The 144,179-nt window shown below is 41.0% G+C and overlaps 1 protein-coding gene across 1 annotated transcript; it reads right to left on the bottom strand.

The window, feature by feature from the left end:
* Positions 1-2,088: 2,088 nt before the first annotated feature.
* LOC310937361 (cadherin-12-like) lies at positions 2,089-91,709 on the bottom strand (the record flags this gene model as incomplete). The annotated part of the gene is made up of 11 exons (XM_083901604.1): positions 2,089-2,603; positions 6,641-6,892; positions 8,701-8,821; positions 12,988-13,109; positions 20,115-20,251; positions 28,880-29,133; positions 52,087-52,274; positions 57,150-57,317; positions 61,889-62,008; positions 71,257-71,551; positions 91,464-91,709. The coding sequence occupies 11 exons, from the start codon at positions 91,707-91,709 to the stop codon at positions 2,089-2,091; spliced, it is 2,418 nt and encodes an 805-aa protein (XP_083757730.1).
* Between the last annotated feature and the right edge of the window lie 52,470 nt (positions 91,710-144,179).

Raw genomic sequence — 144,179 nt, forward strand, 5'->3', positions numbered from 1 at the left:
CCAAGTTCCACTAGACCAGGGTGAGTCATATGCACTGTGGAAATGGTGTGTTTGGGGAAAAGGCCGTGAAGCAGCAGGGAGGCACATATAGCGATCGCAACCTCTTGTTATGCCACAGGAAGACTGTTTTTCCAAGTTACAAGTTACATTCACAGATATTCATATCCATGAAGCCTCTTTTACGCTAGAATTGGTGGTTTACTAGACCATCTTACAGTAGGGACTTGAGTTGGTTCACCTTAAAGGTGCCATATGTAAGAATGTGGCCAAAAAACAGTTACTACACTCAAATTCAAAATACAGGAGGTGTTTCACGAGTGACAGTGTCTTCTGACTCTGGGTCTGACTCCGGGTCAAAGTCATAAAAGGGACTGCGGCGGGGAGTCGTGACGAAGCTCCTGAGAGCGGGTGTGCTGAATATACTGGCCAATCACAAGACTCTGTCTTCTGGGTGTGAGAGTTGAGTCTCAAATCTCGCGGCTGGGAAACGCCGTCAGAAAAGAGGATTTCTATCGGCTCGTTTACGGCAACTAGGAGGTTTTTGACCATAAAAACAAGTTAATGTATGTAAGTAGACCTCATAGACCCATAATACGGTGCCATTTCATCCAGGATTGTCTGCTATAGTGTGCCCAAGAAGATGGAAGTAGCATGGTATGACGATCACATTGGAAAAGCTTCTGATTCACAAGTCCAATCGCACAACTCACACTTTTATAACCTGGATCATCCACACCTTTGTTAAAAGTGAGGTTTATTGCACTATAACATCATATATATCTTCTTATACCTTACCCATATAACTCAACACATCTTTTGTTGCTGCTCGGTTAAAGTCATTTACTGGTTGTTCAGCCGCCTGAAGGTCTACTGTACCTGTTGAATGTATAAATGTGGGAGAGGACAGGAGAGGACAGGGTGATCTCTGACTGGTGAGGTCTCTGTATTGTCTGCCACCGGCTGCCCTGGCTTCCCTTCAGGCTTCCCATTACATCGCCATCAGACCATGGCAAGAAAAAAAAAAAAGGTTCCAGCCGCGACCATTCAATTGCTGAGGAAATTGGGCCATTTCGGTGCCACACACTGAATCCTCGATGTGACTTAGCAAAGAAACATATAATGAAACACTCACCTTAAAAGCAGTTATTTGTCCATAGTTGTGAAGAAAGCAAAAAAAAAAACAGACTCGGCAGAAGAAAATTGCAAGTGAAATGTCAAAAAAAAAAAACACACACAGCTGGAGACTGAGTGTGTGTCTTCATGGGAGATTGGGATTATGGATTTTGGCACAGTTATAGGTCATCCAGCTCCAATCACCACAGGAAGGCGTTTTGTCCAAGTGTGGTTTATTTAAGAAAACAGTGTTTTATTACATGACTGAACTGCTGTATTTAGCCCTAGTTATTCGTCTTTTTTACAACTCTAGTACAAGTCTATTCACAGGAAACCCACCTAACAGAAACATACACTTTCATGTGGGCCTTGATTAATTACAAAATTTACTCGAGTGTCTCCCAGAAAAAGAATATTAAAAAAAAATACAGATCGATGATAAATAGATAAATACACACACACAAAAATCCTAATAAAACTCAATCAATCAGCCAATAAATAAATAGAAGAATAAATAACATTCAAAAACATCTTTGGCCAAACTCAGGCCACGTTGTTGTCCCAGCAGGATCCACATTGGTCTTGGTAGGTGGAGGTTCTAGAAGGAGCAACACTGGATCTGGATAATGGATTAGCGAGTGAAAGAACAATTATATTGAGGCACTTATAAGGATGCTGTAGGAAATGACAACATTTCCGTGTGTATGCGTTTTTATTTCCTCCCCCTAAAAGGAAGAAACGGACAAAAAAACAACATTCAATAGAAAGATAATTGAATAATTTGCTTCGTCTAATCCGCATGTTCCCATCACGTTGTTTACAATTCTGGGACTGAAGCGTTGGTTAACGAAAACACGTAAGAACAGAAAAGAGTGAGAACGGATGTGACGAAACGAGGGTGAAAACCGAAAAAGAACATTGTTACATATTTGCTTTTTTTTGTGTGTGTGTGTGTGTGTGAGTCTGTGGACAACATCAGTGTCTGTTCTCCGCGGTTGTCGAGTCCGACCGAGATTCCGATTGTTCCCCGAAAATCCCCGCCAACGTCTTAAAGCGGGGCCCCCAGTCGTCGAGGTAATCGTAGTCCTCCTCCTCCAGCTCCATGGCCAGCGAGTCGATGGAGCTGAGCGACTCGGCCGCGGAGCCGTCGCCCTCGTAGGCGTACGTGGCCAGCGAGTCGTACGGCGGCGCCGAGGCGTCCACGTCGTGCTCCCGCAGACGCTGGCCGATGAAGTCCCGGATGTCGGCGCTCTCCTGGGAAACCGGCGGCCTGGGATTCCGCCTCGCCTCGGGCTTGACGTCCCTGCGGAACAGGTTCTCCTTGACCACCTTGGGATTGCGAAGCGTCCCCATGTCAAAGGCGTGCGTGTCCTCCTCGCCGCCTCCCTCGTCGTCGTAGTGGATGACGTTGTCGCGGATGTCCTCCTTGGACGACATGAGGGTCTCCTTTTTCTTCTGCCGCCTCAGGCCCACGTAGAGGACCACGATGACTGAAGGGACAGAATTGCACGTTAGCGCGCGACAGACACAAATTACTTCAAACACTACCTGCGATGAAGCCTGACATCCTAACGATCGTGACTGTGGTGATTTCAAAGGATGTCAAGATTTTTGGGTTACAGCGTTTCTTTCTTTTAGATGACAGGCGTCGTCTAAAACGAGATGTTAGTCACCGAGTCCAAGTTGGCTCAGCTTCCATAATAAATGCCGTAAAACATGTCTTAATTTGTACAAAATCTTCTTGTCAACATTAACCTAGCGTGCCATCTAAGTCAACATGGTTTATTTATTGAGTATGCTACTTTCACACCACACAAAATCTCATTCCCATAAGCTACAATTACACAAATCCCATGCTAATTAGCTAACTTTAGCTTGTTAAAGCACCAGGTAAGATGGTACATCTAAACTTAAAGATATGCTAATTAGCTATTTTAACTTATTAAAGCACTAGGGAAAATGGTAATCCCCAAACCTAAACATAATTTGTTGTGTAATTAGCTAACTTTAGCTTGTTAAAGCACCAGGTAAGATGGTAAACCTAAGACTCAACTTAATGCTATGCGAATTAGCTATTGTTTAGCTTATTAAAGCACTAGGGAAAATGGTTAAATTGGTAAACCCAAATGGTAAACCCAAAACCTAAACATAATTTGTTGTGTAATTAGCTAACTTTAGCTTGTTAAAGCACCAGGTAAGATGGTAAACCTACAACTAAACATAATGTTATGCTAATTAGCTATTTTTAGCTTATTAAAGCACTAGGGAAAATGGTAATCCCCAAACCTAAACAAAAGTATATGCTAATTGTTAACTTTAGCTTATTAAAGCACCAGGTAAGATGGTATACCTACAACTAAACTTAATTATATCATGATTAGCTATTTTTAGCTTATTAAAGCACTATGTAAATGGGTTAACCCCAAACCTAAACTCAATTTGTTGTGTAATTAGCTAACCCTAACCCTTAAAGTATTAGGTAAGAGGGTAAACCCCAAACCTAGACTTATTGATATGCTAATTAGCCAACTGTAGCTTATTAAAGCATCAGGTAAGATGGTATACCTACAACTAAACTTAATTCTATCATGATTAGCTATTTTTATCTTATTAAAGCGTTACGTAAACTGGTTAACCACAAACCTAAACTCAATGTGTTGTGTAATTAGCTAACCCTAACCCTGAAAGTATAAGGTAAGAGGGTAAACCCCAAACCTAAACGTAATTATATGCTTATTAGCTAACTTTAGCTTATTAAAGCACCAGGTAAGATGGTAAACCCTAAACCTAAACATAATTCTAAGTTAATTAACCAACTTTAGCTCATTAAAGCACTAAGGAAGATAGTAAAACGCAAAGCTAAACTTAATGTTATGCTAATTTGCTAACGTTAGCTCATTAAAGCACTAGGGAAGATGGTAAAAACCCAAGCCTAAACTTAATTTCCTGCTATTAAAGGCTAACAGTAGCTTGCTAATGTGCCGAGCTAAGATGGTAACCCTTTTAAAGATAACCATTTTCAGTGTCATTGTATGTTCTGGCATTAGCAATTAGACTTTCCACTCATGCACCAGCCACTTCATTGTGTAAACTCATTCAGCTGCTTGTTTTTCTAACAGCGCTTCAACAATAGTGCTCTATGGAATCTCTTTACTTCCTTTTGAAGTGATTTTAAACATGGCATGGTTGTTTGAATATCTCAGAAAGTGCTAATCTACTGGAATATTCATGCACAATTATCTGAAGGGTGATGCAGCAGAGTGGTCAGGAAAAGAGAGCGAATATCCAGTATGAGTCAGTTCTTAGAATTAGAAGAAAAGCAACAGTAACATGCAAAAAGTATCCCAAATAATAACCACGCGTTACAACATAACGTGAAAATATCTACGATGTACCAAACCTTGAAAAAGATGGCCACAATTAAGCACCTCGAGCACCTGCTTCACATTGAAATACACTGAAGAAAATCCTCTTTATTCGATAGCAGTACAACAAAAACGTATCTGAAACGAAGCCCTCGTGTTATTGCGTTTTGACTTTGTCGCACGCTGCAAAAACAATGTGCAGCGGCAGCACAGTCACTGTAAGCACTGTTAACACACAGAGGAAAACACCCAAAACAACTGTTTACTGGTTTTAGCATCACGTCGCCTCAGAGGGGGCATGAGGTTCTGCATATTTTGGGCACAGCAGCACGACGTAATGTTACAGTGAATTTCCTCCTCTGCCTTTCTCCTGTCAGTGCAATCTGTCTCCCTCTGTCTCCATCCTCGGTGGGAAAAATGCAGTAAAATCTGTGGGAGGTTTTTATTTATTTTTATTTTTTTTCCTGTGGGTTTTTTTTTTAATATAGAGTTGCATCTCAAGGGGAGAGCAATGGGCAGAATAAAAAGTGAAGTCATTCAAATAAAAGAGTCCAATAAATACATAGAGACTGGGGTAAAAAAAAAAAAAGGTCTCTATACTTTCATTCTCCCCTCCTTCTCACTCCTTCCTTCCTTCCTCATTCTGAATTTTCATCCACCAGAGTAAAGATGGGGTGTCAGCTCCACCCAGTGGCGCCTTCGCAGTACAGCAAGCGACACAGATTGAACACCATCTTGTCAATGGCTGCACCCGAACCGCGTCAGAGATGAAAGTCTCTGTGCCTGGTCTATTTAATCTACCTCATCATTTCTCTGCACGGGGGAGAACCGCGACAACTGGGTCATCCTGACAAATCCTGCACAGGAAGTGGAAGTGGCTTTATGCAAATTTGATCTGCAAGCATTGTGATTTCTTTTTCTTTCCCCCGCGTGACAGTTTTGGCACCAGCCTCGCCCCAGGGTGCGCGAGTCGTCCTAGGAGCTTTGAAACACACCATCGACAAACGTCACAGCGGGAAATGCATATAACGATAAGACGATTCCCATTGAAATCGCACCGATGGTTCGTTCTCAAAGCCACGTGTTAGACAAAGGAAAGGGAAAAAAGGTAATTACGGCTGGATTCAAAGGTCACGGCTATACTCTTGACTTCCGCTGTAAAACGAGACCTTCTCTAACAACCGGCCCACATTTATAATTTAGAAAAACGATGCCATAAACCGACATTTACTTCCTCCCCGCTATGCAGATGAGCTTGGACATTAATGGCAGGGAATTAAAGAGAGAGGGGCGGGGGGGGGGGGGGGGGGGGGTTTACAACTGTGACCTTGTGGGAAATGTGCCATAAAAGCCAGGGAAGCTGCCACGGGGGGCAGCAGAAAAATCGAATTTAGTTTATAGGGGCCGAGCGATTCCTCCCTGCGATCTCAAAATGTCTGAGCGAACGACCTAGAATCATACGGGGCGCTGCAATTAACTGCACACACTCGCGCACACACGCATTTTGAAGTCAGGTGCCGTCAGAAACCGGAGCGATGCACCTGAATGAAAACAGATTACGAGTTCAAAGCGAGCACAGTGGAAGTGAGCGTAGGTTTTAACCCCATTTTCCCAAGATAATCAGCATTTAAAGAAAACACCACCACCATCCCCTTGAGATTCCTTTGTTGTAAAGACGCAGCGGCAAAGCTGCCGTCGTTGTTGTTGTTGTGTTGTGACATAATTAGCTCTGCTGCTTAAAAACATAATAGACGCCGCCGACGTCTTAAGTGAAGTTCATTTGCAACAACAACAACAACGTGGGCTTATAGGCGACCGATTAAAAACGTAAATAACAGTCAATCAACATTATTATTACACTGTGAAATCTGTTCAAATGTCACAATCGCCTCCAAAACTAACAGCACTGACTGCATCGTATAGTTCTCGGGTATTAAATCACACCCTGTATGATAAAAGTGTGATATCTTGTGCTCATTTTCAGAAAAAAAAGGCTTTATTTTCAGGTTTATGGATGTATGGATGGATGGAGGCTCAGATCCAGGCTAAAGTAACTCACAATAACCCAAGGTTTCCGACACATAGTCACTGTCATCGCTTCAATTTCTGACCTATTTCCAGCTTCAATATCGAGCGGCCTCACAAATAGACACCCTGCTCACCTAACAAGATGATGATGCACAGCAGGATGGCGATCAGAGCTCCCGTGCTCAGGCCCACGGGCAGGAAGACGGCCTCGGCGCTGCACGACAACAGGGATCCGTCCGACTCGCAGCCGCACACCCGGATGGTCAGCGTGCCCGTGCTGCTCTTGGGCGGGTAGCCGTTGTCCTCGATCACCACGGGGAGCAAGAAGATCTCCTGCAGACGCCGGCGAAAGCCGCTCCGCTTCGTCACGATTCCGGCCGTGTTGTCTGGAGGGAGGGGGATAAGGTTAAGACACCGGATTGGATTGGACTGTTTTTGCTTTTTGTGTGTGAAAACCGTGAGTCTGGAAAAACCCTCTCGGAGTCTGGAAAAACCCTCTAGGCTACATTTTGACGCTATTTGGTCAACGACAGAGGAAAAATGCAAATTCTGTCTTGCCTTTTTGGATCTAAATCTTCTATTTTCCTCCAAATAGGAGCATCGTTTACACATTTGAGATCAAACCTATGTTCCGCGCTTTGTGACCGGGGAACATAGAGCCCTTTTTTAGAGAAAGGGTCCTATGTTCCCCGCTGTTCACCCAAAGGGTCCTATGTTCCGTGCTTTGTATGTGACCGGGGAACATAGGACCCTTTTTTAGAGACCCTAAAAAAGGGTCTCCTGTCACATACAAAGTGGGGAACATAGGACCTTTTTTAGAGAAAGGGTCCTATGTTCCCCGCTGTTCACCCAAAGGGTCCTATGTTCCCCGCTTTGCATGTGACCGGGGAACATAGGACCCTTTTTACCTTAACCCTAACCCCTAACCCTAACCCTAACCCTTACCCTTACCCTTTAAAAAAAGGGTCCCCTGTCACATACAAAGTGGGGAACATAGGACCTTTTTTGGGAAAAACGGGGAACATAGGACCCGGGGAACATAGCTACGACCCCATTGCGATCATGAAATCCTCATGAAAAACTTTAGAAAAACGCCGTTCAGCGACATCCGTGTTCACACACAGTCTGTATGATTTCACCTCTCCACCTTCACTCTGACAACTTTAGGGATCTGCGACTTAATCATTTTTTTTTTGTTTCCACAAGCTTCGGGGCGGATTTATCACCGCATGTGATAAATAATAGATTTTTTGGGGGGAACAACTTTGTCAGAGGGCCCCCGAGGCGTCGGGACGGCGAGCGTCGGACCGGAAGGTCGACAGTGAATACGAGAGCGCGCGAAACCTGCCTTGCTCGTGTCTGACCCTGTCGAAGCAGGTTTGTTCCACTGACAAAGCTCCGGCCACATTTTCCAGACAGGAGGGCCAGGCGTTTTTTTCGCACACCTCGCATGTTTGAGCACAAACTGAGATTTTGTTTTCCGCTCCCCGCACACTCTCCCCCCTTCCTCTTGTTGCTGCTGAAACCTGTCCGCCCGTTGCCCGCGGTGTTTGCATTTGCTGTCCCTGCCGATCAGATCTCGCCCCTCGTGTTACCTGCGAGGCGTCTGACAGTCAAGGAAACTGCAAGACACTGTGTCCAAGAGGTAAAACAGGCTCAGAGGTTCAGAGATTCAGAGGCAGGGCCTTGTCAGGGCGAGTCAACGCATTCGTTTTCCCGGGCTGCATCCTTTCCCTGTCCCACTTTTTCCTTCAGCAAACATCAAAGGTTCTCGGGCCAGAGCATACATTATGGATGCATGTGCTCCATATCATGTGAAGACTTCTCAATGTTTACGCTTCAACTTCTTTCTTCCAGCGCTTGGTCTCATGTGACCACTTTTACCAACTTTCCTAAAGCGAGAATGTTGTGTTTGGCATCTTAAAAATGGCTAATTTGTGTGGTTTGTTCAGCTTCGTAAGACACATTATTGTCATAAACACTCACCCCACACTTCTGCAAACCTCTAATGAAGTTCCACGTGCTAACCACTAGATGGTGCACTGCATTGTTAAAACATTAGAAACTCCATTTTTGTGTTCATATAAGTCACATTAGACCATGAATACTGGAATAATGGTGAGTTCAAGGAACTCATGGATTTCATTTCATAACATTGTTGACTGACCGGCTTCAAAAATGATAAGACACTCACTTCCAAAGTCCCGGATGGTGAAGTTCTTGTTGGTTTTCAAATCTTCCTTCACAGATTTGAAGGAGAACTGTTGTCCAGGTGGAGGCAGATCCTGATCTTTTGCACCGAAGGTTTGAATCACCTAGGAAACGAAAAAGAGAAAGAGTATTTCAGACAGTTGTTGTACAATCATCCTGGTTTTCAAACCAAGAACGTTCATACAGTGACTGTGAAGCATATGAAGATTAATCTTCTTAAAATGTAAAACATTTAGAGCTGGCAATAATACTTGGATTGCAAATATTTAATCCTGTGGTCTTCTGTGTAAATCAGATTATTCGACGACAATCAGAGGAATCAAACAAAACCTCGGTCGGACATTCAGACACTGCTGAAACACGGCAGTGAACTCGGACTTGAAATGTTCTGATTTACATTTTTAAAAAAAACAAAAAACAGTGTGATGGTTTAAAGAGTTGCTGATGTTCTCACAGTTTGATCTGCTCTGTACAAAGAAACTCGGCTGACTCAGTCTCCTCTGGACCAGACTGCTGACAGACCCAACCTCCTCCTCCTCCACGGTCTCGTAGCGTTTTTTGAAAAGAGCTAACCGTGCTACCACCAGTCCTTCTTGTTCTTCACCTCGTCCCTCCACACACACACACAGAAACAACGCTGTAATCGATCATAAATATCACATAAATGCCTCACTTAGCTGTAAATTACAACACTAAGTCTTTGGACTGATAAAAAGACTGATATTTGGTGGGTTAGGGTTTTGGTGGCGTGGAGCCATCGCTGATAATTACACTCAGGCCTCCTGCCCGGTTACATCCACCTGACCGTGTTCCTCCTGCTCTCGTTCACCTCTCAGTGTTTGGATAAAACTCCCAGCAGAGCAGTGAAGCTGACACCAGGTGTGATGAGTGCTCTCCCCCCCCCCCCACAACAGATGTACACTCACTTCTCACTAATATTGATTTCCCTCCGCAACCAAATTAGCTCTGCGATGACTCAATCTGGAGCTGCGTCTCCAATAATAACGTTCTAACGTTCCGGTGTCATCTATCAAACTTAATTGTTTGGGTTTTTTTTTTTTTTTTTCTTTGGAGCGAAGCATTGATGTCAGGAACAAGTTTGTGTCGGTCAAAAACTAATCTGTGCAAAGACATAGTGCACTTTTAATCCATCACTGTCCGAGGAGAAGAGCAGCATCATCATCATCATCATCATCTCCTCTAATGCCTTTATTATTATTATCATTGCCATTATTATGATTTAGTAAATCAGATTAGAACCGTGTATTGAAGGGTATTAGTGCCACATGTAAAAATAAATAAATAAAACAGCATGAACTCTGAAATTAGTCATAATTCTGAACTATGAGGAAAAATTCAGAATTCTGAGAAAAAAAGACACAATTCTGAGATTAAAGTCGTAATTCTGGGGGGTGGGGAAGTCAAACTTCTGAGATTAGTCAGAATTATGCGGAAAAAAAAAAGTCAGAATTATGAGGGAAAAAAAGTCAGACTTCTGAGATTAATCAGAATTATGAGGGGGGGGGGGATCAGACTTCTGAGATTAAAGTCAGAATTGTGAGGGAAAAAAGTCAGAATTCTGAGATTAAAGTCAGAATTATGAGGGAAAAAAGTCAGAATTATGAGGGAAAAAAGTCAGAATTCTGAGATTAGTCAGAATCGTGAGGAAAAAGACAGAATTCTGAGATTAAAGTCAGAATTATAAGAAAAAAGTCAGAATTATGAGATTAAAGTCAGAATTGTGGGGAAAAGACAGAATTCTGAGAATAAAGTCAGAATTATGAGGGGAAAAAAGTCAGACTTCTGAGGAAACAATCAATAACAATAATGAGATTAAAGTATTAGTTAGTAGTAGTTCAGAATAATGGCCAGATTAATCCATTGTGGAAATTTTTAGGTTGCAGCCCTAATATGTAAATAATCTCAGTGTAGTGACATTTTATGTAGTCACACAAAGTTCCAAATCAGCTGCAACAACAATAAAATCAAATATTTATCCACAAACAAAAGTAATAACATAAAAAGAAATGAAACTAAAACACACACGACTGTAATTAATCAATCAAAAACTCAAACAAATACAATTTTCTTGTTTTTTACGATGACGATCATTTTCTCTACTGTTTCTACAAAAGAGGAAAAAACTGAACAACAGCGTTTGTCAGCTTCTGAATCCACAAAGATTTGTCACGTTATCTAATTGCCGTATTAATTCATGCACAAACGCTCCTTGTCTTTCTTTTCTCGCGCTCAAACACGAGCGTTTCCTCGGCTTCCTCTCCAGCACGAGTGCTGCTCTAACCCCCGGTGTTATCTGCTGCCATTGTGTGCACGGGAAATGGCTTTTAAGTGTGTTTGTGTGTGTGTGTGTGTGTGTGTGTGTGTGTGTGTGTGTGTGTGTGTGTGTGTGTGTGTGTGTGTGTGTGTGTGTGTGTGTGCGTCTGCACTCGGGCGGCTGCATTGTACGCTCAGCCTGATAAGAGCGCCGGGGCTAAATGCTGCAAATGTAAATGTAATTATACCACGCATAACAAACCGATTCAGGCAGTTAGAGCATTCCAATGTGCATGGATTTTTATGAAAAAAAAGAAAGAGGAACACATTATAAGTGTGTTTGTTTCCTTTGTGTCGGCCTTTTTTTTCTTTTTTTTCTCATTTCACACTTGACCGCTCGACCGGTCAGGGCTGCAGAGAAGAATCGATCATAAAAATAAAAGACAAATTCCCATTTTATCACTTTTCCTACACACAGCTCTGACCTTTTTCTAACTTTATGCCACTCAAGTCCAGACATGTTCACACCAGAGCTCTGAAACACACGTCATTACTACATTTATTTATCATTCCCTATCAAAACACACACTTAAATATTGGAACAAAAGCCAGTGTTTTGCAATGTAATTAAGGAAAGTTGTGTCCCCTTGGTAACGGTATATATTGTTTTGTATTTATGCTCATTTATGTGCCCTTTTTATTCTTCCACGCATAAAATCCAAAAAATAGACAAAAGGTCATAGTAAGACGTCAAAAAACGAGACAAAAAGTCATAGTATATATAGTAAGACGTCCAAAATGTGAAAAAAAAGTAATTGTAAGACGTCCAAAATGAAGCAAAAAGTCATAGTATATATAGTATGACTTCCAAAATGAGACAAAAAGTCATAATATATATAGTAAGACGTCCAAAATGTGAAAAAAAAGTAATTGTAAGACGTCCAAAATGAAGCAAAAAGTCGTAGTATATATATTATGACATCCAAAATGTGACAAAAATCCATAGTATATATAGTAAAATCTCCAAAATGTGACAAAAAGTCATAGTATATATAATATGACGTCCAAAATTTGACAAAAAGTTATAGTATATATAGTAAGACGTCCAAAATGTGACAAAAAGTCTATAATATGACACCCAAAATGTGACAAAAAGTCATAATAAGGTGTCCAAAATGAGACAAAAAGTCAAAAAGGTTTCCTCCAGACTTAATGATAATAAATAGTTTGCATTTATAAAAACGTGCATTAATCTGGTTTCATTATGGAGTTCTGTGACTGTGAATAATTTCAGTTTCATTAGCTCTCCTCGTTGACTGAAAATGCTCAGTCCTCTCATGTAAAACTTGAATGTTAACAGTGAAAACTACTTTAACTTAAATAGTATGGACTCTGACTCGGTCAATGAAACAAAAACCAAACAACAAACACAGGTGGATTCCATGTTACCAGGTTCCTTCAAAAACCTTCTCCAGCATCAACACGGCCTCCCTCTCCGTTTCCGAGCGTCTCGACTCAAAGTTAACGACTGAAAAACGCAGGAAGCAGCCGCTGGTTTGATTAAAACAGAGAAACACCCTCAGCGTGACCACGATTCAACAGTAATTTGACAGAACTTCCAAAGGAGCCGTTTCCCATATAGATGCCACTTAATGGGCTCATTTACAGGAGCTCACCATTCACTGTGCACACACAGGAAATATATACCATGTGCTGCATGTTGGTGATGTACAGTACAAGACACTGCTTTTTGCATTTTGCCTTGTTTTGTATGAAAACACTATTTTAATTTCCTCACATCACACAGAAATCGACGTGTTTATATCAAACAGCTCTCGGGTACAATTTAGCACCCTTTTTTTTTTTTAACGTAGTGTTTCATAACCACCTCCACACAACGCCCCCTACTGTAATTTACAGTTGTCAACACCAATTAATGCAGGGAAAATGGTATGGAGAAAAAAAAACACACACACACACACACATATGTACGTACCTGTCCTGTTTTAGCGTTCTCACACACAAACGTCTCGTAAGGACTGGAGAGTTCAGGCGGGAACTCGTTGATGTCCAGGACGTGGATGGTGACGGCGACGCGGCTCGTCAGGACTGGACTATCTGAGGAGGAAGAAAAAAAAAAATATATATATATAAGTATACGTCAACACAGTATAAACACTAACAACTATAGATAATACACCTTTTTTACAAAAAAAAATCCCCCAATTCACTCCACAGAGTAACGTTATAATGTTATATGTAGTTGTTATGGCTCTTTTTCAGGCTCTAATGTGTCATATCACATATTTAGTCGTCGTGATTTCAAGTCGCTATATAATTGTGCAGAAATCGCACTTTCTGTTCGTGAAAACGAGCCACGGTTGTGCTGGGAAAAGGATATAAGACACCTCTATGTTGCACATTCTTATAGCCTCTGTATATTCTGTTAAATTAGTGAGAGTTTCTATTCGTTTGACGTTTTTTATTCCATTGAAATCACCTCCTAAATGTGTTGTCAACTCCTCCCCACAGTAAATAAATGAATGCATTTATCAAATAAATGATAAATGTGCTCTCAGAGCCGGACAGAGTTGTGCACGAATGCTATAAAAAACATGTTTTTTTTCTCTTCCTCTTTTCTAACCCTAACCCTAACACCTTATGATAAGAGCGTATTATCAGTGCAGACGCAGGATGGCAGAGCGCGTTAAGAGGCTGTCACGCCCCCGGTGTCCTTGAGCAGATGCTCCGCAGCAGATCTGCTCGTCCATTGTGAGACGGCTGTGGTTTGAGCACCGGGACTTATTTATTTTATTATTATATATTTTTATGATGCCTTTGATTGACGACGAAAAGGAGAATTAAAATAAAAACAAACAATAAATGCATCCCGTGCGCCGCCCGCAAATAAAGCAACACCTCACATTATGGGATATGGCTCTGTGGAGAGATTCATTTCTTTACAGGTTCCTCTTCCTCCTCCTCAGGTTCTGTTATGGGTTCAGCCATATAAGATGTGCAGCCCATATTAATTATAGCGAGAAAGCCCTCTGGAGAGGGACTAACGTGGATCCAGGGTTGTTTGTTACAGTGTTTCCTCACTGCAGGGGCACAGCGGGGGGGGAAATGTTCTTTTTTTTTTTTTTATGTGATAGCCTGAATAAAGGTAAACTTTATGGATTTGATGTGGGAACAAGCTTTTTTCCCCTTCTCTCTGCAGCAGGGGAGCTTTTGCACTTGCACTCGTGGCGTAGGATCGTGCGTAGATGGTTGGTGACGGTGAAGACTGCTGTGTCGTCTCCGGGGGGGATTGGAGCTACGGCGCGGCTCGGTTGCTAACCCCCCCGTGTCTGACCTTGCAGGAGCAGGCAAATCTGGGCGACTAACGCCGATGCTTGGACGGCAGAAACACCAGATCTCTGAAGTCAGCGAGGGCCTTGAATCTTTAGCCTCTTTTTTTTAAAAAGAGATGGCGCTATACTTTCAAATCCTCCGGATCAATGAAACGTGTAAAAAGTCGGTCTATAACACACATGTGGATTTATGTATTTATGTGTTTCCAGTTCCAGTTTAGAGATTACGCTGCATCTGCAGTAGTGCGTAAACAAAATATGCAGCCAGTTATTAGGGCCTGGTCAAGGCACAAATCCATGATTCTGTTTTTAAAAATGTCACATCACGTGTAAAGAGGATATCCAAAGTGAAAATGCAAATAGCCAAAACTGTCTTATTGTGTCTGCACCGTCTTTACATCTGGTTTCCTGTTTTATTTTGTAAGTGTTTCCTTGACTTCCTGTCCCGGCTTCCCTGTTGATTGTCTGCCCCGCCCTCATGTCGTCCACCTGTGTCCTGTTTGTCTCACCTGTGTGTTTCAGTGTCACTTTCACAGCTGTATTTCATGCGTTACAGTTATTATGTTACGTTGTTAACATTTTTGTGATTAGGATATAGAATTTTGTGGCAAATTTGAGTCTTGGATTAACACCAGCGAGTGTGGACAACAGCATTACTCTGGAAGCTGATATACCAGCGTTAAGTATATGAACATTTCCAATTTCAGAGAGCAACAATAGGCTGCATCCAGACACCTCTGAAGGAGAAGACGCCTCAGGTGAGCTGCTTGGTTGTAAAGCTTTGGATTGTGGGTAAATTATTGTGTTGCTGCGTTCACATAAGCAAATTAGAAGCAATTTAGGAGGAGAAACGGAACAACAAAGCCAGGTATGAAAGCATTTGTAGGCTTTGTGCTATCAAGTTTGTTTGTTTGTTTGTTTACGTCACATTTTCAGTGTCATCTTCCACGTGTATCTGGTCACTAACAAAATCCAACTTTTATACTCGAACACGCGTTCCTCAGTTTCCACTTTAAAGTCACTCGGCCATAAGATTCATAATTGGAGATGTTTTTTTTTTTTTGACACACGTTTGCACAATTCGCAGCAATGATGAATTGCATTCAATTCATATTCAAAGCACTTACTGGAAAATGAAGTGACTCTGACTCTGGAAAAACAGCACGTATTTGTGCCTGTTTCTGAATCAAAATAAAGAATGAGTTTTCAAAGGAAACGGCAGCGGAACAAATAAAAACGCTAAGTTTCAGACATAATAGACATTTAACTTCGCAAATGCCCCGACTGAGAACAGTGAGATCTGAGTTCCTTCATACTGGAGTTTAAAAGCATTTTCTGAAAGTCCTTTGCTGCAGCTCATTCTTCCAGGAACAGAACATTCACATTTTGCACATTTTTGAAACAGAAAGCCACAGAAAGTCTTGGGAACGAGCAGAAAAAAGGAGTATTTACAACACTGATGCACACATCAGCCTATAAATATATCCATAAAGTGATGAGTCAGCACTTTCCCCCTCATCTCATCTTTAAAAACTCTGCTTCATCACTCACTCGCTCACTCACTCACTCACTCCCAGTACACGGCCAGTGACGCACCCTTTCCACCACTAGATGGAGCAATGGCACCGCGTCTCTCTGCTGTGACACGCGCTCCATTTGTTTCATTAGAAAATCAGAACCCTGCATTGCTTTGCTTGAGTGGTCGGCCATAAAGCTGCCTCCTGCCTCCTGCACCACACACTTATACTGGATATAACTTTTTTTTTTTTTTTTTTTTAATGAGCTTCTTTTTAATAAAAGTGACACTCTTTGCGAGCAGGAGCACAAATCTGTAAGAAAGTTTTCCCCGGCAAATCAGAGAGAGAAAGCTTCAATCTGTTAGAATAAGCAACGAGCAAATGAAGAACACAAGAGCGGAATTAAATTCAGCGGCAATAAATAGACGGAAAGTGCGTTCACGCCTGTGCTCGCGTTCGCCTCCTGCCAAGGTTATTATTGCATTAAATAGATCTTGACTCCAAAAAAATGGCCGGTGGGCTTAAAGGGCAGAAAGCAAGAGCGTTAATCTTGGACCCTGGCTCTTGTTTAGGCCGCCTTCTGTCTGTTGTGTGTGTGTGCGTGTCCCAGGAGAGCTGCAAGACACCGCTGCTCTCATTCTGCTGCATGACTGCGGTTTGTCTCGCGGTGACCGAAGACACAATCCTCCCAGCGAAAGCGTCTCCAGCTCTCAGGTGTGTCGACGGCTGCTCGCGTCAAACCGCGCGACGAAGAATGTCATCAGGATGATTCATTCTTCTTTGGAAATGTGCAAATGAAGGCGGGCGTGGGTGGATGAAAGTGTCTTTAAAGAGCAACGGAATGCGAAGGCGCACAATAGATGCAGACACGGGGGTCAAACGTTTGTCTGTCTGCAGAGATTTGTTTACGTAAGTGTTGAGAGGCTACTCGAGAATGCAGGAGGGAAAAAAAAAACATGTTTTTTTGTGTGCGAGGCGTTGTGCGTGCAGGCGTTTAAGGCGACTGTGGCACGCACTCGTGCTCTTCACGGTTCAGAGGCTGAAACCGAAGGCAGACGGACCACAGGAAAGAAAAAAAAACAGTGACGACGATGATGATAATAATAGAGCGAATCACTGAGGGAGCCGTAATAACAGCTCCACAACGCGCAGAACGCTGAGTTCTGCCAGATCTCACTCAAGGTCAGAGACACGGTTGAACCCTGAAGTTGGGACACAAACCCTGGAGTGATGGTTTTTATCTCCACACGCCCGCTGAACCAGTGCCAGACACTGGTTTCTTTCTCTTTTTATTTTTTTGTGTCCGTCCATCCATCCATCCATCGTCTAACGCTTCATCCGTTATTAGGGTCACGGTGCTGTGGGGGCGAAAGGCCCGGGGGTCACACTCTGGACGGATCAGCCGGTCCATCGTATAGAGACGACAACTCGCACTCGCACAGTTTAGTGTCCGATTAACCTCTGCGTGGTTTTGGACGTACGGGAGGAAACCGGAGAAAACACACACGGTCAGAAAGGCCTGGACTGGGATGTGAACCAGCAACCTTCTTGGTGTTAGGCCTGACTATGGATTTGTAACCTAATTTAAGGGTAGTCGGTTTATTCTTCCTCTTCATCAGGACTTGTTGTTCTGCCTCTGTTTAGTCTTTTTATGAACAGAACTGATGTAAGAATATTTGTTTGCTGTGTACTTCTTGTGTATACAGCAAAACTATCAGACCTGACTGAGGGAGCGTCTGCGTGTATACAGCAGCAGAGCGAGGGCGAGTGGGCGGGCGTAAATTCTCCACTCACTTCGTAGAATTTACTTCTGAAACTTGTCTCAAGTGCTTTTGTTTGCAGTTTTCACACTTTACTAGCGCATTGTTGCTGTTGCCGCCGTCCGTCTTGGCATTAAAACAAATCACTTCCTGTTTGCAACGCCAGGAATGTCGCCCGGTGACACGAGATCAGAACGCCACTATTCTGAGAAACGAGAATTAATTTGACACAATGGTTTAAAAGATATTTAACCCTCTTGTGACCATCATGATGATCAGTTCCGTATGGATTTATTTAGATTTTATGGCTGTAGAATTGTCCAAAAATGATAATTCATTGAGTGCTTCTGCCCATTTTTTTTCCCAAGATAACTTTCACTCTCGAAATCTGGCAGTTATTCAATGTGGAAGTCCTGAGGTTCTACCTTAATTACAAGTATACGTGCGCAAAAGCAATGTTTCTCTACTTTCCGGTAGTTTTTGTAATTTTGTAGATATCACAAACGGTCAGCGCCGACATGATGGTAACAGAATGGCTTAAAAGTGACACACTACAGCTTTAAGTTTCAGATCATCATCATTCTGTGAGATATACAGATATTGCGATATCACGATGGAATGTTGTGATACATTTTTTTGAAGCTCGTTTTGCTCTTGACTGCCCCCTCCTGACCACACGAGACACACAGTGACCCCCCCCCCCCCCCCCCCCCCCCCCACAGGTCATTTCAGTTTGCGATCCCTGCTCAAAGATAAAAATGTGTACGTCGGTAATTTTCCCCCCCTTTAGAGCCTCGAAGATAAACAGATGCCGGTGATAATCGTCGCCTCTCTGCCTTTTTTTTCCACACAGGGACACGCAAGGCGACGAGTGCCGCCGTCGCTGTCAATCTTCATGAATCTCAGAGCTGAGAGGTAAATGGGATCTGATGGCGTGAGTGAAGTGGCAGCGGCAAATTAATGCACTACATAGAGAGTAAGAGTTGATTCAATTACTTAATATTACAGGTTTGAGGAGAGTTTATTATTTATTTATTTATTTATTTATTTAGGGGGAAAATGTCTAAGCACAATCTTTCCGAGCGATATAAATGTGAGTAAGACACACTTACCAAAAACGGTTACTACATTTAAATTCAAAATACCGAGGTCTTTTAGGCTTCGTTTTCTGAAGTAACTGGCAACCCGTGGTTGCTCGGCAGCTGAGACTCTACTGACTGCAATGACTGGTAGACGGCGGTAGGTGGAGCCACATGACGCCAAAACATGATTTCAAAACATAAACGTGATTTGCAGTCTGCAAAATATTTTTTTTTCATGCAAATATATACTTTATTCCTGAGTCTCTGTGACATATTAGGAGGATTTTATGACCAGTTGCTTAAGATTTATTACATAATGCACCTTTTAAATCTGTGTGAAGTCTTAGCTTGAGATCAGAAATCATGTCCTGAGCAGCATTAACAGCCGGCTCAGTAGGTTTCTCCATGGCGAGCTTTTACTCTTCTGCAAAGGCAGGAAATTGTCCCCCGATAAACATCAGTGCTTCAGGGAAAAAAAGGGAACCAGAGAGAGAAGCAGAAAGGCCGGGGTTCAGAGTCTGACCTGGGGTTTTAAGGTGTATAAGAGAGTATAGCGAGAGGTGGAGAAAATGCTGCTCGATTCCCTTTTTTGGTCAGGAATCAACTGAACATTTAACGCACTTCTCTAAATCCCTCCCTCCCTCCCTCCCCTCCATCCGTCCATCCATCCAGTGCCGCTTCTTGACGCACATTGAAAACAAAATCAGCGTGTGTCACCTCCACGACCTTGAGGGGAAGTGTGTAATATCGGTTTCCAAGGCGACAATGACTGGGGGTTTTAGCAGCGGCCCATATTTCACAGTCCCTCCTAATGAATATACAGCGTGGGTAATTTTGATTGAGCACCAGGCTGCCTCTGGGATAATGACTTTGACGGTTCTTAGCAGATTTGATGACTTGATGACGATGGATTTGCTTATTTATCCGGAAATTTGCTCCACTTCCTTCATAAAAAACATAATTAGCTTGATGACACGTCTTAAAGCCGCGGCGGTGGCGTCGGCTCTGCTCTTCTTCTTCCCTCGTCTCGCACATCTGTGGAAGGTTTCTTTTACTTTACTGCGGTGTAAGTAAAAGTTGACTCTGGCACAGAGCGGCGATCGCTCTCCTCCTCCGATTGCCAATGTCGTCAAATGTGTTTTTGAAGAAAAGAAGCGGCAGTTAAAAATGAAAACAGAGTTGAGCGGAGGCGAGAAAACGTCCCGCAGATACCGTCCTCCGTCCTCCGGGGGAGTCGTCGTGCTTTATTGTCACCTATAAACCTTCCCCAGAAAAAATGGGATTGAGTATTGACTTGAGTTAAAGTGTGTTAAAGCCTTCACACAGATTATGGCTTAGGAAGAGGACACTGACTCTATCTCCCCTCCCCCCCCCCGCATGAATCACACTCCCATCCTCTCGTCATACTTACTAAGTTTGGTGGCCACGATGGAGATGTTGTGCTGGGCGATGCTCTCCCGGTCCAGCAGCTCGTTGGTGGAAATCGTTCCCGCCACCGGATCGATGTCGAAGAAGCTGTCCATGTCGCTCTTCCAGTCGATGGAATACCTGGAAGGAAAGGGAAATGTTAACGTTTTGATTTGATCTGTGTCTTTTTAACGTTTTAAGCTTTGGTCGACATGTGGAACTGCAAGGGACGTTGACTCATTATTGATCAGATTTGATGATCGCAACTGTCCTTTTGCGTGATCATTAACCCGGGAGCAGTGTGGCAGCCCTTGGGCAATGGATGCCTTGCTCAGTGTCCTCGGATTTGAACTGGCAACCCTCCAGCTACAAGCCTGATTGTCCAAGGACTTCCCAAGAGAAGATGTTGGCGGCTTTCTGAGCTGGTGACATAAACCTTGAATCTTATCTAAAGTTAGAAGCGTTTTTGTGATTGTCGTGATTGTCGTTTTAAACGTCACAAAACTCGGTATTAAAGCACCTGGACACATTAGCTTGAGAAAGAATTGTGGATTTGTTGACGCATGGTTCCATACATCATTTTTGAGTGTGACTGAGCTGAATTAACCACTCGAAAATGCGCAAAAAGTCGTCAACACTCAACAATTCTGATTACTCAAATGATTATATGCTTGCTTATGCTAATTAGCATATCCCACTGGTCTAAAAACCAATTAAATCCTGGATTTTAACTGTTTTTTACAAGTGGTAACGTGTACACAAGCACAGGTTTTTATCAACTTTTGCTCCAATTGGCAATTTTGGGGGAAGTGATGCTAATTCTTACCTAATTTCTAGCCCGATGCTGAGACGCTTCACTCATTAGCAAACCTTTATTTTTACAATTTGGGCTCAATATCTTTTAATTGTATCATACTAAAATTGCATAGTATAGACTGTAACATCAACAGTGATGTCAGATTATGTTCACACAGGTGACAACACTACAAACCATAAAAACCACTTGTATATGCTTTTTTTTTTAAAAAGCCAGTTCACCCGGGTTAAAATACCCTTTAATTTAAGATAATTTATTGAGGATAATACCCTGCGGTCTTGAGGCAATAAGATGAAAAAAAAAACACACAATATTCATGCCTCGGGGAAAGTTGTAAAAAAAATGGGTCAGATTAGAGCCAACACTGATGGAGGATTAAATGACATTAATTTTCAACATAAACCAAAAATTAACCCGTATAATTAGCCCGCCGAACCCCCAAGGGTGCATGAATTAGGTGCAATATAATGTTGGCATAGCCTTCATTACTCATTCTGATTGGTCATTCCCAGAGAAATGTGCTGAGGATTGCATTTGCGTTTCCAATCCGGTAATGGGGCACGCGTTCTCCGGCCGTGCTGAGCAGACACTTTTTTTTTTTCCTTCTTCTTGGGAAACATAAAAATGAATTTTTTTGGGGCCCTTTTTTTTCTGAAGCCATATCAATCAGAGAAGCATCTCTGGTCTGAGTCGCAGCGAACGCAAATAATATACAAAAGTGATGTGAAGCCAAAGCCACTCTCTGACAGCAACCATTCATCACGCCATGCCATTTGATCTTAAAAGGCAGTTTTCCCATTAATAATTTTGTCGTCATCCTCAGTGGAGTTCCCCGGGGAGAAAACAAGTTGTTTTTGTCTTCTTTCACACAGAGAAAGTCAGGGGTCGGGGGGATTTTAGTGCCTTGCTCCACAACACCGATGCTTAATTTCTCATGGGTTTGAGTCGGTCGGAGTCGGGCCGCTCCATGCCACCATTCTTTCACATGGATGCTATTTGATCTTAAAAGGCTATTTCTCATTAATATTAATCCAGCCTGTGTGGATTTTTTTTTACTGGACTTCACTCAGTCATTACAAGAAAAAAAAAAAAAAAAAAAACGCCTGGCATGAATTCAACCTCCTCCTTTTTTTTTCCCTTTTAATGAGAACGATAATCAAAATCACTGCAGTCGAAATAATCCTCGCATCAAATTTTCTGTTTCCACCGCGTCCACTCCTCGACTCTCCTCCACCGCCGCCGCCGCACGCCGCCTTAAAGCGAACGCGCTCGCCGCGTCCGAGCAGTTCAGAGTGAGCTCTCTTTGATAAACAGTACGAGCCAAACCTCAAATCAAGAGTTCAAGCGATCGATGGTTTGCAATTTCTTTCCTCGAGGCAAAAACTTTTTGGGAGGTGCGATTCAAGCTGTTACTGACGTGTGTGTATATATATATATATATATATTTACGTTCACAGCGTCAGCGTGCCAGTGCTACATAAGCAGAATACTGAACGCTGAGTTTTCCTTGAACATGAAATAAACGATGTCATAAAACGATCATCAGTTGGTTAGATGACACGCGACTTAAATTGAAATTACCGGCTTCACTGACGGCAACGTTGCAGCCAGTTTATTCACAATTAAAAGGCAATTTGCGAGTCACGTCGTCTGTTAATCTGGGTTTGGAGTGGTGTCTGTTGACACCCGGTCTGACGCCAGAATGCTCCGTTAGCGTTGCGACAAGAAAGCCTCACGACTCCTCTCAATAACGTCTCGACCACAGGAGAAGAAGGTGAAAATGTCGCCTCGCCTGTATTTTTCTGTTTTTAAAACCTCTCTAATTTGGTCCTGCTTCACTCGATCAGCGTCAAACTTTGCAGAGTTGATGTTCACATATTGTACTTTGTGATTTGATTGAAGTTTAGAGCTGCAGCTGCATCATTCCAAAGAGACACTCATTATAAAACAGTAAGACATTTTCACTTTCCAGAAACCCTAATAGACCCTTTTCACAGCAGATACTAGCAGGTCGCACTGAATACTTGACACTTTAACGTGTAGAACAGACCTGGTGCTGCTTTTATTTTCAGGTTCTTTACCCAATTCATGTACATACGTGTACTTTCATGTGCAAGCATTGTGTATGTGAGAGGCTCTTTATTACAATGTCGGCCACCTTTTCTTCTCTATTGTTTTTTGGTGGAATTTTGATTGAATAAACAACATAACGTTGGCGTTTTTACTGAACCTACTTCAACTTTTAATTGCCTCATCATAACATTTATTCTTAACCAGTTGCGGTTGCTGTGAAAACAAGGTAATTTACTGCTTTTTTTTATGAAGAGACAAAATTAATATTGAATTACAGAATTGAGCCTCAGCCTATTGATCCGGCCCTCTGCAATATTTTCTGTTTCTCATTTGCCACCGTGGGAAAACAAAGGAGCATTTTGTTTGTTTGTTTGTTGTTAAACTATATACAGTACATGCTGCACCCGTATTTTCTGGATGTACTCCAATAAAGTGATTGACAAATACTTATACTGGGCTAAAACTTAAGCACAGCGCTGTATATCTTTAATAAGCGCCGCCATCACGAACAGACAAAGGACAAGACAACAACCGTCCCTCTCCTTTTTTTTTTATCCTCGCGCTTTGAGATTAAAACATGAAAAATCATTTCCCTTCTAATTAAATCAACTTCTGAGTTCTTCCTTTTTTTAAAAAAAACAGAACAGAGCCCATCATCAACAGCTGTGAAGAAGACATCAGGCGTTCAGCTTTAGGCCTGACTCAGTACCACAGGCTGCAGATATGAAAATTAATTACAGCCTTATCTCCTGCTTTAAACTCCAGTGTTGTTAATTCAGCCCAGCTGAACACTAAGCACAATACGCGAGGTAATTTAAGAAAACGAAAGAGAGAAGATGTGAGTTTATTTTCCACGGCTATTGATTTTTTTTCTCCTTCTTTTAAAAAAAAAGGGGGTTTAAGGTTTTTGCTGCTGAGGCAGAGCCTGTAAAGTCCACGGCTATTGCGGCTCCTCGGGGTTCTTCTGATTTGTGTTATTACCATTTTAGACAGAGGCTAAAAGTGCAGTGTTTAAAACTCGCTCAAAAAAAAAAACTCCAGGGCGGCTCTTTTAGAAAACGTCCAACAATGCAGTATTCATGATGCCCTTTTTTGGTTCCCTCCCCCGAGATAACGCCGCTAAACCGCAGAATCGGTGGAGTCTGAAGCCTAAAAAGCGTATTTCCCTATGCATGATGGGTCATTGGCTCTATTGTTCCGACGCGAATAATGCACGGCTGGCTCTCTGAAGGCACACGAGTGAACAATGTCAGCTGTGATATTGATGAATATTTAAACTGCCGGAGACAAAGTGGGGGATCGGCAGAGTGGAGGGCATTAGCTTTTTGTAGTTTTTTTTTTGTTGTACAAATATCTGCCTTTTTACTCCTGTCTTTTGTTGTCCTCGCGATGAAATATTCATAACGAAACAACTCCACGACGGCAACAGGTAAAACGTTCGTGTTACGCCGCCGCCGCCGCCGCGCCGCGTCTTTTGAGGAGCCATTACGAGAAAACGACGCACCTGAGCGAGAGCGCGCTAATAGACTCTCTAATAGACTGCAGGAACGAGAAAAAAGGGGGTTTTCTCATTCATTTTTTAACGCACTTCTTTTGTCTTTGGCAAAAAATCGACTCTATTGTTATCTACCACTCTGGGGTTTTTGTGAGGATAGTGTGCGAGAGAGAGCTAAAAAGAGAAAGAGAGAGTGCCTTTTTGTGTCGTAAGACAAAGAGACTGATAAAGAAAGGGCACGACTCTGCCCGAGATCAAATCGGGAGAAAATTAAATAGCCGTGTTTCTAAAAAAAAAGATCACTGATTGATTTTTGTTCTTTTTAAATAACAGGGAGGGTTCCTCAGGTCAGGAAAAGTTATTAATAATAATAATAATGTCTTTAATTCTTTGCCGCTGAGCAAATACTGGCAGTGGGTGGCGCTAAAGTCGCGGTCGCCAAGGAGGAAAAACACACACTTTTACAGAGCCTAACTTGTTCAAATGTTGTGAATTTTGGTTAAATTTAATTCAAGGGAGGATCAAAAATTAATCAAAACAGAAGGCGCTCATTTTCATGCACAGCATATGTCTGCACTATAGAGGGAAAAGGAGATTCTTAAAGTATTTATTTTCCCCTTTTGCTTCTGCGGAGATGTAATTACACTGAATACGGAACTGCTTTTATATTATACTGTGTATATTCTGGCATCAATGAGTGACTTTCGTTGGCTTAATTCGGGGGTTTGGGCCAAAATAAATGGACACAAACTCAAGCCAGGCAACGTAAATATGGCTAAACCTTAATATAACGACATTACCCTGTCCTGCCAAGTCCAACAACGTTACTGGCAGTAGTACATCGGTGCATATGTCCAAGTGAAGAATACATAATCACCAAATAACTAAGTAAATAGTCCCAATAAAAATTTTAAATAAAACATACAAATTAAAGCTTTCAGAAATAGAGACAAATGCCAGCTGGCAGCGCCATTAAGATTAAAATTATATTTGCTCAATAACAATTAATCACATTAAGGAAGCGGAGCCAAGTCCAACAAGTATATGCAATAATTAATAATCTGAAATTGGCATCCAGTGGTTTCCGTGCCTCTGCTGACCAATCGTTTCAGTCCTACACACGTTTTCCAAACTCCAGTAATGATATTCTTGTAAATGTCATTCATAAAAACACGTGAACACAGTTTGATTGTTGACCTTCAGTGACCTACAATCACTTCAGTTCGACGAGATCAAACCCATTACTTGTGAGGTCACGGCGGCCTTGGCGTTCAACCATTGACCTTCAACCTTTAAGCAGTTAATACTGATCGTGAGGCAGATGGCTGAAACAATTTCAGCAGTCGGCCTCGCCCTGAAAAAGGATCCATTGAAAATATTAGCGAACCTCTTAAGGAATCATTTTAATGAATTTTTGAAATTGAGGAAATATTCCATTTGCCCTGATGCACTTTGACAGTGAGCTGACTTTCTTCAAAAAAAACAAAAGTATCTTGAAATGACTTGAAATGTTCTATACTGATAGTCATCATCATCCTAAAGAAGGATCCATTGAAAATATTTGCAAACCTCTTAAGGAATGATTTTAATGAATTTTTGTAATTGAGAACATGATCCATTTGCCCTGATGCACTTTGACAATGAGCTGACTTTATTCAAGAAAGCAAAAATATCTTGAAATGACTTAAAATTTTCTATAATAGTAGTCGGCATCATCCTGAACAATGACCCATTGGAAATATTTGCAAAAATTGTAAGGAATGATTTTAATGAATTTTTGAAATTCAGGAAATGATCCATTTGCCCTGATGCACTTTAACAGTGAGGTGACTATTCATAAAAACAAAAAGTATCTTCAAATGACTTGAAATCTTCTATAATAACAGTCAGCATCGCTCTGAACATAGATCCATTGAGCTCAAGTATCTGTGGTTTGCATGAAGTACAACCTTTGACCTCCAAACTTTGAGCAGTCAATACTCGAGTCGAAGTCGATGTTAGTGCCAAATTTCGGAGGATTTTCTTTAAGACATCCTTAAGAGAATGTGCTCACAAACCAAAATGCCTCCAGCCACAGAGCAGAATACAAGTGCTCCGTCAAACTAAAAGCAAGCAGCCAAAATAAGACGTAAGCTTTCTTTTCTTTAATCTCCTAGTAAAATCATGAAATAATGAATTCCCATAAAGCTCCACTCCCGTGAATGAATGTTGGAATAATGGCGTAATGACATAAGAGGAGAGAACATAAGGCGCGTCAGACGCCGCGGCCTCGCACGCAATCGTTGACCCTCATTTAAAACGTTTAATACGGTTTTATCAGTCATTGTCAGAAAATAAAGCCCAGATAACATCCGCATTCATTTATCAGTCGCAGATATGCAAACACTAACGACCTTTAATCTTCGTGATATTGTGTGTTTTTTTTCCGGTCGACGTCGTCGCCAATTTTCAGAACCGACCCTCCGTCGGTGTCACATGTTCTACATAGACTGATTAGTCCTCGAGCCGATGAGTTAAAACGCGGGCGATAGTCCTCCAGATTAAAGCGGCCGATGACGTTGATGAATGGAGACTGGAGACGGTGATGAATGGATTAGAGTTCCAAAACTTTCAATCACGGGTTTCATTATCGCACCACTTTCGGCCTTAAGCTCTTTTGTCCTCACGGGAGCAACCGGGGAGATTTGGTTCGATAGTAAAGCCTTTTTCAAAATGAAGATGTGCACTCAGATCCAGGCCCTTTTGCTTCATTCACTTTAAGTTTTCATTAGGCAACTGTGGCCGATGTGAAAATGATTTACAAAGCACTGCTTTAAAGAGATTAGATTTCTCCAAACAGAGGACTTTCTTTAGTTTTTCTGTCCTGGCCTTTCTGGACACTGTCTGTGTCCTCACTTCACCAAAAACACAATCTGAATGCAGTCTGTAAAGCATCAACAATCAGGAGCAATTAAAATAGATTAAACATACATTTTTGGGGGCCTAATTTCTCACTATCTTTACTCCTACAGAAATAAAGTTTCTTATTATATTAGTATCATAACTGTCTGCATGTGAATGAGACACGGCAAACCAAATGATTACAAATAACTAACCTAGAATATATGATTTGACTAATCCTGCTCTAAAATATGATTGATATAACAAAAAAATCACAATACAGAATCTGTTTTTCTCGACTTTAACGCGATGTGATGCACGTTTATTGAGTTTCTTGATCTGACTAAGACCAGAAAGTAGTGCTGTCAAACGATTAAAGTATTTAATCGCGATTAATCGCATTAAATGCCATCATTAACTCGCGATTAATCGCACATTTTTATCTATTCTAAATGTCCCTTGATTCTTTTTTGTACCATTATTTTTCCTCATTTTAATACTCTTATCAACATAGAAAAGTGGATTGGCTTGCTTTGTGTAAATGTTATTTGCATATTTTGGCATATACTGTAGTGTAGGGCTGAACAATTTATCGAAATTTATCTAAATTGCAATACAGCTTACTGCGATTTCACGACACAATGTTTATAATATAATATTTGTTCAAGCCGAAATCTAATTTTAGATGAATTATTACATTATTAAAATTCTATTAGACATTATTATTATTATTGTCAGACAGACAATCACCCTGGCAGACGAACTAATCTATGTTACCGCACAATAATAACAGAGGCTGTTTATCAGCCCGCAGTTCTGTGAATAAAGAGTCGTTCTTTAACGCAGCCGAAGTAGCGTGGTTTAATGTGTTGTTGCCGTAACGAGCTAATCCGAGCTAAAGGAGCTAGCGGAGAAGCGCACACCCAAAAAGAGCGTTAATCGCGCGATAAAAAAAATTGACGCTGTTAAAATGGGTTCGCGTTAATGCGTTAACGCGTTTAACTGACGGCACTACCAGAAAGTATACTTTTTTATAATAATAGGGGAAGCAAACGGCAAATTAAGTTAAACTTTACATTCATTTTCATGCCACTTGGCAGAGAAATTCCACAAAAACTGCTGATGAATCTTTAAAAGTACTGAAAAAAGTATAAAATATGTATGTCCTCTTATTCAAAGACGTGGATTTTTAATGTTAATTCGTCCATTAATGGCTGATTTTATGCATTTAAACGCCCCATTAAGAATGACACACTGTTTGCTCAAGAGCAATAATAAACCTGCAGCATTAAAAACGCAACGCTCTTCATCATTAGAGTCAAAATCCACGTGAAACCTTTACTAATAACGTTTAACCAGCGTAAACTGAAGCTGTGTCATTTTGATAAACTGCTCGAGATGTGGCAAACGTGGCATAAAGGTTTCACAACAGGTGTACGTGCGAAAAAGAAAAAGACTAACGGCTTAGAGTCTATTTTTTTCAGACAGAAGACTTTAACTTTACCTGACTGGACTGCTGCCGGCATCTAAATCCTGTGCCGTCACCGCTCCAATGATGGTGCCTGCAGGTGTGTCTTCATACACATCCATCACATACGAAGGCTTATTGAACACCGGGGGCTCATCCACATCCAAAACGTTAATCTTCACCGTCGCCGTGTCTTTGAAGGCCCCAAAGCTCTGGAATCGCGGATCCAGATGAGCATTGGAGGCATCTACTTTAAAGGTGTACGCCTTCTTGGTTTCATAGTCCAGGGGCTACAGAAACAAAACACACACACACAAAGCAGTACAGTTAAAGTTTGATTCAGGTAGGCTGCGCCGCAGAAAAGTTGCTAAACTTTACTGGTAAACATTGCGGAAAAACTTCAAAATATCTGAAATAAATGTAAATTGGAAAGTTTTTAAGTCAAAAGTCTCATCAGAAGGAAGAATATTGTGAGTTATCAGGCCTTGGTGCTATCAGGAGTTAGCAAAGAAGTGTCTATCATGGCTAACTTTGTAGCTAATGCTGTTAATGCATGCTAAATTGTTGGGTGCACCTTGTTCATCAACAAAAATCAGTCATTGAAGACACAAACATGATTTTATTAGCTACAGGGTTTCCACAGCTTCATTGACGTCAAGTTCAAGGACTTTCCAGGACCAGTTCCCTCAAATTCAAGGACCGAATGTGCTGACAAAGCTTAAGATGTGGGCGGGCTAACTTGTAAGAGAGCATCTTTGTCCAAGATGGCATCCACTTTTCTTGACTTGCAGCACTTTATTTAAAGTGGAGGATTAGCATTTTAGCTAACACATCCACCGAATGTAAGAATATATGTTTTGCAGTAATTATTTAAGACTGATTTTTTCTTTTCTTTGTTAATAGAGATATAAAAATGATGAAAACCATTGTATTATCTTAGTTTAGGCCCATATTATGGATTACTGACGTCATTGTTGCGTAACATTTATTTTACAATCTTTTGTCAATAGCCGGTCGGTGAGGACATGCAATCGTTTGCTATGGTTTACTTCTCAATAAGCCGTGGTGTGTGGTAACTGTCAGCTGAATATGTCCGTGGTTGTGGTATTTGTATGAGTATCATCTCCTCTCTTGACGTAAATATGTTCTTCTTCTTCTTCTTTTTTGGAGTTGACAGACTGGACGCAGCTTTCGCGTTATTCTGCCCCCTACAGTCTGAAGACGTATCTGCATATAAGGGGTGTCCCATTTCGAAGTGACAAAATAACCCTCAACACTTGGTTTTGATTAAGGGTTGAGCTTGAGGGTTAAGATTGAGGGTTAAGATAGGAATTGGAATTGGCCCTTTAACCAGAAATCCACCTCATTCCTCTTAAAAGCACAACAAACATTTGATAAAATGAAAGTGAGCTCAAGTATCTGCGGTTCGCATGAAGCACATCGCCGACATCTGATCCCGGCGACTGCCTTTGGGTTTATTTTAAAATCATAATTGCACAGTGGTCTCGAGGAGAATCTGCTCCTGCTTTGTCGTTCACTTTCCCCAGCAGTGCCTCGTCCCGTACGAGCTTTAAGAGGCTCTCCAGAAAATGCTGTAAATGGAACAAGAGTATCTGTGTTGACGGCAGTTTGTCCTCGGTTTTACTTTTGTTTTTCAAGCATTTTTTTCAAGGATGAGTGACTTCAAAACAGATGTCAGCATATCGGCCTCTCGGTAGCCAACAAACTCAAGGATTTGGGCGATTTCCAGGAAGGAAAGACACTCGTATCACTAAGTTCTCTCAGCTGCATGAGAGGGCAGAGAACGTACCGTATAGTAGTGATATCACGTTCTCAGATACGATATTATTGCCGATTACGACGGCGTTATATTGAGTCGGTGGATCTGTTTTCACGTAGTTCCTGACCGGGATAACGTTTTTGCCCTTTTTCCTCACACTTGCGCTTACTTGGTTCAACAGCAACTTCACCTCCTTTCCCGGAGTTCTTCAAACAAGCGCTCGGGGGGGTTCATGTGTTCTACACCTCCGAGCTGCTGACATATCAGCTCAGGGTCAATTAGTCAAAAAGCAAGGGGGGAGGCATTGGCATCCGCGGCATGTCTACCACTGAGGTGTAAACATCCGACAGCGGTGACACCCGGCGCTCGCGCCGCTGCCCGTCTCCTGCCCGCTCAGGCGTGACCGACCCGCACAGTCGGACACGCTCCGCTGCCCCCGGAGTCACATGAGAGACATTCTCGTTCGGTGTATTTCAAATTGACTAACATGCAACCGCCATGGCAGCGGCGCTATCTCCCTGCCCCGGGACGCGAGGCTCTCGCCTCGCCTCGCCTCGTCTCGTCTAAAAAAGACTGGGCGAGTGAGAACAGCCGGTAATGGCACAGTGAAAGCGAAACGTGCAAAGAAGACGGCGAGGGGAGCGTGAGACGGGGAGGTTTTGCCGGTGGAGAGAGTGGATGCGAGATAAATATGACCAATCATCTGTACCAACTAAATGCACATGAATTAGCGCTATAATTAGCGTACAACCAGCAGACGTGATCAGAGGCTGTGTAGCTATGATTTCACAGGAGTAGCAGATGCTTCTCGAAGCCCCCTCACGCCTCTCTCTCTCTCTATCTATATCCTCCATGTTTTCACGCTCTTTCTGCTGCAGCAGGTGTCCGTTAAAAGAAAGAAGTAAAAAGAGTGAGGGGTCTGCGTGAAGGCGAGCCAATCTGAAACCAATCACTGACCATCAACCGCCATGATTGGTTTGATTACAGTGTGCCAGATGCAACTGGCCGGGCCCCGCTATGAGATCCTTCAACAGGAAATACACTCTGTCCCTTTCAATCTCTCTCAAGACGCGACAACAACGAAGGAAGACGAAAGAAAGCCAGAGCGCGGCGAATGAACTGGGTCCTTCTTTTTTTCCGTGGTACGGCAACACGGATTGGACAAACTACGTTAGAATTCAGTTTGGCAAACGACCGAACGAAAAAATTTGCGTCCGATGTGAACGCAGCAGAAGATTAAAACTACTACTGTTGCTGCCTAAATGATTAGCAGCAGTCTCTAAAAGTGTCTTAACCATGACTGCGTTCAGTATTAAAGGTGCATTATGTAATAAATCTAAAGCAACTGGCCATAAAATCCTCCTAATATGTCACAGAGACTCAGGAATAATGTTCATATAACAAACTGAACTCACCAACAACAACAGTACAGACAAAATATTTGCATTAAAAAAACATATTTTGCAGACTGCAAATCATGTTTTATGTTTTGAAATCATGTTTTGGCATGTGGCGCCACCTACCGCCGTCTACTAATCATTGCAGTCAGTAGAGTCTCAGCTGTCGAGCAAACACGGGTTGCCAGTCACGTCAGAAAACGATAGCTAAAAGACCACGGTATTTCGAATTTGAATGTAGTAACTGTTTTTTGGCCACATTCTTACATATGGTGCCTTTAACGTTTATTTTCTTCTATTGACAGAGACGTTACATTCAAGCGCTTTTCATTTCTGGATAATTAACCGGTGGCTGTGGATACCACAGCTCTAGCTTTCTTTATTCTGTTCCTGCTTTGGCTGATAAAGAACAAGATTTATTAAAACATACAGCAAAAACAACCAGAGAGACTAACAATAAAGGCAAACACCACTTCATAACTGCATGTATTTCCCTGTCTTCATTTACAAATAAAGGCGTTCCGTGCAAAATCTTTGCAGATTTGGCTCTCGCACGTGCCCGTGTGCACAAATTGAGTAGCGACAGATTTCTGCATTAAACCACACCGTGAAGTGTGTGAGTGTACCTGTGAAGTGACGCCTACAAAGGAGCTGAACGTGCACAGCGGTTTCGCTGGAGTATCCTGCTGGCGCCATGCGAATTACAGCAAAGTGGCATCAAAAGGAGCCGGCGCCAAAGTACGAGTTTACGTTCCACAAACATTAGTATGTTCGACAGTTTGTACTGCAAAATCACTGTGGATGAAGCCAAGTGAGTAGCGTTACGACTGCTGGCTAATCTGAGTATTTAAGCCCACTTTTCATACACTAGTGTGTTTTGTTGCAGAGAGCAGTGCATTGTGGTCACAGGCCGGGGCTTCTAACTCTCTCTTTTGAATAGGTTTCTATCAAATACACTGAGTCCGATGGTATTTTCGACCATTTTCTTTAAATTAATTTACTTAAGTGGAGTTTTTATGGTTAATCGAGTGGTCGACGCGCTGTAACAGGCCATAGTAAACTCCCAGTCCAGAATAAACCCGGGGTTAAATCAGCCTATGGTAGATTTTACCCCGGGTATATTATGGCCTTGGCCACTTTAATCCCGGAGTATAGGAGTATAAATTAGCCTCGGTCAGACTATAACCCTCTTGTGTAAAGAGGTTTTGACAAGAATGACTTTTATTGGTGTTTATGACTTAAATCTTGAAATAAAACCACAACCCTAGACTCTCATTTCAAGAAAAAAAAATTATTTTTGGCTAAAATATAGATTATTCCAGGCTAAATGCACGTTCCTGTTTATAAATATTAGTGAGTGAATATACTATGAACACCATCAACATCTCCTTACACAAGATAGGCCAGAGTATAACCCAGATATGTTTTGACCCTCGTGTGGAGGCTAACGCGGTATAAAATGGATGGATGGAGTTTTTAAGTGCCAACTGCAATGCCGCAATGCAAAAATAAATAAATAAATAAAAAATGCCTAATATGAGGCTGTGCTTGTGCCGTGCTCAGATGCACAGCTCAGCTGGAATACATGCACAGGTGGAGGAGGAGGAGGAGGAGGAGGAGGGGACGGCGATGCAGGGGAGGGTGGACAGCAGGAGGTGAACACCAGGCTTCATTAGCCACGAGTCTCGCTAGGGGGACGACGATGCTCCTCTCTCCTCAACATCTCTACACGCTGCATAGCCACGATTACGACGAGAGGCCCAAACTCTGGCGCAGAACCCTCCGTAACTGTCTAATTTCCGTGTAATCCTCAGGAAGCACCGAGACAGACCTGTGGAGTGTGATGGGGGGTGGGGGGGCGTCGACTCATGCACGGACCGAGGGATCCAGGAGAAGCCGCTGACAAATAATTATGTTAAAGGGAAGAAAATCAGAATAGAGCTGAGCATGGTCATATTTGAATGGACAGCTTTTTTTTATGTAAAGCATTCTATTTAAAAAAAAAAGTGTATTATGTTGACCTTTTAGAGGCCAAACCGATAACATCCCAGTGTGGTGTAAAAAAAGATGAATATATACACAGCTACTATAGTTTTACTTCCCAAATATGGATTTTCCCCTCGTAAAGTTGTATAAATCTACTTTTTTCGCATTTGCATGTCATGAAAATTAAGTGCTTATAGGATTTAATGGTAGTGATTTTCCCATTAGAATAATTGGCTTTATTACGACGACGAAACAATGTTGTCTATTTGTTGCACAGCCTGTAAACGTTTACTCTCACATTTTATATATATATATATATATATATATATATATTTAAAAAATCCTGGCTTATGTATTTCTTTAAATCAAAATCATCTTGGATGGCTCTAAGCTGGATGTAGAGACAGGGACGTGGAACTTTGGTAATCAAAAAATGTCATTAAAATAGTTAAGAACACCGTAAATAACAATAAAAAGGACACAATGTGTGCTGGCACTGAGGTTAAATGATGCAAATCCGTTCTACATACGCCGTATACGTCGAAATAAAACAAAGCTCATCTACAATCTACATACGGTCTTTATTTACTGCTGTGTATCAGTCCCAAGTCAAATATGACGCCGCCGCGAGATAAACGTCTCGTTCTCACCTTGCCAGATGCTCCATGGATCTTCTTTGAGCTAACATCTTCTTTTAGCTAACTTTAAGCTAATAGATAGATGGATAGAAACGTCTTTTTTAGCTAACTTTAAGCTAATAGATAGATGGATAGAAACATCTTTTTTAGCTAACCATAAGCTAATAGATAGATGGATAGAAACGTCTTCTTTGAGCTAGCGATGTCTTCTTTTAGCTAACTTTACGCTAATAGATAGATAGATAGATAGATAGATAGATAGATAGATAGATAGATAGATAGATAGATAGATAGATAGATAGATAGATAGATAGATAGATAGATAGATAGATAGATACGTCTTCTTTGCAAATCCGTTCTATATACGACGTATACGTCGAAATGAAACAAAGCTCAGAGTCTACAGTCTACATACGGTCTTTATTTACTGCTGTGTATCAGTCTCAAGTCAAATATGACGCCGCCGCGAGACAAAAGCGTCGTTATCACCTTGCCAGATGCTCCACGAACTAGTTAATGGGCTAACATTAGCGGCTAACACAAACAGACTGGTGATCGGATGCTAAATGGATGTCGGGTCATTTTTATTTTATTTTTTTGCCCAATAAATCACCATTACACGAAAAAATTAAACTTGAGCTAATTTGAGGTATTTATGCAGTCTGGTGAGTGAGACACAATGGTGTTTCCGTCAGGAGGAAGAGGCCTTTCCCTCTCTGCGAGGGCAAATCGTGCAGGTTCATTTACATATTTTGATGTGTTTTTCTTGTAAATAAACGTCCAAAACGGTAGGACGGTCCGAGCATCTTCTGCCGCTAAAGGGGAATGAATTGAGGCCCGGAGGAGGAGGAGGAGGAGGTAATGAGAAACTCAGGAGTTAATGAGGAGCTGTGCTAATGGGTCAACACTTGACTCGGGCTGAATCTAATCCGATGTGGCGGCCATCGGGGAAATTTCCCTGCAAGGGAGAGAAATGGTCAGTCACTCTCACACTGCATGTTATCAATTTCCATTTCCCCACCACCACCATCACCACCATCCTCCTAGACGATGGCCTACTTTCTGAGCTGTGTGTGTGTGTGTGTGTGTGTGTGTCGCTCTTAAACAAGCGTTTGCCAAACACCTTTTTGCGTGGCGTTCACCGAGCAGGCCTCCGAGCGGCCTCATTACGGCGTCGCTTGCGTATTAACGCGCCGCGCTCCTTCCTGGTCGCTGACACGACGAGGAAGTGTATCTATCAACCGCGGGGGGGAATTGTTAAGGAGGACAAGAGCGAGTTCCTCTCATGTCAGCGCCGCTGCTCTTCAACATCACAACAGAACGCACTTGAAATTCTAGACGCGGCGCCTTCGCTCCCCCTTTGATATGTTAATGTGCACCTTCGTTGCACTGCCAGTGATACTGAATGAAGGAACTTTATTTTTTTGTTGAGGGGGAGGCGGGGATTTGCCAGAACCTGTTTTATTCAATGGTGAATTAGTTAGTTCAGTACAGGGCGCTAATCAAGGCGTCGCAGTCTCGCAGGTACAGTTTTTCCACTTTACATGCGCACATCAGAGAGTCCTTACTTTAATGCAGAGGACGGAGCACGTCGGTGATTTTTAATGAGATGATGCTGTACTTTTGAAGGATAATGTACATAGATAGATAGATAGATAGATAGATAGATAGATAGATAGATAGATAGATAGATAGATAGATAGATAGATAGATAGATAGATAGATACGTCTCCTTTGAGCTAGAAACATCTTCTTTTAGCTAACTTTAAGCTAATAGATAGATGGATAGATACGTCTTCTTTGAGCTAGCGATGTCTTCTTTTAGCTAACTTTAAGCTGATAGTGTAAATCACTATTACACGAAAATTAAACAAGCTAATTTGAGGTATTTATCCAGTCTGGTGAGTAAGACACAATAGTGTTTCCGTCAGGAGGTTGTGATTGAAAATTGGTTGCTCATTAAATTGCAGAAAAGGGGGGAAAATAGATGATAGATAGATCATATTTGAGCTAGCAATATCTTCTTTTAGCTAGCTTAAAGCTGATAGATAGATAGATAGATAGATAGATAGATAGATAGATAGATAGATAGATAGATAGATAGATAGATAGATAGATAGATAGATAGATAGATAGATAGATAGATAGATGGACAGATACGTCTTCTTTGAGCTAGCAACGTCTTCTTTTAGCTAACTTTAAGCTTCATCTTAATCTACTTCGAAGCTTCATTCATTCATTCGTATTTCTTCTTCATGATTATGCATTATCTCATTAAGTCATCTCTCAGGTTTTTTTTTTTTTTTGCCTGCAACCAGCACTGAGCAATTAATCGTTTTCATACGGAAATTGCAAAAAAAAAAAAAAAAAAGCAATTAGCAAATAGCAAAAGTTGCAAATTAAACTCACTGTGTTTGATTGCTCTATGTTATGTGCCAATTTGAAGAAGAAAAAACATGTAATACATGCTGGAAATTATTCTTATTAGTCTTTTCTTGTCTTTTTGGTGTCTCGTTTTCTGTTCGGTTCTGTCTTAAATCTATAATATACTTCATGTGTTAATTATTTAAAAAAAAAGACTAAATCAAATAATTGTACAATTTTCTAAATCTAAAAATTAGACTTCTTAATGACCTACAGGTTAGTGTCAGGCGTCCTGTCTCTGAACTCTCCCAGGATCAGTTACCGTCAGCGGGATTTACTCCATGTCCGGAGACGACAGCATAAGGTTCACTGGGAGTGAATTATGCCGAAAGGTTATGGTGAAATTTACAGTAAAATATGGTGTCGACTGCAGCTTTGGGGAGAAAATCAATATACATAACGGAACGATGTTACTTTTTTATTTTGTCCTTTCCGCTGCTTGTTTTCCCTCCGCTCCGGTATTGAATATTACCTTCGCCCGTTGAGTTTATTTTCAGCGCGCTGGTTATTTTTGCGGGGAAGCGGCCTGATATGCATATTTAATAGCTTCTCGGGTTGTTTTGTGTGTTCACTCGAGTAGTACTACAGCAGAGTTCAATATTTTTCTGGCACCGATACGAAGGGGGAGGTGGGGGGAAATGGGTCCTATACTAACACCCATGGGTAAATCCAGACTTCTCCCCCTCGAAGATCCTTTATGGCGACACAGCGAGTCAATAGCGAGCTAATTCTGTTTGTTTTTTTTACGCCGAACCTGCACACGCAACAGCAAATGTTGTTTAATGTGTGATAAGCAGGTCGGCCTTTTAAATCCATTTAACCACAACGTATTATGTATTTACAATGCAACTTATGAATCATTAACACCCACTACACACGCCTCATCCCCCGGGAGCAAATCAAAGCTCAGCAACAAACAAAAAAAAAAAAACATGTTTAGAATATCACTCGCATAATTCTAATTGCAGCAACAAATTTCTCCAGGGAGATAAACACGGGGACGAGGCTTGGTGCTCAATTCTGTCGAGGGCAAAACCTTTTAAAGCCCCATGATGATGGCGGCGGCCGCCAAACTAAACATCCTGTTGGGATGTAGTAAATCTCTAATTGTCCCGACGGTGCTTTCGCTCCAGTGTGTACGTGTTTTTTTTCTTTAGTACCTTGAGTATGACCTCTGTTTCTGGACGACTTCAAAGAAGATTCGCTTGTTCCCCACTTACAGAGAGTTGACTCTGATGGACCGGGGGGAAGAATTTGGGCTCCTTTCCTTCAGGCACCTGTAACTCTGCAAGCAGAGCTTCCTTCCTTGCCCTCCGGATGGCCGAAGACGATTTGGATGTTGTTTTTAAGTCCTTGATCAATCTTCGAGGTCAGTTATCTTTTCTTGCATCTGGCGTGTCTGGTCCCAGCATCTCCACCCGTGTCCGTTTTCCACATTTCAAGCTCTGCTTTCTTGTTTCTTGTTCGTCTTTCTTTTTCAGCCCTGTCTTTTAACGGTGGTTAGCTTGTGTCGTTGTCCTTGCTTGAAGTAGCCCAACTCTCAGTGTCTCAGCGTTGCGGTCTTGGCTGTCCAGTTCCTCTGCTGTGTGGTCAGAGATTATTCCAGGTAGTTTTTCACTTCTTGCTACGTCTTGCTTCTAGTTAGTTCGCCGTGGAGTTAAAGCTCACATAGAGTGGTCCTGTTGCACATAATATGTTAGTAATGGAGGTCTACTTACATACATTAACTTGTTTTTATGGTCAAAAACCTACTCGTTGCTGTAAACGAGCCGATAGAAATCTGTCTTTTCTGACGCTGTTCCTAAGCCGCGATATTTCAGACATAAATCTCACCCCCAGAAGACAGACTGTGTTGCAATTGGCCAGCCAGCGTAGAGCCTTCCCAGCTGTCTTGTGCTTGGCCAATACCCGGAAGTGACATATTCAGCACACCCGCTGTCAGAAGCGCAGCTCCCCCCTCTGGAACGGTGGATGCACTGCTACTCATTATCAAAACATTGTTTTAACAGTGTTTAAAAATAGCTTCTTTACGACTCCCCGCCGCAGTCCCCTTTATGACCTTTGACCCGAAGTCAGACCCAGAGTCAGAAGACACTGTTGCTCGTGAAACACCTCCACAACAGACGTTATTCTTCTTCTGCGGTTCAATGTACGCAACCGGATGTGCCCGGACTAGTGCCCGGAGCAGGAGGATCTGCTGTTCAGGAGAACCGGTTATTTTTGGACTGAAAATATTCACACCGATTGCGCCGATTGGCAATTATAACCCTGGCCTCACATTTCTATTTCTGTGAATGAAAGGTCACGGCTGGCTTTCACTGGCTCTGTGCCATCAGCGGTCGAAGTGACCACAGGGTACAATGAGCTTATCATCAGCAAAGAAAAGCATACAGGCCTCAGAGAGTCATTTGATGCCCCCCACCCCCCTTTAATACTGCAGGATTCTGACACTGTGCAGAGAGAGATGCTCACTTTATTGTGCTGCCATCGGTCACATCATCGGTTCGTGGGTTCGTGCCAGTGCTCACGTCGCTGGAATACCATCGGAGCGCCTTTGCTGCAGTGGAGTGGACTGTGTGACTGCGAGAGACTCACGCTGCCTCTTCTAATAGGACCGCGCTCACCATGGGATGAGCCCCGAGACACCAGTTTAATCTATTACGCCTTCGCCTCCTCAGGCCACCAGAGGGAAGGCACTTCATCGACTTCCTTTTGCACGACCCCTCAGCCTCCTCTTTGTCGCTCTCTCTCTCGCCCGCACTAATTCCCCCTCCGCACAGCAGCGAGACGCGCACATGCACTCTGGCGCTGCACCCCGCTCGGGCTGCTCGGCGAGGTGTTATTCCTCGGCGCTGGGGCACCTGCTCCTCCTGCTGTTCTGAGGTATTGTTTCTGTCTTCCCCTCCTGCTTTTGGCTCCTTTCACGCCGGGGCCTAAAATAACTCATTCCACCTCCCACTGGAACATTCAGCACTATAATCAATAGATTAGTCTCAACTCCTGTCTGTGAGCCGGGAACCCGTGGTATCATGCAGCTGCGCGAGCTCCCAGATAATAAAAAAAAAAAGGGCCTATCACTCTTGCAGCCGCGATATCCTGCAATTACCCCAATATAGAGATTACCTATGGCTCTCTCGGACGCTTTCTCAAGGTAAAGACGATTTAAAATGGTACGGTGTCCTCGCGTAAACTGTAATCTGCATTAGCCGAGAGCGCCAAGAGAGTGTACTTTAGTATTCAGCCAACATTCAGTGCTGAGTTCTGGCCTTCAGTCAGGTTAGCAGTCTGTTCATTTAATTTCTCCTTTTGGCCATTTTTCCCTTTCCTTTCCCTTTTTTTTTTTTTTTACACTTCCTGCTTGTATCTAATGGCCTCCACTCCACTATAAAAATGATTCACTGTTCAAACAGCTCAGTAATGACATTTCTGATGGAGAAATTAGACCGCAGTCACTGTCTGGTTTTAGTGAAATTAAGTCCTTAATTGATGGCGGTGAGGATGAAAAGGCTTCTTGAGATCTCTGACTTTTTTTGGGGGGGGGGGGGGGGGGAGGCTAAATCTTTGAGCCGAGGCAATTAGCAGACTTTGTTTTCCATGCAAATGTTTATCAATGTTTATCAGTTTTGCAGAAGCACTTTTCTTAAATGTCACGCGCTCGCCGTAACAGCGATCAACATCATCGTGCCACGCTTTGGGAATAGGAAATTTTGGATGAATCATCCTTTTTTTTTTTTGAGCGATGCTTCCTTAAATAGCAGCTTCCTGTTCCACAGAATCGTATCATAACTATAGTTTATTGTCGAGTAAAAGTATAAAAATGTGCATCTAAGATTCTTTAATCCCCTCAATAATCTTTTGCTTCTTCATCCCCAAAACCTTGAAACAAATGAAGGGAGTGCACGACACCGTACAGACGGAGTAATTATGGACACACTAAGCAAAGCAATCACTAAAGAAGACAAAATTGAATAACTCTGGGGGAAAACAGAAGAACCACGAAGTGCATTTTGTACTTTTCAACCTTGGCTGAACTTTGACGGCTCGTATGATTTCAAACACCATGTGTCTGCAGTCTCACAGCGATCCAATCTCGTCGGTGCAGGTTCAACAACTGCGACAAATAAACAACAACAACAACAACAAACGTCTGAAAAAGTCACTTTTCTGACTTTGATCTCAGATCTTTAAATTCAGGTGTTTCTTATTTTCTTCTGAGAATAAAAGTTAGGCGTTTAATCTCAGAATATGGCTCTCAAATTCTCAAAAAAAAAATACTGAGATAAATCTGAGTTACTTTATTTAGTTTTGTGAGATTAAAAGTCAGACTTTTATCTGTCATTCATCTCAGTTTCTGACTTTAGTCTTTAGTGTTTTTCTCTCAGAATTCTACGATAAAATCAGACTTTTTTTCTCCGAATTCTAACTTCTATCTCAGCATTTGACTTTAATCTCAGATTCCAGAATTCTGACTCTAATCTCAGAATCTGACTTCAATGACGGATCTAAAATTCAAATTTACTCTGAATTATTTAATTTATCTGTTTTTTTGTCAAAAATGTGACCCTGATTCTCTTCCACACAATAGTTTTTCTATTATAAATTATAAAAAAAAATGTCCCATTTTATTTCTCAGTTTTATCTTTAGTTTTAAGTGGATTTAAGTGGATTTATTAATCGTCGGTCAATGACTTTGTAAATGGGACAAAAAAGGATGCGTATTTGCAAATATCGAATAAAAAATAATGAATAAAAACAAATAAACAGAAGGAAAAAAGGGATAAAATTGCTGTGATATTCTCTTATCTGCATGGGATTGAAGTGGAGAAGTTGTCTGACTTTACTTCTCTTCGTTATTTATTAGTTGTGTTGTTGTTTTTGTGAATGCCTGGCTGTGTGTTTTGTGGAGGCAGTGCCAGAGGTCTGCGGCAAACGCTCTGTATTCAGTGCACTGTAAAGTGACACAGTGGAAAGTTATAGCCTCGTGTATTAAAATGGATTCCCTGAACGTGAGCCAGCAGAGAGCGCGCGCGTGCACGGTTACAACCGTGTCCTCTGAGAGTCCGATTTAAGCTGAGAGCAAATTTGGATTAGGTGTACTGTATATTGCCGTCTTTTGTTCTTCCGGGAGGGAAATGCACGCACGCATGTTTTAAAAGGAACAAATTACTTTTTGATTTGACTGACAGCTTCTTTGCAAACGCACGGTGTGTCATTTCTGCCACTGGGGGGGGGGGGGGGGGGTTCTCTCAATCAAGACGGTAACAAAGGACGGTGGGAAGCAGCATGGGATCATGGGAGTTGTTGTTTGCGTTCACTTCCTTGTTTACGGGGAGAACTTTGGCAGCGAATGAGTGAGTGTTACCTTGAATATGGAGTCTTGTATAAAGTACATTAAAGGTGATATTTGAGTAAAAGTACACAAATGTGACCATAAAACGACTTTGGTAGAAGTTGAAGTCACTTTTTTTGTATAATATTACTTAAGTAAAAGTCTTTGCATGACATTTACCGCACTAAAGTGTCACTTAAGTCATTTTCTGATATAAACTAGACTTGTTTTTGAAGTGAAAGTATTGAAAAAGTGAGGAGTTGGGATTGTGGCTCAGTGGCAGGGTTTGATGTCTTTCAACTGGGAGGTTGTGTGTTCAATTCCTTCTCTGCTCTGCTCGTCTGTGTCCTTGAGCAAGACACTAAACCCCATGTTGCAGTGGGTGAAAACTAGTGTAAAGCAGCTCATCAAGACTAAAAAAAGCTCTATATAAGTAAAGACTCTGATACCAACTCTTCTTCTACTGGTTTTATTTGGTAGTAATGAGTAACAAAGATAGTTTATAGTAGTAGATAGTAGATCAAATGTGGCTAGAAATATAAAATAACAAAGTAAAGTACAGATACCTGAATGTATTACTTCAGTACAGTAACCAAGTATTTGTACTTTCTTAAATAACAAGACCGGTTGGAAACATTTTGGCTAAAACTATTTTATGAAATATAGTATTATAATAATAATAATAGTAATGGAAGGATGTGTTCAATACAAGACTAGTGGTAACAAAAGAGTAAAAAAGAGGAGTAAAAGTACAAGTTGCTCGAAATGTCAATAACAAAGTAAAGATACTAGGATTTTGTACAGTAACAAAGTAACAAAGGAGAGTCCCTGTCCTCTCCTGTCCTGTGGATGTACCTCAGTGTTTGAACACGACTGTATCCTCACACATGCTCTTCTTTCATGTACATGATGTTTGTCTGTGTGCTCACATTTTGTCTGCACATTTCCCTGGGAAATTCATCAATGGATTTACCTATTGTCTCCTATAATCTTATGTTTTGCAGATGTGACGTGCGGGGCCCCTCACTCCCCATGCCTCTGCGCCTCCATGTTTGTGTGTGTGTTTGTTTGTTTGTTTGTTTTTCACCCTCCGCTTTCTCTCTTTCTCCTTCTGTGTCGGCAGACTGGGAAACAGATGATCATCCTTTGAACCCATTACTCAGCCTGATCCTCTTATCATAACCAACCTTTCTGAGTCTCCAATTTACAGTCTGCCAAATTCTGCTCTGTGTTCAATGTGGCTTTAGTCCCTGTCCTGCTGTTTTTGATTTTCTATTAGACGAGCGTGTGTGTGTGTGTGTGTGTGTGTGTGTGTTCTTGTTATTGTTGCCTCTGTAGGACCTTTTAGTCGTCCTCATGGAGACCAAAACCTGGTCCTAGGGAGGCAGAACCTCCTTATTTAGGTTAAGGTTAGGGGACAAATGAATGGAAGTCAACGCAGTGTCCTTAAAAGAAAAGCTGTGTATACTTGTGTTTATATCTTTGTGACGTCCAAAAAACATAAAAACCTATCTTTGTGGGGACATTTTGTGTCGTGTGTGTCTTTTTTACAGTCTATGATGTGACCTCACTATGATATAAAAACAAGTTTTTGTGCGTGTACTTGCATATACATCTTTTTTGAGGAAAAAAAAAGTGAGGACACTTTGGTTGGTCCTCACATTCTGACTCAAAATGGGACTTTATATTAATTTAAGGCTTAGGGTTGGACTTATAGTTGTGATGGTGAAGGTTTAGGGTAAAAACCGAGGAATCTGTGAGTGTCCTCGGTAGGATTGTTGTACAAGAATATGCGTATGTACTCTATTTTGACATTTCCTGGCATAAACACTGAGCTTTGAGGCCAAAACTTGGTTCTAATGGTTAATTTCTGAGGGACTAGTTAGACTTAGAGCTGATATTTGAATAGTGCTTATAGGTTAAGATTGGTGGGGGGGGCCACTGTTTCATTTCCGCTGTCCGAATGAATGGAAGTCGGTGCCGTGTCCTCGGTAGAATAGCGGCGCGAACCTGCATGTGTGTCTTCTGGCAAGTCAAAAGAGGGAAACGCACAGAGGTAGAGAGGGAGAGATGGGTAGTAGAGAGGAGGAATTGTCTGCACACATTTGCACACCTGTCTCTTGGGGATATTCTACCAATCTGAAATAAGACAAGCCTGTGGGCGGGTCAGTATTCTGGGAACACGGCGAACAACTCATCTCCAGCTCTACCTCCTCCTCCTCCTCCTCCTCCTCCTCCTCCTCACACCTTCTCTCCAAAGCACGCCTCGTTCTTTCTCCCTTTCTCCTCCTCATCCACATCCTGTTAAAATCCCCACTCTCACATGTGGAGGATAACATGTTGTTTTCTAAAACCCCCCCCCCCCTCCTCTACTACCCTGTAATCAACAATAGCTTATTGTGCAGCCACGTCCCACTGTGTGGGGACTCTCTCTCTATCACGCTGTTGTTATGTGGAGGTAAAACAATTAAGAGGGGGAAGATGCATCTTTTACCCGTGCGTCCAGTGTAAACGTGACGTAAACAAATAACTGCATTCGTTTACATCATAATTGCTTTCAGTGTCTCTCTGTTATTCCATTAGTGTCAAATAAGAAGGTCACTGTACACGCTGATGATGTATAGCTGCAACCACATAAGCGCAGTTCATTAATATAATGTGTACACACGCGTGATTTACTCGTGCGTTTGTGTACACACACACGTGGAGGACGGCGCGCTCTCTCACACTGAGCCGGGAATCAATTACTCGCTCAGCTGTGTATTTTTTGGGGGGGATCAAAGGATCACACAACCCTTTTTTGTGCCATCCTGTGCTGGGGCGTGAACTAAAAATGTACCAGTTAACGAGTACCTGAGTCTGAAAGATCAGATAAAACACAGCTGCAGATTTGCATTATCCTCCCTCCTCCCCCCCTTCCCTCCTCCTCCATTAAAAAATTATTTGAATTGACTGCACTTTTTTTTTTTTTTTGATGACGTTTGCAATCAGATGAGAAATACTCGCCGTGTCTAAAATATGACAAAAACAGATAAATTACCCCACTCCATGAAATGTATTTTTATTTGCATATAAAAGGCCAGATTTAATGAGAAAGTCCCTGTTTTTCCCACCCCCTCCCCAGTGTTGGACAGGTAAATTTATGTGCAAAGCTGCGAGGGTTTGAGTTGTGCTGGTAAATAAAATTGATAAGTGGTGTTCTCTTTTAGAGATAGACGATAGCATGCCATTAATTTTATCAACCAGTTATTGCAAATTGATCTCAAAAACTTTACTTTTCATCCAAAGTTTGTGTCCGACAGACAATTAGTGTTGTTCAATACGTTGTTTCTGAAGTTGAGCAATTTCTTGTTTTAGTTTGTTGTCGTTAAACAATTGAACATTTTATCAGATGGAGTGGAAAAAGAAGAGAATCAGCGTTCAAAATGTTACTGCAAAAGAACCAAACTTTAATTCAAGTTCAGTGTCGGTTAAGTGTCATAGTATAGTATGTCGTCCAAAAATGGTCAAAAACGTCATAGTATAGTATGTCGTCCAAAAATGGTCAAAAAAGTCATAGTAAGTAGGTTGTGCAAAAGATGGTCAAAAAAGTCATAGTATAGTATGTCGTCCAAAAATGAAAATGGTCAAAAAAGTCATACTAAAGTATGTCGTCCAAAAAATGGTCAAAAAAGTCATACAATAGTATGTCGTCCAAAAATGAAAATGGTCCAAAAAGTCATACAATAGTATGTCGTCCAAAAATGGTCAAAAAAGTCATACAATAGTATTTCGTCCAAATATGGTCAAAAAAGTCATAGTATAGTAGGTTGTGCAAAAATGGTCAAAAAGGTCAAAGTAAAGTATGTCGTCCAAAAATGGTCAAAAAAGTCATAGTATATAGTATGTCGTCCAAAAATGGTCAAAAAAGTCATAGTATATAGTATGTCGTCCAAAAATGGTCAAAAAAGTCATAGTATATAGTATGTCGTCCAAAAATGAAAATGGTCAAAAAAGTCATACAATAGTATGTCGTCCAAAAATGAAAATGGTCAAAAAAGTCATACAATAGTATGTCGTCCAAAAATGGTCAAAAAAGTCATAGTATAGTATGCTCAAATGTAAAGGCATAGGTTGTAATGTATATCACTATCCCTGCTATTAAACCATAATAACACAAAACACATTCATTGTATTGTATTTAATGGTCAGAGCACAGAGATCCAGCTTGATATAAAACAACATTTGCTTTTTGTTAATAAAACAAAGATCATATTTTTAGTCCTTTAAATCAGTAACATCAGAAAAACCTTACTGTTCTTCTAAGACACTTGGACTTGCGGTAAAGCTGTAGTCTGTGCCCTTTTTTAAACAGAAAGAAGGTCTGTTACGTTTCTCAGTATAGCTGTATAGTTTGTTATTGTGTTGCCCGGTAACTGCACGCAGGAAGTATTTGTTCAAGGTTGAACTTTAGCTTTAAAACAAAGGCCAAAAAAGTGCCCTCGAGCAAGTTTTGGGAGTGAATTCTATACTGCTAAAAAATTAGCATTTTTGTTCAGCAAGAATTCCCCGAGGGGGAAACATAAGTCCTGTTCTGGAGGTACGGTTTTGCCCCGGATAGTTTCGCTTCAGGAAAATATGTCTTGTATAAAGAGTCTTTAAAGACTTCTCTATGCATCTGTATATAGCTGGACCTGATGCTAACGCATGTGTTGCATTTCCTTTCACGGCATTTTGCCAGCGTAGGCGTTTTTCGTACGTTCCAGAAGTATTGACACAAATCTCCGGGGCCAATTTTTGTACCCAAATCTCAAAGAGCACTTTGGGAGGAAAATAAACAGCGGCTCCATTCCACAGAGGTGTAATCCATCTCATCTGTGCATTAGAGCGTTGCTGAGAAAAAGCCACTCCAGTTCCTGACATTTACATTTTTTTGTCCTCCTTTGGTCGTTTGCCCGATCGAGGAGACATTTGGTGATTGCTGCATTATGCAAACTTAGCATTACGCTGCAGTTCTCTTTTCTTTATCCGCCTCTTTCTGTCTTTTTCCCTTTCAACTTCAATAGCGCCAACAACTAATGGCATTTAAAGCCACCACAGGGATGTAGTGAATCCTGCTGCAGAGAAACTGAAGGAATCAATGTGCAGGTGCTTCTTTTGTCTCAGTCTGTGACACCAGAGACAGTGTATGGTGTGTGTGTAGGCGTCGATATTCTAAAGACTAAACTAAACAGTCATCTTATATACACTATATACAGTACATAAAGATAACTGCAACATGGCATTTTCCAAGCCACAGTCGTCTCTCATACAGATTACAAGGAATCTTAGGAGATCAATATAAATCACACCGTGCAAGATGTCAGATATGATGCATGCAGACTGTTCCACGCTACGCCAAGTGAATCATAGGCGGAGACACGTGTCATCAGTAATGTCGCCAACTGTGGCACCAACTAGCGACGTGGTCTTTGAAACATGGGAAGCTTAATGTATCTCAGGCCCGGTTATTCATATATACATTTTCCTGCGATAATGATAATGGCGTCGAAAACGGCGAGCGGCTATTCGTCGAAAGACTTCCCTCACAAAATCTGGGCCAATTCCAATTCCTATCTTAACCCTCAATCTTAACCCTTAATCTTAACTGGCCATCAAAACCAAGTGTTGAGGGTTATTTTGTCACTTAGAAATGGGACACCCCTTAAATGCGGATACCTCTTCAGACTGTAGGGGGCAGAATAACGCGAAAGCTGCGTCCAGTCTGTCAACTCCAAAAAAAGAAGAAGAACACATTTACGTCAGGATTATTTATTACGATCCGTTTGTCAGTCAAGTTATTAGGTTGTCAGTTAGTTATAAGATGATACTCATACAAATATTCAGCTGACAGTTACCACACACCACGACTTATTGAAAAGTAAACCATAGCAAACCTTCGCTTGTCCGCACCGGCCGGCTATTGACAAAAGATCGTAAAATAAAAAAATAAATGTTACGCAACAATGACGTCAGTAATCCATAATATGGGCCTAAACTAAGATAATACAATGGTTTTCATCATTTTTATATCTCTGTTAACAAAGAAAATACTTCATTTGTAGCGTACTCGTTTCGCTGCTTTCGGCGCCATCTTTGTTATGTGAAAACACGCAATGCATTCTGGGTAGCCCTCGCTCCCAAGGGTGGTCTCGGGAAAATCTCAATATTGAGGGCGATACAGCCCTTAAACTTGGCCCTCAACTTAATTTTTCTGAGAATCAGGACAGCACTTGCACTAGAGGGAGCGCATTTTTGAGATTGAGGGTTAAGCAAGGATTTGGAATTCACCCTTAACCCCATCTTGCTCCTGAGGGGCTTTTTGTGAATGGGTATGAAGGACGAACGATAGGAAATGCATTCATCGTGTCCCGCAACTGTCCGTGTAAAGCAGCTTTGAGCGTGACAAGAAAAATGCTACGTGAATACAAACCAACTGAGCTGCAACGTCGTTAGCATGTAGCGGTGGTGAACAGCAGATGTAGAAGAGGATGAATTCATGAGTCTTACATTTTCCCCTTCAGTGTATTTGATCGTTTAACTAACCTGTTTTGGCCTTCAGTGTTTGAGACGGTCTACGTTTAGATAAATATGACTTTATGAAGGTTTTTTTTTAATGGCAGTTCCATTCAAACCAATAATTTTACTGATGTCCTTTTGTGTCACTCGGGGTGCTGTGTATCTTTTAAGAAGAAGAAAAGGATGCCGAAACCTTAACAAGACCGTGGTGTGACTCTTTCATTCCCTCCTGCCCATGCGGCACTTATAAATGCACATTAGCCACCCACTGTCATTGAGCTGAAAGCTTTCAGCGTCTAAAGAGAAATAATATCCACAGTCAGGCTTGTGGGCAAAAGAACGGGCTTGGTTTTTTAGTGTAATGGAAGTCTTTAAAGCTCACATAGAGTGGTCCTGTTGCACATATATGTTAGTTATGGAGGTCTACTTACATACATTAACTTGTTTTTATGGTCAAAAACCTCCTAGTTGCTGTAAACGAGCCGATAGAAATCCTCTTTTCTGACGCTGTTTCCCAGCCGCGATATTTCAGACTCGACTCTCTCACCCAGAAGACAGACTGTCTTGTGATTGGCCAATACCCGGAAGTGACATATTCAGCACACCCGCTCTCAGAAGCACAGCTCCCCCCTCTGGAACGGTGGATGTACTGCTACTCATTATCAAAACATTGTTTAAACCGTGTTTAAAAATAGCTTCTTCACGACTCCCCGCCTCAGTCCCTTTTATGACTTTGACCCATAGTCAGAAGACACTGTCGCTCGTGAAACACCTCCACAACGGACGTTATTCTTCTTCTGCGGTTCAATGTACGCAACCGGATGTGCCCGGACTAGTGCCCGGAGCAGGAGGATCTGCTGTTCAGGAGAACCGGTGTTTACGTAACGGGTCCGGGTTTTTTCAGAGATCTCGCTGAGCCTGAGATTACAATAAAACACAGCGTTCTCAGCAGTGGCTGAACTGTTTGTTTAGAACCTTCAGGGCTTCTTAAACAAGGTAATGACGCAGATACACACTAAAAAACAGCGTTGATTAGAACTTACAGTCTAGGTCCGCTGTAAGTATAAGGGAAGCAGCTCAACACAGCTGAGAATGTACATAAAGCATCATAGAATCCAGTCAATCATGGATATTTGACAATCATGCGTCGGTTTAAAGCTCTCCATCCACTCAGTGTCCTGACATTGAAGCTAAGAACTGGTTTTGTGGAGTTGTTTTCAGGAAAGAAAAAAAAAAATTAAATGGAATGTCTTTCATTTATTAAGGTCCCGAGGATATTACAGTCATGATACTTACTTAATGAACTGAATTTGGGAGCAGGGCGCGTTATAATTTTTTCATATATAGGCCAAATTTAATAATTGATTGCGTGATAAGTCTTATTATAGTCCGGCTATTTAGTTAGCTTCGTTGCACACATTGACCGGACTGCTCTATTTCTCCGTCTAATTTTAGTTCGGCGGCGGGTAATGACCTTCACCTCGACGAGTATTGGGTCCCCCCATCTTTCTTTTTAAAATGAGATGAAAGATCTCGAGGGGGTTTTATCGAAGGCGTAATAACTTCTACTCATATCGTATAAGCGATGCTTTCTCATTGGTATTAAATAAGATAGTCTCTCTCTCTCTGTGTGTGAGCTTCAAAGACAAAAGTCCACGATCTCTTGCTGTGGGTCGCTCCGCGCTGGATGTTTTAATCTAAGTAGCAAAAACAGGAGTAAATGAGTGAATGCTCGGTGTCACTCAGAGAGAGAGAGAGAGAGAGTAAAGCCTCTCGGCTCTGAACTGTGCTTTAAGGTACACGAGACAAACAGTCAGAGCGCGACATCACACGACTTCAGCTCTCCGTACGCTTCACTCCTCGTGTCCTGCTGTGACGAGATCTGCTCGCCGATGGTTTATCTTATTATACGTTTGTTCTTGACATGAATATTTAAAAGCTGCTTCTTCTTCTTCTTCTTCTCTTCCTCCTCCTCCTGCTGCTGCTGCTGCTTTATACAAATACACGTAAGACGTACTGCGGGATTTAAGGGTTTCCATGGAGCTCAAACGCTGCAGATCGCGCACCTGTGGGACTGACGCTAAGACTGGGGGAAGTGTCTGGTTGTAAATGTAACACATAGATCAGACTTACACCTGTAGGATGTCGCAGTATCACCAGTGCTGATGTCGGGCTTTATATGGTATTTATAGTCATTTCTGTTCATTCTTTCCTTCTTGGTTGTTTTTTTTTTTCAACCCGTTGCCTGTTTTCTGTGTCGAGTCATAATGTCGTTCTTTAAAGATGTTTTAACACTTGGCAACTTGCAAGACCATTGCAAGTACAGAGGAGACTTAGGGCCAATTCCAATTCCTATCTTAACCCTCAAGTTCAACCCTTAATCTTAACTGGCCCTCATAACCAAGTGTTGAGGGTTATTTTGTCACTTAGAAATGGGACACCCCTTAAATGCAGATACGTCTTCAGACTGTAGGGGGCAGAATAACGCGAAAGCTGCGTCCAGTCCGCATTTTTGAGATTGAGGGTTAAGCAAGGAATTGGAATTTACCCTAATTTTAAGGCTATGTAGCCAGCTGTATCCCACAACATTTTGCCCAATCAGGAGCCAGAACTCCACAAAGAGGCGGGGCCTCCTGAGGGCGAGCTGTGTCATTTTGTTAATGAACGTCAGCTTTTACAGCTAATGTGTTCATTTGTTGTAAAAGATGAATCAGTGGTGTGGAAATGTGGATTATGCAGATTTTTAATCCCCCCCACGCCCCTTTTTCTTTTTTCCTCCCCAACATTGATTAGCTAGATTAGTCTTTATGCGTTTGCATTTATTTCCGCTTTTATGCGCAAATTTGCATGATGAGTTAAATATTGGCGCTTTTCCATTCGACAGTTTGTCCGTCTGACACAGTCACTGAATGGGTTGTGATTCGGGCTCACGGTTTTAGACATTTCCTTTGCTAAATGTTGGAGATTAACGTGTGTTTTCAGGGATTTTAAAGTCTTTTTAACTGCTCTACAGTTCGACGTTGTTCTGTTTTGATTCTTGTGTCGGATGTGGAGGTTGTGACTCTTCCAGTATCGTCTCAGCTCGCTCGGAACCAGGTCACAATGCCAGGACCGTATCGTGGGCGTAAGTGTTTCGTATTTCAGTCCCGTACCTTTCTGAGAATGATGATCCCGTCCTGGTTGTGGCTGTTGGTGGTGATGTCGAACATGGCGCCTCCGTCCCCCGGCACGATGTTGTATTCCACTTCTGCATTCTTCCCGATGTCCAAGTCGTGGGCTTTGATTCTCCCCACCGCCGAACCCACTGCAGAAGACTCGGGAACTCTCAGGTGGAAGAAACCTGCGAACAAGCAAACATCACACCGGAGTCAGACTCGTTAAATTCTCATCTCCTGACATCGGACGGGGGAAGAAAAAAAAGAAGAAAAAAAAACACCACAGAGCTCACTTCACATCCTTTGTCTTTTATGTAGTCTCTCACCCACCCAAGGATGTCTCATCCACCCACAAGCAAGAGGCTGATATGCTCTCTGTCTGAAGTCAGGCCTGAAGCGAGAAGCATGACATTATTCAATTTTGATGTGTGTGGACTTCAAGGCTGCTCGGCTCCTTATTGGCTTGACCCGCAAGATCAACAAACAAAGCGGGCCGGCGGCTTTGATCGTCCCGATCACACAGTCAACCGCCGCTGCTGCTGCTGCTGCTGCTGCTGCTGCAGAGTGGCAAATCTGCATATTAACAAACACCGCATTGTTTCATTATCACTTACAGCTGAAGAAAGATGGAAATGGAAATCATTTGTGTGTGTGTGTGTGTGTGTTTTCCTCTCCTCTCCTTCCACCTCTGCAACGAGTATACGCTGCTCAAACACTGACATCTGCTTGTGCCAGAGACAGTAAAAGTTTACTCCTATTACAAATCAGGTATCTACACCCACTGGCATCATAGAACTGCTGAGGCCAGAAGAAGAAGCATATAAAAGTGTGATTTTTTTATTTTTTTATGCCATCTTTCAACAGGGATGAATATGCACCTCTATTTTCATACTCAGCAGTTCAAGAAATGTCAGTGGATCTTTGCGACGTTTGCCTTTCGACATCACTTCGCGCCACGCCGCCGTGTCGAAGGTTACTCGAGTTAAAACTCCTCAAAGGGGAAAAAAAACGTAATGTATGTACGCGTCTGCGTTAGTTTCCTCCCCACCTGACACATAATAGCGAGGTGGAGACGGATGAACTTGAATACAAGGTGTTTTCAATATCCCACAGTGTCAGAAAGTGTTTGAATAAATGATGCCCCGCTCGACGCAGAGTGGATATTCCCCCCTGTGTTCTCAGCGGAGAGACCCCGAGATGAGCTGAAACTAAAAACTCCCCCCTCGTCTTGCGTTAAATGTCATTAAAACGAGCAGCGCTGCTCTCGGTAGACCACGTGCAATATTCCTCACTTTAATTCATGTAATTGTGATATACACGCCGTGCAATATCGGAACAATATCCCTGTTGAGAATTCATGCATAATGTCTAATCTTTAAATAATATAACATTCTGATTAAACTCTGTTTACACTCTATAGTCCTTCTTTCTAATTTACAGTGTCTATGCACGCTCACTATTTATTCCCTTGTCTCTTATACTCTGCCTGCTAATTTCCGAAAGGATTATCTTATCTTATCTTATATGAGCATATCTAATTTTAGATTTAATGCTAGTGACAGTAATTTATATATAAAAATATAGCTCGCACCACAGTTTGAGGACCATGGGTTTAGGCCAATTTGGGTCCAACTGACTGATATACATACAGTACAGCATTATTTGGCTTTGTGTGTTATTCTGACCTTGAGAAAATAAAGTGACATGAGGAAAAAAAAAAAAGAAGAAAAAATTTTGGGGGGGGAAATCTCGAGTTTCCAAAAAAGAGATGAAAAAAAAATAATAATTGGAAAAAAAAAGTTTTCATAATTTTTTGGAAACTCAAGATCTCGACTTTCCAAAAATGTAAAAAAAATTGAAATAAGAATTTTTTTTCAGAATTTTCTGGAAACTCAAGATCTCGAAGTAAAAAAGTTTTTTTTTGTTTGTTTTTTTTTCATAATTTCTTGGAAACTCTCTCTCACCACTGTCCATGGTGCTGAACCAAAGAAGGCCTTAACATGGTGCAATTGAAAATGTTTGAGCGGCTGGCAGTCAAAAGAAATTTCGTACAAATCTTCGACTTTGAAGAATCTTCGACTTTGAAACTCGAGATCCAGAAGAATGAAAAAAAAATAATAATTAGAAAAAAAATAATAGATTTTTCAATCTATTATTTTTTTACTTTTTTTATTTTTTTGAAAACTCGAGATTTAAAAAAATATTTTTTTCCCTCATGTCACTTCGGTGGCTCCGTATAAAGGCATTAATGTGTAGTTTGTCAAAATACGCAACACATTCTTCTTCTTCCCCTTTATGTGTCACAACAGCAGATCATCAATGTTCTTTTTTTATGATCCACATATTGATTTTATGCTTCCTGATGCAACCCCGCCCTCTCATGTGTGTGTGTGTGTGTGTGTGTGTGTGTGTGTGTGTGTGTGTTAAAGAAGAAGCACGAACAGCTTTGAATCCTCTTTTTTTATGTTTCCCCGATTCCATTCCAGTTGACGCCTTTAATTGCGTTCATCTGTTGACAGACTGGCAGAGCGTCTATAGCTCCATCCTTCAGGTGTGGGACGGATGTGCGAGGTTCACTTATCAGTTAAGTTGTTACCCTTCACATCCTTTGATGATTGAAATGCAAATGAAACCAAACTGAAACACACGGTGGAAACGAGGTTTGAGTGCAGCCTCGGCTCTTCCAGGCTCACACACCTTAAACTTTATGGGTCAAAACTACTCATCAAGTCACCCTAAAAATACTGGTACAGCTGCCATGTGCTGTTTCTGTCACCGCTCTCCTCATTTGTCATTCGACCGTTTTTGCCGTGGATCTTTGGCTTTTCCCTCTTTCCCTCCTGTCTTGATCCTAAGATTTAGAAAGGCGGGAAAAGGCTGAGGCATACGCGGATGAATGTGGGTGCTATAATTTCAATAAATAATCGAGCACATTCGGGGGGAGAGGCATTAATTTTTAAGAACGTCCTTTAAAGGTTCACGTCCTTGCGAGGAGAGCGGGGTAACTTTTTTAGTTTCGTTTACTCCAGACCGAGGCAGCAGGAGTCCGTGGGTTCAGAGGAGTTAACAAACGGTCGCCCTGGATGGCATCAGTCAGTCGCCGGGTAAACAAAGCTGCTCGGATAATTCACAAAAGCCAGATTAAGGCACGGTTTGCCGTTATTACTCACGACCTCTGCGGCTGCAATACCCTCCGGTGCCATCATGGCGGTTTAGCGGATTGACTGTTAACAAATGCAAAATCTATAATGATGAGAGGAGAGAGATTTGTCAAGTGAAACCATGCTACTATGGCCACAGTTTCCACACATATTTTATTTTCCTTTTTGGCCCATACAACCTCTGCAGCTCAGAAGAGAGGAGAAGAAGACAAAGAGAGACTTTGGGGAAGGGTGAAGAAGCCACCGTTCCCGTCTTAAACCTCTGTGCTGTGACAGCATTATGGAAATACAATCTTTTACAACACACAGCCAAAGGAGCTTGACCATCACACTGCCTGCATTTACATTCAGAGGAGAGCAGCCTGGTGTCACCTCGCAGATTCACATGGAGAGACCGCGTCGGTGCAGCAGAGCTGCGTTTTTTGTCTTGCTTTGTATTGTTTTTTGTTTTTTTGTGTCCAAATGTACACTCGCTGCTTTTGAATGGAGCGAATTTTCCACATGGTTTCTCCGTAATAAGGTCCCGACCTATGTAAAGTGCCTGGAGACGTTGTATCTTGTGATTCGGCGCCATGGAAATGGAATCAATTGGATTCGATTTAAAGCTGCATTGGGCAGGGTCACTCGAATAACACACACACACACACACACACAATGAGTGGGAATACATTTTGTTTCCCATCGCCCAGACGCATGAGCTTCTTCATTTTCAATAAAAAGGCATTTAAAGACAAAACTGCGTCCAAATTATTAATTGAAAACTGAAATTGTTAAAGTCTAAATATAAAAAATCGTAGCTTTATGTCATTACTACATTATTTCCATTAACGTAAAGCACTAGTACGAACCGAATCAGCTCCACCTGTATGACGGTATTTCTCAGTATAGCGGGGATTCCTCTGCTGCACACAGGAAGTGACTCTTTTGGAGTATGAAAACACAAAGAAACACCCACAGAAAGTCCAAGAACCGAATTCTACTGCTTGAAAAAAAGCCTAGATGTTGCGAATTTTGAAGAAGACGACCACTTCTTGTCTCCGTTGTCCACCTGTGCTCTGCTGCTGTATACACACAAACGCTCCCTCCTGAATGAAGGACATTACATTTTTTCTATTCACGAAAAAACCAAACAGAGACATAATGATAACCTCGAATCCGCAGATGTTCCACATCACAGCTTAATTTTTTAAAAAAGGTATTTCAATTAATTCATCGTCCAACTCTTTGTTTTGTATTTCAAGGCTGGAAACAGAACCTATGTACGTGCAAAAGTCTCGTTTCTCTGCACTGTATTGTTCAGCGAAAACCGCAAATCTCCTGTTTACTTGAAATATTCATGCTTATCAAATATCAAAGCTTCTACAGATCAATGAGGTCAGCGCCGCGATTTCAGCTCGGCTTTCTCGATGACCCTGTGGAGAGCGCAAAGGGATAATCTCTTATGCGGCGGCAGCTTCTGCGAAACGGTGCGTTAAAACGTGGCGTTTTAACACTTCGTTTTTAATGCTCGATCCCCTGTTGCCGCGCCATCGCGCTCAAACCTCATCCGAATATAGAGCGACGCCCCCGAGAGTGAAATAACACCAATTCTGCCCGGTTCATTTGCGTCTGCCGAAGTTGAGGCTGCGCTAAATAAACAGAGAGCGGCGCTCACGCGACCGCGACGACAACGATGACGACAATGCGTTATGACAAATAATGAAAAACAATTACAAAGAGGAGAAAAGAACGAATAACCTTCAGCCCCCGCTGTAATTGCACAGTCTTTATGCCGTTAGAAAAAGGTGTCAACGTGCGGAAAGGTCATCAGCGTTGCTGCTGTTATCCACACAACCAAACGTGACGGTTGTCAAACAGCTAATATACATTAAATGGCTATTATCTCAAAAGGGCACTCACTTTTAGAGAACCTGGGTGGGTTGTCGTTGACGTCGCTGAGGGTGATGTTGACGGTGGTGGTCCCCGCCAGCCCCCCCAGCTGGCCGCCCATGTCCTTGGCCTGGATTAAGACTTGGTACTGCTCCTTCACCTCTCGGTCCATGTTGGGCAAGGCCGTCTTTATGACTCCTGCCGCCGAGGAAAGATGGATGAGAAATAACAGACAATAAAAAAGAGGCTGAAATAACAGGAAGAGGAAGAGATAGCGAGACGGAGACAAAGGCCCCCAATCCCATTTCTCATTTTTACCCCCCCGCCCGACACCTTCGCTTATAAAAGGTGGCGGTTAAAAATCCATCCTGACAAAATGGGATATCCCTTCAAGAATGTAATACTTCACCGCCATGTGCTACACAACATAGATGGCATGATTTTTGGTGGAGATTTAATATCTCAGCACCCAAAAGTAATTGTCAGGTGTTGTTGTATCGCTACATGGACTAAAAATAACGTTTAGTTGGGGTTAGCATAGCTATACAACATGCTAACCGACATTAGCTTAGATTAGTTTACTTTGAGTCGATTCATCTGGGATAAAACTCATAGCCCTCCATTTGTGTGCTCTGGAAATAATAGCTATATTATTTTTAGCACTTGGGAACAGTTTGTGGTATAGTACAAGAGACCGCAAACAATTTTAGCTTAGCCACACCGCATGCTAGCCAACGTTGGCTTTACGACGCTAACATGAGTTTCCTTTGAGTAAATCCTGAAAAACAATAAGTATAAAAGCTAATTAGGCCTTCAAATGAAGAGTTTTGCCAGTGGCGCACTTTTTTTGGTCTAACATGGTCTCGAAGATGCTAGCAACTGTTAGCTTTGTGACGGATAAGTTCCCTTGAGTAGGTAAATCTCATAGCTCTGCGTTTGAAGTGCACTATATGTCAAATCGGAAATACAAACAATACAACAAAGGAAATAGCGTCAGAATACGAAGTCTACCCTTTAAACTGCTGCTCTCGTAGACTTGAGCTTGAGCGAGAGTTTGACGTTCAGTCGGTCGTGAACGCCAAGTGTTTTCAAAATCAGCATCGACTGTGAAAGTTGTGTAGTGTGTCCACCGGCTTATAAGGGGTAAAAATGACAAATGGCCACTTACTGTATGGCAAAAAAAAAAAAAAAGGTCCAAAGCAGGAAAAGCAGTGGAACATAAAATCCTCCTGAAATATGTTTGATGCCAAACGCCCGATTAACTCCAACATGCACGATATATTCCCACCTAAATAGTTGCAGAGCTCCTCCGAGCTGCACATGTGCGCCGAGCGAGGCTGAAATAGAGGTCATTTCACAAACTGGAGACACTTGACATTCACTGTGGAACTCCGGTGAAGCCATATAATGATTCACTTGAGGATCAGAGACCCTGAGATCAGAGAGCGTTTGTACTGCAAATTAATAGCTGGGTCAGTGGGAGGTTGGCAGGCTAAAAGGGAGGCAGGCAGCATACTGTATAGGTGGGTCTGCACTTCCCTTACCCTCTTCTCTCATTCTGTTCAAAACCAGTGGGGATGCGGAGGATGTCCCATACAGACTCCCAACCAAGGGGTAGGAAACTAGCTCCAGGCAAAAAGGGCTTTTGAAAAATAATATCTGAAATTGCCCTTGAAAATTGCACGAAGGCGTCTTTTAATGTAATCTTACAACAAGCGTTGTAGCATTTCAAACTGGATGAGTGTTTGTTAGAGTTTAAACAAGATGGGACACTCACAATATGCCGCATTAATGTGATGTTTTAATGTTATTCGTTTCAATACAACTTAGCAGCTAAAGGTGATCTCTACCGCGGGGGGTGCTGTGCAGTTGACGTTAAAGTTATGGAGGACCAAACCTGCCATAATAATAAATAAATACAGGAATAAATAAATAAATGCATGAATAAATAAATAAAAACATACAGGAATAAATAAATACATGTGTAAATAAAAGAATAAATGACTAAAAATATAAATAAAAAAATATAAATAAATGCTTTACATTTATTCATACATTTCTGTTCACCTCCATTTATTTATTTCTACATTTCTGTTCACCTACATGTATTTATTACTGTATTTATTTATTTATTTATCCATATATTTATTTATTTATTTAGTCCTGTATTTATTTATTTATTCATGCATTTATTTATTTATTGCTGTATTTATTTATTATAGCAGGTTTCGTCCTCCATATAGAGTTGTCCTAAACATGTATAAATAAAAGAATAAATGACTAAAAGTATAGATAAAAATATATAAATAAATAAATGCTTTACATGTATTCATACATTTCTGTTCACCTCCATTTATGTATTCATACATTTCTGTTCACCTACATTTATTTATTTATTCCTGTATTTATTTATTTATTCATGCATATATTTATTTATTTATTCCTGTATTTATTTATGTATTATGGCAGGTTTCGTCCTCCATATAAAGTTGTCCTAAAAATGTGTTAAAATGTCAAAGACGGGGATAAAATCTGATTAAATTGACCCTCAAACGTCCTTGTTTGTGTATGTGTGTGTGTGTGTGTGTGTGTGTGTATGCAAAAAAATGAAAGACTGTGTTTATTTTTGAAATGCCTGTCATATTTTTGGGAAGAAGGACGGGTGTCTGTCTCTGACAGGGATAATCACCCTGACACGAGTGTTGATTTATGCAGTTGTCGCCCTCCCCCGTCGCTAACCCCCCTCCCGGCGGTTGTTGACGTGTGTTTTGGAAGTAGATGCAGACCCAGCAGGGCAAACATTTACTTTAACAGTTTGATTTTTTTTCTCTCTCTCTCTCTCTCTCCTCTCCCCGAGCATTTTTTTTTTTTTTTACATTTTTTGAAATGCAGTCACAGGATGTGAGCTCTGTTCGTGGCATAATCAGCAGCAGATTCCACAGGATCTGCCTGTGTGTGTGATGTGCACAAACCTATTTTCATAGGCTTTGAACTGTCCCAGATAGTGAGCCAACAACCGGCAAAACTCTGTGGCGCTGTGTGTGTGTGTGTGTGTGTGTGTGTGTGTGTGTGTGCGTGTGTGCGTGCGTGCGTGCGTGCGTGCGTGCGTGCGTGCGTGCACGCGTGCATGTGTGTGTGAAGGTATTTCAGATTTGGAGCACACTTGCCACACTCGTCAACCTTCTTTTTTTTTTTTTTTTTTTTGCCTTTACTGCCATGTTTCTCCACTGACACCATCCAGGAAAATAATGTATTATTTATGTTGTTGGAAATGTAGGAACTGACACTGGTAGTGTCTAAACCAAGGTTTAGGTTAGTGTTGTGGTTTGTAATCTTAGTGGATAATTAGTCGCCTTATCTCCAGCTCCAGCGTTCATTTCATTTCACTATACCAGTGTGTGAAGTATTATTATCTTATTTAGAATAAGGGTGAATTCCAACTCCTTGCTTAACCCTCAATCTCAAAAATGCGCTCCCTCTAGTCAGAAAAGTTAAGTTGAGGGTCAAGTTTAAGGGCTGTATCGCCCTCAATATTGAGATTTTCCCGAGACCACCCTTGGGAGCAAGGGTTACCCAGAATGCATTGCGTGTTTTCACATAAGAAAGATGGCTTCGAAAGCAGCGAAACGAGTACGATACAAATGAAGTATTTTCTTTGTTAATAGAGATATAAAAATGATGAAAACCATTGTATTATCTTAGTTTAGGCCCATATTATGGATTACTGACGTCATTGTTGCGTAACATTTATTTATATTTTACGGTCTTTTGTCAATAGCCGGCCGGTGCGGACGAGCGATGGTTTGCTATGGTTTACTTTTCAATAAGTCGTGGTGTGTGGTAACTGTCAGCTGAATATTTGTACGAGTATCATCTTATAACTAACTGACAATCTAATAACTTGACTGACAAACGGATCGTAATAAATAATCCTGACGTAAATGTGTTCTTCTTCTTCTTCTTCTTTTTTGGAGTTGACAGACTGGACGCAGCTTTCGCGTTATTCTGCCCCCTACAGTCTGAAGACGTATCTGCATTTAAGGGTTTGTCCCATTTCTAAGTGACAAAATAAACCTCGACACTTGGTTTTGAGGGACAGTTAAGATTAAGTGTTGAGCTTGAGGGTTAAGATAGGAATTGGAATTGACCCTAAATCTGCTTCCTGACTTTGCTCGGCCTAAATTCACACCCCTGTATTTTAACGTCGGTGATAATGGTGTTGCTTTCAAGAGCTCAATATTTACTCAGGTGTTTGATAATCAGTGGACTGCACGGGGCTATGAAAATAGGATTAGTTTGATCTTAAAGCAGTTAAACACTTATACAAACACACTTATCGGGCAGTATATTCAATGTCTACTGCAAATAAACCCTGCAAAATTAAGTTACGCACCGAATAAAACGCGTTGACCACTGATCCTGTTCAGTTTTTAAGCCTCTGTATCAATAAAATGATCACTTATATTCACTTTAGCCTGGATAAAGATGTAGGACATGACTATCATACCTGTCCAATAAATAACGCGCTGTCGTGTCCCGTGTCCTTTCGTGTCCCAAGGGTCAATTCATGGCTCTGGTTTATTGTCCTGATGCACGGTGCAGTTAGACTCTATTATATTACACTCGATCACTCATATCTTCCAGACTAAAAGCCGAGATAAGCTCATTTCACTGCAGGCTTTTTCCTTTCCTGAGACGTGGCAGGTGCTCATAAAAAAAAAAAAAAACAGAATATATCCTGACAAGATAAAGAAGGATGAGAGCTTTACCTGTTTTGGGGTCAACGGAGAAGTAGGGCTGGCCGTGCAGGATGCTGTAGACCACGCGGGCGCTGTTTCCGTAGGTGGGGTCGTCGGCGTCCGTGGCCGTCACCTGCGTCACGTACGTCCCTGCGGGGCCCAGAGCGAGAAAAAGACTCATTGGCTTTGACGTAATTTGTTTCCCCTCGCGCGCGCGAGTGAAATCCAAACTGTTTGAAGTTCATCTGTTTCCCGAATGATCTCGATCTGACACTAATGAAGTGAGAAAGCTGCAGGTAACAGTGAGCAAGTCGCTGATGGAGTGTGATGGTGATGAGGAGGAGGAGAAGGAGGAGAGTTGTTGCAATTTCCCCTCTTCTCCACATTTATAGCATTTACTAAATAGCAATTATCTGAATAAATAAACAAATTAAGTCAGGGTAAAACGCTGTTCCGCGAGCACTTATTAAACAATGCCAGCATTAAGGAAACAAAGGTCTGTTGGGAAGTGCGGTATTAACGTGGCACTCCTCCAAACTCCTGCATTAACAGGGACAGAGTAATTACTTTGCCGAAGGTTTTGGCTCATCTCCCTTAACTAGCTGGTATCGGAGATGCCGTTCCGTTAAAGCGCTCCTTATTTACCTTGGCAGCAGCACTTACTGTGTGCGTCCGCTTATAGAATCACACTCAATCACAAGAATCCTGTTTGAGGAACCCACTTTCAGCCGTCTGTGTGTTTCTGCAAAACCACAGATTTGTGTGCGCTACGGTCGCTAAAGCTGAGGTAGCTTATTTTATCTGAGGTCAAAGGTCAACCAGAACACTAGAAATTAGAAAACAGGGTAGTCAATAGTCGATATGATGACAATTTTCATGTTTCCCTCATACAATAAGGTAGATTAGATAAGATAAGATGAGACAGGATAAGATGAGGTATAAGGTAAAATATGATGTAACATCATAATGATCTTGATGGTGAAACATAAGGACCTCATGCAGTTCATCTGCATTGTAGGGTCAAAACTATGGAAAACTCGGTATGCAATGGTCATAAAACAAACAACAATAGACAGTAATACAGTACACAAACACGTTTTATCAGAACTCAGGAGGAGAAAAACCCTCTGTGTGTGTATTTTGCACTGTTTTGCACTTTTTTTATATTGTTGTTTGCACTTTATACACTGTTTTGTTATTGTTTACTGTTTTTGTATGTTTTTTTTGCATCTCCGCTCGTTTGCAGTCGTGTGACGTAGAGATGTAATGTGTCATGTGGTTCTTGTTGTTTGAACTTAATAAAAGTGTTTAAAAGCAAAAGTAAGATGATGTAAGATAAGAGGATGAAGTAAGATAAGATAAAGTGGGGTAAGATGAGGTAAGATAAGGTAACATAGTCCTTTATTATCCCCACAGTGGGGACATTTGCATTGTCCCAGCAACAAAGAACCTGCATTTCCACATAATGTAAAAGTACAATAAAGATATTAACAATACGACTATAGATACAATAGAAAGTATATTATAGACATTAAGTTAGCAGAATATATTCACTTTTATAATAATATTAATAAGTCCTTTTGTGTCTCTACAGTCTGCTTTTGTGTGTCCTTTTATAATTCAGATAAAATTGTGTGTCAATGCATTATTAAAATACATAAAAACACTTACCAGAAGGAATCTATTGCTCTCCATCTTAAATGTTGTTTCTGATAAACAGCGCAGTATGTTCTCATCAGAATGACATTACGGTGCTTGTTAAATGTTAATTTATTTATGATTACTGATTCTGCTGCTGTGCATTATCTAGCCGAGGTAAGGTAGGATGGAGATGTGGGAGGGAGAGGACATTCTAAAGGAAGTGTTGTTGTTGTTATGTTGCTCAAAATAACAATAAACAAGTTTAAACAGGTTATACTGTATATGTATTACATGCCGCCTGAGAAAACTGTCACTTGAGGAAAAACTGATATGACACAGAAAAACAATTGGCTATGAAATATAAAACTTTTTTTTTTTACCCCTCTGTGCAAAATGTCGAAAATGTGATGCTACCCGTGGTTTGCAGAAAAGAAGAAGCCCTTCTTTTCATATCAAACAGAAAACGCCTGATTCTAAGAGACAAACTCGGTCCTGCCTGGTGTTTTCATCGGGCAGATCCTTCACACGGGATGACAGTGATGCCTTTACAGTCAGACAGCTCTGTGTACGTACACTATACGCTTTATAAAAGAAACAAAGAAACCTGTCATCAACGTGGTCAAGCTTTCTATTTCTGTAACAAGACTTTTTTAAGAAGCAAATATTTAATCATTCAAAGATATTGTATTTTATTGTTTGGAAATACACTTTCTCTTTGCGCTCCCTTATTTGCTCTTTGCAATTTGTTCTTTGTGCTCCCTCACTTGTTCTTTGCAATTTGTTCTTTGTGCTCCCTCACTTGTTCTTTGCACTCCCTGATTTGCTCTTTGCACTCCCTGATTTGCTCTTTGTACTCCCTCACTTGTTCTTTGCACTCCCTGATTTGCTCTTTGTACTCCCTCACTTGTTCTTTGCACTCCCTGATTTGCTCTTTGCACTCCCTGATTTGTTATTTGCACTCCCTCACTTGCTCTTTGCACTCCCTCACTTGTTCTTTGTACTCCCTCACTTGCTCTTTGCGCTCCCTCACTTGTTCTTTGCACTCCCTCATTTGCTCTTTGTGCTCCCTTATTTGCTCTTTGCACTCCCTAATTTGTTATTTGGACGCCTTTATTTGCTCTTTGCACTCCCTCATTTGCTCTTTGCACTCCCTGATTTGATCTGTGTGCTCCCTTATTTGCTCTTTGGGTTTCTTCACTTGCTCTTTGCACTCCCTTACATGTTCTTTGCACTCCCTGATTTGCTCTTTGCACTCCCTCACTTGTGCTTTGTGCTCCCTCACTAGCTCTTTTCACTCCCTCACTTGTTCTTTGCGATTTGTTCTTTGCACTCCCTCACTTGTTTTTTGCGCTCCCTCACTTGCTCTTTGTACTCCCTGATTTGCTCTTTATACTCCCCTATTTGCTCTTTGCACTCCCTAACTTTTTCTTTGCGCTCCCTCACTTGCTCTGTGCGCTCTCTGAATTGCTCTTTGCACTCCCTAACTTGTTCTTCGGACTCCCTGATTTGCTCTTTGCGCTCCCTGATTTGCTCTTTGCACTCCCTCACTTGTTCTTTGCACTCCCTGATTTGCTCTCTGCACTCCCTTGCATGTTCTTTGCACTCCCTGATTTGCTCTTTGAACTCCCTCACTTGTGCTTTGTGCTCCCTCACTAGCTCTTTTCACTCCCTCACTTGTTTTTTGCGATTTGTTCTTTGCACTGCCTCACTTGTTTTTTGTGTTGTTTGAAAATCTAACACAAATCTAATTCCATAGTCTTTACCTATAAGGAGCTTTGAATACATTAAATAGGCGATGCAGTCTGAGCACAGATGTAACAGTGGCGTTAAAACAATAGATGAGAGGCAGATATTAGTGTCCACACAGTCCTCATTAGACGGTGTCTTCGTCGTGGACGATACATTAGATGAGATTCTGAGTTCACAAAGGGACAGAAAAAAGAAATCCACATACTGTAAGTGCTTAGGAGATGCAGCGAAGGCGGCCGACGCCTATACACTCAGCGCCAGACAGATGGGGAGGGGAAAAAAAGGTATAGCAGTCTTTTACTTTGGTGGTGTGAAGACGGTAAACAAGTGGAATAAAAAATCTATTTGCATAATTATGGAAATTCAGGTGTGTGAGTAAGGACTAGGTGGAGGGAATGTGGATTCAAAGGTCACTGCTGGTAAACAGACAAGATGAATGCAGGCATGGTCGCCCTGCTTAATATAGATTTTCTATTTAAATTCAGAAAAAAAAAAAGGAACTATGCAATTCCGCAATATATTTAGAGGAAAAAAAGCAATTAACACAACAGTATATATATTTACTGACTGTATAATGCACACATTATGAGGGCAGACATAGAGTGGGTGGAATAAGAAACTTGTTTTCATGAACAATTTGTATTATTATGTGGGAATAATAGAAGAAGTTTCATGCTAAGGCAACGTGGCAGACTTCCATTTATGTTGTTTAAGTGGAAAATATAATATTCTGAGAAACTTTCTGATGGTAAATACACGCGTGGTAACCTTTGTAATAAGGAATTAGCCTTTAATTCCAGTCAATAATATGTTCTTTATCATTATATCAAAATAAAACTGTACCAGGACGTCTTTTGAGGTGGAAACCTGCTACCAAAATAACCTTCATTTCGGAAACGATATCAAATAAAATTTCCGTTTTGGCCAATACTCGCTCCCAACGCCCTAGAATACTGCCACCTACTGGACGTCTGTCTACACACATTTAGACTGTTCTCAGTTTTATTTGATTTTTATTTAACTTTTGAGCTGAAAAACGTGGTAAAAACAAATTTTTTTAATCAAAATTGCCCAAATTAGACCTCCAATACATATAATGTAATACATCATCACACTTGGACGACTGCAACACGGAGTAAATAAAACTGTGCATACAGACTCCACTCTTTTAACCAGCATTAACACCAGGTTTCTGTCTCTTTATGAACTGGCTTCCAGTCCATTTTAGAGTGGGTTTCGAGGTTCTTTTAACGACTTATAAAGCACTTAATGGTCTGGCTTCTCTGTATATTAGCAATGTTTTATCCTCATCCTCTGACAGAGGCGTTTTAACTGTTACAGATGCTGAGCTGAAACCTAAAGAAGAGACTCTGGAACTCCCTGATAGTGAAAATACTGCAGTGGCATTTACAAATTTTACCTAAAGTTTGTTTTTACTTGTTTTAGTTATAGGTCGTGTATGAATCCTTCCTTTCTAATTTCTCTGTGACTGTGTAAGGTAAGATAAAGTAAAGTATAATATAGACAAATATTAAAGCTGCATTGTGTATTAAATCTAAATCAACTGGCCATAAAATCCTCCTAATATGTCACAGAGACTCAGGAATAATGTTCATATAACAAACTGAACTCACCAACAACAACAGTACAGCCAAAATATTTGCATTAAAAGAAATATTTTGCAGACTGCAAATCATGTTTATGTTTTGAAATCATGTTTTGGCGTCATGTGGCGCCACCTACCGCCGTCTACCAATCATTGCAGTCAGCAGAGTCTCAGCTGCCGAGCAACCACGGGTTGCCAGTTACATCAGAAAACGAAACCTAAAAGACCTCGGTGTTTTTTAATTTGAATGTAGTAACCGTTTTTGGCCACATTCTTACCTATGGCGCCTTAAAGTAGATTTTAAACAAACCACAGTGTGGCGGGGAAAAGAGAGGACGTCTGACGTTGACAAATTTAAAGTCTGCAGACACGAGCAGCGAAATCAACAAATTCATCAAGCCAAAGTCGACTGATGGTAATTACACGGCCGTTTCAGGGAAAGTCTCTCAAAGACTTGGTTTTTATTTGTCACTTCTCGAAAATGAGTCAGGGATAAGCTCACTGCTAACAACTCTGAGGGAGCGAGTCGCTGGAATATTGCCATTAGCGAGTGTATAATGTTTGGCTATAGATTAGTCTTCATTACCAACCATTAATGCTTATTTATGTGCGGCGACTCTCGCTACATCAGTGTTTGCTTTGCCCTGGCACCATAAAAAAATAAAAAAATAAAAAAAATGCACAGAGACATTCTCGCCAAAGACAACAGCAGTTAATGGACCCATTGATTACACAAGTCTCGATGGTATAAATACAGATAAAGACTTTGGGTTTGACGCAGTGTTCGAGCCGTGCTCGCAATCTCCCGCAGTGTTTTATATATTTTAGCACAGGAAGGAGGAAAAAAAGATGAAGTTATACTGCTCACCCGCCGAACTGTTAGAGCACGTTTGGAAAAAAAAATCACAATTAAATTCACTCCCAAAAAAAAAAAATACTCCAAGTGAAGTTTCACGCTTCATAATTTGGCAGCAATTATCGGCTGGATTTTTGCGGTATCAAAACTGTGATTGCGTGGCACTGAGGGTGACTTTAAAAACCCACAGCTTTTTGTGTTTATTATCGGGAATGTTCTTTTTTTATAATTATTATCGTCTTGTGTCACTCCACATGTATGTTTTAGTTTGTTTGTAGCACCTATAATTAAAATCCTCATGCCACTTGCAGGCACAAATGAAATGATAAAACGGTGCATAATCAAAGTTTGCCTGCTCTTATTGTGCCATATTTCTGGATTGAATTGTACGATGTTTCTACAGATCAGGATTCATCCAGATTAGGGCTATTAATAATCAATTACTAAATTAATCGTCAACTATTTAATCGATTAATTGGGTATTGAGTATTGATGAACATGTTTCATTCGACTTTTCAGCTTCTTAAATGTAAATATTCTGTGCTTTCTTTGCTCCGTAAAACATAGAAATACATAAAACTGAAAAAATTGTTGGATTATTTTGAGCAGCAAACACAAAAAATAATTAATTAAAATTAAAAAAAAAAAATTTTTATACACTTTCTTAAAGATATTTCAATAGTTTTTCTACTATATTCTGTTTTTAATAAACAATTTAAACACCATGTCCATTCTGGGCTACTGTACTGACATGTTGCTTACATGACTCACAGAGGATAAATTATGCTAATTGCTAATAACTCTATATTAACAAACTTAATGTAACACAAACTTTTAGAGAATATGACTTTAAAGGTGCTTAAGGTAAAGATGTGCTTAAGCATGCTTGTATTATATAGTAAGTGTATAATTGTTGGGGGTTTTGTAGTCTTACTCTGTTTGTACTTTACGGAGGCGGCCATTTTGTGCCGCTAGCTTTCTACGGCAGCCCAGATGGACAAACCAGCCTGTGTGTGTTTGCATTTTGTGTTTGCAAACATTGCAATCTAAGAACAATTAACCAAGAAAGACGAGGCAGAAATGTCAGAGAAGATAGTTAGTGAGTAGTGACAGAATGTTGACATCCTTTATGGCACGAGAAGGCCACCGTAGCTCCTTGATGCACTTGGGAAAGGAAGGTTTTGTAGAATCCACTAGATGTCACTAATTCTTAGTCACTAGACCTATGAAGTGTCAAAGATAACAAGAGTGAATTATAAGTGAATTATCTTTGTAGTTTGCCTGGCATTAAAGGTGCCATGTGTAAGAATGTGGCCAAAAACGGTTACTACATTCAAATTAAAAAACACAGAGGTCTTTTAGGTTTAATTTTCTGACATAACTGGCAACTCGTGGTTGTTCGGCAGCTGAGACTCTACTGACTGCAATGATTGGTAGACGGCGGTAGGTGGCGCCACATGCAAAAACATGATTTCACAACATAAACATGATTTGCAGTCTGCAAAATATTTTTTTTAATGCAAATATTTTGTCTGTACTGTTGTTGTTGGTGAGTTCAGTTTGTTATATGAACATTATTCCTGAGTCTCTGTGACATATTAGGAGGATTTTACGGCCAGTTGCTTTAGATTTATTACATAATGCACCTTTAAATGAAATAATAATAAAGTAAAAGATAAAAGTTTGGATTTAAAATCACAGGATGATGATGATGATGATGATGAGGATGATGATGACGAGTGATTGTCCGAGCCGGAATGATTCATTTATCCTCCCGTCACCTCAGTGATCAAGCGAGGGCAGTGCGTGGAGCTAATCTGCTGCTCCCTGCTCCTGTGGCCGCTCTCGATGTGTTTTTCATTAACTTAAAAGCTCCTCTGATTCCACAGTCAACAGTTTCAGAGCCCCGTGCGTGATTTGGAGGGGTTTTTCGCCGGGAGCTGGAGGCTGCGGCGTTGTTCCCCGCTCTACTCTCCACTCGTATGCTCTCCCGAGACTGCTGATTGTGGAGATTTCGACGAGGGCTTCATTGCCATTCAGATTGAGAGGAACCATTCTCTCAGCGAATTAGCTTGATCAGTTCTCCCTGGAGGGCTGGGAGCTGGGAGCTGGGCGGAGGGGGGGGTTGGTGTTTAAAGAGAGAGCTGTGAAATGTACTCGGGGCACACCAAGAATAACTCATTCTCTGAAATGTCGAATTCGGTTGGGAGCAGCAAGCTATGGCCCCTCTGGTTGTTCCAGTGCTCTGAAACTCGGTTAAAGAGGAGAAAACAAAGCTTTTCACAGCAATAAAATCCAATTTATCCAAGGAATAGGTCAGGGTTTTTTTTTTTTTTTCTTTCCTCGAAGTGCGGTTGTTTGAGGCCAGCAGTGAAAAACGGAAAGATGTAGCATTTATTCTTAAAATATCTAAAAACGACTACACTGAAGTTATATATTGCGTATACTTTTATCCTAGAACTCTTAAAATCTATAGAAACTGTTTCATTTATGGTTAGCTGACATGAATGACACCAAAATCCATAGAGGATATCAGTGTTTTTAGCTTGAGTTCACGGTCTATTGCTGCCTCCTCTGGTAACTTAATGTCATTGAGCAGGGCCGGCCAAAGGCATAAGCGAACTAAGATGCTGCTTAGGGCCCCGTGACCACTGGAGGGCCCCCAAGAGCAACTAAGCTAAAAAATTTAACATTTAAAGTTTGGATTGCTGTAGTTTATTTTGAGTTGTTCTCCCCAGATGTGATTATTTAACTTTATATTTTATTTATAAACCATTTTTATTACCTTGTTCCAGGTGCCTCTGTTATTTACATTATTATTTAAGTCTTTGTTTGTTTATTTTATTTAATGCTGTGTTTTTTACATATAAAAGTCAAATCTATATATATATATATATATATATATAAACCCTTTGGTTTTATGTATTGATTCTGTGTCACCAGTAGGGGGAGTTGCTGATTTTGCCAAATATTAATTGAAAGATTTTACGGTAAATTTGCAAATCTTGTGTCAAAAAAGTTCTCACATTTAGTTTTACAAGTGTATTTGTGACAGAGTAGAATAAGTAGAATACCTTTAGTATAGTAAGTGTGTGAATGATCAATAATCATTATTATTATTGGCAGTAACAGGGGGCCCCAAAATCTAATTTTGCTTAGGGCCCCATGGAGGCTTGGGCCGGCCCTGTCATACATTTGAATGATGGATTTCAAACCCCAAAGTCACAAAATAACATATTTGGATTAAGTGATGAAGGCAGCAGTGGGTTAAAAAACTCCTGTGTGCTGCGATGTTATGATGTGGAGTTTGGTGTGGGGAGAGTGAGTGGTCTACAAACATCAGTTCTCCATTGCAAAAGTTTATCTTAAGATATTGGCTGAAAAAAAAATCAGTTTTTCCCTGGTGTCCCTGCTGTTAGAGCGTGTTTTCACTGAGAACAGGCTTCCATATGTCACAGCTCAGTCAGCTCTGACCACAGCTCTGACACTTCCACTATCCGTTTAATGAAGAGCACACTTTTTCAGACACTGCATATGGTCACTTGCCTACTGGTGACATCTCGGGGACGGTGGCCATGTACGGTCCCTCCAGGAACTTTGGCTCGTTGTCGTTGATGTCTTGAACCTTGATGACAAACTCGGACTCGGGCTCCAGCGGACGATTGGTGATGATGTCAACGGCCTGGGCGCGCAGGGTGTAGTAAGGCTTCTCCTCCCTGTCAAGACTCCTTAAGGCATGGATGTCCCCCGTCGTTTGGTCAATTGTGAAGATGGAGCCGGCCCCGTCCCCGGAGAGAGTGTACTTCACCACGCTGTCCCCACTATCAAGGTCAGTGTGCAGCTGCGAGACAAAAGAGAGAAGGGGGGAGAGAGAGAAAGGAAAAAAAAAAAAAAAAAGGACAGGTTGAGTGCAAACATTGGCACAGATAATGATTCGTTGAAAGCACTGGGGAAGCGCTGTCAAGAAACACTATTTCACACAAGACACTCAAGGAAACTGACTGCGCATCAAAGAGCAAACTCATGTTTCCTGCAGAAATCTGCAAAAACCACTAAATCGCGAGAAAAAAGAAAGAAAAAAAAAAACGTAGAAATGATCGCACTCTCAGAACGTCGTCTCGCAGATTAATGAGGCTAAATCTCCAATAAATAATGTATTCTCCCTGAAGTGCAATTATGTCTCGGTGACAACTCCTCAACATTGTGGACTCATTTCTACTCGAGCATGACTCAAGGATCTTCTCTTTTAAGGGAGACGGCAGTTTTCTTTATCCTTTTTTCTCTCTCTCTCTCTGGAGTGCGGTGGCAAAGATCAGGAAACTGGAGGTAAATATTCGTTTTCCACAAGAACAGTTTTTCTAAAGCCTTCGCCTGACAGCCAAGGACTGTGACCAGACGACTCCCCGGCACACTTGCAAAGTATCAGCGCTGCAGTCAGGGAACATCTTTGTTCATATATATACATTTCTATCCAGGGCCACAGCATCAGCAGCAGCATCAGCAGCAGCATCAGCAGAAGCATCAGCAGCAGCAGCAGCAGCAGCAGCTCTCATTGTTCAACACGAATGCATTGTGTGCAGTTGGCAAAAAGCCCACAGATACAGTTATGTTTACCTCGCTGCAGAGAGAGAGAGAGAGAGAGAGAGGGAGATCTGTTGTGCTTTTCAAAGCATTTAAAATATGTAAGGGCTCTAATGCAGCATGGTTATTATCATATACACTATGGGTATAGATGTGTGTGTGTGTGAGTGTTTGTGCTTTCTTGTCAATGACATGAGCTGCGTAGAGCACGCGCTTCTACACTTCTACACTGAACGTGTTGTTTCAATCACCATAAAAACAACTTAGAATGGGAATTTTCTTTGACTTGCCCGGTCCTGTAAGTGATTTATTTTAAAGTACCACAAGGGGGAGCCTGAAAAGCATGGAAAATCCTGATATTTTAATATTACGGGCACATATTTGAGTACCTGAGAATCAACGTATATCCAGGCTCCAGACGCGAGAACAACAACAACAATTTATTTCAGGCTTTTTAATTCAAACCATCTACTTCGGGACGTATCGTGTTCTCTAATGAGCCAATTAATGGAAGAGCAAATGGATCCTCACGCTAAGACGGATTAGTTTTTTCCTTATAGGGAGCATCTGAAGTCGTCAAATTTGCCCGAGGAAAGGTGAAGCAGGTGAGTGACTTTTCCCCAAAATACACCAAAGAAAGGAGCTTTGTTTTTGTTGCTTTCTTTTCTATCTCCTTTGGCACAGGATAAACTAGGAGAGGAGATAGTAATGACACCAAGAGCCAACAAGGGAACAAATCATCATGCACTGTAAGTGAAACCATCGCCTGTGAATAACTGTCCATAACATGTATGTCTTGAACCTTGCACGATGTGTTATTCTATCGTTTAAATGGGGAAAAAATGTCTTTACGGCCATCTTCTAGATCAGTCGAGAACTAGCAAAGTTCCTGAAAGTGATTTATTTTAAGGACCACAAGGGGGAGCCTACATCCATTGAAAATCATGACGTTTTAGAGCATTCTTAGAGCATCTAATTCAGGACTTATCGTGTTATTGCTAATGAGCCATTAAATAGAAGAACAAATGGATCCTCACGCTAAGACGGATTAGTTTTTCCTTTTAGGGAGCATCTGAAGTCGTCAAATTTGCCCGAGGAAAGGTGAAGCACTTTTCCCCAAAATACGCCAAAGAAAGGAGCTTTGTTTTTGTTGCTTTCTTTTCCATCTGCTTTGGCACGGAATAAACTACAGAAAACGTTTATGAAAGGAGAGGAGATGATGCCACCAAGAGCCAAAAAGGGAACAAATCATCATATCAGCCATCGCCTGTGAATAACTCTCCATACCATGTATGTCTTGAACCTTTCACGATGTGTTAATCTATCGTTTAAATGGGACAAAATGTCTTTACGGCCATCTTCTAGATCAGTCTAGAACTAGCAATGTTCTCGTGGTTTCCTTGACCATGTGAGGTTCTCCATTGAAGACGAGGAAAAGCAGTTTGGTAAGGATTTCCTGAAAGTGACTTATTTTAAAGTACCACAAGGGGGAGCCTACATCCATGGAAAATGATGCCGTTTTAGAGCATTCTTAGAGCATCTAATTCAGGACTTATCGTGTTATTGCTAATGAGCCATTAAATAGAAGAACAAATGGATCCTCACGCTAAGACGGATTAGTTTTTCCTTTTTGGGAGCATCTGAAGTCGTCAAATTTGCCCGAGGAAAGTTGGGCAGGTGAGTGACTTTTCCCCAAAATACGCCATAAGTTTCTTTCTTTTCCATCTCCTTTGGCACAGGGTAAACTACAGAAAACATTTATGAAAGGAGAGGAGATGATGCCACCAAGAGCCAACAAGGGAACAAATCATCATATCAGCCATCGCCTGTGAATAACTCTCCATACCATGTATGTCTTGAACCTTGCACGATGCGTTTATCTCAGCAGTATTTTTGGTTTTGCACTCGTTTAAACGGGACCAAATGTCTTTACGGCCATCTTGGTTTCCTTGACCATGTGAGGTTCTCCATTGAAGACAAGGAAAAGTACTTAGGAAAGGACTTAGGATGTGCCGTTTTTGGACTATTCGGATTCACCCGTGCTCGCTAAGCAATAATTTGCCCAGAGCTGTGTTTTACCACTAAACCTCCTCCTCCTCCTCCTCCTCCCCCTCCTCCTCCTCCTCCCAGCAGCCATGAAGACAGGAGGTACATTTGTGATGCAGCAATAAATTCTGTGTCGACTGCAAATTCGGGAAACAACCCCGAGATGAGCAGATGCAAACAGAGGCGCGTTCGGAGCGATTGGTGATTCAGGGCAAAATTGCCCAGTTTACTCGACGAGCGGCAGTGTGCTCACCCACGTACAGTACATTATTCATTACTATTCAAATGAAATAATTATTTTTTATTGTGCGTGACCCTTGTTGGGTCAGAAGATCGGCATACATGAATAATACGGACCATAATCTCCTCCTCCACAAAGGAGACAATCCAAAGCAATACATTACAAACTGAACTCTCCATTTACTATTTCAGGTAAAAAAAAAAGAGCTGGGTATATATATATATATGTGTGTGTGTTCAGGCAGATGTTGTTATTGTTATGTACTTTTTTCTAAGGTGACGCTAAAATATGTTGAATCAGACGACGCGTTAATTAGTCAAGCAGCCGAATCTCAGTAAACGGTGTGTCAAACAGTCTTGTTTTTAATCACTGTTCTCGAGAAAAACTGTGTTTTTAGGAGGCACCCAAGTCGCAGACAACTCTTATTATTACTACCCTTAGTGCTATTTTAAGTGTTCCTCGGTGACACTCAGGTTTAATGACTTGTTTAATAACAGTCGAGGAAGGTACCTGCTGCTTATTGATACGCATGTCTATATACTGGAGCATCTTTATAGCCTTATATGAGGAAACTGACATGAAAAAAGGGGGGAAATCATTTATTGCAGGCTATTTAATTAGCCTATGGTGGTGTTTACTGATGACCTATAGCCACCTAAACACAAATATATCGAACATGTGGGCGTTCGGCTATGATGGTGTTTTCAAAAAGAATGCAGAGCAAAAATAATGCAGTAAAACTTTACATTTGGATCGATAAAGGATCATCCGAGAGAGCTGAACCAGCATCTGCGATGAGACGAGAAATAAACTACACACAACGAATGCTTATACTGCACAATAAAAAAAACTTTTTATAATATGGGGAAAGGTAAACACAGGTGTTTCGCATTAATTATACGTCTCTGCGCCTAAATAGAGCACAGTCTATATTAATGTCTTTAGCAACACCTGTGTTTACCTGCTGTTTTACATCCAAACTGTGGGTGATGCTGAGTTTAAAAGCATAATAATAAGCTGTTCATCAGAGCGACTTTTACTTACTAAAATGTTCATTTTCTTCAGGAGTTCTAATTGATAATTGATCAAGGCTTCTCTCTCTGTATCTCTTTTTGTTTTTTAATGTGTCCTTAATTAAAATAATTTAGGAAAAACTGACTGTGGGTCAGTTCTGCTTACATTTATGACAAAGCTTTTACAGGTGTGGCTGTGCACTGTGAACTAATGGAGAGTTACAGGTGATAAAAATTAATTAATATTTGCACGTGTGAACATGTAAATGGCGAGTGGAAAAAGTCACGGCTGTGATTGTGTGGGAGTTAAAAGTGCGTTATGTGATAAATCTAAAGCAACTGGCCATAAAATCCTCCTAATATGTCACAAAGACTTGGGAATAATGTTCATATAACAAACTGAACTCACCAACAACAACAGTACAGACAAAATAATTGAATAAAACAATATATTTTGCAGACTGCAAATCATGTTTTGGCATGTGGCGCCACCTACCGCCGTCTACCAATCATTGCAGTCAGTAGAGTCGGGTTGCGTCAAAAAAGGAAACCTTTGTATTTTGAATTTGAATGTAGTAACCGTTTTTGGCCACATTCTTACATGTGGCACCTTAAAGGTCCACTTAACTTAAAATTAGTGAGATAATATTATATTTTTGTTCTATGGTGTCATATATTACTGTATATTATTATTATTTTGTATGTTACTGTACAGCATTCATGTATAATAATAATAAAAAAAACATAAACAAAACATGGCATTTTTGACTAAAAATGTGTGAATAACATCAGAGGGAAATCAAACAAATAACACAAATACAGTCAATAAACATATACGGGAAAATGTACATATTATCTCATAATATGGTATAATCTGGATGTATAATTCAAATCCATGTATTTGTGTGTATAAAAACACAATAAAATAACATTAACATTAAGTTCAGTGTCTTTGTTTTTCAAAATAAAACCAAATGTTATGTCCTCTCTATGTTAATGGCACGTGCCCAGTTGTGTTGCTGAATGAATGACCTGATTAGCGCACCTGCTCATTAATGACTCATCAGGACAAGAGCGAGAGAAACGATGTCCCTGCGTCGAATTGGAGGATAAAAACACCGCAAACTTGGATTGTTATTCACTCATATTGAAGCACATTAACTTTGCTTTAATTGTCGATAAGGTGGAAGTCCGTCGCGACGTCTTTTCTGCGCAGAAAACGCTCAATGACGCAGCTAACTACGCAGCTACTAGCTTCAGAGTTGCTAACTTGGAGCTAACTTAGCTGCTGTGACTTCGTTTTCGGGACACTTTGAAGACAAATAATTCGTGGTCTTCAGCGGGGACAGGGACACAAATGAAGAGGAGGAGGACTTCGTGGAGACATTTGGGACATTTGAGGACAGCTGTGGACCACTGGGAAAAGGTAGGACTCCATTTGTTTGTTTGTTTGTTTGTTTGTTGAAATGGCCGTTGGCTGTTTTGGATACGTGCATGTGTATCATAACACTGGACTTTTAAACAAACAAGGGCACTGAATGGTATTGGAATTGTACAAAATTGTTTTGCATTCACCTCAAAATGACACACGTATTTAAAAAGTTCAGTTTTTCTGAATTGGCAGGATAAAGTTCCTTAATTGATGAAATTTTATTGAAAAAAATCCTTATTTTCCCCTTAAAAGGCTGTTTTCTAAATGTGTATGTACCTATTTTTAATTAGGAAATAATTAATAAATCCCTACTATTATTTTCCACAATTAGCGTAATTAATGTATGATAAAATAAGTAATATGTACCGTTTTATTCTAAATTAATGAAATGCTAAACTTCCTTAAGTAGATAAATAGTTTTTTTTTTTTTTTTTTTTTTTTAAACATGTGAATACAATAAATATTACGGTAAGTTATATCAGGGAAGTGAATAAAACAATATTTTATATATCTGATTATGCATTACTTCTACGCTTATTAATTAGAAAATAATTAATAAATCCCATCTATTATTTTCTCCAATTAGTGTAATTAATGTATGATTAAATAATGTATATGTACTGTTTTATTCTAAATTAATGAAATACTTCATTTCCTTAACTAGATAAATCGATTTTTTTTACATGTGAATATTATAAAAACAGTGAATAAAACAGTATTTTATATATTTGATTATACTTTACTTCTTCGCTAATGCTTAAAAGCAAAACACTGGGTCAAAGTTTATTGATTCATGGGTTCCTCATAATTGTCCAATTTGAAACAAACTCTTCATAAATATTTGAGGTATTAATATAAGTGTCATTGTCCAGTCTTATGTGATTGTTTTGGATGTACTTATATACGTGTACACAGGCAGGTATTTGATTTTCTTTCCTGTTTGGTTTGTGCTGCTAATCTGTCTGTGTGCATGTGTTTGCACAGACGTATTGAAAATGTGAGTTTGGATGTGAACGAATGCCCATATTTGCACTCGAGTGTTTTGTTTTGTTTTGTTTCACGTTCCTTTTTTCCCGCAGTGTAATTTTTACGTTCCCGACAGTTTGTGGAATGTACCATAAAGCTAACGCGGTGATAACGTGGAGGATATTTTCTGTTGAAGAGCAGATGGTAGATTTGACACTTTGAAAGTGTTCCATACCTGAGGTTTCATACTCCACTTCCCCCAATGTGCCCTTTTTATTTTTATTTTTACAGGTACTGGTTTTATTCATGGCTCAGTTTCCGTGTGAACACGTGTGGTTCATAATTGTGTCGCACCTGCTATGTGAGTTTTGGTGGATTTCCGTCACGGATATTGGTTGATTTGGCAAATGAGGCTTTTTTTTTTTTTTTTAAGGCTGCAGTTGTTGATTTTCTTTTCTTAAACTTGGACTTGGATGCTGTGTTGGTTTTGCTCTTGGCCGGATTCATTGGCCACACAATTACAACAAGCATCCTACGGTGTCTTGTGTCTCTAAATCCGATTCTCCACCATGTCTGTTGTATTCTTCTTTTCTCGGACTCTTGGGTTTTGGCTATTGTTAACGACTCCTTGGTCCCTTCACTTGTGTATGTGTGCCGCAAAGTTGGCACTACTGTATATGTTATTTTTTTTAAATTGATATTGTGCTGGGAAATTGCTGTAAAATGAACCGGGCAGTGAGCCTCTGCAATCTATTTAACGTTCCCACATTAGGACAGTTGGGAAATGTGTATTTATGTAGAAGTGATCATCATCGTCGTTGTGCGATTGTGTTTCCGATGACACGGAAGAGGCTGCAGAGCAATAATAACAACTCCAACTAAACACTTTGTCAGCAGCCATTTTAGCTGGCTGTCTATTTGTCTCCAACACCAACCGAACAGAACAAAATATGCTCCAAGTGGAAAGGTCTGATTGCCCTTGGGCGCTGGTCTGAAACTTGGGTTTCCATGATAGCCGTCTTAAATAAAACAAGTGGCGTAGTCTGACATTATCAGCAAATCCCGCATGGGTTATCCGTCTTGTTTCTTATTGTTGTCGTAATCCTGTAATCTTCTGCAGTGTGTTATCTGCGACCTCATTATAGTGATTATCTCAAGATTGTCATGTAACAGACGTGCTCCATCAGTTTGGTCCTATTAGACGGATTTAAAAGCAATTCTGGTAAACGGCAGTGTTTTAGTTCGGGTTTTTTCCATGAAGAAGTTGTTGCTCTTTTAACCTTGTGAGGTCAGAATTTTCACTGACCATTGTTGGACAAAATATCCACCAAATTGTTGAGAACTTTTCTACCTACTTTTTATCGATATATTATTGTTTTTAAATTCAAGCTCAAACTCATACGTTACATGCTGTTTCTTTGAAGACACATTTAGAACCCCACGGCAAAACAACTTAACATCACTGTCTTATTTCTGATCATTTTGACATTGCAATATGATTCGTGATATGAGACTAATGTTTTACATAATCTCATATTTACAATGATTACTGTGTGATATTTGTGCTGCAGATCTGTTTTCGTCAGGCTGTAGAATATAATGTGTGCACATCAGGACAAAGTTTGAGTACAAAAGTATTGCGCCTCCTGCGATTTTTGATATAATTGTCATTGTTCACCTGATAAGCTTACAGCACCCCCTGCTGGACCACACGTTAAATTACCCCTGATAGTCTTGAGAGCAGCAGCCTACATAATGCAGACTCGGATGACATTTACTGAATAAATTATCACTTTGTATTCATTATGTATTGGCTGTTGCCTGAACGTAAAGCATCCAAACAAACAAACAAACAAACAAAAAAGCACATTTGTAGTTTGTTTACTTCATATACACGGAGGATGCACCTGAATGATGATGAAAACGACATGCAAATGCATTGGCACAATAAGCAGCAAATTGTGGCATTAATTGCACGCGGATGTTGGGACGATATTAATTAAAAATTCCATTACCCTCAACAATAAATGTATTAAAAAAAAAAAAAAGTTCATTAACAGGAAAGCGGACAAAGACTACTTTCAACTTCAAAACACCCGTTGAGCTAAATAGACAAGAGGCAGAATCACATTTACATTCTGCTTAACAGTATGTCAAAAGAAGATAAGTGATTTTACTAAAAGAGGAAGAGAAAAATGTCAATGTGTCTCTTGTAAGACTTCTCTCCAATTTATAACGCATGAATTAACAATAGAGTGTCTGCATGCTTGAAATTCAAATGACGGCATTAGCGTTCACCTTATGTAAATGAAAAACAAGCTCACATACGTCTGGATGGCACAAAGCATGTGCGCGGTGACTGTATGAGCGGCGGCTCACGGCGGCGGCGGCGTGATGATATGCACATATATTACGGCGGAAACGTCCTAACGCTCCATTTTTCATGATAAGCATAATTAACAAGATGCTCCCGCTCACGGTAGCGGTTGACATGGCGACTATAAAAAGAAGCAGAAGCAGGTAGGAGCGGGGAACTGAAATAAGATTCCCTTTTGCCATCTAAACTCATACCATCTGTTTGATAAATCATGTTTGCATGCAGAGTAGTTATTTTTATTTTTTTTAACAGTTAACTCATCTGTTAAAGTTGAGATAGTTTAAAAGTATTAATTTTAACTTGAATGTCAGTACATTTAAACAGATGCTCTTCAGAGTGGTCTTAATCTGGTAATTCTGAGATCTATTGACTTTGTATCACCCACATATGTTGTATGTTATGGTACATGTTTTAAGTTAGTAGACAATTTTCTGGTTGTGTGAAAACCAGTATGCTTATCGCGACCACATACAGTATATTAAAGTAAAATTGTATTTATGCACTTTTATCTCAATGAGCTTTAAAGCAGTGATGTACTTTTTTCTGTGAGAGAGATTGTGCATTTGGATAGTAGCACTTAAGAGATTAAAATACAGTACGTCTCAGTGAATAGTTTGTATACTGTGGCAGTTTAAATTGGTGCGTCTTCAATTTCTAATTTCTATTTCTCTGCAAATGCATTCCAGTAATGGTCCTCCTGAGGAAACTTAGGATAATTTTTCGGGGTGCAGGTACTTGGCAGCACTCTCAGGTTGTACTCTCAGTTTTTGAGCGGCACTGTTAGCACTTGACACTTGATCAAGTAAAATCAGATAAAACCTTTGTGTCGATGGATCCTGAAGTACAGTTCAGTCCTCTGTGACCTCATTTTGCCAGGATGTAGATATTTGGTGTCGCAGGAATTCAAAGCTGTGACCTCAATCCCGCAAGGTATCTCTTCTTTGCACAGGCGGTCCAATTCATAAAGGCCATAAATACAAGATATTGGTGACAAACGAGTGCAACAATAGATTTCAGTCAGCTTATTTTAAAAAACGATACCGTGGCAAACTCATTCTGGTGTTATTTTCATGCATTACTTTAACAGATGGAGGGGAAAAATAGTCATTCTAAACATATCGGGCGTCCAAAGATAGGCATCATATATCGCAGCCATATATCACAGCCATGTTGTATATGACATAGCGTCTATAAAAAGAAAGTGGCAGAATGAGGAACTGAAATACAATTCCCTCTGCCATCTAAACTCTATTTGATGAATAATGTTTGCATTTTCTTTTTCGTTCAGTTTTTTTTAAAATGCCAAGCAGACATGAGCACTTCAGACCATTTCCTAAAAACCTCGGTCGGTCTTAAGTAGTTCAGTCCTCCTTGACCTGATTCTGGCCAGGATGTAGACATTGGGCACGACAGGGATTCAGAACCGTGACCTACAAGTTCTGCAACTCTCTGTGCAATCATTAGGGCTTCTGCAAATGTTGAGGGGATGCATTTGCCCCGCGGCGCTGGCGTGGTGCAGTGCATCAGCCGTGTTGTCAAAGAAAATATCGGCAAGCCCATTATTCATCTCCCATTAATCATCTGTGCAAAATACATCCATCGACTGGAGCTGCTCGGCTACTGGGAGAATGGTTGCTCTGCTCTCTCTGGCCACGTACCTGGGATTAATGATTGTGCTTTACAGGGAATACTCGATGCCAAATGTTTCCTCTTTACTCCGAGGATTTGCAGCACACAGTGCCTCATTGACAGTGACCGTGCTGTAAACTTGCATATTGATTAATTTGAGTGATTGCAGAGGAGAACGTATCCCCAGCCTCTGTAGAAAATGCTGTAATTGGATTTCTGCGACCAGGATTATATGAAGCTCCTGCCTCTCTCAGGAATGCATATGGAAGCGATGGCTCTTTGCTGAAAAGTGAGCCAACATTGTTCAATGAGCGGTCCAGCAGTGCAGCGCCAATGAATACATTCACAAACCTGTTATCATTCCGGGAAAAGGTTGGAGTAATATTTATGATTGGTATTGGTATACAATATAGACATGTCCTAGATTTAATTATCCTGTTGAAGAAATTGATTTTAATCCTTATGTTTGGTGGGTTATGCCACAAGTATGGGTATGAAAATGTGAAAGATACACTGACTTTTTAAAAAGAAGTTTTTGTAAAAGGCATCAGCTGATTAGTTCATGCACTTTTTTTTTTACACAGAAACTTTTTAAACCATGCCCTCTCAAACTTTTATTGTAAAAGGTTTTTGATGACCTATTTAGTTGATGTATTTAATGTTAGTTTATTAAAGAATTGCATGTGCACAGATGGGCCATAATATTATGTTGTTGTTAAATGTAAATAAAAAATAACACAAAGAGAAGAATCATATTGGCCGTCGAGTGTCGAGCACAATCTCTACCTTTACTAACAAAATATTCCCACTCTGTAAATCATAAATTAAATTCCAGACCAGACCAGGGAAATTGGAATTGAATCAAACCCCACAGCTTCATCCAATACTGTATATTATCTATTCTATTAATTCATATGTGGTAAATCATTCCCTATCTGTGTGCTCTGTATGCCTCCTTAGCTCTACCACTGTCTAAAGTGTATTTTTATGCTCCTATTCATTATAAGGGTCTGAAACCACTCATCAATCCTCCCGCAGCCATTCAACGAATGTCCCACAAACCCAGCGGTGTTATGACACACTGGCAGTATTTTGGCACGTAGCTATGATGTAGGTTCCTCCGCGTTCATTCGTCGCGTTTGCCAGGCCGTGCGCCATGTCATGAGACATTATGACTCTTGATTGAGTGGTACGTTTCTGAGGGTAGTCGGTGTACCAGTGAGCTGCTGATGGAAAGAAAACACTGTCAAATGCTGCGAGCTTATTACAGCTGATCGATATTGGCTCGCGAGCCATTTCTTTGCTGCTGACAGCTCAGCGCTCGCTATCTGGGTTGTGTCATGCCTCAGTCAGGTAATAGGGATGGAGGTTAAAAAAGGAAAAAAAAGAAAAGCTCGCATACACACCACTGTGTAGCTGTGTGTGTGATGGGGAGAGAGAGGGAGAAGGAGAGCGAGGGAAATCATTAGAAGATGGAGAAAGGACAAAGTGGAATAGATTGACAGATATGGCCTGGGGTGTGTGTGACAACAAATAGAAACCACCGAGTGGTATTCACCTCTAAACCTGTATTAGTGTATTTCAGGGCTTTTTTAAAAAATGTTTATATCATCCCACCTGCAGTCGTATCAAGAAAATACGCAAAACTTAAATTCAGATTCTGTAACCCTAATGAAGGCCTCGACCACATGTAGGTGGCTATTTTTAAAAATGGTGGCTTTCCTCCTCCGGTTATAAAAATAATCCCTTCCACACACATGCCAAGTTCTCAAAAACAAACGGAAAACTGTTAACAGTAGGGCTCAAACAATTTACTCGATTGATTATTAATTGACCACTCAATGAGTTGTCAACTTTTTTGATAATGGATGAATTGGTTTGAGTGTTTAAGTTTTCAGATGCTTAAGTTTCCATATAACAAAGAAATTATTTAAACTGATTAATTGTGATATTTGAGAACACTTGAACCAAATGATTTATCGAGGAACTAATCAACACATTCATCGATTTTAAACTACATCAACTTTAAACTATGGCTGTTAGTTGCAGCCATAGTTTAAAGCATGCCAAGTCCACACAAGGCGATATAACCAGACTTTAAAGCTGCGTTGAACAATCAGAGAAGAAATGGACCAAAACTTGTAAGGGTGTTAAAAGTCCAGTTATTAGCTAAACTTTAGCTACCGTTAGTAGCTAAACTTTAGCTACTGTTAGCTACGCCTCATGTCAACAAACGCCAGATATGCCCAATGTGACTTTACAAGCCAAAAACGAAATTTTTCCTTTCTATATGAATACATAAAGAAGACATAAAGAAAATGTTCATCCTGGCAGAAATGATTTTGTAGTTTACTTGTGAATGAAAAGCCAAAAAGATCAGAAATAGCGACGTGAAGGACTGGCCCTAAGTTTGCAAACATTGGCTGTTGATGTAGTCGCGACTGAAGTCAACAATATTTCATCATGCATTAGTAACGTGTGTGATTTTTTTTCCATAGCAACTAACGAAAGCGTTATTGTGACACATAACATTAATGTACATGATTGTTCTTGATCTCGCACGACGTGGGTCAAGGCTCGACGCCACGTTTTTCTCATATCACCCTTGATTAAACAACGCGCCGGTATTGATATGACATAACAGAATGCAATTTTCCACCCAGAATCACAACAATATTACCTATCAATGTCAACATACAAATGTGGGAGAGAGAAAACATGATGACCACTGAAGTAAGTGATACAGATTAGAACATTAGCCCACCATTTGGAAATATGATCCCGGGCAATTCAGGAGAAAAGTCGCCCGTTACCCACGAGGACAAAATTTATGAAATGTATTACTTTGTCAGCACAGATGAATGGTATCATTACCTTTTTTTTTTATTTCAGGTGTTCTCTCTCTCTCAGAATTTCAAGCAACATTCATCATCAACATACATTACAACCTCTTTAATATGTTCTAACGAGCAGCCGGATCGCCGGAGAGCAATCCTTTCAAATTACTCGGACGTCTGAAGATGAATAGCAAGATGAATTTTAGGATGAGATCATGTGAAAATGTATTTATTTATCTATATATTTTAACAACATCACATTTCCTGTACTTCCTTTTCCCCCCTTTCCTGCATTTAAACTAATTATTCGACATAGATTATACATAACTGCTTTCAGGGACTGTATCAAAGCATCTTATTGATTTTCACTTTGCATCGTTTCCTGTCTCTAATTGCAGATTCAAGGTTTTTTTGGGGTTGGAAATAAATGTAACTTGGACAATAAATTCGATTTGACAGTGGATTATGTGATGAATTTAGGGATATGATCATTTTGCAAGTGTCTTTTTAAAAAAAAAAAACATTACTTTAGCTTCTTTCATCTATTTTATACTCATATTTCAACATTGTAGAGTATGCATAACTGCCGTTAGGCACTGGATCAATGCAACTGGTGTAGGGACGCACAAAATTTGACTGATATGCCAATACATCAAGAGTTCTTGGGCTCTTACCGATATTGTACACCCCTAATCTCGCATCTCATTTGTTTTTTGCACCATCTCTTGTCTTTAAATGCACATTGCAGTATTATTGTGTCACAAAAACATAACTTTGACATTGATATTGACCTTTCTTGGTGAGTGACTTGATGGATTTAGGGATAACATCATGTATGAGCTTTTGAAAGTGTGATTTATTGATTATTCTTTCGATTTGAATGAATATTTCAGCATTTTTTAGTATACATAAAGGCTTTTAGGGACCAAATCGAGCTGTTTTATTAGTGTATCACATGTTTTCTGCCTCACTATTTGCAAATTGCAGTTTTTTTTTTGTGTCAAATAATTAATATTACTGACTTGGTCTATGGAAGTAATGGCAGGATTATTATTTGGCACAGGAGCTACGTGCCGCTGCCTCACTTTGCTGTAGGTCACTGACTAGACCTTTATTTTAATACAATACAATATATTAATCAACGTGTGACGCCCGTGAGGATGTTTATTAGCTGTTGGCTTTGCTCTTGGTCGCGCTGTGTTTTATGACGGCAGCTATCACCATCATCGCGTCATGTATACAGGTTTGCTGCTTTTATACGAGCCTCCTTTTGAGTTCCATTGCGCTTTACAACCAAACTCCGGAATATTTAAAAGAAACCATATTTAACAATGTGGAACACAATATCACCAGTGAGGCCGGTGCAGCTTCACATGGTCCGATGATGGAATCGCTCTTTGATGGGGACTTGGCACGCTAGTCTTGTTGAAAAAGCTTTTTATGTCCTTCTTATAGGTCCTCATTGAAAGATTAAATTGCAGGCTACACATTGGTGATAAATCTCCGCCAGGTGCAGGGTGGGCCCCGGCTCAAAGAGCCATCAATAAAAAGGAGGACGGCCATTCCTTGTCAGATGGGAAGCAAGGGAATAAACAAGTTGTGGGAGAAGCTGGGCTGCCCTTTTCTTGCAAAAGTGGTTTATTGACTTTTATTCAAATGAGCGACCTTTTGTGGGGCAAGAAACGAGGCATCGGAGCATATTGCCGCGTGCCATTCCATGCTCTGTATTGCAATAAAAGGCTCTGAGGAACTTTTTCTTTGCCTTTTTATTTGGTGTCCTAAATGGTGTGACTCTATCTAAACTGATTTAGGTTTCTCTGTAACCTCCAGTGTATGTGTGGTTAAGGATGTAATGTTTGCTCTCTCGACCTTTTTTAATGGAACCTATTCCCATACTGCGACTGGAAAGGATTGGACTGTTGATTTAGTTGATCTACTTGAGCTGCACGATATTAGTCATTTTCATGAACAGGATCCAAATTTGTGGCATCCGTCAACAAAGAAAACATTCTTGAATAACAGTATTTTGGGCCAATGACTAACTGCAGCAATGTGTAATTTCATTGATTACGGTTCATGGTGCAGTCTAAAATATCCATGTCTATATTTTTCTAGTCAGATTCTACAATACGAAACTTCAATCCACACATCACGGTACATTTTTTGTGACGCCAATCCTGACAGACGCTTTGCTTTTGATTACACCTCCTCTGTGGTCATCATAACATTTATAATGCATGGAAATGACAAGTGGGGTTTCTTTAAGTGGATTCTTCTGAATCACTACATTACGATAATACCAGACAAAATAATATGTCAAACGGCAATTCATAAAGACGACATTTAATCGGGGGAGTGCCCGCGATGCCAGGGTTAGAGTAGCTGCCGAACTGAGAGTGAAAAGGAAGCCGCTTTGCTTCAGCAAAAAAGGCAGGTTTATTTTTGCAGATAATCGCTGCTCGGCAAAGAAAAGACCTTGGTATTATCTAATTGTGAGTGCGCAGGGTGTTGCATTAAACCCCTCAAGCACTCTTGCTTTTAATTGCTAATCTGCAATAATGTGGCTGTTGTCAACAGAAGATTGTCAAACGCTTTGGCTACACGGAGGCTCAAAGTGATTTCTAATCAACCTGTTTTTCCTGGAGCCTTTGAGGGCCGAACAATTGGGGGAACATGTATCTTACTGCCATTTGATTTGATCTTCTCCGTAGAGTAGATTCAAAACGCGATAAAGCATTTACCGCGCGACGCCGTAAGGTAAGCGCACGCGTGAGAAATTAAACGTATGATGTCTTTTGTCCACCAACCAGAATGATTCCGTTTTAATGATTTCTTTGTTGTATGGAGCAAAAACACCCAGAAAATATGCATTTTTGAGAAGCTGAAAAATCAGATAAAACGACGTTTAATCGAATAATCCTCGCGGCCCTACATTGATTAAGTATTAACGTATTCCGAGTGTGTATGTAATTGTGTTCCTCAGACTGTGATCAAACAATGAACAATCAGAATAATTAGAGCCTTTTGAATTTGGCTCGTTGCACTGGCTCTAATTGTGATGAAGATTCAGAATGGATTAATTGTTCAGCCCCAGTTCCTTTTGTGTTTGAATGAGACAATGATTATTTGTGCTAGCTTTCAGTTACTGTTTGAAAAATTCAAACCATATTCACATACTTTGCCTTAAACTTGAACAGCCCTATGTTCTTTTTTTCTTTATTTACGTTAGTTACGTTCATTTCAAGCACATTATCAACTCGCAATTTAATTTTCAAGAGAGGAATCTTCAGACCAGGTGACGGCTTTTCTAAAACCACTGAATTTCACTTGCCCGTCAGCAGGGCCCTCGAGCAGTTGCTGCTGTATTCATGATAGTGTGTCATGACCTTATTTACACCGCAGGGCGCACAGAGGATAATTAAATAAGTAGTGTAAGTACAGCTCCCAGTTGTGACTGCATTGTCCCCTAACATTCCTCTCACGTTCTGTGTGTGTGTGTGTGTATGTTCCACCAACAACTTGCTTGATAAAGGAGCTGTTAAGGCGTGAATATATAAATTCTAACGCAAATATTGAGATAGAGTGGGTGTGTTCTTTTTTTGTGTGAAATCAATATGAATATCGCTGTACTGCTTGTTTTACCCCCACAGCTACTCGACACATTGTGCTGTGTTTTGTTCTCAAATTAGGTCACTTTATATAAAAAAAGCCAGGGTCTAAATTCATTCTTACTTTATTTTGTAGTCATGCCACACAAATGGAAATGCAGACTCTGCATATTTTTCTTTCTGCTGGTGTCACAGAGGGGGGAAAATGTTGCTTAGCCTGCACTCATTAATCCAAAATAGACCTGACAGCATGTCGTGAAGGATGTTTTTTTCTTTTAATATCTTCCCTCCCTCCCCTTTTTTTTTTTAAACATCTGCAAAGTTACCCATCATATATGTCCTCGTCGCGACATTAAAAAAAGAGCATAATGTACGTTTACGTCGGACATAAACTAGGTCACGGGCAAAGACAGCCCAGTCAGCTCCAGCTATGACTCGTCAGCGTTTTATTTATAATTTGATATCCGAAATTCAGTGAGTGAACTAAATTTCAAGCCTAGTCACCGCAGTCGGTATGACTACACACAAATGTCACGCCAGGCTTAATTAGTTTATTTATTTAATTTCCAGCGGGGGGTGCAGGAAAATTGCACAGAGATGCAAAACACTAAAACAAGCTTCTGCTGAGGCTGTCATTCATGTTTGTTTTTGACTGCGTGTATGTGATGTACGACAGCACGAGACAAGTGTTTGACTGTATATCTCAAATTTGGATTTAGTCTCTTTTTAGATATGCTTTTTGTAAACTATATTCTCGGACATGGACCTCTGCCAAGACTCTAAATAACTGATCGATGTCTTGCAAGATGTGGTCGGGGGAGAAATGGCATTAGTATAAAATTAGTAAATAATTATTTTTTGTGGTGTGATGACTCATACTTCCTGCGGATGACTCAGTTCTTCTTGCATATTGACGCAAAGGCCACCAGAACTGATCGATCAGACACAAATATCATTAGTTTTACCCTGTTTTTTATTCCAGTGGTTTTCTTGCTGTCAGTGTTAGTGATGTCATTTGTAGTTACTAGGATGCTGCAATTATAGGTGGCAGTGATGCATTTTAGTTAACTCTCAAAGTAGATGTTATTCTTCTTGATCTGGATATGTTTTTTTGGATAAAACTGGCACAGAACTGCAGCAACATCGGGGAAACAAACCCCCCAAAAATGATGTCACACACATTGTATGATATGCATTGGAAATCAGATAAAGGATTGTGCAGGTATGCGTTTCCTGTGCTGCCACATCTCCAAATGTCTCCAGGGTAGTGAATGTAAATCACGTTTACACTGAATACCTCACCACAATTGGGCATTAGGCGAGCACTGATGCGTCGCAGCAAGAGTCATGGTCCTTTGCAGGCCATTTATTTGTCTTGAATACAAAAACCTTGTGCGCGAGTCTCTGTGAGATGGTAACTGGTAATTCCATAGAAAACATGTCCGCCTAGCAGCTCGACGTTATTTGACTTCTATCCTGTTGCAGCTGTGTGATCATGTCCCCTTTTGTACGTCGGACCTGACAAAGACCCCGGGGATCTCGTCACTTACACGCTCTTATGCTTTTCATACGGCATAGAATCAGTCAATTATTATGTAGCAGTGCAGGATTAAGTGACTTAGATGGGCAGCAGACGGCTGCCTCCCGTTACGTTCAGCACGCCGAGACGTCCAAACAAACATCGCGGCTTGTCAGGGCTGATTGCAGTTGCACTGGGGCAGATAAGTCAGTCTTACTATTATCCTGTATAGTGCCAAATTACAACTTCAGCCCGAAACCCCTGCAGAGTTGCCTTGCGGATATTTTAAGCCACAACGTAGAGAATAGTAAATAAATAAATAAATAAAACTCGCACTCCCACGTGTGTGAGGGTTGCCATGACTATGAGTGAGTGTACAATATGACATGTGTGTGTGTTAATGCCAGGCTTCTTATCGAATGTGTGAAATGTGTCCTGGGAATCGCAATTACAGCGACTTCCTGAAATCAACGCTGTGTCAGAGGCGCACCATTCGAATCAATGTGAGACCTTTTCAAATTGTCTGATGGATATGAAGGATATGTCTATCAAATGTGGTACTTCTCGGATGTATTGGATGTCGGGCAGGGCTCCAGTGAGCCAATTTACCAAAGCCATACCTAAGGACTGCAGAATTTGGCGTTTTTTTTAATTTTGGGCAACCCTTTTATTGAGTTTCTGTGCATGTTTAACCTGCAAAAAATCATGGAAGACAAAGAATAGTGCCTTAGAACTACTTAACTAAAAATCCTGTACCAAAAACATAAATGACCATGGTTTGGGTGAAAATAAAAGGAAAAGCAGTGTGTCTGATGTGATGCATCTCACTCTGAATTCAGCTCAGGCCATCCGTTCTCTCTGCTGGCCTTTTACTGCTGTCAGCATCTTCCCTGGCTCGTAACTATGATGCCCTGACAGTTTTACAATGACTGTAGTTTAAATTTATTTCTACCGCACCATTGATTCCATCACCCCTTCACTGTCACGCGTGTTCCTAGTTTAACATAGAGATGTATGGCCACAGCTCCATTAGAATGTATGGATTTCTCCGTACCCCCCCTCCCCGTGTGCCCGAGACATTTTATATCTTAAAACACTAACAAGCACGGACAGTTTTACAATAAGGGCATTATTAGATCAGAATGGTGAGGCTCAATTCCACAGGGCAAAATGAGAATGGGTTACCTGTGACAACTGCCGTCAGAGCTGGTGGATGCATTTGTATGTATGATTATTTTAAGAGGGCGGCCGCACTCGGGAGATTGTGTTTACACCTACTTATCAATAACAAATAAATTATATTGGATAGAAGTTGCCCAGCTGAAGCCAGATTCTTTAAACTGTTCTTTTCCCTTCTTTTTGTCACCCTCACTCTCTACTGCTCCCTCCATTTACAACCAATTCAATTTCTCCCAAGCTCCTTACTTATGTGATTTATGACTTCTTGTGCACCATAAATAACAGGGAAAAATACAGCTTTTTCTCTCTTTTTTTTTCTTTTTACCTTCCCCACATACTGCGGGTCGGACCCCATGTACTCTTCCAGTACGAAGAACTGGTTCCACACCCAGCCCCTCTTGACCCGCTGAATCCCAGCTGGCCCATTCCTCATAGGGCCCACCAAGCTCCTGGCGTGCTCCCTCCCCGTCTTGCTCCGTCCCGATGGCAGCGAAGGGGGCCGTAAAGAAGACACTGAGCCTGCGTTGACGAGAATCCACAGGAACAGCAGCAGGCAGTTCCTTGTTAGCATTGGCGATCTGTGAGGTTCAGGTCCCCAAAGTTAAAGTCCAGTGATGAGTGCTGAGCCACGCTGAAACAACTTCCGAAGGTCGTTATGGGGAATGGGTGAGCCGGTTGTGGATGAGGAGAGGGGGTGGGGGGGGGAGGTCGCACTGTGCCGGATGTGGGAAAAAAAACAAAAACCCACAAAGTCGTTTTCTGCAGGTCTGTCAGGATCCACTCAGAGATTGATGGAGCTCATCACCTGAAGGAAACAAAGCAAATACATAATTTACAAAGGGTTTGTGGTCTGCGGAATCGTGCATTACCTAATCCGCATTAGCTCAATTATATATTCATGATGCTGCGCTGTTTTTCTGATTAGAGACGTTGCAAGACTGTCTAACAGCACATGTGCTCCTGACACAGTGAGTATGGAGGGTGTTAATAGATTTTTCCTCATGAATGCCAATTTCTGGGCCATAATTTCTGTGTCCATCTGCTCTTCCATTTTACCCGCGATGATTTGGTAGCTTTCTCCCGACATAAAAATGAGCATTATAATTATTTTCCTGGTGATAGGTGACTGCTGCACCTGACACTTATGTTGGATGCGTGGTCTAATTAGTGCAATTACTTATACTGGTTGGAATCTCTGGACTATATTTTCTGCTGTCATTTACATCGTATCCCATATTGTGATACAGAGCCATCAGTGCCTCTACATAGCATAGAAGAAATCTAATTATATGTATTTTATTATTGGTCACACTTCAACATGAATGTAAACATGTTGGTAGGACGTGAATTGTATTCACTTCTACGCAGAAGAAGACAACACCAAGAACAACAATCCAGACAATCCGTGCATTTTTGGACTGACGAAGAGACCAGATTTTTGCTCTCTCTTCCTGGAACTAAAGTATAGCTTAACAAGGACATTCGAGGTGGTGTTTTCTCATGAGCAAAAAGAGCAAGAATGCAGACCAACCTGAGGTCAGAGAAACCTCTACTGGACAACTTTGCCAAAATCATCAAAAGTGATGCACTGCAACTTTAAATAAGATTAAATATTCTGAAGTTGGTATACTGTTAATAATAAAATAAGTATGGAAAGGGCTCGGGTTAGACTACTGTGTTCAATATAGTGACTAATTAATGGGGTGAAAGTTGTACATCATTAAATTACTATTGTGGTGAGCGTCAGTGTTAAACCTTGACTCACTATTTTCGTGAAACACCACCACCAAAGCTGCTAAAAATGGAGATGAACCCCTTTTCAAACGTGCTGAGACAAAGATGCTATTGTTACATCAATCGCAGTCAACCATCTAAAGACACGGAGTGACGCATCGACAGTTCATGTATCAAAACGACACCGTTGCTGTACGAGACGTCAGGGCAAAAGCGCCATGCTCGCGATGATTTCTTTTAGATACTTGGCTGCCATCTTTTCGACATCACTCTGGCGACTAGAACAACTAGACTTGACAACCGCAGCCACAGGAGGTTGTTCCACTTGCCACCATGTGGCATTTGACAGACTCCTTTGTGCGAAACGCGGCGACACGCTCAGAAGATTACCACTATGTAAGCCAGCCCACAGACGTTTGATTGAATGTTTAATTTGTTATTTTCGCCTTTATATGTTGTTTATGTTGCCTTATCGTGGCGTCATGGGCAGGATGCAGCAGTGCACTATATTATCATGTCATTCCACTGAGTCTGAAGTGTAGGTGGATGATAAAAGACTATTTCATCAGACTGCACTGGAAACACTCCACATAAAAAAAACATATAACGGAACAAGCAGATGTAATGTTTCAGTTTTAGGAGTAGATTAAAAAAATATATTTTCTGAAGAATGATCCAATATTGATTCATAAAACCAAAAACTTTTTTCTTGTAAAACCCAGTTAAACTTACAAGATATAGCCATGCCAGAGAGTGGTGGAGCCAATCCTAAAGTTTAAATAAATTCTGATTTAAAAACTCTGAAAACAGGAGTGTTGGGAGAAAAGCTTTCACTTTCTTGGAGAATCATCCATATCCAAGCAGAGTTGTTATTGTAACTGAAATGTCCCAAATGGAATCTCTAGGATTCAATTCCAGACTTTGGGAAGTGGAATTGGTTCAGGAAATCAGTGGCGATACCTTGCCCAATTTCAGGTCGTGCAAATACTGCACAATTTGCCATATCAATGTATTTATTTATTGATTTAAACGGTGATTGATTCGTAAATGTATATCTTCAAACACAAAACATTTAAACAAATGAGGAAAGTAAACACACAGGGGCTCTCCCACAATCTCCAGCTTTACCAACGACATCAGTGCAATTAGCATTAATGTCAATAATATTCATAAAAGAAGACAGATTGGAGATAATGGTTAAGCAGGACTCCAGAAGATCATGACCCTAAATTATAGACCATTATGTATTATTGTAAATTAGATTTTGTTTTCTGTATGCCACATTTCAAAATCACAATGATTAAAACTATTCTTCTGTTTAAGAATAGTTCATTACGCAGTCGATGCTTTGATGAAACATGATTATTCAGAAGTAGCATACATTGTCAAGCCTTGTTGTTCATGTTGCTGTTTACACCTTGTTTGTGATCCTTGCTACCCTATCAACAGTCGACAATCCAGCTCTTGCCTTGTCAAAAGACACTTAATTGCATTAAGAAACAATGGTTTGATTGGAGGATGCGGCTAATTGTTTTCCACATACAGTACCTGTTATTGTTCATTTCTCCTTAATGCACTTATAAGTCGCACAGTAATGGATGACGGCGTGCTTCTAATTTCATAACCAGGGCCCTCATTGACTTCATTGTCTTTGATTAATTATACAGACTTGGATCATCGGCTTTTGAAGGGAGACGATTTCGACAAGGTTACGCCGCGCACCCAGACCCATTTAGTCCCCGTCTCCACAGTATCTTACAAGTCAAAAGTGATCTGCGAAAGAAAGTCCCCTGCACGGTATTGGCAGGAACTATCTGGACACGGGTCAGACATGCCTCTCCCGCAGGTCACGCCTCGTTTAGCGTTTGACATAATGGAAAATGACTGTTCCCATAATCCTGCAAAATCACACCGCTGCCACTGTACAGCCCCGGGAGAGCTCGATGCATATTTTATGAGAAGTTCATTAGCATGTGTCGAGCTTTCGGTTTGCGAGCCTTGACCCGCGTGTCTACTTCAGATAAGACGACACTGCGCGCCGACGGCGTTCTCGCTCACCACCTCCTCCAAAAATCAAAGAACATATGGCTGGCCTGATCTGCTGGCACAGATTACCGCCCACAAGAGGCTCCTGCAGAACGTTATTTGTCGTCAGGGCTGATATAAACTTGACAAACAAATAAGTAGGCATTTTTCAGTTCTACACGCGTGTACAAGTCCTTGTGCAGACACTTAAATTTCCTTGCAGATGCGTGGGCAGACTGGGTTTCCTTTTTTAGCACCTGCAGTGTTTTGCATTGTTTGACTGACATGTCCTTCAGAGACGCCAAGAAGTTAAAGAAAAGGTTTTCATGTGTTAGAAAATGAACTTGGATGCATCTCCAGTATCTGACGTCACACAACCAAGGAAATGCCCTCTGGCATGAAACGACGCCGTTCACCTCTACAGATGTACAGTATATACTAGACTACGCATAAATCAGGAAAAATGTCAGACAACTCGTCTCTTTGCTGGCTGTTTTCATCATTAAATTGAATATGGTGGATCGCTGTTGTGCCAAAACAGTCGGAGGCAAGCTAACAGGGGAGTATTTTACCGGATCCCCACAGATCCAGAGAGACGGTGGAGGTGAATCATCGATATGAAACGTGCTCACAAGACGGAGTGATGGGAACAAACACAAGCAACAGATTTTGTTATTAACTCTTGGTAAATCAGGGTCTCAGACTAGATTTACCGAGAGCTAATCTGCGTTTACGCTACACTGCCTTAGTTAGTACTAAAGTGACACTTGGCCTTCCAGTGACAACACCGCTATATTTAGCCGGTAGACTCCAGAGTTGAATATTTGTCACATAGCCTTATTGTGTCCATTTGTTACCCTCCAGGCTCTTGTGAACTTACAGTGACTCTCTGGCGTGAGATGAACCAAAGTCAATCAGGAAGATGAAGTTGTCAGGATACTGCAGGTATGGAATAATGTCCGCTCTGGCTGTTTCCAAACTTGGGGGGGAAATGGCATAGCATGCCTGGGGCATTATAAGGATCAGAGATATTCAGTTTGTCTCAAGTTTTGTGACTCTGCACTCTTGACAGGTTGACTCCAGTTGCGGTCCTGTTCATTGTTTGCTGCATCTTAGGCTGCCATGATGGCGGTTCATAGAAACCAAGTCACGTGACGTTCTGGAGCTTTATAGATCTACTGTAATGTTTGATTCTGCTTATACAAGAGTGGTTGTGCACTCTTTCAAGTATGGATACCTTTTATACACATATTTAAAGTATGTATTAAGTTGTCACTTATGGAAAAAAAATATTGAATCTATAAAGAATCTGTCTGACGGAGTCTGACAAAAGATTAAAGCCTTACTATTGTTTCTGCACACACATATCAGAGCCAGTAGTGTGCAAGCACAGATCATATTATTTCCATCATCACATCACAACAGATGTTCAGCGCTGTCACCTCAGCGATCACAGCGGTGAACTTTTCTGAACCACAGCCTCCGACTGAACAGGAAATATGTGCACAAAAGCTGCTAAAGATGACGGAGGAGAGCGAAGATTGCCGTGAAGACGTTTGCTTTTGTCTGCCGAGAAAGAGAAAGACTGCAATATCTTTGAAATACTTCAGGGGGGAAGAGTGGGAGGAGAGAAGTGGAGGTAGAGGCATGATAATGAAAATGGGGAGTAACAACACAGCTGGCCAGTCGAGCTAAATTATCAGGGAGCGATTCATGCGTTGGTTAAAGCACAACCCCAAGTAATGAATAGTGAACAAGATGGCTCTGTTAATTACCGAGATACATTTACTCATTTACTTCTGCTATTGTGTTGACTTGGGTTAAAAATAGGGTGCTTCATCCCCCTTCTCTTATTGTGAAACAAAGACTGCAGGAGACGAAGGATCACAGTGGATCTGCAAGTGTAGTGGGAAAAGGAGGGTACCGCACTCAAAATAGATAATAATCTCATCTCCTTTATGATATCCATGGGATGGCTGATTGCACGGAAGGCCTGCGCACAAAACCGGGTTCCCCGAACAATAAAAACATTAATATGATGCGATGAGTCGTCTTCCCCTCCTTTTTTTTTTTCTTCTTCTTCTTTTCTTACATCCCACGCATGTTATGTTTGGGGAGATCCAAAGGTTGCCTTCAACTGGCATTAACATCTTGGTTTTGCGTGGTTGTTTAAAATGCTGTGGGTACTCAAGCCCAGGAATATGATGAGTTTTTAACGTGGCCAAAGTCACCCTTCGGTGTGACACTGCAACGCTTCTGTCTGGAGTACAGTAATAATGTTTGCGTCCGGTGGGATTTCCACGTGGACCTTGAACACGGCGATCTTTTTTTAGATACGTTTGGGTTGAAGTCATCGGGACAGCACTGTTTGGAAGATAATTGAATTTTCCCTGTCAGATATTTCTTGTGTTTTGTCCGCCCCCCTCTTGCTGCATCCTTGTTTACCCTTCACAAAAGCTCAACATTTAAGATATGCTACTTTTTCTGGATTCACTCATAAATAATCTTAGGAGTTCGGACGTTTCAGGAACCATAGATTTGTCCCGAGGAACACCTCTATGTTTCATTGATTTCATTAGAACACGAAGACAGTAGGCCAAAACTCATTCTTTTAATAGTGACAAATGGCAACTTCTCTTGTTGCCAAGGCTATTTTTGTGATGAATGTGCCTCGAAGCTGACTTTACGAAAGTGCTATGTCAGCGCGAGCAAGACTTTGCTGCGAGTTTTGGTCGAGTTGCCCTGGAAGTTTTTTTTTTTTTACAGCATGCCAGTAATTTTAAAAGCATGAAATATTGAACTACAGATATGATAACCCCCCAGGAAATCAATTTGAAATATATTACGCTGTCATCACATCGGCAGTTATGTCATCAAACACTGCAGTATCGTGAAATAAAGTTTTATCATACGGATTAACATCGGGGCAGATCTTGGAAAATGTCAACGAATCAGCCTTGGCTAATTAAAAATCCAGCGATTCCAACCGAGTCTGTTTTGTCTGCAGTATTTCACTTGGTTTGCTACAGAGAGGCGAAGTTAATGCAGTTGTTTTTCATTTTTGACACTTGTTTTGACACCGTATCGTGATTTTCATGAGCTCCAATTCTTCCTTCAGTTCAGCACCCTGTTAGTAAATTCATAGCAATATTAAACCTGTCTACTTGTGTGGGGGGGGGAAGCACTGATTTTTGAGGTTGTGACAAAAATAGGGCACTATATATATATATATGTGGAAAGACGTGTGAAAGAAGCCATTGGGACCTCTGGGACCTAATTATAATCTGGGCTTAAGAGGGTAGTATCTATAGATACATTTTAGAAGTTGAGAGCATGATTTTGACCTGCGTGTGTCATAATCGTTTACCCATATTGTGTCTCATGGAGAGAAAAAATAGTAGTTTGTTAACCTGTGAAACTGCACTTTGTGAGCTGGAGTCTGTGAGCAGCTAAATATGTTCTGAGAGGAAAGAGGATGCTCTGGTGTGTAACATCACTCAGAGCGGCCGCAGAGTGGTTTGGAAGGTTCAATGACTCCGATCGTGATATTGGCTCTCTCTCGCTGAATGTTTCACATCAATTTCAGGAATCACATTCTCCCCTGTTTTCATTCATATCGGATCAAGTAAATCAACTTAGTGCTCTTGAACCGGGGCTTAAAGTGTTTAGCGGGAGCAAACGGCAGATACACAATGTAAGACTTTGAAACTGCACCCCAAAATAATTTGATCAGGACAAACCTCTTCTCGGTGATATGCACAGTGTGTATAATGGAATGGCTTTGACAAGCGACTGTCAGGAAAGAGGAGGCACAGGCTGGCAATAAAACCAAATGAAACGAGCTTCGGTTTTGTCAGAGTGAGGGATGCGCGAGATGTCAATTTTTATTTCTCACATGTATGAAATGTCTGTCACTCGTACAGCTTCTCGTTTTGACAACCTACCCCCCGGTGGGGATGTAAGTTTTAGAGAAAATCCCAAGTCGGTGCGATGCCTATTACTCAAATAGTAGTAATGCACCAACTTCAACATTCAGAACAATAAAAAATTGGACAGGCATAGATGATTCTTCTCAAGCCTCACAGCAATATTTCCTTCTACAACTACTAGTAAAGTACCTGTTCAATGTGTGCCGCTTTTGTGTGCATAGTTTTGGTGTGTTTGGATTGTTACGAGCTCTGCACTGTGTCGGAAGAGAAGAGAAGAGGCTCTTGAAGCGATAAATCTATCACATTTCAACCGTTATCTCTTGCATTTCTTGTCCAAAGTTGGCACCGCACACACTGGTAGGGATGCTTGTGTCGATAACATGCCGCAAAATAAGTAAATATAGAGGGTGCCAGGCTAAAAGTCAAGGACTTAGCAGCTTATTTAGCCTACTGTTGTCGTCATTGGTCATATGAGCAGATCTTGGTGTGTTTGCCGGTATCAGATAATGCCGATACTGATATCGTGCCAATAATCACATGCATCCTTGCACACTGGTGTCTGTTTTAAGCCACCTGCCAATTTTAAAGCCTGTGAAGCGACTCATCGGACAGTTGTCTGACAAACAGCCAGGCGGCCTTGTCTTGCATGTGTAGATAACTGTAAATCGTAAAAGAATCGGTACGACAACCATCCCTTTCCCTCGGGTTTTTCGCGGCATACTGATCACCCCCCTGTGCTCGGCTATCGCTTACGCTCACGTCTTATATCTCAAGTTGACGTTTGAAGTATTTGGCGGATACAAATATTCAGTCAGTAGACATGATTGTATTCAGGAGGGGTGACAGACGGGCAGCTACTGGGGTGATAGATGAAATGTAGCAGCACTGTTTGCCCTGAGGCGGCCGTGGAGGCACCGCCGGTGCACCAGCTACTGTTCTCATTCAGGCAGACACTTCTCAAGCACGTAGGGCTACAAATAATTTTTGACCCGGTGACTCGCGCTGCTTGAACAGTTCTGAGGTGGCTCCTCTCTCAAAGAAGGGACACTTCACTTTCTGCCGGTGACATTTGCACCATTTCTGTTTTACATAACTTGAATCACAGTGTAAAAAAGAAGAAAAAAAAAACGTATTTGCCGTTTCCTGGCACCTTATTTTAAAACCCGATGCTTCTCATTCTGAGCACGCTGGACATGCAGTAAGGTCACTCATCTTTGTCTATGCTGGATGCATTCAGTTGAAGAATTGCTGTATCTTCCAGCAGTGTAGAGAACGAATTACTGTCGTTACTCAGTTCGCAAGTCGTAAAATAACAAGTCAAAAAAAATCAAAAAAATGCTTCACATTGCAGCTAAGCATCTTAAGTAAAAGGGAATCGTTTTGTTTTATGGCTGCTACGGCTATTGGATTAACTAAAGAGCAAGGTTAAACGCGAGTTAGGTAAAAACCTGCCAATATTTTGGTATCATCGTGCACCTGTCTGATTTAGGAGTGCAAAAAGGTGGTGCTATGTGTGTGGTGTGTTTGCGCTCCGTCTGCCAATGAGTGTCAGTCTTGCCAAAAAAGCAAAAGAAGAGTTCGATCAATCATTGTGACAGGCTGCTTTTTTCTTTGCTTACCGAGCCAAGTTAATTTACTACTTGAGCATCTTTCCAAAGTCTTTTTGTAGCCAGATTTACAACCAAGGTTGGAGCGTTAGACTTGTATTGCATAAAGAGCAGAGAAACACTCACAATAATAATAATAATAGTGAGAGTTGTGAATTACAGGAATTTGATTAGACATGGATTGGAAGATTTGATAAGATTTAATGCGACTAGACGATCTTAGAATTCTTGCGATTCATTTTGAAAGGTTCAGGTGATTCTTTTCATTTAAATCAGGACCTTGTGATTCATGCTCAACGATTCTAGTTTCTCTTTTTAAAATGCACACTGAGGGATACATACATACATATACATATAATATATATATAAATATGTATGTAGAAGGTCGAGGATAGGTATTAACTGACAAAAACGCCTAGTTTGAGCAATGCAGCCTAACTCAGCCACACTATAGTTTGTTAGGGTTTGTACAAGTTTGAAGTGGGATTTGCTGTGTTTTTGGACAATTAAAGACAAAACACAGAAATAGACAGAATGTTTTTATACGGGTCCTGAAATAGAAGTTTGGAAACACGACATACCAGCTAGATTTTGCCTCTGTCACTTAAATCCTTTGCCGAATCGGACTCTACGAATATGCACACACACGCCCTGTGATGGCGATTTACCTTGAGTGCAATCCAGATGATGATAAATAAATTAGCTGTGTGTATATCCTGTGCAAAGGTTATCCCTCCATTGTGAGGCACCCCCCCCCCCCCCCGAAGATATGAAAGGCTGGAGCTGTAGAGACAAAACTGGCCGCAGGCAATAAAGAAGAAGCGCCACACTGACTCAGCTCTTCCCGTTGTGAACACATCCCAATCCCCTGCCAACAAAGTCTGTGATGCAACACGTATGAGGCCTCCATTGAAAGGTTGTGATTAAAAAGGAAGTGTGAACCTTCAGATCGGTGCCCAGGGTCAGAGTTGGGGATTTGCCTTCTATTTTTATTCGATGCTATGAATAGCATTCACACAAATACGTATAAACAGTTGTTTAAGCTACTGCTGCCGTTTTTCCTCCGATCTGAATGGTATAAATGCACATTCGGAGTGAATGTCACCACACAGCTTGACTGTGATCCTTGCAATGGTGGGGGTTGGGGGGGGGGGGGATAGGAGCTGTCTTGCTTTACCTGCCACAGCAGGATGTGCACTTGCAACCTCAGAAAGTGCTCTGCCCCCCCCTGCGGTTTTGGTTTGAACTAAGAAAAGATGGACTATAATGGCAAATGTTGAAACCCTGTTGCTGTGACAGTGTGTGTCATTAAACCTTTGCTGAGGGCTATGTCATCTCTCTTCAGAGGTTATATAGACTGCAAGTCTGATTATAACACGACTGAGAACAACCGGGCCACTGGTCAGGCGCCTTGTTTTTTGTGGTAGAAAAGGAAATAATTGTTAATCAATTTTATAAAAGACAGTGACCGATGTGGCTAATTTTCATTGTACTGGAAAAACTAAAGGCTCTTTCGGGAATAAATTGGGTACAAAAAGTCATGGTTTAATTTGTCTTGTGGTTTCTGGTATGTGTGCGGTAATAACTGGCATTTTTTTTAATTTTTTTTTATTCAAACATAAACAATAAAATAATAGATTCCCTTTTGGACACTTAACTGCCAACTTGCTTTGATGTTAAAACCAAAATTGCGTGTTGGAGCAATTTCACATTATTCACAACATGAAGAGCATGATAAATTCAGTTTGTTGTTTTTCTTTTAAGTTGAGAATTTGTCAACGCACCTTTAAGACACACAATGCATTTTCGGTGGCGTGAACGTCCCCAATTTCCATCTTCCACAGTGAAAAAGACACTACTGTTGTACAATTTGTGACAAGCTGTCAAAAATCCAATAATTTACCTCTCTGCAAAGTGTTGCTCGACATGCATTAATGTCCCAGTGTCCCACAGAATACAGTAAAAGCCCAAGTCTAATTACCCACAAATCTTCAGCCACCATCGTGCAGGTGATTTAATGACGTGACTCCTGAAATATAGGAGATAACGCAATTGACGGGGGACCAACGCTCGTTTAAAGAAGCTTTTACTGTCTTTATTGGCCCCACTGCAATATAAAGAGATAGTCCCCTAAATTATTGTATTAAATGCATCAGTTATCCTCATACTTTGAGAGGCAGGTGATAGATTTAAGGCCCCCCTAAATATATAGTACATTAAATTCAGCCATTAAACCCCCTTAACGAAGGGATAAATTAAGGTGTTGAAGTATCATTTAGTGGTTTCCTTTGAATTAGTGTCTTTATGGCAATGATTTCGCTCAACTGTGTGTATAAGGTGAGTGTAGTTGGGTTACATAAAATGTCAGATGAGTTAAAGTTGAGGCAGACTTGGTGCTGTTTGAGTTTGCAGAACTGCATTTACTGTATGTGAAGACCTGAACAAAGCTGGTCTTTATTTAAAAACCTTGTATGTATTTGAAGGTAGTTTCACATCTTCTCAACTATTCCCCTCCTCGCCTGAGGCGGTGCTGTTTCTGACACGTAAAAGCAAAACATGGTGCTGCAACAAATCCTATTGGTCTTGTTTTTATTTTATTTTATTTTATGCGAACATTTCTCCCGGTTGTCGCTCTACACGTGCATATGTTTTGGTTGTGTTGTACCCACAATGCCCTGTGTTGTAGTCCACTTCCTGCACAATACCTACGTTTTTAGGAACTAGAGTTTGATTAAGAAGGAGCTGGTGTGAACACACGGTTTGTTTTATTATCATCACTTCAATTATGGCAGGAAATCGATCCACAAATGTTCTTGCTATGTGGGAAAGGGTAACTTTTTGACAAATTATTCCGACCCAATTCACTTTATAGAATGTTGTAGAAGAGCAAATACAACTTTTCTAAATGCTTTACTGCCATTCTGGTGATACCAACTGTCATTTTTGGTGAGACATATGTTTGGTAAATGAATCATCATTTTTTTTACAGGCTTGGGAAATTTCTGCACATTTATTTTTGCAACCCCTAAAAAAAAGAGAAAAATCTCCCGTGACCCAGTTTCTGTGAATGACTGATGTCAAGTTAATGGTGTATAACAGTCAAAGCCATCCTAACACACACCAAAAATGATCTGAAGTCAAAATCATAATTCAGCCAGCAAACCATTGTGAATAGTACAGAAAGGCACCAAACCAATTTAATCAGATTGAGACCATAAGTTCTCGATGACGCATGGAAAAGCAGTTGGCAGCTGTTGTGGCTCAGTTCTGGCTGCTCCTTTAAGTCTTATATTGAGCGAACTTAGCGGTGATTAAGTATCGTGGAGCTGATCCAGCTCAGTTAATTAGTGTTGCTTTTATCAGATTATCCAAAAGAGCATTTTAGGGATTTGTATGAAGGTTTTTTTTTTCTTTCTTTCTTTCTTTTTATCAAGCCCTCCGTGTGGAGATGGTGCATGGGGAAACAAATCTTGGGTATTTTGCATTTGTGACCTTCATCAATCGTCGAGCACCGCGGAAAGTTTATGAGGAAGCAATTGATGTACTGCAAGTTGGCCTCTTTAATCACGGATGAGCAGCTTTTTCCTATTACAGCTGTTGTCTGCTGCTAATTACCCCGATCTAATAAGTTTATTTGCTCGCTGTGACAGACAAATATTCCCAACTATTATGGCTGTCATTATCCAGCCACGGCATTTTTTTTTCTGCCAACGCGTTTCCCATTTTTGCCTAATTAGACATTGCTAAATGTTAACAGATAGAGCTTGGGCGAGCAAGTCAGCCCATGTTCAGATTTACACCGAGCCTGAGCAGATGGCAATAAATTAGATATAAAGCAGAGAGAGCAAGACCAAGAGAGCGAGAGGGAGGGAGGGAGAGAATGAGCAGTATTCCATTCTCATTTAATGGTAGAAAAGGGAAGCTGCCACATTCACTTCTGTGACATTTTGCAGGTGCCAGTCCTTATTCTAATCAACAAGTGCAGAGTCTGTGTTATTAGCACATCCCTCTCTTCCTATCCACGGGGGATTTATTTTGTTGTGGTTTGGTTTTTATTTTTTTTCCCATTTGCACCACTTGTCCCCCCACAAAGCTATTATTTGTGGCGGCTTTAATAGTGCGTCTTATCCTCAACATTCAGATCAAAAGGCCTTTCACCTCGTAACTGCCTCTACGCCAACCACAGTCTCTGCTGTAATTATCATGTTGATGCAGTGAGCAGATAACTCCCCGCTTCACCCGCCAACAATAAAACTCCCAAGAATGGGGAGGTGAAGAAAAGGGCCATCATTGAGCGAGTTGCAATTGAATGAATCGCGCCACTGTTCATTTTCGAGTCCTCACAATTACCTGAAGAGGAAGACGTCAGGATGTATGGATGAGATAGTTATTCACTGTGGCATAATAGGGCCAACGTCTTTACCTCCACATTCGGCTGAATGCCGCCCTGTATTTCAGTCTTTGTTTTGTTTAGTTTCATGAGCAGGGACTTGAAAACTAGGGATGTTGAAAATAATCATTTTTAAGATGCGTCATGGATGATTCTGCAACCCCCTGACAGTCAGATGTGGGTGATGAAGTGTGGCCGTGCTGTGAGAGGATGATTTCACATCTACAGACATCACACTTCAACACCAAATTCAAGGCAACAACGTCTTTAAATTAACTTGGCTTTGCAGCCATCTATGAGATTTAGCATCAGGGTTCCCGTCGGTCCTTGAAATCCTTGAAAGTTAAGTTGATATTTAGGTCAATGTCAACCCTTGTTTGTTACAACGCCACCTACCGTTTCATGCCCTTCACGTAGAACAAACGTGGAGTTATAAATACTCGCTGTGTTGTGGACACTGTCCAATGTGTCTCTCGCTGCTGTTGACGTGAGATTCCATGCACAACAATGAGCGAGTAAAGTTAAGCAAGAGAGAGCAAATGATGCGTGATGTCTGTGAAATGCAAATTCCAATAACATAACAGACTCACTTTGACCAAGATCCCAAGGACAGTCACTTCCAGTCCAGATGCAGAGCGTGCTGCAAATCAATACAAGTGGACGCCATCGTGGGTGAAGACGCTCTCTTACAAGTTAGCCCTCCCCATCTTAAGCTGTGTCAGCACTTTAGGCCATTGAATTAGACACAACTGGTCCTGGAGTGTCCTTGAATACGCAGATAGCATGGCTAATTAACGAGCTAACATCGGCTAGTTTCAAACCTCACATCGAGAAAAGCAGTGTGTGCGTTTTTTAAGGAAACACAGGAGTCCACACACTTTCCTCAAGTGTATGCGGGCATTAACATAAAAAAACACTTAGAATCACTACAAGAGCCAACATTTGATGTTGTACTTAATAGTACAAATGGATTTAACATAAATCTAAAGTATGTATTACATGGTTTTATAGATTTTATGTAAAAACACATGCTACTACTGCTACTGTAATGGCTCTACAGTGCAATACAATGTTTTTGCTCTAGGCTCGACTGCATACGTTTTTTTGTGTTCAATGTAGTTTGTAAAAAAAAGTTTAGATTCCTACTTGAGTGCATATTAACATGATGCATCGTGACATCAAATCAAATGGCTGACTTGATAATCGTAATCAAACGGAATGGTGCGAGGCCAGCAGAGATGCACGGCTCTATTAAAAACCCTGAAACCTTTGTATGAGTCACCATAAGTGACAAGTGCAGCTGTGCTGCAGTGTGGAGCTCTGACTGCTTCAGAATAAACTATACACTGAATTAATTTTTTAAGAAACTTTTTTTTTTTTTTTGGTTGAATTATGTTCCCTTTCCCTTTTTGTTTGCCTTTTTCTCTTCCACAGTAATGACTACAGTGGATGGACCGGGGCGAAGTCTCACCTGATGAAAGGCTTTTTATTTGATTATTTGAGACGGCTGTAAAGAAGAGTGTCTGCGTGTGGTGGAATGAGGGATTCTTAATTAAGTGGCCGCGATGCTGTGAAGCCATCACTATTGTGATTGGAGGACAGGGGAAGAAGTGAAGCGCGCCGCACTATTGACAGTGTGGTGCTCATGAATATAAAAAAAAAATCAGGACTCGGGAGGAGAGAGTGTGTGTTCGGCAAATACCTTTCCTGACTTGGAGCCACAGGAACTAGTGCATCTCCAAATATGGGGTCATGTTTTGGCACTTGTGCACACAGTGTATGCACTACAAATTGGAATTCCTGAAAGGAAATCGCAAAGCCTATTTTGTTTCTGTGGGGCAGCCATCTTTGCAGAATGCTGGCTATAGAGCAGGGGAATGCAGGTGGAGTTCTTTGTTCCGTGCGTGACATGGAGGGTGAACTTTAATGAGATGGTTTAGTCTGCAGAGGGTTTTTCTTATCTTGTTCCACGGTCTCCTAGCTATGGAGCTGCAGCAGCACAAGGACATGTTATGGAACATGGACACATTTTGCCAAAGTTTTTTGGCCTCAGCTATTCATATAAAATAGCATTCTGCTTCTTGCGATTTGTTTATTACAATATGTTGATTGTGAGCAGGGGAAATTGATATTAAAATTGACTTGAAACTAGTGGTGGGAATCACAGGGTACCTCACAATATGATAGGCGGTCCACGATACCAATAATATCACAATACAACGATTCTTTGATAATCAATATAATGCAAGACCGTCATTTGACGATATCTGTCTAACTGAAGAAAACAAAACTAACGTGGACAGCTAAAAGTGCAGGATCAACATGGAGAACAAAGTGCTCATTCCATGTTTTGACCCACCCCTACTTTATCTCACAAGTATACAGTTGTAGTCTATCTAATCATTCCAGAACCTCATGATCTATAATTATCACATTTAGGATTCATATCTATCTCATCTGCAATGTTGAGCCATTTCAAAAGGTTTATTTAGCATATTTTGACATTTGTGGCAACAACATCGTGAGTCACAATTATTTTTGTCAGGATTACCATGATTCACATCGACCTGTGTCTACTACCTACCACTTATGATTGGCACGCAGTGAATTTTAAGTCCAGGATTGACCGAGAGGGGTTCCACTTTGATGGAACCTTTGTCACTCAGGGTGACGGAGGAACACATTTTTGTCATTTACATAATGAAGAAACCTTCAGTTTTGGGACTGCTGAGTTGTGGCGCCGCGACACAAATATATCCTCCCAGAGGAGGTGGCTCCTAAATGGGGACTGTAAGGCGGACACCACTGTTGTTTAGCTGAAGACGTAATAAACACACTGACAGCAGCTGTACACTGTGGACAGTTGCATTCATTTGCTTATTTCCGTCTTCTTTGCGCGTGAGGTGGTATTGTTTAATCATGATGGATTGATTATATGACTTTATTTCTCATCTTTTCATACAGATTCACCCAGGGCATTTAACTTTACCATTGCATTCAAAATACAACCACATTGGTCTGTTTTTTTTTTCTGAACAAGATTCATCACCATGGTTTTTCTATTACCACAGTAATCTAAATGCAAATTTTAACTGTCCTGTTTTCTGCCAGGATGATGCTTCTGGCACAGCATGTGCACGAGAATTGAGATGTGTTTTTCTTTTTTTCCTTTTTGTTTCCCCTCCTTTATTCTACCTCCGTAACACGGACATTTAATCTCAAATGAAGGCTCCTTATCATGTTGACATATTGTAAAGGAACAGAACGCCTAGTGGTGAAGTTGTGACTCTGCATCTACATAAGCAGACAAAGTCGTCTGGGGTAAATCATTATGTAGGAGGGAAGAATCAATTACTTGGAAGGATTCAAGGGGACACTACTCTGATAATCCAGATCTTAATTTCAAATCCAATCACATCACGGTTCCAAGCTGACTTTCCTTTAAGTAAAATCCTCAGGAGATGGTGATACATTTACCATCCAGACTTTAACGGATGCTTTGTAGAGTTTTGGCCTCTGAAGGTGTCAGCTCAGATACTTCCATTGCTCAGGGAGAAGGGGAAATGCACACTATTCACACACACAGTGCCACGCCACAGCTATCCTGGATGCACTGATATGTTTGCTGAGCTGCAAAAGGCTTCATCATTCCTCCCTGCACCTCCCATCAATTTTTCCCTGCATGGATGGAGTGCTGTATGACACCTGGGTGGGTGAGTCGCGTTCTTCTGTCTCCACCACGTTACATTTGACCACAGCAGCGGAAATGGTCCGTCCTCATGTTCCTGTAAATCCACATGCTGGTGGTCTGATACCAATAATCCTCCTCAGCACGTTGCCTCCTTAGCTTTGTCATTCCATTGTGCCGTTTCTCTGTGGTCAGGGACCCTCGCTGTGGACCCTCTTTGTCATCTACCGCTCGTTTGTTGAAATGAGAAGGCTGTGGAACATAAGCAGTATATCCACATCTTTCATCCCTTCACTTCAGGCAACATTTATCCAAAGAGGAAGAAGAAGCCCTGTCTGCCAGCTCTGTTTTCACTGATGAATTATAGATGTCAAGAAGTGTTGCGTTGCTCAATATTTAAACTTCAAATCAAAATGCCAAATCACTTCCTGGGCCTGAAAAGAAATAAACTAGACTCCAGTGAATACAGGCTTCATCCTTGTTGGAGCGAAGAAATTCACAGTTTTAATGAGACAGCAGAACTATGCAGGATTTTTACCCTAATTTAACAGCTCTGGAGTCTTTGTGATTTTTTGTTTTAATAGCTTGTTGCATGGAGATCGTGGGAGGCGTTCTGTACTGCCCCCCCTACTGTTTGTTGACAGAAAACCAGCCTTTCGCAAAATCAGGGCCACCTTGCGAGAAACACCGATTTCTTTGTGACATTACACACAATTTTTAGTTTCCGTATTTCCTGCAGAGGTCATTTGTTACATTAATGTCATCAAATTATATTAGCAATAGTTAGTCATTACAGACATACATGTCGCAAAGACCTCTGGAGTTGCGATAAATGTATACTGTTCCTTATGCTAGTTTTGTTTGGCCAATAACTTACAAAGTTTACAAATTGTTTTGATAGACAAAGTAGAAATGAGACGACCAAACTTCAAATTTGTTGTGTCGGTACGACAAACACGACCGAACGAGTTTGTTCATTTACGTCGGGTGCAAATTGCCAAAGTGGACGGCAAAATTCAAAACTGACCGACTTCCCTTTGGGTTGAGGCCATGCCATGGTTACTGTTGACTTTTTTGTTCATCTTGGTCTATAAAATCTTATTACCAAGTTTCGGGAAATTTGGTGGAACTTAATTTTGCCTCTGTTTTCACCTTAGGGGGGACGCTATAGAGCTCTTGAGCAACACACGGGTCCGGGGACTATGCCAAACTTTTAAGAGTTTATATGCACTTCAACCCCCTCAAAAATGACCGCAAAAGCCACGGATATAATAATAAAGTATGATAAAATCATAATCTGAAGGATATAACAATAGGAGACAAAAAAACCCAGAAAACTCTGTAAAAATGGCCTTTAAGAGGGGTTTTAAAAGATTCCACTGAATCTGTGAGTCTTATCTCCTCAGGTAGGGACCCTGATTGAAAAAAGCTTAGGGTCATTAACGCTGTATAATTTTAGTATTTGGTTAGTTATAAGTCATGTTATCATTGCAATATTCATCACTTCCAGTGCAGAGCCTGTGAGATTAGCTTCTGTAGGATTAGCTTCTCGTACTTGGCGGTCTGTATGCACAAAGTATAGAGCGGCCTTTTATCTTCAGCTAAAACAAACCTGTTTTGCGTATTATTACATGCTTTTTTTTGTTCCGTTTGTGTGCAGCTGCCTAGCAGTTATATTTGAAATGTCCTGGGAAAGAGTAACACCCCCCCCGTTGCACAGTGTGTGAGTGAATTAAGTGTTCCACTGGGCACACAACTTTTTGAGGGAAACATTTTTGTTCCGCTCAAGGCCGTTTGAATCGGAGAGTCTTCAAAAAATGTCTTGACATTTTCGTTTAAGACGGTCACAGACCTGATTAATGCCAACACTGCAGGCGCTGTCAGTGTTGGTTGAGATACCTGATAAAAGACGGAGCGCAAGTCGGGTTCCATCAGCCGAGGCTAATTACACATTTTACAGTCCGTGCTGACAAACGGTGCCATCTGCCCGGTGTTGTGCGAACCTGGAGGTGGATTTAATGTTTCATTTAACTTTTTGACATTTCAGTTGCAGCCCACAACAGCTTAAGAACGAGGGCTGGAGATGCTGATCGGTGAGATGTACAGTAGCAAAAACCCAAAAGCACTGCGAGATAGTGCAGGAGGAGGAGGAGGAGAAGAAAAAAAATGATAATAATGCTACTGCTGTTGTCAGACGAACAGAGTGTAGGAGTGAGAATGGGTGACTTGAGGATATAGAGGTTATATAGTAGCAGAGAAGCAACAGAGTAAATTGAATTCTCTTGAAAACACAGTTTCTAATGATTGGACTCTTTTCCTTTTTCGGCACTACAGGAATAGTGTAACACGCCTAAAGGTGAACGAGCAATTTTGCCAGAGCCTAATGAACTCGAGCTGATTCAGAGTCAGGGAAAAGGGCAGCCTGGCCCAGGCTTTTACCGTGTTACTGAACATGCGGCTGAATATTTTGATCGTAATTGCAAAATTAAAAGTCGGTTGTCTTGCAGGCTGATTAATGAAATGTGAGGTTTACCTAAAAGAAACCATTAATTTTCACCAATTCTGACTACACACGCATTTAAGCATAATTAAGTACAGGAAAGTCAGTCGATGTGTATATAGACAGACCTCACTTTTAATGTCAAATCCAGCACACTTAACATTGACGGGTTTAACCGCCGCGCTTCGTCATCCCCCAGACTTTTGCTCACTGTGCGTAATTGGTTGTCAGCGTTTGACAATATTCCAATAATCTATACTGGTACATGTACATGTTGTCAGGCTTTTCTTCAGAAAGAGAGAGATTAGTTTATGCAAACTTCTTAATCATTCCTGATGATAATTATGTTTGAGAGCATATCTGCTGTAGTCCATTAGGTATTTGGAATAAGTAATGGGAATTTCTTTTGACTGTGAAAGGTCTGCTTAATTATTTAATGCCTCAAATGGACTTAGTAGCCTTACATCAAATGGGCCAACTTCAAACTGATGATAAGGAGTTGACAAAACCCTTTTGTGTTCCCTCACGTGTGCACTCCCCACCTGCCTGACAACAACGTTCATTCTTAGTCTATGATCCACAAACATTTGAACAAAGACACTGGAAACACAAACGCATACTTTCATGTGCAGGCACTTTTCTAAAGTTGTTGAATTATATTGAAGGTGCTCCACCGGAGATATATTTTCTTATTTTCCGTTGCGGCAAACAAATAAATAGTCCGTTCTTGCTCAAAGTCGTCTTAAATAAATAAATAACACTCACTGACTTGATTCTGCTTCAACCCACTTCTTATCAATTATTTGACTCCAGTATGGTTTTTTTTTTAAAAAAGGCTGTTTTCTTGTACTTCAAGTACAAAAATGGATGTAAACAATAATTAACTCAGCAGTTCTATTCTAGCTCATGGCTACAATTTGTCACATTTACATGTTTATGCTCTTTAAGGTGAACGGTCCCCCGTTTTCAAATTAAATTTAGGAGAAATTAACATACTAACCTTTTTTTTTTTCCTGATAGCGCGCACAATCTTTTTAAGGGCCAATATACATAATTTAGGAAAAAGAGTTCAACTTTTTCCTCACACGGCACACGGTTCTGTCCAATTCTACTTCAGTTTTGAGTTTGCGCTCATGCACACTTTGAATAAAGGCAAACTGGTAATGGATGGTAAGAAGACAGGGACAGTAAACGTGCCTACATATGCTGATGGTCCTCTAATGTTCCCGAAAGCCAGTCAAATATATTTGATATCGAATAAAAAGATGAGTTTAAACGGTGTTGGCTATTGAAAGACGAGATAAACCAACTCCACACATCCAACTGTGTTATTGTTTAACCACATCTGCTGCACTTAATATTCACACATACGCATGGTAAAAACCACAAAGTCCACCCTAATCCTGGCAGAGCGAGCGGCGCATTATCAACAAGTAGATTTATTTTGATGGGGCTTTTAATCAGCGTGTTTTATGAAGGATTACTGTGACCCGACACACTCGCATACGCCCTCGCGCACAACCAACACCACACGGGGATCCCTGATGGTGCAGCGGCACACATTATGATGTGGAGATTATGATGATGAAACTGTGGCGAGGAGGATTGGAAAGGAATGGCGGGGTGCAACAGTTTGGGTAATTAACGAGGGGAAAGTGGCCGAGTAAGTCGAGCTTCATTTCAATAATCGCATCGTAAATTTCAAATATGACTCGACGTTACCACATGAGGTGCCATCAAAGCAACGACTGCTCCTGAAAGTCTTTACAGAAAAGTATAAACTCTGGCTTAGCTTTTGTATTTATTTTCATCTCTGTAAGAGCTGAGTCTCTCTCCTACATTTGAAAGCTTGCCAGGAGCCTGACTTGTTCTCTCTCCACTGTAAGTGCCAGTGTCCATTGTGCCTCTGCTGCAAACGCTCCCAGCTCTGCCGTATTGTTTTAGCTGTCTGTCAACCTTGCTGTGCCTCTGAAGGGCCCTCATCCTTTTCTCTGAGATGTCAACAGATAAAAGCACAGCGGGGGAAAGCGTGGTGTCGGTGTGCTTTTTTAAAACTGCTCTTCCTCAGGCTATGATTATTCAGCGTGTCGAAACACTTGATCGTTTTTATTCATCCATCAAATTACTCTTGCTTTGCGCCCGATCTGTGTTTAATGTTCACAGGTGTTACGTAGAAAGCGCTCTAATAATAATAGTCATGATTTTAAAGGATACAACACAAAGCGCCTTTCAGATACAAAAGGGGAAAGAACAATTATGAGGAAAAACGACAAAGGCATGAACCGAGCCCTTATTTCAACACTATCAAACAGGGTTTTTCATTGTCGTTCTTAAAAAACATCAAATTTTCAAGGCCTGTATGTGCCGCTGTAATTCGACACGCAGCAAAAATTATCTTTCTACGAATTCTAAACACAAGAACAAGAGGTTCTTGTAGGTTCCTTGTAGATTAAAAGCCAATAAGATACAAAATATTTGCAAATATTTTCCTACACTCATTCCCTTGTGTACGGGGCCAATGTCAATAAATCAATAATCACATAAAGTAAGATGCAATATAGAGGGGGGGAAAGAATCTCATACAAAAATGGATAAATAAATGAAATGTCAACATGGCAGTGGACCTGGTTTAAAGATGGAAGATGTGGACAATATGGAGGTTTTCATGAAGGTTAAAAATGTGTTTTAAAAGCTTTGGTAGAGTCCGCTGAGCAGGAGCGAGTTGTAACACATTAGATTATTAAAAAAAAGGCAGCTGAATAAATGCAGTGATTTGAAGCAGAAGTATGGGCAAGAATATCATCATATAGTGATGTCACCAGTCTGATTTGGCCTTTATTAGACTTATGTCCTTGAAAATGAAACCTCCCGACGAAGCACTCTGGACCTAATTTCATTAAATGATTTTTTTGCCAAGTCGGTGAACCTAAAATGATGCAGTTGAACTCTGTGGTCTCTCTCCAGTCTCTGTCGAGGGTGGAGGAGGAGGAGGAGGAGGAGGAGGGTGGAGATTCACTGTGGCTGATTCACTCTGGCCTTCAATCAAAACCTCAAACCTCCGTCTCACAGCTGCTCTGCTCTGCTTCAACCTCACTTTAAATGGTTCCTTTGTTTTCCCTTACACGTTGTCCATTATCTGCTCAGCAATGCTGCAAAAATAATAATAATAAAAAAAAAACTGAACAGAGGAGGAAGGAAAAAAAAACTTGCATGGTGTTCTGGGTTATTAGGTACAGAGTCACATTAAGCTGAGCCTCATTATCACAGCAAACATAAACTCAAAAAGCATTAGGGTTGGAACTCACTGATGTATAGCTACGATCATCACATTGCTTCTGCTAATGGCTATCTGTATTTCCATGTGTGTGCGCGAATGTGCTGCAATAATGGCCGCGTTCATCAGCGTGTTTGTACGCTCGCTTGTCCTTGTGCCGCCGACTTGAATGTGCACCATCACGCGGTGTAGCACACGGCTAACAAACAAAACATAAATGTTTCCTTGAAGGTTATCTCAGGCCTTGTAAGTGTGGTCCAATCTACTTACCTCGAACTAATGGGCCATTATGCACATTGCACCCGTTGGAAATTATAATAATCACCTAATTAATTAATGCAGATTAAACAATTGCAAGTGGAAGAGGATTGTGTTTAGGATTTTGCCGTAGGCAGCGCCCTGTGACCACGGTGTGTGATATAAAGGATACGCCTCATGGAATCTCATCTTCCTCCCTTTTAGCAATCAGCACAGCCAGCTATTGATGTTTGCAGCTACGCACTCCATAGTGCCGGGCAATATTACTCGGGAGTGAAAGCAAAGAAAAGGTCCACTTTTAACCCGTGATGCCTTTTGTGCAAATAGGAGAGGAGTCGCTTTGAGAGTCGGACTTTGAGGCGAGGATTATCACGTTGAAACGGTTGTGATCTCATTTATTCCACCACTTCCCCTGCCTGCTGCTGTCATCAGGCTCTGATAACCGAGTACAATATGTGGCACAAAGCGTTGGGAAAGGCACTTCCTTTTCAATTAGAAAAAGGAAGCGTGTGTTTTTTTGTGTTTAGCACAAACACACACACACACAGTCCCCACCACGCTGTACAACTGCACTGCCCATAAATCTGACACTTGTGTGAAAAGGGAAAACGGATTTTCTAAGTAAACAAGAAGTTCTGAGTCATCTTTATTTGTTGTCTGATAACTCGTCCTTTGCTCTGGGAACAGAGACACTCCTTCTCTTTCTTCAGCAGCCCCCCCCCCATCACGAATCACTCATAATCTAATGGACCCTCGACTGAGACTCACTGTGACCTCAAAGGCGTTCAGAAAGCCTCTCTTGCACCAGTGTTTTTCCAGCACTTAATTAATGTGACACAAACTGTATTCCCGCAGCGTTTAATCAAAGCATACTTGGAGGTATGACAGTCTCTTCATTTCACTGAAGAGGGCTGCACTTCTAACACTTTTCAGACAAAATGATTCGACATGAGACTCCGCTGCTTTGGAAAGCCAGCCTGTCAACATTGGCCGCAATGAAGTAAAGCCAACACAAGCCAGCTGTTGTGTGGGGGATGTCATGTGTTTGCCATTCTTCATATGTGAGCTCACATTTTTTGGTTTGGTTTGCGCACAAATAGCGTATGACTCAGAAACTATCACAACATAATTACTTTGTCTAGATAAAACACTCCTAAAACACACTGGAATGACTTGGTTGTGTGTTGGCAATCATATATAAAAAGTAAACAAACGCCTGTTTTGAAGCCTCAAGATTTTGCGATCTTCTCCACCGTCTGTTTTTGAAACTGAAACTCGCAGACTTGCACCTGCAACCACGCACGAGCTGTAACTCACACCGTGTCCACTCGTTTGTGCCAGAGCTTTATCATCTATTTTAATTTAAATTGGAATGTAGTGAGCACAACTGAACACATTTTGTGCTGTTGAAGAAGACCTGAAAGACCATTAGCTCCATTAGCAAAATGGTTACTGATGTTTTTCTAAATCAAGGAAGAAGTAGGTTCATATTCTCGGAAAACAAACCACTTTCAGAGCTCTCTTACATCAAATGTATGGTCTATGGGATTATCTGCACCTAAACAGGGGTTGTGCTAAGATATATGGGGAATATTCTACACAACTACAGGAGATACAGCATCATACCATGAGTTTGTCAATAGTATGTCCTTAGAAACTTGAACAATGTTTTTTCATTGGACCACTTTGAGGGAATACATGAATAAAGTCATTGTCAGTACTTAACCATTTAAAAACAAAACAAACAAACAAATGAATTGACAATGAAATCCAGTTTGTGGCTGAAAAATGAATTTGCATTGTTTATTGATTTAATATTAGAGGAATTCTGAGGGCTGTTGTGTCACACGGGGGGGTTCATCAGTATTCGACATCAAGCACCGCAGTTCAACATTATTAGCCTCAAGCGGTGCTGCTGTAATCAGTCAGCCAGGTAATATTAAAAGGTGGGCACTCTCAGGCTCTCCAGTGACATAACTGCCTTAATCAAACAGTTATCACGCTATAGGCCAGAGGGGGGAGAGAATAATGAGAAAGCAATATCCTAGATTAAGAATTAGTCTTTTCTGTAATGGCTCTGTCTCGCCGGGTCAATGGTGCGTCATGGCGCCGCATACAAATTTCGGGGTAAATAAAATTTGAGGGTGGTGCACTGTGCTTTAATGACTCACAATCATTTTTGTACCATGCACCAAATAGAAACGTAAATGGCGCTTCGTGTTCTGCCTGATCATAATCACTCCACCTCCCTCTTGCATTTAGTTCCCTCCTGTTTTTTGGCACAGCCTGTGTGTTTGTGTTTGTTTATTTACCAGTCAAACACATTGACTTGCTGAAGTGAAGATGGTCTTTATCCCAGTTTTGAAAGGGAAGCACCTCTCTGGTTGAGGTTTTTTTTTTAAGAAAGGATCTCACACAGTGTGCAATATCTTTGGTCTTTGTGGCAAGAGTATTGGTCTTAAAAGTCCCACTGGGAGGAACTTCCTCACTCACTCGCTATCTCCATTTGTACTTTATTCTCTGCAAGAAGCACTGAAATATTGAATAGATGGAGTCTAATGGTGACAATGCCTATAAAAAGGCTTATGAATAACTACACTTTCTGCATTTTTCTTCCCCCCCATCTCTACATTATTCATTCCCAGTTAGCAAGTAAACTCTGAAAAGCTAAAATGACGTTTAAAAAAGATGCAGCAATCGTCTTCTTGACGATTTGACTTGTTTACCCCAAATTATGCCAACTGGATTTCTATTTATAAATGCAAGGAACACGTCTGTGTGATTGTTAATGGCGAAGCCGTCGATTCGCTTTTGCGTCGCTGACTTTGGTTGTATTTGGATATGAAATGCAACAATAATATAAATACGATGCATACAAATTTACTTATTTCAGTTAGGCATGCAATGATACAGATTAGCGGTAGTTATCACAGGGTACCTCACGATACATGGTCCGCGATGCAACGATTCTGTGATAATCAGTATATCGCGAGACAATCGTATAGAGATACATCACGATATCTGTCCAACTGAAGAAAACAAAAACGTGAAATGCAGGAGTGCAGGATTTCACTATATATTCACAACATGGAGAACAAAGTGAATACAGTCTATGTATTGAACATGGATTGAGCATGCCCTTACGTAGCCTTCCCCATCATTATCCCACTGTAAACTCCCTCTTCTTCGCCAGGTAACTTCCACCCAAATTTCCCTGATTCAGTTGAGCAGCGCCACCATGAGGAGCGTGTAACTAGCGATGCCTGGCGAGTGAAACTGGCACGGACTTTTTAATTTAGAGCGCCTTTGCCCCAACATATCGATAGGAAGGACCCAATCCTTGGCACCAGTGACTTTGGTGTTTGGATAAAAAAATATCCAAATAAAGAGATATTTGATCTATATAACAAAACATTTGCCAAACTGCTGTCATTTTAAGTTGTCAAATAAGCAATTACACACAGATTAACTTATTATTTTCAGTTAGGGATGCACCAATGGGACACCAATGTCCAGTGCTGCCCTTGTGTACTCGTATTTGTATTCGTGAAACTACTCGGATACCGCTGCATCGATAACACTTCACTTATCTTCATGTGGGCTGAGCAGGCGTCGCATTGTCAGCACTCTGGAAATACTTTAAGATAAGCAATGACGACAAAAGTAGAGCAGACTGTAACCTGTGCTCTGCTTGATGGGCGAAAAGTAGCTCCTTCAACAGGTAATTTGATTTAAAAAAAACATCTAAACATCTATTTAAATACCTGGAAATAAGCTGAAATACTGATCTGTCGTCATCTTTTAATGTCAAACCCAAATGGTTTAAAAATAGCACTGGTGTATCCCTGATAATCTGGATTACACATAACTTAAACCCTTTGCTCACATTTCTATCATGTTGACGTCAGTTCCTGTCGAAATAAAATGTCCCAACGTGCACAAAGTTAGTTAATTACCCGAAATGACAGCCCATAAAAAAAGAAGTGGAAAATGAATCACTTTTTTGCAAGCTGTCTTGTCTCAGTTAACCGTCTGCTGTATAAGTGGAAAATATGAATCTATGTGCAGATTTTCTAAAGTGAAAAAAATTGATTAAGGGCTAATGAGCAGCTACGGTGAGACATCATCTGTCTGACATGAGTTTTTTTTTTTTTTTTTTTTTCCTCCAGGAGCTTCAAAATCATGATTTCCCCTGAGCAGCTGTTAATTATGTAATTCATGCTCGTATGAAAAGATGCCAGATTATCTATGAGCTTTTGAAGCAACTCGCATGTCTCACTTATTTGTCTTTAACACGGTTATCGTGCCTGATGTTGTGCTGTCTGCACGTATTACCACGTGAGAACATAATCACCACCGCCCAAAAAAAAAAAAACCTCCATCTAAAGTTACTTTTAATTATATTTCTTCGGGGTGAAAGGTAACTCGTTTTCAGGAGGAGTGAAGTAAACAGAGTAAATCATTATAATGAATAAGAAATGTCTGTTGGAACAACACTGTATATTCACACTGACATGTTGTTTTTTCCCTCCTCCTAATTTATTGTTCTTGTAAATCACAGTTCACGGCGTGGATTTATTAAAAATCCTCTAAAGTATAATCACGAAGCACAATATCACTACTCCACAGTTCTCTCTCTCTCCGTTTATGTACCGACTGCTTTTATTGATTATCATATAAAGAGAATCAGGACTAAAAAAACTCTTAAGAAATACGATGTTGACACTTTTAAATTATGTAAAAACATACACTCGGTATTATACGCATGTCTAATTAGTTCTTGTAAGACCATTCTTTGAAATATGTCGGAGCAGATTACAGCCCTCTCAGTAAATTTAAACTTAACATTATAGTTAAATTGGAATAAAAGTGATATAGTGCACTTTAAGCGAAACATGACATATCTGTCCATGCGTTGATTTATGCATAGACAAATCAGATTTTGGGGTGTGTCGGACGCCCCGCTTGTATAAGGGTGAATGGGCTTATTGTTGTTAAATGCTGCGCACCGTGAAAGTCAAATGTGACCCTTACCCATGAGCAAGACACGGCAGATGAAGTCACAGCTGTCAAATTAAAAGCCCCGCAAACCCTTTGGGGGATTTTGTCTTGAATTCTGCTTCCCCCACGACTCACTGTTCTGCACTGATGAAGAAAAAAAGTAACAACAGCCTGTGGAGATTAGGTGAGAACAATGGACTCTCCTGTGATTTTCTGTCCTTTCTTTTTCTTTTTTTTTTTTTATCACGCCAGGCACGTAAAAAAGAGCGGAAAACAACAATTCCGCAGCTGGACTACAACATCCCAGCTTCTGTAACATTTAGGTGAACAATAACAGACGCAGATGTTTCCTCGGGAAAGTGCTCACGTAATGTGTGATGGAGGCACACGGTGAATAAAGCCACGAAATATGAGCAGCTGTCCTGTGTAACTTTTTCACAACTGAACCCTTCTGTTAGCATTTAGCTAGCGATGTGTACATCTTGTTACCGTAAGTCCTATAGACCGTTTGTGACATCTAGAACATTCAAAAACGCCCTATGTCAGCTGTCCTCCTGTGCAGGATAAAGCTGTAGAAGTTAGCGAGATGGATACCGGAAAGCAGTGTCATTACAGTAGCCCTCTGGACTTTTGGACTTTGGACTTTTTCAGAACACGACATTGGCTTCTCTCTGCCAGATATGGAAAGTGAAAGTTATCTTGAAAAAAGTCAGTAATTCAACATTTGTTTGGCAATTCTACAGCCATGCCAAGAGATTTATTGACCTAAAGCAATCGGGTAAATCCACTGACAAGTGCGTTTGACTCTCTTGGTCCGTTACGGTGTTCGTTGAATGCACCTTCAAGCTCCTCCATGCTTGGAAATCCACGATGAAACTACTTGTAGTACAAGATATGACAGAATATTTACGCACATATTTCCTGCTGGTCTATTCACACAGGATTAGTTCTACCTGACGTAATTTATCCAGACTGTTTTATCCCAGGTAAAAGTCGCCGTAATCTTTACTGACGTGGCACTAAGATCACTGAGAGGCTCTGATAATAACGATTTTACCTTCACCTCAACTTGTACAACTAATCTTGTGTGTAATTGTATTTGTGATATGATTGAGGACTTTTGTAAAGTCAGTCAGTTCTGTCCGTTTTTCATGTTATAGCCCTGGCTTCACAGAAACCAACCAATTTTTTTTTAAAGGCAATACAGAGTGTTTGATGCCGTGGCCATATTTCCATTCGTGTGTTGCACTGACCAAAGCATTTGATCGTCAAACGTCCAGACTCTGCCTCTTCCAATCCTCTCCTTTAAAGTGCTGCTCTTGCCTTTTTTTCCCCCTGTCTTTTCTTTGAAGCACACTAAAGACACATCTCTATGTAGCGTGGCTTCTTGTAATTTCACAATCGCTTTGGGAATACTTCACATGAACTGTCCACTGCTGCTAGTGTTACCCAGCCCACTTTTAGGTGAGAAAGAAATGTCTGATGGTAACGGGAAACAAGGAAGAAGCACGATAGGTAGAGGGAAAATCAATATTTTTAACTATACCACACTTTCTGTGCTGTCATATCTAATATCGTAAACATGATATCGGGATTTGTCTAGCAGTAGTTCTTCCTACTCCTATTTTTGGACAAAAACTATGCTTTGTATTCATAATTTTGTCAAAATAAAACATCCGAATCCAATCAAAATATTGCAAGTAACTGTTTCTTTAGAGCTTTAGCTATTTTCCCAGCTATCGGAAGAAATGGCAATTAAATTAAATTTATTCAAGGCTACAGCATTGTCGAGTTTATTTTGTCATCCACTAGTGAGACTTGTTGGATTTTTTTGTGTGCTGTTGAGTTTCACCGCCTTCCGCTGAAAAACCGCGAGACATTAACAATTAAAATCAAAGCGCCCCGGCTCCTGTTGCCTCTTTAATCTTAGTCACAACTAAGAAACACTGTCTGTGGCCTCTATTTACAGGTAAACACAATACATTAACCCCCACGGGATCTTCAGCCCCTACACCCTCCGCCCTCCTCCGCCTTTACACCCTGTCTAATTTATCACAGACGGCGCACACACCGAGAGAGGCGCGAACATGCTGACCTTGAGGAAGTCTCGCTCATGAGAAGACTCACCCAGGCCAAGATCTAGACTCTGTCAGGATGATTTCTTATTCTATTTAATCGAAGAAGTGCAAAGCTTTATCACTCCCCCAGGTTCATGGTTTATATAAGGCATAAGGGGCCAAACCCCGGTGTGAAACGGTGTTAAGTCAAAAAACCTCTGTACACAAAACAGATGTCCTTAAGAGTCACTGTGATTTAGATGTGAGCGGTGGAAGTGAATGGGCAATTTTATGTTAAATGGGCACTCCTCTGAATGGTAAACGAAGAAATAGATGACAATGCCCACCCCTCCCTTTCTCCTCCAATGACACTTTCCACTGAGGCATTTATTGGAAGATAAGCATGAATGAATGGAAAAGGGAAGTTTTTTTTCTTTGTCCTTACGCCTTCATGTGACATCACGCTGTTCAGGGCGTGATTCCTCTGCTGTAGGGGAAAGTTTATTGACTGAAGAGTGATTGATTTTCTTCATTATAGGCTAATGTTAATGTCAGGTGTGTTAAATTACTATTCATCACTCACGTCCAGTGCGCCGTCATCTGAAGATTGGCAAAATTTGCCTTCAGTAAATGCAGATTAAATACAAATTGGCTAAAATGATTCTCTGCTGCCCCTGAAATTACCAGGTATTCTTGGGTTTTTTCACCTTTGTACCCCTAACCGTTAGAATTATCAAAATGAGTTGAAGGAAAAGGCAATTAACTATTTTGATCATGGATTTATTGGGTTTGAGCGATTGAGTGACGTTTCTCTGATTTACAGCTTCTTAAATGTGAATATTTCCTGGTGTATTTGCTCCATTTGACAAAGAAATCATTAAAAACTTGAACATTTTGGTTTGTGAACAAAACAAGACGTTCAAGAACATCACCATTTCCAGGTTTGGTCAACATATTTCAACATTTTGTGATATTTTTAGTAGTTTGATTGTTTTACCCAATGCCAATGACTGCTATTTTTTGTCTACCATTTTTGTCCATTGGAAATGGATGTATGTGTATTGCAAGAAAAACCTCAACCAGTATTATTACACCTGCTTTAATCTGTGTCATCTTCTGGCTGCCATAAGTATCCCCCCCCTATAATCCCTACTTTGCCTCGATAACACAATTGGATGTCCTGTTGGGTGATACCATGTTTCTCCTGGTACTACTCGCTAAAAAGCTATTTGACACACATTAAGTCCCATAATAGTTTAAACGGAACGTGATAATAATAGGAATTATATATATATTTTTTTGTTTTGTGCTTAGCTAGCGTCCAACCCCCCCGTATCACACAACGCTGTTGTGCTAGCTCAGCCTCTGTTCTACTCCAGTAAGTTATGATGTAATTTCCCCTCTCTGTGCCGCGATAACGATAAGAGAGGAGATACCAGGAAGAGAAGGCGGCGACTTCCATGTGTGGTAAATATTTCAAATTAAACCTCAGCAGCCGCGCAAAAACCAATCTGTGCACACGGACTCGGAATTGCACCGCCACACATTGTAAATCATATGGATCTGCTTCCTAATGTGTGGATACTTCCTCTTTTGTCAGTTTGCAGGAACAATTATAGTTTTGTAGGGTCGGTGTCTATTGCCTTAATAGTTTATCTTCTACAAAAATACAGTTTTTTTTAAGCTGCTGATTGAATTACCAAACATATGGGGTGTCGATGGTTTGAAATATATTACGCTGCACAGGGTTTGCATTAAAGCGATATTCTATATGCTGTGGATGGGGTAACTTGCCCAAGTGTGTTAAGCCGAATGTGAAATGCTACACTTTGTGAGAGGTACTTCATGGGATGTCGGTGTCTGCAGCACAGGGAAAATGATGTGATTTCTGGAGCACATTCCCCTTTAATGAAATGAAGATGGGTTTTGACGTGGATGAATAAAAGTGAAGATTTTATGTGACATATAGTAGAGGACAGAATTAATTGTGCCGGCTTCTTAGAAAGAGGGGAAAAAGGGGGGAGAGAGTGTTGCCACTGTACAAAGGTGAGCAACATGCAAGCTTTGTTTTTCACTCGTTCATTTTAGAGGCGGCGGTAAAAGGGAAAATGTTTGCTTTTCATATTCCTGTCAGAATAAATTATTTTTGGGCAAATTCCAGTGATAATTAGGATGAAATACTGCACCAAAACAAACGCATTGCATAAATGTGATCTAATTAGGGCTGCGACTCGCAATTATTTTCATCATCAATTAATCGCTTGGTCCATAAAATGTCGGAAAATGTCCATCAGTTTGTCTCGTTTTTGATGATTTCTTTGTTATGTGGAGCAAAGAAACCAGTTTCCCGTTTAAGAAGCTGCAAAATCGGAACATTTCAGTCAATTTGATTGATTGATGATCAAAATAGTTGACGATTCATTTAGTAATCCATTTAATCATCAATTAATTGAGTACATGTTTCAGCCCTAAATCTATTTCTCAATTGAGATGTGAGAAAACAACATTATCACATAAAGAATCCACAATTTGGATCTTGGTTCAAACTTGAACCTGTTTTAGTTCAAAAATATACAGCCTGAAAGCCCATCACACTGTCTTAACTAACAGTGTGGTCCAGCAGAAAGCACGTTGAGCATAGTTTGGCATTAGATTAACTTTGAAGCCATGATTGATGAACATTGCTTGACTAAGTGTCAGTGACGATAAATAATGTTGTCCCGCACGTCAAGTGAACTTGAGAAAATAAATGAGTCCTAACTGTTCAAAAAACCAAATACAAATATTGATTCAACATCAAAATGTTAATCAGCAGAGCAATTTCCAGTTTTGTCAAACTTGACAAAACTCAAACTTCCACGACAATTTTTATAGAATCCAATCATCCCTCAAAGCAAATTATCCTTTTTTTCTTCTTTTGAAAAATGAAAAAAGAAAAGAAAAAGTCATGTTAATAGTCTTGGACTCCCTGGCAAGATTTAATCAATTCACCAAAATGGACTATTCCATATCTATTTCTACCTCGCACTTTCCTTGCAGGAGTGCTCCACCAGTGCTGCTCAGCTCTCTATAATGAAAGGGCCCCCAGCAGCCTCTCAAGAAATCATTACAATCTCCCTCTACCTCTAGGGTCAGTAAACTAATAGTCATTCACCTGTGTGACAGAAAATCTTTCCCACGTTGCCATTGGGCACTGGTGAGGTTGTGTTTAAGGTTATAGAGTCGAGTCCAGACAGAGATGACTGTTTATTGTTCGTACGGATCCTCGTGATTAAATGCGCCTCACGTCTGGGGCTTTTCATCAAAAATGCAAAGGGGGGGTGGGGGGGGGGAATTACGCATGTTACCTGCTAATTGCCTCCAAACTGGCAAACGGTGCAGACCTGTTACTCTGCGTTTGTGCCAAAATGTGGAGACGCAACAAAGAAAAAACTTTATAAATAGAAAACACACGAGCAAAAAAAGGAAACCCCCGCCTCCTCCATCATGCTATCGTACTTGTGCTCTGTGCACAGCCTCGGGTGAATTTCTGTTTTCATGACCACAACCATTCCCTCCCACTGTTGGACAAGGATGTGTGATGCATTCCTCAAAGGCTTTTATTCAAAGGCTCCGATGCATTGTGTGTGTATTTTAGCAAAAGTATGACTATTCACCAAGAAATTACAAAGAAAACGCCTGACATTGTTCCTTGCATCTCGCGTGGCACTAGCGTTGTTGTGTGTTCACATTACAGAGCACTTTGTCCTTGGTATAAAAATATTGTCTTACATAAGCAGACAGACAACTTTCATGTCTCTAGTCATTCCTCTTTGGTCAGTGTCAAGACATGATGTCAATTTGTGTTGTAATATGCCACAATTCATAGCAGGTGAACTGTGCTGTGGATGTAGGATGTGGATGTTGTCGTTTCTCCTGGTGTCTGATTTCCACCAAGGGTTACAGTGCATTTCAGCTCTGATCTGGCTTGCATTGACCAGCGGTTAAAACATGATGGACACAGATATTGGTATCAATGGAAGACATCTGTCATTTTCATGTTCTTTCCTCATTCGTTTGGCAAACTGCACTGGTGTGTCTAGCTCCACCTTTTCCGAGGCTAGGTTATTTTGGTACGTACTGAACTGGGTTTCAGTAGCTCAGCGGTGGAGCGAGTCGTCTTTCAACTGGAATGTTGTGGGTTTGATTCCACTTCCATTCCACTCCTGAAGGCATCAGCTGGTTTGAGTGGTCATCAAGACTAGAGAGTACGATATAAGTTAGGGTTGGGTCAAAATATCGATTTGGTGATATATCGCCGTTCTTATTTTTGCAGTACGAGAATGGATAGGCCAGGGCAAATATCTAGATTTTAACAATAAATTAAGTCAAACAGTCGCTGTCAGTTTCACTTTCTACTTCATGTCTCCTCACGGTGGCGCTGCTAAAATGAATGAAGGGAACTTAAAGGAAGTTACCTGCTCTAAGGAGAGGGAGTTTAGCGTGATAAAGCTACGTTAAGAGATGATCATCTACGTTTCAGTTAGACAGATGTTGTGACGTATCGCTCTATGATTGTCTTGAAATGTATTGATTATCACAGAATTATTGGTATCATGGACCATGTTTCACGTATCCTATTCCCACCCCTCATATACATAAATGCAGACCATTTACCATCTGGTGTAAAATGGGCTGCAGCCAAACTTACAAGAGAACAATATAAACACTGTGTGCAGCCTTTCAGTTTCAACATAAAGAAAATACAAGTTGGAGCCAAAATAACTTTTTTTTTTTTGTTTCTTTTTTTAGCCTTAAGGTAAATGTATTCTTCTCTCGGCTGTCACTGTAGCTTCAAACGACATATTTACCACAGGGAAGCCTGTATTTGTCTGCTTTTCTCTAAAGCCCCAGCATCAGTGGTGCTGCAGAAGCGGCGAGGTTTAATCTCTGCGGGGTATTTCTGCCACAGGGAGGAAGAAAACCACCATGTCCAAAAAAAACTGACAAAAGGAGCAGAGACAAATCTATATAAATAATTGCAAGGTGGAGTGAGGGGGGAGTCGGCCATCATTCAGAGCAGAAGCGTGTGCAATATCTCCTGGAGATGGCGAGTCATCCATCACTGTAAGACTCTAATTTGAGATGTTTAGGACTTGCTGATGATTGTCTGAGAGTGTGGGAGAGCCTTGTCTTCAGAGGTCTGCAGGGGTACGGGATGAGTGCAGCTCTCTGCGGGGGAAACCTAACATGAACCGCGTCTGCGATAGGCCGTGAAACACAGAGCAAACAACCACATTCACTGTCTGATTAGCATTTTAAAATGTGCACACACGATCCTGACAGCATATTACATTTAATGGTCCTTCAGTTGCGTGCAGACGGACACACTTTTATCTTCACAGATGTGCACACGGATGCACCTCATTTAGAGCAGAATGGTGTCAAAATGAGTCCATGGAGGGCGGAGGAGGGAGGGGTGGGGAGGAAACCGAAGAGCCCAAGGTAAAGAGACTATGAAATAATCTTGGGTATTGATTCTATTTAAGCCCAAGGTTGTTGATGGACCCTTGCTTTTTGAAATGTGATGATAGGTGGCACATCGCTGTGACTGATCGCCGTAGTTGTGCTCGCGGTAGCGGCTGCAGGTCATCCATAAATACCAGCACACCCTAATCAAACAGTGCGCCGCATACGAGGTGAAATGATGGCAGCCGAGTGGACGTGTGCTTTCATTTAGCTGCAGTGCACTCGGTCCTGCCATTAAATTTACATGCTTGACTTCAGATAGCGTTGTCTTGCTTTTTCTATTGTAGTCGTATGTCCTGTGGTGGCACAAGTACTTGAATTATTCACTTAGATCAAAAGTACAGATGCAGAAAGACCCTGATGTTAGTAGAAGTACTTCTTCTTAAAAGTATTCAGACTCTGAAATGTACTTTTAAATGTGTTACATTCAAGCCGTTGGCAAATACATTCACACATTGCGGATTCAGTCTACCTGTGTTTGGATCTCCTATCACCCAACAACAGATTTGTTTTATGTCAAGACAGATGGAGGCCATGGCAGCATTGAGCTTGTAAAGCATTACGGCTGCAAACAAGGTGGGAGTTTGACTCCAAAAAAAACATAGAAGTGCACAAGGAAAGTTTCACAAGTGGATTCTGCCGCTCAAAAACACAGTTGTTCATCTGTTTCATCCTCATTCACTAGTGCTCTGCTGCTGTATACATGCAAATCCTCCCTCAGTCAGGTCTGATAGTTTTAGTTTTCAGATTAAAGATGCAGTTTACCAATATGTCATCCATTTCTGTACATGAAGACCAAACGGAGGCAGAAACGCCAACATCAGACGTCACCAAAAGTTACACACTGCAGAACAACAGAATCTCGTAGTTCTGATTTAACTTCTTTACTCATTAACAAAGAAAGTATTCCGTTGTTACATAAAACAAAAGTTATTTGCTGACGAGATCTAATTAAATCTAATTACAACTAATGAAACTATCCTGTTTTGACAATTTTAGCAAAATACGGATATATTTGTGTTGGGTAAAAGTCCTTGTGTATTACAATTGACGTGTGTCTCCAGCTGTGAATAATAGCAATATTTTCTGCTTCCTATTCTGCCTGTGCATTGAAAACGCCAAAATAAATGAATAACTATGAAATGCTTTACACAAACCTATTTGAGTTAATTCAATTTGGTCACAGACCGACTCACAAACAGTCACTCAATTAAAAATAATAATAATAATAATACAACTTATTTTCTGCGCAGTGTTCAATTAATCCAAAAACCTAATCAAACCTGATTGCAGAGTTACATAATTAAATATGCCCGCGCACCCTGAAGTCATTCCATTGGCCAAGAAGAAGTGAGACTTCATTAAACCTGTGTGTCAACAAAAGGCAGCATGGCTCACGTTGAAAACCAAGAAGAAAATGTGAGTGTTATACAATTAAAAGCAAAAAAAATAGCTGCAATTAATTGGGGGAAAAAACAAAGTTGACCTACAAGTTTTACTGTGGCAAAGCGTGTTTTCTTCCTCTTAATTCTCTCACCGGAGAAGTGAAAGTGTTGTTATGATGATATGCACCTGGATGCAATAATAGCACAACCACAGTGCATGCCTCTTCATTTATCCCCCTCTAATGCACTCATAATACCTGACTGCTCTGTGGCTGCGTTCCCTGAATGCTCATTTTTTTTCCCCCTGCACAGTGTAGCCTCTGTGTACGCGGGGAGCGTCCAGCTCCTCTGCTCCCTCTGTAAAGTGGACTCCTCGCCGCGTAATTTCATTATTCCGAAGCAGGTGTTTTCAGCAGGCGGCTGCTGATAAGACGGGTCGGTGCCTCTGACACCGAAACGAGTTACATGAGATGTGCTTAAAGAAAATGGGGAAGATTTCTCCCCCTTTTTAATCGACTCTGTAGGTGACGATGGGATTGACTGGGGAGAAAGCAGGGCTCGCTCTCACACAGTATCTCTTCTGTCAGACTGGACACTGCACACTCTACAAGTGAGAAATCTGCAATGTGCCTGCTGTAAAAAAATTAGTCTTTTAAAGTAGCAGCAGCAGCAGCAGATTCTGTTTGTCTACAGTACGTGCGTTCGTATTCTTGAGACACACGCGATCGTTTGAAGACAATGCAAATTTGATGTAACGTCTCGGCGGCGGGGGCCGCTGATGTAACAATAAAGTGTATGTAAGTTCATAGCAGACGTAGCTCTGCAGCGCTCCATGAGGAGCTCCTGCGTTCTCTCACATCTGCTGCTGTGGAATGGAATGGAATGGGGAGGAAGGGAGGGAGGGGAGGGGAGGCAGGGGTTGCATCTGTGATCCCATATTTCTAAGCAAATCAGATTTCTGTCAACCCTCTCTGATGTCCTCCGCTCAGATTGTTCCCTCTAATCCCCACCACAACAAGAAGGGCTCTACCACTAATGCAATTGCCGGTGTGTATATGTACGCTGTATGCAAACAGGGCAGGAAATAATCCGGAGCCTGCGATTGAGCCGTCAGACCCTGGTGCCCTATAAATCTCAACTGTTGAAGCTTCCATGTGGAGTAGACTCTTTTTCTTTTTAGCCCCAAAACAATGTATGTGTTCACACACAGATTAGATCGACCCCGGCAGAGCTACTTGACGTGCACCGGCGTGACAATCACGGCTACACAAGCCTTTTCATATGCAGACGAGCTCAAAAATAAAACTACCAAACCTACAAATGGGGTCAGCGCAGTCGGGAGAGTGAAGTGTCCCTTGAATCTGCGTTCGAGCGGCACTTTAGCGAAGCCACACTTCATCACACACGCAGAGAAGACGCACACAAGTGCAGGCATACGAGCGGTCGCCCCCGACTCCCGAGGGCAGCAGTGGTTTCTTACTACTCTACGCTGTCAAGGACACGGCTCCACCACGTTTTTTCCAATCGCACGCACCCACTCGAGAGAAAGAAGTGTTTTCAACTGGTTTTTCCAAAGAGAGCAAACACCAGTGAGATCACTGAATAGAACACACACTCAAAAGCTGACTGCTCAGTCAGTTGCTGGGAACAAGTTCAATTTCCCTTTTGAAATGAACGTATGCACATGTGCGAGGCAGAGTGATGATAGCTGAAAAGGAGAGAAGACCTGCTTACCTTTTTTAGTGGGACACTTTAGAGCAGAGGCGTCGCCAGTTTAATCCAAATTATGCACTGGATCAAACTGTCCTCCCACCTCTCATGCGAGATGAGAAGGCGACTTTCTCCTTTCCGCTGGCTTTTTACTCCTCTTTTAATTCCCTCTCTCTCTCAACCTGCTTTTCCTCTGTGGTGATTCTCTGTCATTATCCCGCTCTCTCTTTTTCTCTCTGTGTGTGTGTGTGTTTACAGTTTGAGCCCACGCTGAAAAAAGGAACAGATGCTCAGCGGCGAGTTGGTCTCGGGAAATTCACGCTGAAGTGAAGAGAGAGAGTGTGTGTGTGTGTGTGTGTGTGTCAGTCCTTGCCGGGAGAGAATGACGACTGAGAAGGGGAGTGTGTGTGTGTGTGAGCATCAGTGAGTAAGTGAGAGAGGGAAGAGAGAATGTGAGAGGGTTTTTTGCGAGCGCTGCAGGCTCAGTGGCAACAGTGGCAAACGGCAGTCATGATTGCATTAGCGTAAAAGGCAGGAGCCGCAAATCCTCTCCCTCCCTTTCCCTTCAGTTCCCCTGAGCACTGGGGGGATCTTCCAAGTAGCAGGCAGGCACCCCAATCCCAATCCCACCCCCACACCCCCTAATGACACACATGGAGTCGTTGGCGCGTGTCCTGTGGTCACTGGGGACGGTCTAATCTGAGAGACACTCCAGGAGGTTTCCTTTGTCCACCTTTTTTTGTCTCACGGGCTCGTGGATCTTTCAAGGTCCATCCGAGACGAGAGACAACTTCTGTCTTTGCGGTCAGAAGTGAGTTAATTGATCTTATTTTTAAGCCTTAGCCGGTAATTCTCAATCAAAAGTTGGCTTGGTGTCTTTTTAAAAAAATTCAAAGTAGAAAATAAACAGCCAATTATGCTAATTCTGATCCTACGTCTAAGTAGGTCGAGTACCAATGGTTTGCCATTGGTACTCGGTACCTCCCCGCTGGAAGGAACCATAGACGTTATAAAACGTCAACATAGTCTGAGGCCAACCTGGAAGTAAAAATATGAAATAGCCACCAGGGGGCGATTCGGTATGAATGGCATTCCTCCAATTACAACCTCCAGTAAAGGTTTCCCTGTGGAATAAACAGTCTCAATCATTAGTTTTCATGTTGATGTCTTCATTGAGAGTGGAATGAATGAGGAAAATATGACTCATAAGTGGACGCCAGTGTGATTGACGGCTGGTCGCAGGTTGATGTCTGAGAACGTGGACTTTTCAAATGTCACAACACAACGGCTTTGTGATCATCAATATATTGCACGAGAATCAAACAGCGATACGTCACCATATCTGTCAACGTAAAGAAAACGTAACGTTGCTTTAGCGTAGCTTTTGCCGCCATTATTCCGCTGTAAATCCCTCTCCTCGGTTCAGGTAACTTCTGCCCATGTTTCCCCCCCTCATTCATTTGTGCAGTGCCGCCATGAGGAGACATGAAGTAATAACACCCGGCGAGTGAATTGTGGCGTACCGATTATCGTATTGCGCGAGGAAAGACGACGATATATCACCAAATCGATGTTTTGACCCACCCCTAAAGTTGCATGGTCTAGCATTTGATTATTAGTGACGTCTAATGGCGGGACTCCATAATTAAGGCTTTTTCTGAGGTTACTGCAAGTGATCAATTCTTATTTTTGAAGCATACATCAACAACACTGGATAGCATATTCTTTTTTTTTTTGCCCACTCTGGACCTTTAAGGGTTCAGTTTTTATTGTTGCACTAAGTACCGTCATTAAAATGTGATTAGAAACGTGGCAAAGGTTACGCGCCCGCATTTTCACCGGTGTCGCGATGTGGTCATGAGACGTGACTGTACATATGTGCCGGCGGTAAAAATGGGTGGGCTGGGGGGGTTTTGGGAGGGGAGGGGAGGGGTGGGGATCCAGTTAGACGAGGAGGCATCAGCTGGTTCCTGCTAATACTATAACCTCTCAAAGAGAGAGCGAGAGAGGAGCTAATAAAGAAACCCAACGCCTCGCCCTCCTCCTATTCCCAGCAGATATCACCACACAGAAAGAATTACATCATCTCAACATCAAAACCTGAACGGGTTCTTCTGTAGTCTGGCTGTTGTTGGGTCGACGCTGACCCAAATTCTCTTGATTTTTTTTTTTTCCCGCGTCTTGCATGATTTACTGCACCGCTACTTGGTCATGCAGAACACAGATGTCATCTCGTCTCTCACTGGCATACTGAGGAGCCAACCGCTCGCTTTTTAACCTTTTAGAATTGGACCTTGATATGGTGTGGGAATCATAGGTGGCATGCATCACTCTATGGAAAAGGTTATTGCGGCATTAGCATTTAGTCATCGCCGCATTTCATTTATGACCGTCTTGAGGGATTCGGAGAGAAACACCGTTCTCTTTTGCCTCTTCCTTAAAGATACAGTATGTAACATTCCTGCCTTGATTTTGATATTCTGACTAACGCTATAAACTATTAAAAAGTAATAATAATAAAAAGAATTTAAGAATAATTACTCTAAATTTAGGGATGAGAATCACCAGAGAAACCATAATATATTATCACAATATTTAAGCCACAATACAATATTATCACGATATTGAATATTTGCAAAATCATGTATTGCGATGCATAGTGCGAATGAGCACTTGGCACCATCTAGTGGACTGAAATATAAATAGATTTTTTTAATGCTAATCCACAAAAAAGCTAATCCGTAAAACAAATTCCATGCTAAAAAAAAAAAGGTGATATTTCGGCATGAAAACTATTGCAATATTTCACTGTATTCCTAATAAGAACAACAATTAAAGATATTTAAAAATGCATACACTATTTCATAAAAATAACGTGTGAAATAAAAATGTATACATTTTACAATAGCAACTACTTAGACACTAATACAACTGTATTTCATTTTAAAATCCTTGAAACTGGCAGATTGTTTTGACAGGAAGTGGTTGTTGAGACAACTCTGAACATGTGCAGAGCAAATCAGGTTTCCTGTGTTGTGTTGTGATGTGTGTGCTGTGGCAATACTGGTAGAGCGAAGAAAACGTCCCATAATGCAGTTCAGCAACACTTTGTTGCTGCTCCTTTTTATAAGATGAATGAGAATCGTTTCAGTCGAGCAAACACGCGGCCGAATCACAGGAGACGGCAATTCTCAAGGTCTCCCCCCTCTTCTTCTGCTTCTTCTTCTTCTTCTGCTTAAACTAGATTCTTTTGTATTGTTTTGATTGAAGAGAAATTGCATACCGTGTGTTTAAAAACAATGACACGTTACTCAAACCGTTAATTATCAGTGGAGTCATGTTTTGTTGAGGACTCGCAAAAACACAAATTATTATTATTTCTCTTTCAGCTTCCATCAAATGCAAAATAATCAAGTCCTTGACAGCGAGACGAAAAAGAACACATTTGAAATCACAAAAACTCGTCTTTTTCATTTTGCTAGCAGCCTGTGGAAAGAGTCAAATGAATACAAATTGTCTGTTTTCACTCCTCAAAGGATGAGGAAAGTAACATGTAAATAAAAGGAGCAGTGAATCATATTAGAATTATTTTAGTCTCCAAAAAAAAGAAAAGAAAAAGTCTGAGAGCTGTATTTTGAATGTAGTTATGCAGCATTTTATACACTCAGCAGTCCTGGCTTGACAACCCTGCTCCCAGATCAACCCTGTCCAGATGGCGTGCCGTGGCCCGAGAGGACTCCATTTTTAATCCCCTTGGCACGGGCTCCGCTAAGCAAGAGGTGGAACGGATGCTCGGAGTCGGGCGTCAATCAGGACGGTTCAGAGTGGACCGCTGCTGCGCGGGACGCCACACTGACCCACACAAGAATGCATGGACGACACAGAGGGAGGAGAGAGAGAGAGAGAGAGAGCGCGGCACTGGCATCGGTGCATAAAAGAGGACAGGCTGACATTTTATTGAAGGTCATCGTAACATTGTTACTGACCAGTGCAACTCGCTTATTTGAATAAATGGCAAAAGGCGTTGTAGCGTGTGTTCAGGCCACACCTCGCCACGCCGCACCGCACTGTGTAGTCCAAGCTTTATTTATTTATTTATTAAGAGTAAGTATTCCTTTTACTCGAAGTATCGTCGTACTTCATGAAATCAGAAATATGTGCTTTTTTAATCGAAAACGGAAGCTTTGAATGTTCTAGAGCAGGGGTTTTCAAACTTTTTTTAAAAACCAAGCAGCAGAGATAGAGGAGTAAGTCACAATCAAGAGTCGAGTCTCTGCTTTAAATCAAGCAAATTACAAGTCAAGTCATATGAATATAGAATAAAGAAGATGAAGATGATTTCCCCACATATTCCAGCACTTAAATATGCTATAAGAAGACATGTCATTGTCTTTTTTTTTATTGCTCATACAATGCAAGGACTGCTTCATGGTCCCAAAATGTAAAGAATACTGACATTAGGTCTACGTTAAACCATGGAAATGCATTTCACTTACTGTACTTCACATAAAAACTATAAAGAATAAAGAAAAGTTCTCACAATAATCATAACCCACCAAGATGTTGAATCGTTTTGGTTTAAAATGGCAACCAACTGACTTCCTGTCCACACTTGTAATTCCTTTGTGGGATTTAAAGTGTGGAATTAAATTTCACATAGTGGTGTTTTTTGTCGCTCGGTTGCCAGGTTTGTATATGCAAGGCTTCAAAAGCAGACGCATATATTGTAACTGTAACTCCTCAATATTTGAGAAAATGTAAATATTCCATACGTCAAGTCGTTTTCAATTCAATTTTATTTGTGTAGCGCTGAATCACAACGTGCATTATCTCAAGGCGCTGTACACAGACATCATCAATAGTAGAGAAACCCAACAATTCACACTATGAGCAAGCACTGGGCATCAGTGGAGAAAAAAAAGACTCAAAGGTGTGCGGCCATCTGCCTCGACCGGTTGGGGTGAAAGGAAAAAATGGGGGACAAAAAAGACGAGAGGGAGGTGAGGTCGAGACGGACGAAAGAGATTTTTACTTACTTTAAGTAGAGTATGAAGTTTTACCAGAGTAAATAAAGCAAGTCTCCTTCCTGAGACCAACATAATTTAAATAATTTGGACGCACCCATATGCATGTACTTTTTCCACCATCATGACACGTGCAATTTACTTTTTGAGCATATTCAAGTTGTCGAATATAACTAATTTTCCTGAAAAGAAACTCTGCAAACATCTCGTAACTAGCCGTAAATGCTCACTCGCCCACAGAAACAATAAGAAACTTTATTGTGGTGCGGTCAGAAATGGGTCACTTAACGGCACCAAACTTCTTATAATCTTTCACACAACAGAACCTTAACGGCTCATTTGATTTGCGACGCCTAAGTGATATTGCGATATTTTAATCAAAACACACTGTGCGGTGAATTATGTGTGTGAATTGTTAATAAGCTGAGGGAGCGTTTACTGCGTCAGAGTAATGTGCGGTAATAATTCTGAATTAATTGCATCTGGTTTATCTGTTAAATTTAATTGGCCACCAGAGGAGTGCAGTGGCTCATTTTTCTTTTGTTTTAAAATTTCATAGGGTGACTACAGTGGCTGCTGGAGCACAAAATTAACTTTGGTAAATCAAACATGAGCAGAGAAAGGAGAGCAATCGTATCTGCTCGCTGTATTTGTGCAGCACGACAACGCGGCGGTAAAAGTAATGTGCGATGTAGATTGTTTTCGTTGGAGTCTGAAGACGAGTTTTGACGTTTTCGCGGCGGCGGCGGCGGCGGCGGCTGCACACGAGCTGCAGGACAACAAGGACCCAGGTGTCCTCCTTATTAGCGGCTAAGCTAATGGAATCACTCGTCTGGCTCCCTCCCCTCTCCTCCCTCTCCTTCTCCGAGGATCACACAGCTCAAGACAAGAGCAGCCTGTCCTGAGGGAGGTCTGGCCCAGAGGAGGAGGAGGAGGAAGGCATCTGGAGCTCCGGCCCGCCACCTCCTCCTCCTCTCCTCCTCTGACTCACTGCAATTACCAGCAGGAGAGGGGAAACTAACATGATCCTGTAGTGAGTCCAACAAATCTGTGGCTCACAAGATCTGGATGTAGTTCTGTTGAGGTTGAAATAACCCTTGGTGAGAAATGTGACGTTATATCAACCGGATTTTTGAGTAGTAGATATATGGTACAGATATGGTCGTTACAGTAGGAGAAGAATATTTATAGTTACACAGTTTATTACGTCTCTGAAATAGCCTGAAAATGTATTTAAAACCGCTAGAATACGGTCTAAAATGGGGCTGTTTTTGCAGTTTTGAACAAATATCTGATTGCGATATTTTTCAGTCTGTATAATATGATGTTGTGAGCCAGGACAATATTTAATCATTTTGGCTTGGAAGAAATATTGCGGGTGATGTTTTTCATGCCTTTCATCACCTCTCCTCTACTTTTTTTTTTTTGAAGATTATTGGTATATTACATGAAGTCCATCTTCCCATTCCCACTGGTTTGAATTGATTGTTTTTGATATTCATTCCTCGGTCAAAAGATTCTGCAGAGCAAGCAATGATTTGTATTGACTTCAGCAATGGTGGGAATTGTACATGTACTCTATATATATATATATATATATATATATATAAAAATGATGTCTTCTGGTCACCTGATCACCTATAACCATGCCTTTACTGGACAGTACAAGCTTGTCGATTATACTCCTATGTCCCGTACTTTGTTGTCTGTTTTCCTATAAATGGGAACATAATTGACATCATGTACTATTGACGAAGACCTGAAATTAGCAATTGAGACCATGAACTCCTCAGGAAAATGGTTTTCCAACCAGTAGAGCTAACTTCTTCTTTTGCTGTAAGACTTGGTTGGTTTCTGCATCATTTACGAGGCATTGCTATCATCCTGCAGCAATTAGCATGTGAATACCAATACTTTCTTACCACTTAGGACAAGATCTAATTAATATTATGCATTTAGAATGTGTTCTGTTATAGATTTACAAGATAAACATGTTTTTTCTTCGCTAACTGAGGCGTATTAAGCTTGGCAAGTTTGAGATGGAAACGTTTTTGGAGCCATTTTTCTTTCTCCATGTGCATACAGAATAGTAATTCGTGAAGAAATAATCCACCTCCACAGTATTAAATGAGAGCATAAGACGACCCCGGCTGCTCACAATCAAGACCTGAGGCGCTATGAGATGAAAACTCAAATCCTGAATGCTGATCACCGCACCAATCCCGCACCGATCTGAATGGATGGTAATTAAAACGCTCGCCATGTGCTCCGGGGAGCGGCTTGAACGTGGCGCGAGGCAGAAAAACGCTCCGTCTGACACTGCTCCTGCAATCCAGGTTGCCCTTAACAACAATCTGTGCATCCACTAAAAGGAGTGAGACATCTAATCAGTTTCTCAAAGCTAGTAATGCCCGCCTAATGAAAGAGATTAAAAATGCTTATTTGAGAGAGAGAGAGAGAGAGGCCACCACCGTCTTGCTTTCCTGATGATAATTTCTTCCTCCTGCAGGAGATAATGACACAGTAATCACTGCAGTGGAAAATGTACCAAAACAGCTTTTAAAGAATGTGGAATTTGTGAAAATGTACAACATTGGTTGTACTAAAAATCCACATCCAGTTTAATTCGGAATATACGGACTCTGGAATCCTATGATGGTTCGATGTTCGATCATCAAATCTACACCAAACTAAAACGGCAATGGAGGCAAATGTCTGCAATTTCACATTAAAATCTGATGCCGTGACACTGTTGGTTTATCCATATTGAATCTGAGTTTAGATCACTGCCCATTTGGCATGGTATTGGCATAGAAAAAGTTATGAGTACCGTTATAAAACTGAAGCATTGGTTTTCTACCACGATCTGAAGGTGCAGGTCTTCAGAAATGACAACGGGCTTTTTCAATCAAAACCGAAGCAACGTTATTTAAGATAAATAAATTGACACCTCTGCTATCTACGATATGTCAAAAAACAACCATAAACTGGGAGGAAATATGTTTATTCATTCCGTTTCTTTGTCTTATCTTGGACGTGGTTGCCTGGAGGGATGAGAACGCTAACCCCTTTTTGGCAGGTAGGAATGAAAAGTGCCTCAAAGTTTGGATGTTTTTGACAATTTGATCAACAATCTTGGCGCGTAATCAGTTCTGGCAGCTGCGCGTCTACCCCCTGTCAGTGCCACAGGGCTGCTGCTGCAGAATAAGCCCATATTACCCGTCCACTGCAAAGGCTGAGGGATGCGTTGTCAAGAAAGCTTTTGGTAAAGGTTTTGGACGAGGAGTCGGGAGTGGAGGAAGGAAATAACACATTAAATACGGTGCAGATATGAAACGGCCAGAATGTGGGGCTCCAGCCTGCAGAGGTGGAGGTGTATTGAGTGAGTGAAAAGCATGGGCTGAACTGCCAGTAGGGCTGTGGTGCACAAACTGCCTCAGCTCACCGCAGGCTCTGAATTGTGCTCTTGCAGCTACAGTATATTACCTTTTCATGCCGTCGACCAGGATGCAGCCCACGGGCCTCGCACTGGAGGCTTTTCCCAGAGTATTTCACTTGATCACTCCAGCTGCGTCGCTTCACCTCCAGCGCTCTGCTGTGAAAAGGGCTTTTTTGTGTTGTTCTATTATTTGAAAAAGTAGATGGTGGCGTCCTTTGCGCTGCGATGCTACACGTTGTGCTATTTGCAAAAGGAGCCACTGGTGTGTAGACGGCACATTTGCCCCTGTTGTGGTCTGCAGAAAACCTACTGAGGTCTGTCCTATTAATGGTGGCAAGCCGACTTGGATGTTGGGATGAAAATGAGAGACGTGTAATCTCTTGAGGGAAGAGCACTGCCAGGGAAACGGCTTTCCTGTGTGTCCACAGCATGGATTTAGATCCCTTCATCCCATCTCTCTCTTTCTCCCCCACCGCCGCCACGGGGCTATATTATTCTCTGAATTCCCCTGGTGTGGCCAATCAACAGATGTGTTTAAACAGAATTTATCCCTTCTTTCAATAAGTCGTCCCTATCCCCCAGACCGGGGGACGTGTTATCACGTAACAGAACATGGCAAATCTGTCCTCAATACCGAGGTATTGTTAGCATGTGGGGACACTGAGCAAACGCTTTGTCCTTGGGCTCAAATGTCAGTGCAGCTTTTAGCTGAATGAGAGGTGAACCTTGTGTCATAACAACAAGGGTAAGATGGGGGGGAAAATGTGCACGTATAATTCTAGTACTGTTTTAAAGCATGAAAATACGTTCAGTAGGGATGACTCCATACCACTTTCTTTAAGTATCTACTTATATACTAATATTACAGTCCAATACTCGTCCATTTTAACATCTACAAAGCTCACTTTTTCTGAAATTGGGTCCAGTGATTTTTGACAGCACACTTTCGATTATTCGAGTAATCGATTGGTCCATAAACTGTCGGAGAATCTTGTAAAATATTGATTATACTTTCTCAAACTGGGTAATAATGATGTTCTCAAACGTCTCGTTTTGTCCACAGAAGAAAATGAATCAGTTTGAATGATTTCTTTGTTCTATGGAGCAAAGAAACCAGGAAATATTCACATTTAAGAAGCTGAACATCAGAGAAACAGGTTTAAATCCTTTTAAAAATCACTTTTTATCACCGATTTAATTATGGATTGATAATCGATAAATTGAGTAATTGTTTCAGTCTTAGACATAATGGCGGTCCATATTCTCTCAATCCCTTTATCACATGGTGAAGGAGAAGAGTTTAGTGAACTGAAAATGTACATTTATAATGAGTTCTTTGTCATATATAAACATAAAACACAAAATATTCACATTTAAGGAGATGAAGAATCAGAAAGTCTTGTTAGAAGCGACAATAACATTCATTTGATCGTAACATTTGCCTCATACATTATTTGAGCCATTGCATTTAACAAAAGAAAGGTACATATGAAATAGCACAGCGAATTTATCAATTAGTCCCTTTCCTTGTACTCAAAAGAAACGATCCAAACGTGAAATCACACATAATAAAATCTGTAACCTCCTGGGGCGACTGCAAAATCTCTCAAAATGCAGTGTAGGAGTCGTCTCAGCAAGAAAAAGGCAGCAAAAAGAATCCTGTGTAAAGACATTTTTTGGGGCAATGTACTTGAGTAAGTCCATACATTACATTCAAAACACTTTTAAGGTGTCTTATGGTCGGTGGTCAGGTTATAAATGAAGTTTATTTAATTATGTATTGGCAAATAAGGCATAAAATGTACAATTAAATTCTGTTTGTATGTAAGTGCTTTACATACATTTATAAAATGCATCACGAGAAGATGTTCATGACAACATAAGGCAATAAAAATAGGATTTAGGTTTAAAATTTAAGGACTTAAGGAGAATCAAAACAAACAAAAACAACAGGAAATACAAGGTTAGGGTTTACAGTGCGGCGTGTGTGGGTAATTATTTGATAAATGAACAGGATTTAAACCTGGAGCTGCAGCAGCAGCAGCAGCTGTTCTCTCAGAACAGATGTGAATTACACACAAACTAGTTTTGCGCTGATGTCAAAGTGTCCTAACATGTAATCTTCATTTTGTGCGGGGAGGATGTAATGCAACGCAATTAAAACCCCATATATATTGACCCAAAGACTGCCTGTTTCATACTGTAAATAATGAGACTTGTGGCTGTAATTGGTGGCTTTAACAGTTAGCTTAGCTTTGTGGTATTTACCACCGTGAGCATTTGTTCCTGTAGATGATTCCTGTAGTTGTTTTTTTTTTTTTTAATTGGGTATAGTAGTAAATCTGTGCCATCTTTTAGTTCAAAAGCCATCAAATTTCAAGAATTTTTGTTGCCTTTAGATTTTTTTTCAATGTCTCAATTCAGTCCAAAAAGTCAAAAAAATTAATATTACATAAAAAAAAAAAAAAAAAAAAAAAATCAGTATTTGAAATTTGATGGCTTTTAAAATTCAAAGTGTTAGAAATTAAAATTCAGATGAAACAGATTTAATTCCATGGTTGGGTCAGTAAATTGCTGCCATTCACCACTCTTGGTGAGTGTTTAAATTAATATTCAGCTGCATTGGTTTACACATAATATACACACACACACACACACAACAGGACATACATTATGTAAAACTTATGGCACCGATACAAGTAAGTTACTGCCTTCACCTTCTCCTTCAGGGATTGTTTTCTCCATGAATTTAAAGGCAGCCTGAAGTTTTAGAGGGAAAAACACTGAGCTTCATAAACTCCCGTCACCTGCCGTATTTCATTAGCACGTTAAGAGTGAGTGCAGTGACTGAATCCGCCAGCTGGGTTATTTGTATTTTAATGAAATTGTAGCTAAAATATGTATAAATTACTGTTGAATAATGTTGGAGAACGAAAAGACGACGATGATAAAGTGAGTTAAGTGACCCCCCCAAAAATGGCGATGACTGTTGCGATAAATCTCTTTGAATTGAGGTTTTCTTTGTGGGTGAAAATTAAAGACGGCGTTATTTGTGGTTAAACAACAAAAAACTATTGTTTAATTGACATTAAACCAAATTATATCACACTATATTTTTTGTTATTATATACCTTTGGGGAATTTACAACTCTCTTTTTTCGATACCAAGTCCAGACTTCTTTTTTGTCACACAAACACCGACCTCCAACCAAAAGCCACCAATTACCACTGGGTCAATTGTTTGGTCTATTTTGAGCAAACATCTTCAAACATGTGTGGTCTTTATCTCCACAAACACATTTATTTGTGTGCGTTTCCCCCGACAAACAGCGGGGCGCCATGTTGTCGCTCTTTCCACTGACATTCTGGAGATTTGCCCGAAAACGACTGGTCTGATCCATCACACACACACACACACATGCATGTTTTATCAGTGGTCAGCATGTGTGGTAAAATCAACTAAAAGGGATGTAACTCCTTCATGTAATTTCTGCAGGGGGAAATCTGAAGCAGAAATCCTCAAAGGGGGGAACATTTTTGCATAAAACGCCTCCCAGTTCCTTTCAGTAATCTCCACAAGGTTCTACTGGGACTCGCTGCTGCCCATGAATGTGTGAAAGCTAATAGTGGAATATGATTTGATATGGTCCCTGGCTGTGGACATATTTCATAAAACATTTGTGCATCATAGTACGACTAAAACAAGCTTTTGAGACGTTTGAGAGCGGGAGCTCATTGTGGAAATACAGTGTGTGATCTTGACACATGCAAGGGCATATTCAATTTTCCCTTGTTTTGCCTGAGGAAATCAAGTTTTTAGATCTGCTTTTTGTGTGCGCGTGTTGCTGGCAAGGGAAATTGCCAGCATTATTCATTCACACCAACAAGCTCTTGCATGACAAATAAGGCCACTCCGCTCCTGCTTGGATACTCTACTCTGTTGTTGACTGAAATATCTTAATCTTCTCCACTTGTTTTCCTACTTAGACAAATCAAAAGGAGAGGGGGGAAAAAAAAGCAACATAGTACATGCACGCCACATCTGAGGTTGTCGAAATAAATTGGTTCTGCTGGGAATCGTCGCTGCCGCTGCTGGATGGCTTATTATGTGGCGCGCTACACAACACCTTAGCATGGGGTGTAAGTAATAAGTGTCATTTACAGCCCTCTTTCAGTGACCTGTCATGGAAAACTCCAACCTGCTCGGCAAGACGTCCGGCCATTATTGGACTGAGCTTATATGGGGGACGTTTGAGTGCGGAATCATTATGAAAAGGTTTCCTGCTCACATGCGCTGGAAAAAGTACCAAGTATCGCTGGCAGCCGCCGACCTCAAGCTGTTCAACCTAGCGCTCGCTAATTGCTCTCTGTCAGAAAAGGCCGGTGTGTGTCAGTTCGCGTTCAAAGCTCAGGGTGGAATTTCTCGGTATAATAGAAGAAGTTGAAGAAAGTGTGGGGGGGGGGGGAAGTGGATCAGCATGAGAAGAGAGAAAATGAGTGGTGTGATGCAGGAATGGAATATTAATATGGTAACAACACTTTACCATTTTCGCTTGTGATGGCTCAAAGTAGAACTTTGCAAGTCTGGTCGGGTTTTTGCGCCTCCTCCCCCCTCGTGTCTAGTGTCACATAAACTCCCCCCTCCCTTACCCTCTCCTAGCCATTTCTTTTCAATGTCCATGTCGATGAAAGAACGGTCAACCACCCACTGAAAACAAACCAGCAAACCGTCATCGTTTATGAAAATAGTCGAGCAAATGCCTTTACAACAACAACAAACATTGAGGAAGTGCTTATGCACACAAATACATAGAGAACAGATGGTTTATCCCAAAGACAAATACCAGGTTTGGCGTTTTTGCTGTTTGGAAAAAGCCAGTCTGAGGTTTACTCATGTATGACCCCCAGTTTGGTAAAACAGTCGCTTCTTCCAACGCTATGCCTTCATCTCATAGCCGCTACCTGGCTTGGCGGCGTGTGTAGAGCCATAAAACAATTTGTCAGCCTAGACTTTGTGAGACCTCCTGATTCTGCGGTATTCAGGCCGGTAGCCCTGATCTTTCAATGCTGGTTTTCTGCTAACAGACAGTAGGGGGCAGTGGAGTCCGCACATTGAACCATCGCAGGGATTCTGACACTGTTAAATTAGAATTTTAAAAATCCTGCATAGTTCTGTTAAGTTCCATCCAATTGCTGGACTTGACTTTGATTGTTTCACGGTTGTTGGTCTATGAGTATGTCAGAAAGTGCAGATCTGCTGGTGGTTTTTCGCAAACACACACCCACGACCAACTCTAGGGTTTACAGAGAACGGTGTGAAAAAGAGAAGAGAAAATATCCAGTGAGCTGCAGTTCTCAGGGTCAGGAAGACCTCGTCGATGCCAGAGGTCAGAGAGAGACGGCCAGACTTGTTTGTAATGATCGAAAGGGAAGGCTTACTCGAATAAGCACGAGTTACACCCGAGGTATGAAGAAGACCATCGGTGAATGCACAATACGCTGAACCTTGACG

This window comes from Microchirus variegatus, assembly GCF_963457635.1.
Source record: "Microchirus variegatus genome assembly, chromosome: 15".
NCBI lineage: Eukaryota > Metazoa > Chordata > Actinopteri > Pleuronectiformes > Soleidae > Microchirus > Microchirus variegatus.